The 144,179-nt window shown below is 42.7% G+C and overlaps 3 protein-coding genes across 5 annotated transcripts; 1 reads left to right on the plus strand and 2 right to left on the minus strand.

Annotated features, from left to right (window-relative positions):
- Nucleotides 1-638: 638 nt before the first annotated feature.
- Nucleotides 639-110,185, minus strand: MMD (monocyte to macrophage differentiation associated). Of its 3 annotated transcripts, XM_063456240.1 has the most exons (8): nt 39,644-39,684; nt 39,514-39,574; nt 16,746-16,827; nt 10,920-11,080; nt 10,125-10,199; nt 9,246-9,347; nt 8,040-8,109; nt 639-4,342 (listed from the first exon to the last, which is right to left on the minus strand). In XM_063456240.1, the coding sequence occupies exons 2-8, from the start codon at nt 39,534-39,536 to the stop codon at nt 4,139-4,141; spliced, it is 717 nt and encodes a 238-aa protein (XP_063312310.1). In that variant the 5' UTR covers nt 39,537-39,574; nt 39,644-39,684; the 3' UTR covers nt 639-4,138. The 3 variants fall into 3 exon arrangements, with proteins under 3 accessions (XP_063312310.1, XP_063312308.1, XP_063312309.1); XM_063456238.1 differs by lacking the exons at nt 39,514-39,574; nt 39,644-39,684 and adding an exon at nt 110,144-110,185; XM_063456239.1 differs by lacking the exon at nt 39,644-39,684 and having other exon boundaries at nt 39,514-39,629.
- Nucleotides 110,186-110,193: 8 nt separating this feature from the next.
- Nucleotides 110,194-110,530, minus strand: SMIM36 (small integral membrane protein 36). The gene has a single exon (XM_063456242.1). It carries the CDS (start codon nt 110,455-110,457, stop codon nt 110,194-110,196), a length of 264 nt encoding a protein of 87 aa, XP_063312312.1. The 5' UTR covers nt 110,458-110,530.
- Nucleotides 110,531-126,754: 16,224 nt separating this feature from the next.
- Nucleotides 126,755-128,005, plus strand: LOC134612295 (C3a anaphylatoxin chemotactic receptor-like). Its single transcript, XM_063456634.1, has one exon. It carries the CDS (start codon nt 126,755-126,757, stop codon nt 128,003-128,005), a length of 1,251 nt encoding a protein of 416 aa, XP_063312704.1.
- The last annotated feature ends 16,174 nt before the right edge of the window (nt 128,006-144,179 follow it).

A 144,179-nucleotide genomic window follows, 5' to 3' on the forward strand; every position in this document is an offset into this window, starting at 1 on the left:
TTCTACTGATTAGCTCCTGGATACCTCACACTGTATTATATAGTGTATTTTGTATTGCTTCAAAAGGTTTTGGTGAATCCCTTTTTTCCCAATCAAGAATAAGTACATATCAATATACACGCTGCTGTTAGGGTACACTGTATTGAACCAGTAATGTTTAAATAGATTTGTAACAATTTCCTTTTCATTCTGTGACAGACGTGTGATCCAAGTCCTGTCTTTTCCTGCAAAACAGAGATTTCCACCAAAATATGGCTCTTTAGAATGAATAGCTCAGGGCTGTATTGGGTCACACACTGCACAGCTTAGTTGACTTTTGACCCAGTCGGCACATTTTCAAAATTCAGACAGAAAAATTAAAATCTGAAGCTCTGCAGTTTTTTTTTTTTTTTTAGCTAAATTCAGGAGTCTGTTAAGAAGAAATATATTTAATAAGTATCTGAGCGGGGAAAGCCAGTCTTGGTATAAAATGAACTCACAAACTTTAGTAAGAACACGCCAAGTCTACTTTACACTATTTCAGAGACCCCTTACTCACAAGAACTCTCCAGTTTGTTGATTTCATTTGTAAATGTTGTTTACAAAATATGTTATTGTGATTCAGGTTTTAAAAAACACAAAACGAAGACACACGATACTTTATATTGAATTTTTATTTGTACACTCAAATGTATGTAGGACATAAAATGTTTACAGAAAAAGTAAAAAGTTTTAAACAATTTCAGTTAATACTTTGAGAAAGAGACACATACTTGAAGCGTGAGACACGAATACAGTGAGCGGCTACATGTTAAGTGGTTTAAAACAATATATTGTGAACTTGTACAAAAGTGGATCACAGAGAATGAGAAGTGTACAAAATATCAGCTAGAAATGCACGATTTACGTCCTTAAGAAATACCTTCACTTCATACAAAAAGATTTGTGAAAGGTCCCACCATGGCAGACCTCGTCACTGACAGTCACTGCATTAAACACGTCAAAGCAAAAACAGGTTTAAAAAAAAAAAAAGTGTCAATGCATTAATACAATAAGAACTTTAGTGTAGTTTGGGGATTAATACTTCAGTCTATATGAAAACCAATGGTTTAGTCACTAGGCAGGCATTTTCAGGAGACCCGATTACAGAGGTGTAAAATTTAGGCTGCAATAGACTATAGAAAAATATCAATCTCAGCCATTGGTAAAAAAACACTTCTTACTCTGTTGCCAGGACACATCACAGTTTAGAGAACAAACCCCTACGGTTTATGTCATATACATGATGAGTTTAGCAAATTACTGCTCACAACCCTATTCTACAATACCTTTTACTGTATTATGGTACCAAATTTGTCAGTATCTGTCTGAAAACACTGACCTCTGATCCCTTGGTGTGAGATTTTCAAAGCACCTTCCCGAGTCCCAGAAAGAAGCCTTTTATATCCATGTCCATTTGAGAAACTCTCTCGATGTTACTATAACTCATACTCAGTCTCTCTTGGGTCTGGCAGTATGAGAGCCATCCGAGTCCTAATGGGCCTCCACAAACTGGGGATAGTAATACAAATTAACGAGGATGTAAACTAAAAAACAAAAAAAAAATGGCACCTTTTCAAAACTGGGCATTATGCAGTTATATAACAAGAGGTAGAAATGGGATAGAAAGTAACGGTTTCTGTGGTATGTTCCTATTAAAAAGATGGCCAAAACAGAAGAATGCCTAAAATGGTCACATCTCTGCCTTGTGATATGTTAAAGTTTATTCTCAGCTGGGATGTAAACAGGGCGTTTAAGCCCTAAAACATGTGACAATCTGTATTCCTCTGAAGTATACGTCTCCAAGAATAATTCTCAGATTTATCAGGACAAAAATGAATCTCCCATTACCAGAAACGGATTTGGAACACGGAATTTCACTTTCTGTGTTCAGAGACTCTTCAACCGCTCAAAACTGATGACAAATAAATAAAATGCCCATTCTTTTCACATGAGGCTAGCAAAAGGAATGGATGAGAAAGTACACATTTTATTCACAGGAAATACAGATTTAAATAAAACTGATTTTAGGTCTGCTGGCCCCAATAAATATCCAAAGATGTTGGCAATAACCAAGCAATGATGGAAGAGTGCAAAACCATAGGGTGGATACCCACAGTGTCCATCCCAGTGCAGGAAATTAGTTAACCTAGATACAGACTGCAAAGCCCAGCTTACATATAGAAAACATTCACAGTTGTGATGTCCTACATACTGTTTTTTGGGAAGAGTGACTGTAAAAGAATTCAGTCCAGAGAATGAGCAGGTCAAGGTAAATGACGGCTGATCTAACAGGCCTTTTATCTGAAATCATAAAAGGTAACAGGTTTAACCAGAAGAATGATTCAAATCACCAAGGTGGATAAAGTTAGCTTTACCTGCAATAAACACCTTATTCTAGCAAGCTATTACTCCAGTATGGTTCAGCACTCAGCCAGCTGATTACCGGCCTGCAGACCGAAAAAGAGTAAAACTGCTGCTTGGCTTTGAATGAAATAACACAAAGAGGAAGGGCGGTGGGTATGATACAAAACGGACAGAGCATGTTTAAACTGAGGTATGTCACGTCCAATATCAGACTATCAGGGGCGTCTTCACAAAGTGGGATTAGGAACAGTCTCTGATCAAAAGCTGCAGACAAAAACACCAAGCACAGCCTGTAAAAATATCACAGTCCTGGGGTCAGGAGAACGGCGTACAAATAAATTACGTCTATGGGAAATGGGTTAGAAAAAAGGCATCATGTTTTGAAAACAAAACAAAAATAAAAGTCAAACCGTTATCTCAGTAAGACACTAGTGAAAGATATTTGGATCTGCAAACGCAGACCGAATTGCTTCACTTTCCGCCATAATGCTGCATTGTCCGGTTAATCCTTAACGCGTTCCAACTGCCCTCTTACAATTAAAGAGGTAACAGATACGTTAAATACATTAACAATACTTTTAGGTTTTGAAATCAGTTTTTATTCTATGGTCACATCAGTTCTATGATTTGTGCGTCCACAGTTCTGCAAGAACACCATGATGACAAAAATAAACCCTCAATTACACAATACCAGCACCACATTATTTACTTTATAAATACTTTTTACATAATTCACATGATCTAATCGCAGACAGTACTCCTCAACTAATACTGGTCACGTCAGCTGCAACGCCAGCCCTCAAAAAAAAGGTGAGGAATTTAAATCCATACAGGAGGTCTGGTCGAATACCCCAACAGACGTTTGTCGACCTCTGTCCCCGGCAAGGAGAAAGGAGACTACCTCAAGGTAGAGTTAAAAATCCTTACACAGACATATCTCCGGAATGCCAGTTCATGGGCATTTAATCTGTTTTTGGGGTGCGTTTTCTTTTTTTTTTTTTTTTTAAACAGAACTTTTTGGGCCTTGGCAGCCCCTCTATCGTTTTTCGATGCCTGAAATTAATTAAATCAAGCAATGTGAGCCACACTAATGGCACTGAAAATTCACAGCATTAATTAATCTCAGCACGGGTATTTTTTTTTCTCCCCATGAGTCATGGGAGGCAAATTTGTGTTATTACACTCGTACTTGAATGTGTAGCTTTGGAATGTATAGTTACGAAGGTTTGCATTTGTATGTGTATATATATATGCAAATTCATATATAAGTGCTTATATAAACTGAGGGAAGAAAACTCCCTTTTTTTCTTAACTGTTGACATGTCAAGTTTGAGAAAATACGATCGTTAAAATTCATAAAGAAATACATCTTTTCGTTTCAAAAGTATAGGATTTTAAGAAATTTTTTAGATACAAATCTCTTTGCTTTGTAAACATTAGATAAGCCAGCTGCTGCTTTTTCCAGAGTGTGCCGTGCCAAAAATCTGAAGACAAAAAAAAATAGGCTCTAGCAAACTCTAGAATAAATTCAGTGGCCACAGCAGCAATGGTGGAATGGGCATACCGTAATTTCAGCGGTTACAATGAGGAAAGAAAATAATATATATATTTTTTTAGAAGATACACAGTGTGTTCACAGTTGTTCGTAAAGAACAAGTTAAGTCAGTGCTTTGTGTGCATCTTAAAATCTCTCCCTCGTCTTACCACATATTTAAGAGTCAAGTAATACTGACAAAAGTTTGCTATAAGGTCGTCATAGGTGACGAATCATATCGGCAGACGGACTCTTGTACAGATACTTCCAAATGGCGTAATAATGCACAGCAGCTGCCAGGGCCACAAACAGGTGCCAAATGGCATGGGCGAAGGGGATAATGCCATCACTTTTGAAGAACACTACTCCTAAGCAGTAGATGAGTCCGCCCCAAGCAAGTTCGTGTAAACCGTCGGTGTTATTCTAGAACAGAGGGCATAGAGATTAAAACACACAGTCAAAGCGATACTTCATAAATTAATAAGAAATACATTCAAGATCTACTAGTCATTAAAAAATGTGAAAAACTACAAAGAAATTAAAATGCACAGCACAGGTTATAAAATGTTTTTCTAAAAGTATACTTAAAGCATAAAAAGATGTATTTAAATTTAAACAATGACTGCAAGACTATGATATTCTTTTGGTTACATGATAACTAAAAACGAACGGCTTATTACATTAGAGGACTCGTACACAAAAACACCATTAACCTGTTAACTGTGATCCTTGTTAGTCTATTATTTTTAGAGATTGTTAATTCAAGGTAAATCAGAGATAAATTTCTTAGGTGTTGGAGGAGGGCAGACTTTTAAACTTTTCCAATACATTTCGGAATAATATTCTGATCAATTAAATTTTTTAAAGATAGTGTATTAAGGTTTTATTGTTAGTAATACTGGGTCTAACAAGAAATAGAACAGACATCTGTCGTATGTTCAAGCTATTTCACAGCAAATATTAGGATAATTAAATACATATACTAACATTTTACTTGTAAACTGAAAGGATATTTATAGAGAGTTTAATAAAACCTATTATAAAATTTTAAAATCACTTTGTTATCCACAGTAAACCCTTTAATAACCCAGCAAAATAGGAATCAGAAACTCTCTCACACACACGACTGAAAGTTAATTAAACTGGCCAGTGAACTATAGGGACCCATCAAGGACCGGACATCTAAAACCAGGTTGATTGACGTGTCACAAACTTCATAGGTTAAAGCTAGAGATTATTTAAAGCAATTAATTTCCAGATGGCTCTATCAACTATGCAGATGGCAGAATTATAATCCACGTGACAGTTGCTGACTAAATCTGGTATTTCAGTGCCAGCGATGTAGCAATCTGATTAGAATTTATTGGAATAAACAAGTTTGAAAATCTTTGGCACCAAAAATACACAAAAAAAAAAAAAAAAAAAAGCCTGTCTAGAACAGATTTATACAGTCACGGAAAAAAACTACAACATCTTTGAATTCTGTGGCTATACATGTCGGGGCATAAGTACAATTATCTGTTTTAGGGATGCACCAAAATGAAAATTCTGGGCCAAAAACGGATTTAAAAAAAAAAATAAAAAAAATGTTTTTTTTCCTATAATTTTATCAATATTAGACTTTTTAATGAATTTAATTAATCTAATATGAAAAACTTCCCTTCTCTTTTAGTGCCCCCCCTCACCCCTTTAATGTTTTTCTCTCCCTCCTCCCCTGTCCCGTTCTTTTCTTCCCCCATAGTCTTCTTTGCCCCCCTCCCGTGTCCCATAGTCTTCTTTGCCCCCCTCCCCTGTGCCATAGTGCAGTATTCTTGACTTTTCATGTTATCATTACTATCTCTCATTGTGATATAATAATCTGAATTGTTAATGCAAGCATGTCTGTCTGTTAAATTATGCAATACAAAAAAAAAAAAAAAAGGAAAAAAAAAGGAAAAAAAAGAAATAAATTTGACCAGTTTTCAGACAAAACGGGATAGGCCCATTTTTTGGCCGAATATTCTGGCAGCCGAAATTTCGAGGCATCCCTAATCGGTTTCTTAGCAGGTCTTCAAATTGGGTAAATACAACCTCAGGTGAACAACAACACTTGACATATTACACGGTCACGATTTAACAGAAATAACTAACCCTTTATTTGCTTACCTTAATCCAGCGCCATTGCTCACTCGGCGCTTGTGAACTCTCCTCCTCCATCAACGTCAGCTTCCGAGTGGAGCCGAACGCGCGGCCAGAGGAGCATGCGCATTCAAACCAAACCATGGGAAAGCTGAATCAATGCTTTCCTACAGGGATCTTTTTTGACGCTGGACTCCTTGAGGACGTCCAGCATCAAATAAGTGCGATTTACTCATTGTAACTCACGGAAGCGCCTCTAGTGGCTGTCAGGGAGAAAACCACTAGAGGCTGGATTAACCCTGCAGTGTAAACATAGCAGATTCTCTGGTTAAAACTAGGGGGGACCTGGCACCCAGACCACTTCATTGAGCTGAAGTGGTCTGGGTGCCTATAGTGGTCTTTTAGGCAGCAATAACTTGAAATAATTTTCTATAGGACGGTTAGTCTCCATAGAGGAGGAATTTTGTCCCAATCTTTGTTGCATTGTCTTAGTTCATTGAGGTTTGCTGGAATTTGTTTATGTACAGCTTATGTACATAAGGTCCCGTCAAATTTCAAACGGGTTGAGGTCTAGACTGGGCCTTGATTTTCTTTTTCTGTCATTCTGCTGTCAAGTGTTCTTGTTCATCTAAGGTTGTATTTACCCAATTTTAAGACCTACTAAGGAACAGATAATGGTTATTATGTCCTGATACGCAACACCAAAGAGGGTGTACTTTCTTTTCCGCATGACTGTATAAAATTTGATATCAGCATCATCTAACAAAAATGGATGGCTGAATGCAAGACAAAAAAATAAAATAAAAATTATTATTAATTATCTGAACCAGACTAATATGGAGTTCAATCACTAGATTTACTCAGGATCTGATAAATATCAGGTGGTTGAAAACCAGCATCGACCCCATCAGGAAATAAAAAGGTTTGTTATTCGGCATTCAAGAATGACATCTAAAGTTACAGGAAGTGTGGTCTCATGGAAAGAAAAGGGGTATTTTTGTTGCTTTGGTTCAGCCAGTGAAGACATGGAATTCACTTTCAATTTAAGTTGTTTTGAAATACTTTAAGGAAGGAGAACATACTTTGCATATTAGAGATATTCAATGCAATTTAGGTAGCACTGATCAAAAGCCATTGGAGGGGAGAATACAATTATTATATACCGTATTTATCGGCGTATAACACACACTTTTTCTCCCTGAAAATCGGGGGCAAATGATGTGTGCATGTTATACGCCGATATACCGTATTTTTCGCTCCATAAGACGCACTTTTTCCCCCTCAAAAGTGAGGGGAAATGTCTGTGCGTCTTATGGAGCGAATGTGAAGGTTTACTTACCTGTCTTGAAGCGTGGGCCGGTGTTCAGCGCGCACCGCGGTACTGGAACTTCAATTTCAGGTTCCGGTTTCCGTCGGGACTGAAAGGAAGTGCGCACTCAGTGTGCACACTTCCTTTCAGTCCCGCCGGAAACCGGAACCTGAAATTGAAGTTCCTGTACCACGGTGCGCGCTGTGAAGCCGGCCCACGCTTCAAGACAGGTAAGTAATTATGGGACAAGGGGAGGGAAAGTGCACTATGGGACAAGGGGAGGGGAGGGCACTATGGGAGGGGGGGAGAACACTATGGGATGAGTGGGGGGACACTATGGGAGTGGGGGGGAACACTATGGCATGGGGGGGGGGAAGACTTTGGGAGGGGGGGAGAATACTATGGGAGGGGGGGGAAATTTCATGAAATTTCCTTCTTAAAATGAGGTGCGTGTTATATGCCGATAAATACGGTATATTTTAATTATCAGGAGTGAAACTGGAAAGATAAAGACTGGGTTTTTATTACATTTTTTCGTTTGTTTAATTTCTTGCCCTTTACAGATCATGGACTAGGAGTGATCAGAAAAGCTGAACTCTGTGGATAGTGTTCTATTTAATTAGTGATGTACAACTATGTGGGGTTATGAAAAGCACAGTGAGCGTGTTCTTACACGAATATACAATTCCTTACCATTGATGTCACTACTAAAGCAGGTGAAAATCCCATTGCTAAATAGAAGAGGAGCTCAACAATCTTATACCTAAAAGAATAAAATAATTTCTTAATGGCTCATGTTGAACAACCAAAGCTCCAAAAGAATTGTGTAGCCGTACAGGCACCTCGTCACAGCTCTGCGTTACATCATTTAAATACATCTTGTGTATACATGCAGTTGCAGCAACAACATGCAGAGAAAAACAGCAGCTTCAAGTTGCGCAAGTTACCAATCTAGTGCGATAAACCAGCAATCCCCAACGTGTAGCTCTTCAAACATTACAAAACAACACATCCCATGATCCCCAGAAACCTACTGGCTATGAAAGCGAGCTTCAGCCTTTATAATGCTTGGAGTGATGCTTTCAATAGTTTAAGTTTTGAAGTGCGTCCTTATGAATCATGACAAGTGAAATGTGACATCACAATGCTGATTATTGTTCTAAGCAGGGCCTGACAATCTCACCATAATACCTAACTTACTCTATGGTGGTTACAATACGGTAACATTAAGAGAGCTGCACGTTGCCGATTCCTGGTAAGTGATCAGAGCTGCTCATACAGATTTTTACTTAAACAGACAATTTAACTCCATGAACACCAAGGAAAACCACCAGACATGAAGATCCATTCCTTCTGGCACACATGGTTAAATTAATGTGTGTGACCTGAATATACATCAATGCACATGTTTATTAGTACTGGGGTTACAAAAGTCTTGGAATCGGTGATAAAATGAAAGGAAATCAATGAATGAATGAATCGTGAGTTGAGATTTTATCACAGAGTTTTATTAAACAGACACATGGATTGTGTCGCATTGCACACTGGAGAATCGGCAAGGCTAGATATCGAGGGGGAACAAGGGTCCAGAAAGGAGGGTAAATCGGAACATATCACCAAATATACAAGAAGGTCTCTATTAAAGCCCTGCTGGCACTATGCAATGCATGGGGGCAGCACTCCATCACGTGGGGATATGACAAGATGGAGCAATGGGCGTAACACATTCACTCGTTGAGATAGGGTGAGTGTAAGAGGACACCCCATCTTCCATGAATTTAGGAAAGGATCTGCACGTGGAGAGGTGTTACAGTGACATATCACATAACTAGGAATGTATAATATTAAAAGAAAAACACTTAATTTCATTGAAATAAACTGCACCAACATCATTCTTACCTTTCATGATATAAAAATACATAAACGGTTCCTCCTGCTGCCATTAACCAGATGAACCATCGCATATGAGATGCTAAAGGACCAAGTTCACGCAGGTTCAACCTAGAACAAGAGTTTTACAATTAAAAATGAACTAACTGAGCAGAGAAGGAAGGTTATCAGTTTGGGGCCCCCCCTCCATTCTTCGTATAGGGAATAGTAAATAGGGCAAACTTGGCAATTCATCTTCATGGCGCCTAGGCCACTGCCCAACACCTGGGCCCATATGTTAAATTGCCTTATGCTTAACCAGCTATCACTCAGCATGTTAAACCCGCTGATCTAGACAAAGTTTATATTAAATAAAATTATATATTTCTTTACAAAATTCAGCTCTGACCAACATATAATCCCTAAAGATACCATGAGTTGGGCACAGAAAGGATCTTATTCAAGTCTGAAATGTTGCCTAAAGCCTCAGCTGCATCTTTTCCGATTTGCTCATTGTAACGATTACAAAATGTCAGATAAAAAAATAAAATAAAAAAAATAAAAAATCCAATTTAGACTGACTTCATCCTAGCCACACCATCTAGTTTGGTGGCTAATCAGGAATTTCATTGCCCACTGTTGCATTATAAGGCATTGCGGATAGTTTCTAATTAAAAACATATATAACAGAGAGGAAACCTTGAGAAATTGAATAAAATTAGATATTTATAGGAGGAGTTTAACAGTCTATGTTTAATTAACCCCATGTTACCCGGCACAAAGTGAGAGAAGTGATACGTTCAAATTCCTGGTAACTATTTATTATAAATGAAAGTGAAAATAGAAAAACTATATACATTTAGAGAATTTACAAAGTGATAAATTTGTAAAGTGATACAGGTCACCTACCACGGTGCATAGGACGCTGCAATGAAAAAGTAGATCACCATTCTGTCACACATGTGGAAACAATGTTCGACTGTTCTAGAAAAAGAAAGAGAAAGAAAAGAAAAACTAAAAACAAAAGGAAAGAGGATCTGGAACAGACACCAAGCTAAATAAATAATGCCATGAGTCAGGGAGAGTGCAGCGTACGAACACACAGGTCGCTGGGAATATCCAGTGACAGATGAATAGGGAATACCTGACTTTGCTGGTGCAGCGATAGTGTAGGAAACTCTGCTAAAATCCTACCAATGACTGCAGAATTACGGGAAGAGATTTAACGCCTGAATGTAAAGTTACCTAAAAGGAGCACACCAGGCCCAACACGTTAGATGCACTGTGTAGGTTAGGTTACAGTTAGTTATACAAATAGCAAAAACTAATCGTTCGTTTGGTTCCATAACAGCACCCTCTCTGCTCTTCCTTCGGAGACACCGCACATGAGAGGTTTGTTTGCTGCAGTTAATCTGATTTCTATATTAGAAAGTAACGGAAATACCACTCCCAGAAACCCTGGACAGCAGGGATTTATGGAATAGGCTCAGCACTGGTATTTAGGAAGAGAGGGGCCCTCGTGTTAGAGCACGCTAGGAAGAGAGGGGCCCTCGTGTTAGAGCACGCTAGGAAGAGAGGGGCCCTCGTGTTCGAGCACGCTAGGAAGAGAGGGGCCCTCGTTTTAGAGCACGCTAGGAAGAGAGGGGCCCTCGTGTTAGAGCACACTAGGAAGAGAATACTCTGGAGTCACAGCTAAACACATACCTCAGGTGACTCTTCTTCCAGGTAACAATATGAAATACTGTGGACACGATAAAGAGGGTGCACAGGCCCACGCCATAAATGCAAGCCGTTATCTTCTCCCACCGGTCATTGGACATGCGGTGCAGCAGGGCACTTCCCACGATAGCTGGGACAATGAGGAACTAAAGGCAGAGAGAGAGACACACTATTACAAGCAATGAAGAGAGAACCAGGGCTACAGAAATAGATTAGATCATCAATGGGGGTCATGGTGACTGGATTAGAAGTAGACAGATGGGTTTATTAACTAAAGTGTTAATTTTTGGGGAAATCAAAGCAAAGCAAAAATTATAGGCTTAAATAGCAGAACTAAAAACATAGCGGATATAAAAATTTTCGTTGTAAAATTCACTTTGAAATATCGACAATTCACACTTTAATTCCAAATGATTATCCTTCAAAGACACAAAGATTTGCTCCACGTGTTCTGTTGATTATTAGAAATAAATATGCAACTAAACATCTCTCATTCTGTTATCCTTGAAATAATTAGTCTATTTTACTGGGAGGTTTTAAAGTGACACTCTGGGCACCATAACAACCTCATCGGTTCAAGGGGTTCAAACATTAACAAATGAACGGTTTAATCCTAAAGTCTTCAATCTGATATGTGTCAGCTCTTCTTCGATTTGAGTTAAAGGTGTCAATCAGAAAGCCTCTGACCTGGACACGGCTCATTATTGGAGCACATCAGCGGACGCTCTCAGCCTATCCGTAACAGTAGCTCCCCATTCACAAAAGCAGAGTGCAAAAGATATGTACCGTTTTCACTTTGTTTTGTGAATGGGGAGCTAGTGAGCTCTGTTGAATCCTGAATAGGAACAGCTGATGGGGGGTGAATGGAAAACTTTGGGTTCAAACCATGCGTTATTGGTTAAACTCCCATCAAGGTCATTCTGGTGAAGTTGTTATGGTGCCTGGAGTGTTTTTTCAAATAGGTCCATCAACCAAACTTAATGGGAGCAGCGTCCTGTAAACAATTTACCGGCATGCAACAAATGCTCCATTTCAATGTGATTTACAGACTTATGGTCTTTCAGAACCAAGATTAAACAACATACTCCAAAAAACAAAAAAAACCCAAAAAACAAAACAACAAAAAACACACACACACACCAGGACGACTGCATTTGTTAAATGCTTCTGTAGCAGTTGCGGATTTCCTTAAACATTTTTTTTTGCAGAGCTTCTTTGATAAAGTTCTGTTTTGTACGGTCATACAATCGGCATGCCATCATCTTATTGCACAGCAGTACACAATACATCAGGATTATTTTGCCTGCTGAACTTAAATATTTACTTCAGCCTCTGATGCAATTGTTTAAATATCCAGGAAATAATTCTCGATCATTTTTAATAAAATAAAGATTTCTTATACCAAGAAATTCAAGGTGTGGCCATCAGATTCATCACCTGGGGCTGCACAGGCCACACAAGGAGCAGACTATAAACACACACCAAAGATAAACACTTAGAAAGAAGACAATATGTTAATAGTAATGCAGGTGTGGGATGTAATGAAAAGAAGCCGTCACGTCTCCTGATGTTACAACGTTTAATAAAAACTACGAATAAAAATAAATACATTCGTATAGAACATCGCTATCCCGTTCAATCCTGGCACAGCCAGGGCACACATTACATTGAAGAAGAAATTACAGAAACATTGTATCTGCTTCTCATGTGCCTATGCTGGCTGCCTGGTGCAAAGGACAGAGCTTGTAACAACGATTGACAGGGAGCTAAGATGGCGGAGCCCAGTTGCAGGACTGGGATAACTACAGTTGTGCGGATTTTAACATTTTCAGACCTTAGATCAGAGGTGCCCAAAATTTAGATCCCCAGAGGTTTTAAAAACTGCAGCTTCTATGATGCTTTGCCATTCTAAAGGCACCTTTAAAAAGGCATGCAATGCATCTTGGGAGTTGTAGTTTTACAACATTGGAGGATCTACCTTTTGGGCAGCCCTGCCTTAGAGAAACACATTTATTAAACATAATATTAAAGGGACACTATAGTCACCGAACAACTACAGCTAATTGCCTTTGTTCTGGTAAGTACCGTATATACTCGAGTATAAAAGTCGAGTTTTTTAGCACATTTTTTGTGCTGAAAAACCCCAACTCGACTTATACTCGAGTCAATGTCTGTATTATGGCAACTTATATTATTATAATACAGACTGGGGGCTGTCAGAGAGCGCTTACCTCTCCTGCAGCTCCTGTCAGCTCCCTCCTCCTCTGCGCCGGTCCGCTTCCCTGTCGGCTCCCAGTGTAAGTCTCGCGAGAGCCATGCTATGACCCCGCGGCTCTCGCGAGACTTACACTGGGAGCCGACAGGGAAGCTGACCGGACCGGTGCGGAGGAGAAGGGAGCTGACAGGAGCGGTAAGCACTCTCTGCCAGCCCCCCTCCACTGAACTGCCATTGCCACTGGACCACCAGGGAGTGAGAGCCCCCCTCCCTGCCATGTATCAAGCAGGGAGGGGGGACGAAAAAAAAATATATAAATAATAAAATAATATAAAAAAAATAAAATTAAAAATACAAAAAATATTAATAAAACAAAAAAACAATTAATATTAAAATAATAATTAAAAAATAATAAAAATGCCCACCCCCCCACCAAGGCTCTGCATCACACAACACTGCGTTCATACACACACACACACACGGCACTCATATACACACACACACACACACACACACGGCACTCATATACACACACACACACACACACACACGGCACTCATATACACACACACACACACACACACGGCACTCATATACACACACACACACGGCACTCATATACACACACACACACGGCACTCATATACACACACACACACCCGGCACTCATATACACACACACGGCACTCATATACACACACACGGCACTCATATACACACACACACACACACTGCACTTATTATATACACACTGTAAATAAATATCCAATTAATATAATTTTTGTAGGATCTAATTTTATTTAGAAATTTACCAGTAGCTGCTGCATTTCCCACCCTAGTCTTATACTTGAGTCAATACGTTTTCCCAGTTTTTTGGGGTAAAATTAGGGGCTTCGGCTTATATTCGGGTTGGCTTATACTCGAGTATATACGGTAGAATCATTCCCTTCAGGCTTTTTGCTGTAAACACGGTCTTTTCAGAGAAAATGCAGTGTTTACATTACAGCCTAGGGATACCTCCACTGGCCACTCCACAGAATGCCGCTTCAGGTGATTCCTGGGGCAGTGCTGCACAGTATGACTGCCATTCAGTGTCTCCATCCTCTGCATGCAGACACTGAACTTTCCTCATAGAGGTTCATTGATTCAATTAATCTCTATGAGTAGATGCTGATCGGCCAGGGTTGTGCTGGCTCTGCCCCTTATCGGCCTCCTTGACAGTCTCAGCCAATCCTATGGGGAAGCACTGTGATTGGCTCAAAAACAACACTTCTGATGATGTCAGCAGACATTTTCACAGGCAAACAGGGGCAGAGGTAGCAGCTGCAGACTTGAATACAAGTAAGATTATACTATATTTAGGGGCTAGATGGGGCTAGATGGTGGCTTAAACACTATAGGTTCAGAAATATAGGTTTGTGTTCCTCACCCTATAGTGCTCCTTTAAGCATTTTAGAAGTAACCAACCATTCTCCTTTGAAGAGCAGAGTGTCCCATTCATACAAATAGGTTTTTCACATCCCTTTCTGGTTCTGTCATGATTACTGCCACTATTCAGTAAGACTGCAATGACCAACATTCCACATAGGTTTAGGATTATAGAATGCATTTCCAGCTCAGCTCCTATATTTATCTTTTTACTGCATTGAATATCCCCCAAATCCTCTATATCACAGGGCACCCACTGGCTCTGAATATTTTAGCTGTATGAAAACGTATGAGATGGGAAAAAAGGGCTTATTGTTGGCTGGAGTAAAAAGAAATGTAATCCCACTTCTTTTTCGAGAAGAAAACACAGTAAATACCCTAAACTCCCCGGCGGCAGATACTGTAGACATTTACTTTCATAGCTTTCAGAATACTTGGAACAGGGAGAGAGAAATAAATAAACAAATCAAACACATTCCCAGAAACCTATTAATCGCCTACTCTGTGTTCTCATGAAATCATCGCATTATTAGCCATCTACAGAGGATTCCACCTTTGTATATGCATGGCAGTAAGGGGAGGTTCTCCAAACCACAGAATGTTTCATAAAGCCAAAGCACTTGGCACGCAGGGCACCCCACAAACAAACTCAGTCGTCAGGCGCTGCCAGGGGCCCCTCTAAGAGTACGGATTAAAAAGCACAGACTGAGCTGGGTTTCTGAATGCATTGTTTATCCTCGCAAGGGCCATATAAGGGGTGCAAGAAACAGAACTAGGTACGAGACATACATCTTAACAGCTGACGCTAGCAAGCTGCTGTAATAAAAACACAAACATTTTTTTAGTAATAGCAACCTAGGACTAAGTAAGCTCAAGTTGGTGTAAAAACAAACTCCCAAAGTTCTGCCCAGTGAGGAACTAGTTAAATGGTAAATCCTATTCACACAAGCAGTTACAATGTAACTCTCCTACATTCAGCCTCTCAATCACAGTTCAATGCAGTATTTAGAAACATGGGGCTGTGAACACACACACACACACACACACACACACACACAGTATGGACCTATAATATTATGCAGATATTTTGCAGTACACCAACAGGTGCATTTTTTCTCCATTTGGTTCACACAACTAAGGATAAGGAGCGAATACAGAAAAAAGGGGAGATTTGATGCAGGGATCATGGGAAAATATATCCGATAAAGTGTAAATGCTAAATGGATTACAAATTTCCCCAAGATTCTATCCAAATGGTTTTATTCATTCACTGTGTGTGTAATTTGTAAACTCGGTGGATCTGGTTATAGAATTGCTGAATTCAAGACTTTCAGAGTTTAAAACCGTTAGAAACTAAATAAATGGATGAAAGATTCTGGGATAGAACAGGACGGATTGGTAAAGCCTTCTAACCTGAATCCTAGTCAGTAAAGAGAATTCACACCTGGATTCCTGAACCCAGACTGGTCTCTTTAACCCCCTTAAGGACCAAACTTCTGGAATAAAATGGAATCATGACGTGTCAGACATGTCATGTGTCCTTAAGGGGTTAAACTGAGTTAACAGTGAAGATAAAAGTGAAACGTTACAGTTTAATTACCTCTGCCACCAATCAGACGCATTTTACTTTCCATTAACAAAATGACAGAGACTTAGAGGAGTCACTGTGCTAAATCCACCTTTATAGACACATATAGAGAATTGCATTACGGGAAGCTTCTTGTAAAGAGGTCATGGAATTCTTACAGAATGCATGCTGCCACAGATCGTAAATATTCATACTATATCATAATGATTAGGGAGAGAGAAAAACACTACTTGTTAAAGTGAAGCAAGTCCTGCTGTCATCCACCCACTAGACCGCTTATTTTATCCACTGGAGAACAGAGTGTGGTTTAAATTTGGTGCCCTATGGCATTAGTGGGCATGCATGCGCTACTCTCCCGGTTCATATTAATGAGAGACTGGTAATATCTAGGGCACATGAGATGATATCCCTGGAAAAATGTCAAAAAAAGGAACAATTTCCCAATTTATTTATTTATTTGGTCAATTCATTATTTCCAATTCATCCATTAAGTCATTAAATTTTTACGCACCCTTCAACATTATGGCTGGTTTTGGCACAGTATACGTGGTACACATATTACAGAGATCCTTTTACTTACTGCATGTGTGTAGCAGTTAGCAGCGTGTTCGTAACAAGTCGGTATATAGCGGCTGTTTGCAGGGGCTCTGTGGTTCATGAACCTGCCAAAAAAAAAAAAAATTATTCATAGATAAAAAGATATAAAACCATACTGGTCATAAACCCTGAACAAATACAGAGGTTTAACCTAAAGAAAAATACTAATTTTCCTTCACAGCAAACCATCCACAAAAATCACAGGAAATTCTGTTCCCACTTTCTCAATGGCAGCAATAAACCGTAACGAGCCACTGTCAACGGCAGTGAGACTGTAGGAGCTGTAGCTCCATGGGAATACAAGTGGCAGACAGCAGTTAACCTTCCCAGCAGAGCCAGGTTCTGCAAGGCCAGATGGGGCTCACTCAAAGTATATTTAGATGGAGGGAGTGGAAATATCACTGGATTTCCCACAATTGACAAAGCACACTTATCTTGGCGGTCTCAGGATTCAAATGGCTGATGCTATCCATATGTTATTGTTTATGGCATGCATCATCCTCATTTGTTTACAAACACAAACAGCCCGTCAATCTAACAGGCAGACAGTGTTAAAATCCCATATTGCACTGCAGCTACTGAATTGCTACTAAACGATATTTAGCTCTCGCCCCCTATTTTTGATTGCTTTCTTTGCCTTGTTTCAACCTATTTCTCCTCTGGTTTTTTTTTGTGGTTTTTGTAAACAAATTAAATAACCAATTCTTATGTCCTGTGTAAAGCAAAAAGGAGTGCCTGCTGCCAGTCACATGTAAATGCACACCAATGGGCTTTATCTAAACCAGCCCTGCACGATGCAACTTTTAGCAGACTTTTTATTAAAGGGACAGTCACTAAAACAAAGCAGTAAACATCCACATTGCTCTCTCATATGTCCATATGGGTGCGATGACGGTAGAAACGGGGTGGGGTGTGTGTCTCAAGCCCCATTTCGAACGGCGTAAAGGGAATTCTTGTTGCTCTCCAGCTTTGGATTTTGATAACTGAGCAATTTATTCATCAATCTATGCCATATATAAATCACAAAGCAAGACACACCCATGAGAGAAGACTCTGTACAAATAACAGTCCCCAGTGTTAGAGGAGATTTGTATGGGCAGATTCCAGTGACAAGAGCCCACTACAAAGCACACTGTAGTGGTCATGGTGTCCAAATTACCCTGGCACTCTCTCCTCCCCATGTAAGTAGTTAAACCGTTAAGTATCGGAGGGTCCCAGAGGGAAGGCTCTCACTTCCAGCTGAGTGACACCCATAGAACCCCAGGTAAAAAGAAGCCAAACTTACCAAAAGGTTTGATTACTTACATTGAGGGTACTCCAGAACTCTCCTCACACCATAAACACTAGACTTGTGCAAAAATCTCTTCCAGCCGAGTCGTCCAAATCAAAATCCTTTTAATCCACACTTGAACTAATGGACCTGCCCACGATTTACCTCTGGAGTCATTATCATTGCATAAGATTCTGAAGGTAAATCCCGGATGGATCGATTGGTTTGGGTGTGGATTAAAACGATATTTATTTGGACAAATTGGCTGCAATATCATTTTGCACAAGTCCAATTATGGTGTAGTACTGGCTAGGTGCTAGGAGTGCTTCAAAGATGAAACGTCCTTTGTGCGATAGTCAGTAAAGTTCTCCAGTAATAATCTGTGCTAACACCAAAGAAGCTTTTCTCATTCACAAAGAGTGCGTTCTTTACACAGTACACATGCAAATCAAGCAGGCTTGGAGACTAATCCATGTCACACCAAAAGGGGCATTTAAATGAGGTTTTATTTATTTGTTACGCAAATTATCCGATGAATCTGAAGGCATTTTTGCCCTAAAATCAAAGCAGTCTCTGCTCCTTTCTGTATCTGCAATGTTGGAAATGATGTTTGCAGGTTATTCACTAGACTCTGAATTTTAACCCAAATAATATAAAAGCAGCCAAAACAGTGGATGTAGAAAACGTCTTCATGACAATATAGCACAGCCCCCAACATTTGAAAAGGACAAAGAGGGTCACTTATTTTAGGATTGTGTCTTGCGGTATGGCCAGGGGTAGGGCTGTTCTGAGTTTTAGGAGATTTACCAGTAGCAATTTATACAACTAAAATGTAATTTAGAAGAAGAACAATGTATCTTATTTACACAGACTGATTTCTAAAAAACATTTATTGTAGTTTAAAGACACATTACTGGGAGTATTATTGCTGTGGAGCTCTGTTATACACACACAGACACATTACTGGGAGTATTATTACTGTGGGGCTCTGTTATACACACTCAGACACATTACTGGGAGTATTATTACTGTGGGGCTCTGTTAAACACTAAGACACATTACTGGGAGTATTATTACTGTGGGGCTCTGTTAAACACTAAGACACATTACTGGGAGTATTATTGCTGTGGGGCTCTGTTATACACTCAGCCACATTACTGGGAGTATTATTACTGTGGAGCTCTGTTATACATTCAGACACATTACTGGGAGTATTATTGCTGTGGAGCTCTGTTATACACTCAGACCCATTACTGGGAGTATTATTGCTGTGGAGCTCTGTTATACAGACACATTACTGGGAGTATTATTGCTGTGGAGCTCTGTTATACACTCAGACACATTACTGGGAGTATTATTGCTGTGGAGCTCTGTTATACACTCAGGCACATTACTGGGAGTATTATTGCTGTGGGGCTCTGTTATACAATCAGACACATTACTGGGAGTATTATTGCTGTGGGGCTCTGTTATACACTCAGACACATTACTGGGAGTATTATTGCTGTGGAGCTCTGTTATACACTCAGACACATTACTGGGAGTATTATTGCTGTGGAGCTCTGTTATACACTCAGGCACATTACTGGGAGTATTATTGCTGTGGGGCTCTGTTATACAATCAGACACATTACTGGGAGTATTATTGCTGTGGGGCTCTGTTATACACTCAGACACATTACTGGGAGTATTATTGCTGTGGAGCTCTGTTATACAGACACATTACTGGGAGTATTATTGCTGTGGGGCTCTGTTATACAATCAGACACATTACTGGGAGTATTATTGCTGTGGGGCTCTGTTATACACTCAGACACATTACTGGGAGTATTATTGCTGTGGAGCTCTGTTATACAGACACATTACTGGGAGTATTATTGCTGTGGAGCTCTGTTATACACTCAGACACATTACTGGGAGTATTATTGCTGTGGAGCTCTGTTATACACTCACATTACTGGGAGTATTATTGCTGTGGAGCTCTGTTATACACTCAGGCACATTACTGGGAGTATTATTGCTGTGGGGCTCTGTTATACAATCAGACACATTACTGGGAGTATTATTGCTGTGGGGCTCTGTTATACACCCAGACACTCTTATACAACACTATAGTTCCCGCTTGGTATAGGCAGGTCAAACCCTGCCCTGGCTCCCTAGTAGACATTGATGAGGCAGCAGAGATGCCTCGGCATGTTACACAGTCAAAGGTGATATTTGCATTACACCTTTCCCTGTTTGATTTTTAAGCTTACCGAAGACAGCATGGAAATCAGAAAGGCCAGCAAGAAAGAAAAGTCTGGAACTAACCTGGGTTTCCCCCAGGTAAAACCTGCCCATGAACCCAAACTGGTCACAATATCAAAATACAGGCCATAGAAGTAGTAAGTAGCCTTGCACACAGCATGACCATGACAAACGAAATATGATCACAATTCATAGGACATCAAACAAAAGCAATAAAAAAAAAAAAATGAACAGTAAGGCCACTTATGTTAAGGTCTTAGTAGGAAAAATGTAGATTTCATTCAAATCATTGATTTTCTGTGTGTTGGAGAGAAATGCCAGTATTTGTACACACATCGGCACCCAGGTCCAATAACGGCCTGCCTGCAAGGATGAGATTTATTAACTATATTATCCTGGACTTCAGCAATGAGATCCTGCGGTTAATCAGTCACCTGCATCCATATTCCCTGCTCAGAGCTGGAACAACCACCTGCTACACCCAGCCTGGTGTACAGGATCTGTAGCACCGACAGCCCATGGACCAAGCACTGCATAGTCAGTGAATAGGAAGGACAATGGGATCATGAGCATTGTCCTCATCAACAGCTTGCCTGGTGACTGATGCTCTTGGCAGCCAGCCACCAACCTGTTACAGTTATCTTTAGGACACTGGCTTTTGGTGTAAGCTTGGTCTTGTGTTCCTAGCTATACAGTGATTAAATTCCCTGGTTTTATACTCTATAATTCTGTAGCATGAATGACTATTACTTTGTCATGGCATGATCTAACGTCCTGCCTCCTAGCCATACTCCGTTACACCTCTATAAGAAATGTATGCAAGTCTGTAAATGAATGTGTCTGACGGTGTAGGAGAGTGTGTTTCACTCGGTGTACATAGTAAAAAAAAAAAAAAAGACAAAATAATTGGAGGCACACCCGAAACACGCATTTTTGCATAATACAGATAAAGGAACAGAGCACAGATAAAAATACATTTTATAAGGCTACTTAAAATCGCCTATCTCAGCAAACAAACATGGGGATTCAGTTCCATCATATGGTCATATTGTGTTAAGCCCACCACTATGTCACAGTACCCCAATATCAGTGTGTCCTACACAAATTCCAACATGGGAGACATGTATTTTTATGTGTGAACTGTTCGTTTATCTGGATTATGACAGATAACTGTTGGTGTCAGACAGTTTATTATTTATTTATTTATTATTATTATGTGTCGCAAGGAGTGTGCATCTAAGTGAGGGGACTGGCAGTTTTTAAGTGGCTCTGAGGTTTGAGGGCAGTCTTGTCTGGGATGGTCAACTGTTCACTCTGAGCCAACGACCTATGTCCTGCACCACCAGGCTTAGCTTAGCTTTTGGCTCTAATTAAGCAGTAGTAATATAATAACTAGTATTAATATAGCACTTTTCTCCCAGTAGGACTTAAAGTGCTTTTTAACGCACGCTCTCGGAATTAACCAAATCAGTAATAGATGTGACCTTTCATTTTTGAACAGGCTTTATAGTCAGGGAATTTACCAACTGAGCTACCTCACTGGCTAGTATAGGCAGGGATGGCACCCAGCAGACAACAAATAAGAATTCAAACCATTCTCAAAACAAATAAGATGCCTTAGAATGGGGTGGAGGTGCCGTCGTGGGGGGTGTAGTGGCTATGGTGTTTGGCGTGTTTATTGAAATTGCCTGCTTAAAAGAAATGACACTCTGGAAATTTAATTACAACAGTAATGGTCATCTTTCTTTGATGACGTCTCCTGCTCGCTGGCAAGCTTTACCGAATGCTGGTCTAACAGTACTGAGAGGGCGTGTTGAACAGCTGTCACTTGGAAAACAGATGCAGAAGATACACTGGCTATTTGCCAAAAATACAAAATTCCCTATACATGTAGCTGCAGTAAGCTGAAATGGGGCCCCTTAACAGTGTCTAATTATGTGAAGTGAATTGAAAACAAAAAATTGCTACATTTTGGCGAGAACACTGTTTGTACTGGAAAAACTCTCCCAATCTGCTGGTTTTCAAAATTGGCAATATTTTTGCAATTCCATTTTTAGTTCACCATAATTCTCAGTTTAGTTAATAAACCAGAGGAAGAGAATTTTGGAGGTAATAGCCAGGTCTTACGGAGTTGGTCAAAAAATTCAGTAAATGTGATGTACAGCTTTTTGTTAAAGGAACACTATAGGGTTAGGAACACAAACATGTATTCATGACCCTATAATGTTAAAACCACCATTTAACCCCCTTGACCCCCCTAAATATAGTAAAATCTTATTTGTACTCAAGTCTGCAGCTGCTGCCTCTGTCCCTGATCTGCCTGCTTGGCTGACATCAAAAGTGATTCTCTGGGCCAGTTACAATGCTTTGAGATAGGATTGGCTATGACTGTCAAGGAGGCAGATCAGGGGCAGAGCCAGCACAAGTCAAACATAGCACTGGTCAATTAGATATCCTCATAGAATGCACCGAATCAATGAATCTCTATGAGTAAAGTTCAGTGTCTGTATGCAGAAGGTGGAGACACTGAATGTCAGTGCCTCGTCGTCGAAACCCCAATAATACCTTCTTACTACTTACCTGATTAATCTACTGTTGCCGACTTCGGACCGGATTTACCTTTTGCTTTAACGGATTACCCCTTATCTCTGCTGGAACTCTTGCTGCCGACTATGAACTGGAAAAGACCTCCCTCTCATTGGAAATTGCCTTTCTGAACTTCATTAAAAGGGTGAGTTGACTTTTTCTATTTGTTTGACTCTTGTAAATTGAATTCGTTACACACACTGTGCAGCACTGCCCCAGGAAGCACCTCTAGCAGTCATCTCAGGAGTGGCCACAGGAGATATCCCTAGGCTGTAATGTAAGCACTTTTCTATTAAAAAAAACAGTGTTTACTGCTAAAAAGCCTGAAGGGAATGATTCTACTCACCAGAACAAATATAATAAGCTGTAGTTCTTCTGGTGAACAGTGTCCCTTTAAGAAACACTGATTATTTTCTGTTAAAACAGCCACTCCAGGCACCATTACCACTATAGCAATCATCTAGTCTTTTCCAGCAGGAGAAGCTGACCACCGATGCAGAACCATAATCACTGGCATTCAGAGAGTCAGCGGGGTGCTTTCAGCCAATTAATACAGATCTGCAACAGTCCTTTACAAACAAAAAGCGCACACATACTTGGCTTCTCTTGCTAAAGAAGACTGAATGAGAAGCTGGCACGACCCAAGTAAGTTGTCACAAACCATGTTAAAAATTCTCTGACTTCTTACAAGGAGATGGAGCCCAAACACTCGTCACCATAACCACTACAGCGGACTGTAAGTGGTTATGGTGCTTGATTTGTTTCATTAAATAGGATTTTATTATGAAGAATTTGTTTATTCCAGTAATTATAAATAAAAATCCTGTTTTATTTTCATTTCTATACTGGAGAATTTCACGCTGCAATTGAAGATAAATACATCCACTCCTGACACTGACCTGGGCCACTCACCCTCAAAAGCACCCACATATCCACAGGCAGGGATCATACCGCCCAGACGTATACATCTGGAGCTGATCCTAAGCTCCAGAAAATTGTGAGTGTCTTTTCTTTTATTCACTAGTCTAAAGAAATATTACACTATATCTGATCTCTTGCTTATGTGTGTGAATATATATATATATATATATATATATACACACACACCCCCCCCCCCCCTTTCCAATATAGTTAGTTCAGGGTTTGAGTATTTTTATTTACCTGTTGTTATCTTACAAAATAATAGTGATATAAAAAAATATGTATTCTCCATAAACCAGTCTTTTCTGCCCCTCTCTCCCAAAAACTTAGGGTTTCCATTTTTGCAGTATCGGACAGGAATGACAAACAGTCCATTCATAAACAGGATTCAGCAAAGCTATCCAGGAAGAGGTGACATGAAAGGTTTAAAGAGGAAATGTTCTGATTCTGCGAGTTCCTGGTTTATCTCAGTAAATACTACAGTTATAAAATATTTCACCTACCCCCATCACATGGTTAGTGGGCAGCATGCGGTCAAGTTCCCAAGATGCCCAAAAGTGGCATGTAAGCCATGTGAAGTAAACCAGTCGCTATAAGGAGATTTACATTGTATATTTGCAGGAAATAATGTGGAAGAAGTGGCAGTAATACAACAAGGGAATGTTAATACGCATAGGACAACACTGCATTCCTTAACTGCATATAGCCCCCTTACCTCTCCTCACCCACCTGCTGCTATCCAGCTTACCTCTCCTCACCCACCTGCTGCTATCCAGCTTACCTCTCCTCACCCACCTGCTGCTATCCAGCTTACCTCTCCTCACCCACCTGCTGCTATCCAGCTTACCTCTCCTCACCCACCTGCTGCTATCCAGCTTACCTCTCCTCACCCACCTGCTGCTATCCAGCTTACCTCTCCTCACCCACCTGCTGCTATCCAGCTTACCTCTCCTCACCCACCTGCTGCTATCCAGCTTACCTCTCCTCACCCACCTGCTGCTATCCAGCTTACCTCTCCTCACCCACCTGCTGCTATCCAGCTTACCTCTCCTCACCCACCTGCTGCTATCCAGCTTACCTCTCCTCACCCACCTGCTGCTATCCAGCTTACCTCTCCTCACCCACCTGCTGCTATCCAGCTTACCTCTCCTCACCCACCTGCTGCTATCCAGCTTACCTCTCCTCACCCACCTGCTGCTATCCAGCTTACCTCTCCTCACCCACCTGCTGCTATCCAGCTTACCTCTCCTCACCCACCTGCTGCTATCCAGCTTACCTCTCCTCACCCACCTGCTGCTATCCAGCTTACCTCTCCTCACCCACCTGCTGCTATCCAACTTACCTCTCCTCACCCACCTGCTGCTATCCAGCTTACCTCTCCTCACCCACCTGCTGCTATCCAGCTTACCTCTCCCCACCCACCTGCTGCTATCCAGCTTACCTCTCCCCACCCACCTGCTGCTATCCAGCTTACCTCTCCTCACCCACCTGCTGCTATCCAGCTTACCTCTCCTCACCCACCTGCTGCTATCCAGCTTACCTCTCCTCACCCACCTGCTGCTATCCAGCTTACCTCTCCTCACCCACCTGCTGCTATCCAGCTTACCTCTCCTCACCCACCTGCTGCTATCCAGCTTACCTCTCCTCACCCACCTGCTGCTATCCAGCTTACCTCTCCTCACCCACCTGCTGCTATCCAGCTTACCTCTCCTCACCCACCTGCTGCTATCCAGCTTACCTCTCCTCACCCACCTGCTGCTATCCAACTTACCTCTCCTCACCCACCTGCTAAGGACAGTTATTACCAACTCAAATTCTATGGGCTATGTGGAAAATGTTAAATAAAAATAGGGAGGGGATCCTGCTTGTAATGATCAGACCAAATCAGATAAGAATAGATGGGGCAATCCGCTTTCATTTGGTTTAAATATTATATTATAATTTGGGGAAAAAACAAACAAACAACTGAAAAGGTAGAATAGTGTATATATATATATATATATATATATATATATATATATATATATATATATATATATATATAAATAAATAAATAAATAATCAGACCAGACTCTGGCACTCAACCAAGAAAAATTATATGATATAAAAAATAATATATTACCAGGGTGCCTCCAGGCCAGTAGATAAAAGGTAAGAAACAATTGAGATTTAATTATATATATCTACATTAGTACAAATTATCTCCCATCTTAGTGAAAGGGGTAAATATGAATTATTGAGTTGTTTATTTGTACGATTCTTACAGTGAGGTTGGTTATATTTTCACTGCTTCGGATAGTCCACTCTGTGGGTTCATACATGCATATGGTTTCACTTGCACGTTTGTGGAGTTCTTCACGTTTACTTGAGCTTTTATATTTTTTACTTCTTATTTTTTATTCTTTATATTTTTTTATCTTTTATTTATTATTTTTTACATTTTTTATTTATTGATTATTTTGTTTATTTTCATTCATTTTCTTTTTATGTACATTTTTTCCACACTCTCATTACAGTGTCTGTTAGATTCACTCATTCCTTTACACATATCAGATTCTACACTCTCACACACACACATCTCATGTATACCTTTTACACTCTTCTTAGTTTTACTCTTTTACTCTCTTATTGTTTATTTTTCATTGATTCAATTCTTCACACACATAGCTTGTTATTTATTGTGACATTGCATACACTCACATTCATTTTTACATATACATTCTGTTATGTATGCCTCAGGTATTATATCTGGCTTTTTTTCAACAATGTTGCTCTCTTATGCTGATCTCTCTCCCTCATTGGCTATTTACATGTTTGTAGTAGTTTGTTCCTCTTTGAAGGGTTAGCTGCACGGGGATATGGTGTGGTTACTAGGGTTACGCTGTACACTATACGCGATGACGTCGTCACCACGCGGGGGGACATGTTTTGACGCACGCACGCACGTATGAACGTCATGACGTATGCGTTCATATCACTATATACACACTCCGTCCGGCTATTTTTACTTCCGGAATCACTTCACACAGGTGGGGCAAGTACATTAATTATTATTATGTATATATTTGTACTTCATGTGCACTATCACTATCTTGATAAAGACCCTGAAGGGTCGAAACGTTGATGCTGAGTTGTGATTAAACGGTTAATACACATTTGAAAAATCCAAGCGAGTGCTCCTGTTTCATATTATATATATATACATATACATATACATACACACACAGATGGATTTTTTATATATATCCTGGTAAACTATTTTATAAATAAATATATGTCCAATTTGTAAATGGGCTAATGTTTTACATGGTCAGGCTTTGCGTTTTACACAACGTGCTGATGACACGGACCAAAGAGGATGCCAGTTGGTGCAATTTAAGAATAAGGCGTTACAAAAATGATTTCCAAATGTGGATTTTGCTGGCGAGCAGAGGCAGAACCCTGCGATGCTCAGCCGATCCAACTGGGGTAAAGGTTATTTGAGGTTGTTTAAGAGACTTCCAGGCGATGTCTGGCAACGCAGACTGAAATGCGTGGAAGGCCTTATCGGAACTACCAGCACGCTGTACTCTCCAATCTGAGAGGCTCAAAGCACATAAAATCTGTATGACATTAACCCTCTCAGTCACTGCAGAGGAGAAGGGAATACGCACTTAGTTTAGTGAATGGGTTAAAGCGGACCACGTAAAGCATGCATGTGATGAAAGCTGGTCAGGGAATTTGATTTCCTGCATAGAATGTTAGTCGTGTAGGGTTTCAAAGCAAGCAAGTCAGGATTTTATACACTTTCCATTTCTAAATCCTACACGATTGCTCAGACATTACATAGGGAAGTGGGGTGAGGAGATTACCCCCCCGCACGCTGTCTGCGATGACCTCACATGTCACTAAGTGCTCCAAAATATTGGCTTTAACTCCATTCCTTTTATAGAATGACATGGTGCTATATAAAGACCAATTAGCAGGAACATTCAACTGGTTTCCATGGTTACTGCTCCCCTGCTAGCACACAGACTCCAGGTATACAGTTTAGGGAGGACGGCTTCTTTGTGGCTCATTTGTGAGCAGAGCATAAGACAATTGAAACAAACAATGCCATCAACATGTGCTGAATGCAGAGTGAGGATTTTACTGGCTCCAGTTAGCATGCTCATAGCTAAAAATGTGGTAAACTCTCAAACAGGGGAGGGCTGGCAGCCTTAGACCTGGGGGGCAAAACCAGTCAAGTGGCCCATTGCACCACCAAATCAGTTCACCATCCATGCCCACCTTTTCCTGGTTTTATAACGGATATTGATGTTAAGCTAATCAGTAGCTCTTTGCCATACCCACTCCTTCACGGCTCTGACTTTCAATGTTGTCAGAGCACAGGATGAGAATCTCTGAGCCTGTGCTCTGACTTATTAACTGAGCGCCGGAACCACGAGGGAGAGGATATGATCTGACTGCACCTACTGCTGGTGCACACCAGTGGACCACCAGCGAATCGTTTCAATTGAATATGCTGGTGTCCCCAACTTGTGAGCTGTGTTGGCTACCGGGCGCCTCTGTTGTCATGGCACCCTGCGTGACCGCACAGCTTGCCCACCCCAACGGCTGGCCCTGCTGACACACACTGACGTTACTACTTAGGCATCCCTCAATATTAATACAGACATCAGAGTAAACACCAATAAACTGTGGAAACAGAGCTGATCCCTTCAAATTTATAAAGGTTTTTCTTAGAGGATTTATTGTAAAATTAAATCATGCCTCCTCCTCACTCTCTCCCATGCGCTGCTCTGTAGGCTGGGAGGAAGTGAAGAGTAATCACAGTCTCTAAGCACAACATCACCTGTGGCTGTATGGGGAACAGCTGTTTAATGTAATGCTTGCAGGACGGCCAGCTGCTGCAGAACCTCTTTGTTCCCGTCTATGCAAAGGGCTCCAGGCACTGCTTGCTGTGAGTGTGAGCCACTGTAAATTAGGGGCAGAGGGCACTTGTACTGCGGTAAAAACGGATCTGGGCAGGAGGAGAGTGCTGTGCAATCAGTGCACTCCCCTCCTGTGGGTCACCAGTAGACTGATGCACCTGCCCAGGATTTTTGCCGCCCTAGGCAAAAGAAAAATTTGCCGCCCCCCCATGTGACATCACAATGCTTCACCTATATGATCTGCCATATGAACTAATACCAATGCTGCACACAGTGTGTGTTTAAAAAGCCTGCAGGGACAGGCTATAGACACCAGAACCACTTCATTAAGCTGAAGTGGTTCTGGGGACTATAGTGTCCCTTTAATGTGAGGTAAATTATAGATTAGTGTCACTAATAATATCCTGGATTGCCTACTTACAATCAGATGAGGATGGTGATGGGCTGCAGTTTGGCTCCACTGGTCTGGTGTAGAACAGGATCTCTGGAGGCTGCTTGTAACAGTAGTCACAAAATTCAAAGTTCTAGTAGAATGGGAAGCAGCTCCATTTTTGGGGGGCCCCTTACACAGCTCAAGGTCTGGGCCCCAGGGCCTGACGATGAGTATGCCCATAAGGCCCACCTACATGTTCCACCCATGAGTTCGCTCACAGGGAGTGGAGTGTGTAGGGGATGTGTTATGTGTTATTGTAGAGGATCTAATGTGTGTGCTTATGGTAGGTAGTGTATAGGGATACCAGTTTGTGTAGGTAATGCAGTGTATTTGTTTGTAGCGGAAGCAGTGTGTGTTTGTGTATAAGGGATGTATTGTGTGAATCTGTGTTTGTATGCATAAGGGATGCAAGGTGTGTGTCTGTAAGTGTGTGCATTGAGTGTGTGTAAGAAATGCATTGTGTTTCTGTGTATATGTAAGAGAAGCAGTGTGTGTGTTTGCATGTGTGTGTAAGGGTTTGCATTGTGTGTTTCTGTGTATGTGTGCAAAGGATGCATTGTCTTTGTGTGTAATGGATGCATTGTGTTTCTCTGTGTGTAAGGGAAGCATGTTGTGTTTCTGTGTGTGTAGGGATGCATTGTGTGTTTCTGTGTACGTATAGGGATGCATTGTGTGTGTGTGCGTGTAGTGTGAAAGAGCTCCCTGTCCTGCCCCCTGTCCTATAGAGCTCTCCCCTGCCCCTTAGTGGTCTCTCCACCCCCACCCTCTCCCCTAGCAGTCACTTCTCACACTCATCCACCCTCCCTGTGTTCTTTTCACCCCCTCCCTCCCTGTGTTCTTCTCACTCCCCCCCTCCATGTGTTCTCCTCACTCCCCTCCCGTTCTCCTCACCTCCCCCCCATGTGATCTTACTCACTCCCCCCCACCCTCCCTGTGTTCTTCTCACTCCCCCACTCTCCCCCCTCCTCTCTGTGTTCTTCTTACCCCCTGTGTTCTTCTTAATCTCCCCACTCCCCCTGTTCTTCTTAATCTCCCCACTCCCCCTGTTCTTCTTAATCTCCCCACTCCCCCTGTTCTTCTTAATCTCCCCACTCCCCCTGTTCTTCTTAATCCCCCACCCCTGTTCTTCTTAATTCCCCCACCTCTCCCCCTTCTTCTTAATTCCCCCCCCCCTTCTTCTTAATCACCCACCCCTCCCCCTTCTTATTAATCCCCCACTCTCCCTCCTTCTTCTTAATTCCCCACCCCTCCCCCTTCTTAATCCCTCCCCCTTCTTCTTAATTCCCCCCCTCTTCTTATTAATCCCCCACCCTCCCTCCTTGTTCTTAATTCCCCACCCCTCCCCCTTCTTCTTAACCCCCCTCACCTCCCCTCCGGTGCGGTGGCCGGCCGGAGTCATAGGAAGGTGCACACTCAGTGTGCACCTTCCTGTCAGTTCGGCCGGTTACAGGAAACAGAAAATCCTGTTCCGCGCGGAACAGGAGTTTCTGTTTCCTGTAACCGGCCGGACTGACAGGAAGGTGCACACTGAGTGTGCACTTTCCTATGACTCCGGCCGGCCACCGCACCGGAGAGGAGCTCGGCCACGCTACAGGGGAGGGGAGAAGATGTGCTGCAGCCGCCTGAGCCTCTTAACAGAGCGCTCAAGCGGCTGCAGCATTTAAAGGGCCGGCCCTGCAGGCCGGTCTAAAAATGGTTTGGGGCGGCCTGGGGGGCAATTGCCTCCCTGCCCCCCAGCCCAGCTCTCAAATAATAATAATGCATGAGTCCTATGGTTTCCTACATCAGGACAGACAGATCTATGCTGCTAGCCAAACCTTAAAAGATACTTGCCACGGCAAGCCTTCTACGTCAACTCAATGTCTGGGGGGGGGGGGGTCGATTGGAAATTTTGAGACATATATATGACAGTCTTAATGCCTCGTACACCCACACAAATTATAAACTGCAACTTTAACGGCTACTGTAATTTATAAACCATTAATGCAAGTAAATATCACAATATATATTCACTTATCTCGGCTTAGGCAATGTGCTTCAGATTTCTATCATTTTTTTTTTTTATTTTTTTTTTACACTTAAAGGGAAGCTATAAGCACCCAGACCACTTCAGCTCATTGAAATGTCCTGGGTGCGGTGTCCCTGTTTAGTTTTAGAGAAACTGCAATGATTAGACAGCCACTAGAGGCACTTCCTGGTGGCTAACAGTCGTTAGATCACATTCTGCATGAGCACATCCAGCGTCCATCCCAGAAGAAAAGCGTTGAAGTAATGTTTTCCTATGGGATGGGTCTAAGGCGCTTGCAGCTCATCTGCATTTATTACCCCCCCCCCCCCCACACACGAGGGAGATCGGCGCTGGAATCGGGCAAGGGCACAAATGTTTTTTTTTTTTAGCCCTTTTCATGATGGGAGAGTTGGTATGATAATGCCAAAGTATGGCATTTTATTTTTATCATAACGGTTCAGACCAGAAGGACTACAGGCAAGCACCCAAAAGGCTTATTTACTGAAGTGAGAAAAGTGCAGCACTGCCCCAGGAAGCACCTCTAGCAGCCATCTGAGGAGTGACTAGTGGAGGTATCCCTAGGCTGTAATGTAAACACTGCCTTTTCTCACCAATGAAAAACAATGATGATGATATTCTTGGTGCCCTCAAAGCTACATTAATGCCCATGGACCGTCCATTAAAAAAAAAAAAAAAAACCCAAAAACCCCAAGAGTCTTATTAAAGGAACACAAATATGTATCCCCAACTCTACATTGCCGTAGACACCATTTGGTGACAAAAGCCAGTGCTGCCAGGGTAAGAAATAAAAAAATATTTACTTAGCTTTTTTTCCCCATGCCAGTCTCCCTGCTCATGCTCTGCATTGTTGATGATCTCAGCCAATCCAATGGTTTCCCATATGAAAATTAGGGAGCTGGTGCACATGCGAGGAAAAATCCAGCGCTGTGCCCATCAGATGGCCTCCTGAGGTCATTGGACTAAAATACATAGTTTTACAGAAGCACCTCTAGTTTCGGTCTCTTGGGGGGCCACTGGAGGCAGCTTCAGCCTGAAATGTAAACATTTGCCTTTCCAGAAGAACATCAGTGGGGGGAGGGGGTGGGGAGAAACATGCACACCTCTGAAGAAGAACAGTGAGTAACACATAGCCCTTTAAATACAATACGCAGCTCATCTCCTGCAAAGTGGCACATGGCATTTCAGCATTCACAGCCAATTTCTAGATAGTAACCGCTTTCAAGCTGGATCCTCCGCAACCTACTGTTCCTGAAACATCTTGTAATTGTCTCATCTATTGTTAAATTTCAACCTTTATGATATTGTAAAGCACTACAGAATATGTCGGCACTCCATAAATGATGATAAGAATAAGTGATGAAATTTTACAACATTGCAAAGCAATACCCGTTTCCAATGCTATGATACCTTTCCAGGATATCCCAAAGCTAGTTTATTGATCAGCTTTAGATACTGCCAATAAGAGGGACGCAATATGGGAGGACAAATAAAATCTCTAACCAAAAGAATATAAAAACACTGATTACACAAGGGAATCTCAGATATACTGTATCTCTCTCTCTCATATATATATATATATATATATATACACATTGCAACTAAAACAAATAATAAACCCCAAACAAACCACTTCTTCAGTGAATACTACTCTAGCAACCTACGTTTCTACCATTAACTTGTGTCACAGGGCCCTCAACCCATCCGTTGCATTGCTACTGGTTACAAATGCGTATCTGCTAGTCCACCCATTGTACAGCACTGCATAATATTTTGACGCTTTAAAAACAAGTAATAATAAGAGGACACCCAGATATCTGAGGATGCCCGTGGGGCCTTCCTGTTCACAGAGATCTGTGTTTGGTGCTCATAAAAAATAAGCAAGGGAATCAATATAAGCAAAACCATTACACAGAGAAACATGGTGCAGGCAAAGCCAGTTGTACTGTACCTGAAGATCGTGGGACGAGAGAATTAATTTAACAGTCCGCTCATGTTGTACAGTTATTTCCCCATACTGAACAGGGGGAGCTACACACAATAATAAAATGTGTATTTATGAGAAATTAGTGTCTTCATGGGGCTCCTAATAAACCACAAGACCAAAGGTGGAATTTCTGGTACCTCGCTACTGATTTCCTCTCCCACTTACTAACCATTTTTTTTCCTATTTATAGGAATTTTTTTGTTTTGTTATTTTCTTCCCTGTTTAAGCTTTTATAAATTTAGTAGACATTCCTTTATTTGCAGATGGCTTTCTTGATGAGTAACCCTCACCAGCAGACGTGGGATCAGGTCCCCTTATTGCACAATGAGAAGAAAAATCTAAATAACTTTTGAACTAGCTTCAGAAGTAAATTTAAATAAAGCGTAACTGATAAAGAGGGTGTTACTAGTCAAAACATTGCAAATTATAGAATGGGCGGATTGATTCATATAAAAGTTAACATATATCTACTGGACTAATTCTAAAAAGAGTAAAAAATCCAATATTCAATAAATGGGAGAATTAGTTAACATGGCGAGGGGAACCTTCAGCTTTTCCTATGGGATTATGGGAATGATTTTAAATATGTGCAAAGTTTCTTGTTTGCTTCTTTCATCAGAGCACCAATAACCAGAACACCAGCCAAATAAACAAGAATGCTAATCTGGATTAAAAAGGAAAAGATTTCCACGGTGTGCTTTATGATATAATCACCAATAACAATGAGTCCATTCTACTTTCTTCACATGAAAGGACCATAGTCCGTGGAAACCAGTCATAGTAAAATCCACTCTGCCAGTCTGTCCAAGGCGGAGAGGCACGGCACGGCACCCCTAAACATGGCTTACTACAGTGGATCTCGATGGGAACCACAGAAATAAGAGATGGAACAAGGGGACATGGCATTGGTTATAATAAAGCACTTGAATGTTTCATAAAGATAAAACCTTTATGATATACTCATACTGACTGCACTAGAGGTTTATTGACTTTCAATGCAATTAGAAAAGAACTATAAGCAATGTAGGGACCTCTTGATGTTATAGTAGAGTCCACGGTTGCCAAAACTTGACTAAAGGAGGAACTTTAAAAGAACAACCCAAGCTTTAAACTCAATTGTTCCCAGCAGGGGTTATGGTGCCAGGTGTGACCTTGCACGCACCAACATAAGTAGTCAAACTGTCTGCTAATGGTTTGACAACTTACCTGGGGTCTGCAACGCAACAGTCACCTCCTACATTGAGAACAAGAATCTCCTGCATGGAACACAGGACCGGTTGATTGGCATCTTCTATGGCACTCGTTCCCTAACAGTCCAGAATTTAGGGATTACCCAGTTGTGTGCATGGTGTTTTTAAGAAAAAACAAAACAAACAAAAAAACACTTTAGATAACAGGATAATCCCTAAATCCTGGACTGCTACAGGGTACATGAGGACCGGAGTGAGAACCCCTGTTCTAGGGCATTGTAAATGTTGGTCTATGGATAATCCCATGGTCTTGCAGGATCCCCCATGGACGTCAGTCCTGTGCTGTAGTTCACAAGAGTTATGAGGGCTCCTGGTGGATGACGCACAAGGAAATAATGGCAACCCCGAGGAAGAAATTCAGGCAAGTAAATATCCCACCCTCCAGCTACACCAGTCACACATAAAACGTGGTTGACACCTTTGGGGGTCTCTGCAAAATATGCAAAGGCCCCAAAGTTGACAGAGCCATTTGAACCACATGATTATATTACAGACAACGCAGGCGGTTCAGGTCTGCGATGGATAGAAAGTTGGGTATATCATATAAGGCGTACAGATGGTTACAGTGAGAGAATATAAAAATATACACACACCCCGTACAATGTGCATTGTCTGGGATTGATACAATGTTACAAGTATACATTATACAAGGTGCAGGATCAGACCAGTCCGTCTCTCAGTCACAGTGTGTCTCTCCCTCTCAGTCACAGTGTGTCTCTCTCCCTCTCTCTCCCTCTCAGTCACAGTGTGTCTCTCTCCCTCTCTCTCTCTCTCAGTCACAGTGTGTGTGTCTCTCTCTCTCTCAGTCACAGTGTGTGTGTCTCTCTGTCTCTCAGTCACAGTGTGTGTCTCTCTCTGTCTCTCAGTCACAGTGTGTGTCTCTCTCTGTCTCTCAGTCACAGTGTGTGTCTCTCTCTGTCTCTCAGTCACAGTGTGTGTCTCTCTCTGTCTCTCAGTCACAGTGTGTGTCTCTCTCTGTCTCTCAGTCACAGTGTGTGTCTCTCTCTGTCTCTCAGTCACAGTGTGTGTCTCTCTCTGTCTCTCAGTCACAGTGTGTGTCTCTCTCTGTCTCTCAGTCACAGTGTGTGTCTCTCTCTGTCTCTCAGTCACAGTGTGTGTCTCTCTCTGTCTCTCAGTCACAGTGTGTGTCTCTCTCTGTCTCTCAGTCACAGTGTGTGTCTCTCTCTGTCTCTCAGTCACAGTGTGTGTCTCTCTCTGTCTCTCAGTCACAGTGTGTGTCTCTCTCTGTCTCTCAGTCACAGTGTGTGTCTCTCTCTGTCTCTCAGTCACAGTGTGTGTCTCTCTCTGTCTCTCAGTCACAGTGTGTGTCTCTCTCTGTCTCTCAGTCACAGTGTGTGTCTCTCTCTGTCTCTCAGTCACAGTGTGTGTCTCTCTCTGTCTCTCAGTCACAGTGTGTGTCTCTCTCTGTCTCTCAGTCACAGTGTGTGTCTCTCTCTGTCTCTCAGTCACAGTGTGTGTCTCTCTCTGTCTCTCAGTCACAGTGTGTGTCTCTCTCTGTCTCTCAGTCACAGTGTGTGTCTCTCTCTGTCTCTCAGTCACAGTGTGTGTCTCTCTCTGTCTCTCAGTCACAGTGTGTGTCTCTCTCTGTCTCTCAGTCACAGTGTGTGTCTCTCTCTGTCTCTCAGTCACAGTGTGTGTCTCTCTCTGTCTCTCAGTCACAGTGTGTGTCTCTCTCTGTCTCTCAGTCACAGTGTGTGTCTCTCTCTGTCTCTCAGTCACAGTGTGTGTCTCTCTCTGTCTCTCAGTCACAGTGTGTGTCTCTCTCTGTCTCTCAGTCACAGTGTGTGTCTCTCTCTGTCTCTCAGTCACAGTGTGTGTCTCTCTCTGTCTCTCAGTCACAGTGTGTGTCTCTCTCTGTCTCTCAGTCACAGTGTGTGTCTCTCTCTGTCTCTCAGTCACAGTGTGTGTCTCTCTCTGTCTCTCAGTCACAGTGTGTGTCTCTCTCTGTCTCTCAGTCACAGTGTGTGTCTCTCTCTGTCTCTCAGTCACAGTGTGTGTCTCTCTCTGTCTCTCAGTCACAGTGTGTGTCTCTCTCTGTCTCTCAGTCACAGTGTGTGTCTCTCTCTCTCTCAGTCACAGTGTGTGTCTCTCTCTCTCTCAGTCACAGTGTGTGTCTCTCTCTCTCTCAGTCACAGTGTGTGTCTCTCTCTCTCTCAGTCACAGTGTGTGTCTCTCTCTCTCTCAGTCACAGTGTGTGTCTCTCTCTCTCTCAGTCACAGTGTGTGTCTCTCTCTCTCTCAGTCACAGTGTGTGTCTCTCTCTCTCTCAGTCACAGTGTGTGTCTCTCTCTCTCTCAGTCACAGTGTGTGTCTCTCTCTCTCTCAGTCACAGTGTGTGTCTCTCTCTCTCAGTCACAGTGTGTGTCTCTCTCTCTCTCTCAGTCACAGTGTGTGTCTCTCTCTCTCTCAGTCACAGTGTGTGTCTCTCTCTCTCTCAGTCACAGTGTGTGTCTCTCTGTCTCTCAGTCACAGTGTGTGTCTCTCTCTCTCTCAGTCACAGTGTGTGTCTCTCTCTCTCTCAGTCACAGTGTGTGTCTCTCTCTCTTGTCACAGTGTGTGTCTCTCTCTCTCTCAGTCACAGTGTGTGTCTCTCTCTCTCTCAGTCACAGTGTGTGTCTCTCTCTCTCAGTCACAGTGTGTGTCTCTCTCTCTCTCAGTCACAGTGTGTGTCTCTCTCTCTCTCAGTCACAGTGTGTGTCTCTCTCTCTCAGTCACAGTGTGTGTCTCTCTCTCTCAGTCACAGTGTGTGTCTCTCTCTCTCTCAGTCACAGTGTGTGTCTCTCTCTCTCTCAGTCACAGTGTGTGTCTCTCTCTCTCAGTCACAGTGTGTGTCTCTCTCTCTCAGTCACAGTGTGTGTCTCTCTCTCTCAGTCACAGTGTGTGTCTCTCTCTCTCAGTCACAGTGTGTGTCTCTCTCTCTCTCAGTCACAGTGTGTGTCTCTCTCTCTCAGTCACAGTGTGTGTCTCTCTCTCTCAGTCACAGTGTGTGTCTCTCTCTCTCAGTCACAGTGTGTGTCTCTCTCTCTCAGTCACAGTGTGTGTCTCTCTCTCTCAGTCACAGTGTGTGTCTCTCTCTCTCAGTCACAGTGTGTGTCTCTCTCTCTCAGTCACAGTGTGTGTCTCTCTCTCTCAGTCACAGTGTGTGTCTCTCTCTCTCAGTCACAGTGTGTGTCTCTCTCTCTCAGTCACAGTGTGTGTCTCTCTCTCTCAGTCACAGTGTGTGTCTCTCTCTCTCAGTCACAGTGTGTGTCTCTCTCTCTCAGTCACAGTGTGTGTCTCTCTCTCTCAGTCACAGTGTGTGTCTCTCTCTCTCAGTCACAGTGTGTGTCTCTCTCTTCAGTCACAGTGTGTCTCTCTCTCAGTCACAGTGTGTCTCTCTCTCAGTCACAGTGTGTCTCTCTCTCAGTCACAGTGTGTCTCTCTCTCAGTCACAGTGTGTCTCTCTCTCAGTCACAGTGTGTCTCTCTCTCAGTCACAGTGTGTCTCTCTCTCAGTCACAGTGTGTCTCTCTCTCAGTCACAGTGTGTCTCTCTCTCAGTCACAGTGTCTCTCTCTCAGTCACAGTGTGTGTCTCTCTCAGTCTCTCAGTCACAGTGTGTGTCTCTCTCAGTCTCTCAGTCACAGTGTGTCTCTCTCTCAGTCTCTCAGTCACAGTGTGTCTCTCTCTCAGTCTCTCAGTCACAGTGTGTCTCTCTCTCAGTCTCTCAGTCACAGTGTGTCTCTCTCTCAGTCTCTCAGTCACAGTGTGTCTCTCTCTCAGTCTCTCAGTCACAGTGTGTCTCTCTCTCAGTCACAGTGTGTCTCTCTCTCAGTCACAGTGTGTCTCTCTCTCAGTCACAGTGTGTCTCTCTCTCAGTCACAGTGTGTCTCTCTCTCAGTCACAGTGTGTCTCTCTCTCAGTCACAGTGTGTCTCTCTCTCAGTCACAGTGTGTCTCTCTCTCAGTCACAGTGTGTCTCTCTCTCAGTCACAGTGTGTCTCTCTCTCAGTCACAGTGTGTCTCTCTCTCAGTCACAGTGTGTCTCTCTCTCAGTCACAGTGTGTCTCTCTCTCAGTCACAGTGTGTCTCTCTCTCAGTCACAGTGTGTCTCTCTCTCAGTCACAGTGTGTCTCTCTCTCAGTCACAGTGTGTCTCTCTCTCAGTCACAGTGTGTCTCTCTCTCAGTCACAGTGTGTCTCTCTCTCAGTCACAGTGTGTCTCTCTCTCAGTCACAGTGTGTCTCTCTCTCAGTCACAGTGTGTCTCTCTCTCAGTCACAGTGTGTCTCTCTCTCAGTCACAGTGTGTCTCTCTCTCAGTCACAGTGTGTCTCTCTCTCAGTCACAGTGTGTCTCTCTCTCAGTCACAGTGTGTCTCTCTCTCAGTCACAGTGTGTCTCTCTCTCAGTCACAGTGTGTCTCTCTCTCAGTCACAGTGTGTCTCTCTCTCAGTCACAGTGTGTCTCTCTCTCAGTCACAGTGTGTCTCTCTCTCAGTCACAGTGTGTCTCTCTCTCAGTCACAGTGTCACAGTGTGTCTCTCTCTCAGTCACAGTGTGTCTCTCTCTCAGTCACAGTGTGTCTCTCTCTCAGTCACAGTGTGTCTCTCTCTCAGTCACAGTGTGTCTCTCTCTCAGTCACAGTGTGTCTCTCTCTCAGTCACAGTGTGTCTCTCTCTCAGTCACAGTGTGTCTCTCTCTCAGTCACAGTGTGTCTCTCTCTCAGTCACAGTGTGTCTCTCTCTCAGTCACAGTGTGTCTCTCTCTCAGTCACAGTGTGTCTCTCTCTCAGTCACAGTGTGTCTCTCTCTCAGTCACAGTGTGTCTCTCTCTCAGTCACAGTGTGTCTCTCTCTCAGTCACAGTGTGTCTCTCTCTCAGTCACAGTGTGTCTCTCTCTCAGTCACAGTGTGTCTCTCTCTCAGTCACAGTGTGTCTCTCTCTCAGTCACAGTGTGTCTCTCTCTCAGTCACAGTGTGTCTCTCTCTCAGTCACAGTGTGTCTCTCTCTCAGTCACAGTGTGTCTCTCTCTCAGTCACAGTGTGTCTCTCTCTCAGTCTCTCAGTCTCAGTGTGTCTCTCTCTCAGTCTCTCAGTCTCAGTGTGAGTCTCTCTATTACAATCACCGTTTGAAGTCCTTGGTCCCCATGGAGCCGGTTCAGGATCCAGGCTGAGTCTCTGTGTGAGGAGCCGGGCTGGGGATGGAGCCGGGGGCCGGGCTGTGTGTGAGGAGGGGAGCCGGGCTGGGTATTGGCTGAGCCGGGGATGGAGCCGGGCTGGGGCTCTGAGGAGCCGGGCTGGGGCTCTGAGGAGCCGGGCTGGGGCTCTGAGGAGCCGGGGATGGAGCCGGGCAGGGTATTGGCTGAGCCTGGAGCCGGGCTGTGAGAGGAGGGGAGCCGGGCTGGGGCTGTGAGGAGCCGGGAGCCGGGCTGGGTATTGGCTGAGCCGGGGATGGAGCCGGGCTGGGGCTGTGAGGAGCCGGGAGCCGGGCTGGGTATTGGCTGAGCCGGGCTGGGGCTGTGAGGAGCCGGGCTGGGTATTGGCTGAGCCGGGAGCCGGGCTGGGTATTGGCTGAGCCGGGAGCCGGGCTGGGTATTGGCTGAGCCGGGGATGGAGCCGGGCTGTGAGAGGAGGGGAGCCGGGCTGGGGCTGTGAGGAGCCGGGAGCCGGGGATGGATCTCAGACACCGAGCGGCCCACAGCTCATTTCTCCCTCACCGGCCAGCAGGCCCCGCCCATCCCTCAGCCCACCAGCAACGTCACCACTCTGCGGCCCGCCCCTTCCGTGATGCAACAGCTCTCTCCACCAATCAGAACGCTAAACACAGCCGGCTGCCTGACTGACAGCGTGCCTGGCCCCGCCCACCAGATACATGTTAACCCTTCACAGTCTGTGGGTGGGGGGTCTGCCATAACTGGGCAGGGTCAGCCCTCCCTCAGCCTACACTCAGCTCACACTCAGCCCTCACTAAGCCCTCACTATGCCCTCACTCAAGAATCACTCAGCTCACACTCAGCCCTCACTCAAGAATCACTCAGCCCTCACTCAGCTCACACTCAGCCCTCACTCAAGAATCACTCAGCTCAAACTCAGCCCTCACTCAGCTCAAACTCAGCCCTCACTCAGCCCTCACTCAGCCCTCACTCAAGAATCACTCAGCTCACACTCAGCTCACACTCAGCCCTCACTCAGCTCACACTCAGCCCTCACTCAAGAATCACTCAGCTCACACTCATCCCTCACTCAGCTCACACTCAGCCCTCACTCAAGAATCACTCAAGAATCACTCAGCCCTCACTCAGCCCTCACTCAGCTCACACTCAGCTCACACTCAGCCCTCACTCAGCCTACACTCAGCTCACACTCAGCTCACACTCAGCCACCAATGAAAACATTTATAATTAAATACATGTATGTTTTTATATAGGGTGTATCTACTGGAACTAGACAGTGATTTGTATTTATTCTGTGGATGTCCCTTTTATATTACCATAATAACTGTTTTTCCTAGTTAAGCTGCTGTGTATACTACAGTGGTGTACATTTTAAGTTTTGTATCTTTAAAGCTATTCCAATACATATGGAATAGAGAACTTTGATTGCTAATCCCATATTTAAGTAACATAAGTACTTAGATACCGCCAGATATTATTTAGAATCCAGTTTAAAGAATATGTGGGGCGGGGCCGGGACCTGAAGCTGAGCGGACGCCATAACTGCGGGCTTCCACCTTGACATTCACAATCTGCAAATATCCTGGAAAATACCCGACATCCGAACCTCAGCACACTGGAACTGTGATCAGGTCCACACACCGATCCGGCAGATGCCTTTCAAGTACACTCCGAAGTCTGGAGGCACAAAACGCAGGCCTAAGGCCTACCATGCACGAGCATCCACGGCCTCGAGCAGCTTCTCGGCGGCGCCTACACACAAGGTGATTCCGACCCAGAAAACGACTTCTATCCATACCTACAGGAGGCTCCCGAACTTATGGGGAAACGCACCCAGAAAACCCACACGGGCTCCTCCACGGCACAAGACATTGGCACCTTGTTACAGCGACAGGCACAGCCCAAGACTACCGCCAATGTCCAGACGCCGTCCCACTCACCGGCCCACTCCTCAACCCAAACAGACCTGGCACTCACAATGCCGGTAACAAACGCAACACCGGGAGACACTAATTTTGCCACCAAGCAAGATCTCCAAAACTGGATAAAGGACATACAAAAAACGCTGGCTGCGGATGTGGGGCACCTGAAAACTGACATGCACAATGTCACGGAGCGCGTCCAAACGACAGAACAAGACATATCGGATCTTTAAACCGACATGGAAAACATGAAAAACGCCATGCAACAACTACAAGCCTCGCAGCAAAAACGCTGCAACTGTCTACCCAGGAAGACCGGGCCAGGCGAAACCACGTAAAAATCTGGGGCATACCCGCAGATATCCAGGCCGACGAACTGCCGCACTACATTCGCAGACTCCTAGCCACCATCCTGCCGCCGGCAGTAAACCGGAAATTTGAGCTGGACGGCATATACAGACTCCCGGTGACCTCCAGGACACCTAATACACCCGCTAGGGATGTCATCCTACGATGCGCCTCCACACGCGATAAAACCCAACTCCTGGCTGCAACCAGAGGCAAAAACCCCCTTACGTTTGAAATGGCACAGTTGTTGTTCTATCAGGACTTAACCCGGGCCACGTTACAATGGCGCAGGACACTGTCACAACTCACAAGTCACCTACGTACCCTCGGGGTGCCATATCGATGGGGACCACAAAGATCCCTGCTAGTCCCCCACAACGATATCACCCACAAGATAACATCAGATGGAGAGGCACCCGCGCTTCTGGCGAAACTCGGACTACCAGACCTACCAGCCGACTTACCACAAGAATCCCAGCACGGAATGGGAGACCCAGCCACCAGCAAGCCGTTCACCCCACGAGAAAGGACGACACCGAGCCCACAACCCTGACAACAGCAGACGGCATGACCACAGAGGCCAATACTACTGGGCCGAAGTTGCTGCCATATAAAGACAGTGTACTTGCAAACCTCTCAGCACACTGCTTCTGCCATCGACATGGACCTTGGGACTAATTGTTTTGAATTATTTTCTGTTTACATGTGACGCCTGAAATCGCAGTTCTGACAGGTACAGGGAGGGAAATACAGCCACGCCACCATAGCCCAGGCCAGCAAACTGAGCTGACATATCAACATTTTGCCCCCCCCCCCCGCTCCCCAACGCCCCCTTGGTTAGGGGTAACACACCAACAAAGACCACCTCTCACCACAATGGGTCTCGCTACCCACTTCAAGTACAACACCCTGCGCTACACACAAAACTTGAGATAATCTTACACCCTACTTGCTCTCACACGCTATATGACCATAATTAGATATGTAGGGAATACACGAATCCAAACATAACCACCTGCAACCAACACACCCTAACTACTAATAATGTTGACCAAACATAGTGCAGCCCCTCGACTCCAAAGCTACCTATCATGTACTTTATTAGTTGACCTTCATCCACTGACGACTCATCAGCATAATAAGCAACGATAGATGGTCAGACTACCTAATCTATGTTTAATGGTATGAATATGCTGCACTGGAACCGAGACGTCCCACCTAAGCCTGTATAGCTTATGTTACAAGCCTTCAAAGCTACTCGATGTGTCTAACCTACTGCAGCTACCTGCTCTATTGAATTGAAAGTATTAGACATCTCTACCTAGCCTGCTTCCTTTTATAAAACTGTGCTGTTAATAACTGCCATGCAAATGTTAATTTTCTGTTGTTTCAATGGCTTGTATCAGCTGTCGTGGCGATACACACGTGTATGTAACCTTAAGCACTACAAAAATAAAGAATTAAAAAAAAAATAGAATTTTAAATGTAAAACAACAATATCAAAATAACTCTGCATCAATTGTAATAACCATACTACTGACTTTGATTCGCTCAACGAGGTGAATATTATAGAGGAAATAAACATTATTAAAGGAGCACTATAGTGCCAGGAAAACACACTAGTTTTCCTGGCGCTATTGGGTCATTAGGTCCCTCCCACCCTTAGGGGCCCCTCCCGCTGGGCTGAAGGGGTTAAAGCCACTTCAGCCACCTGCCTTTCTCCAGCGCCAGGCTCCCTCTGTGCCCGGGAACTCTCCACCCCCTGCCGACGTCAGATCTGAATGCACATGCGTGGCAAGAGCCGCACACGCATTCAAAAAGCCCATATGAAATCATTAGTCAATGCTTTCCTATGGACGTCCAGCGTCTTCTCACTGTGATTTTCACAGAGAGAAACGCGGAGGCGCCTCTAGCGGCTGTCAGGGAGACAGCCACTAGAGGCCGGATTAACCCTCAGTGTAAACATAGCAGTTTCTCTGAACCACTTCATTGAGCTGAAGTGGTCTGGGTGCCTATAGTGGTCCTTTAACCAATAAATTTACTTTATTCAAAACTCATTTTCTATTACACCATAAACCACCAAATAAAAATGTATAATTTATATGTTTATATTTGATCAATTAAGCTGTAAGCTTCTGTGCCGTCAGATTCTACTCCGTCACGTTTTTTTGTTTATATTTTATTTTTTTGTGTGAACGTTTTGTAGCTAAATATACTTACACAAACACATAATACACAGCCCACTACGGTTTTATAATTTCTATGAAATTCCAAACGTTATCTTGTTACATTTGGTTCTGAAATCGTTGTGACTGTGTTTAATACTTGCATTTTGATAGGAAATGCTACAATATTTAACTGTTTAGAAAATATTTAGCTATTTTCTATTATTTAACTCCTGAAGGACCAATGAAAGTCTACGGAGTCATAACAATCTAATGTCATAGCATAGAAACCCATTCAATTACTGACAGTTATAGACAGCTATGTATAGAGCAGACACTGTTAAATCATATTCCCTGCTGATATAAGGTCTTTGGGGAGCGGCTTCTAATGACAGCAATTATCACAATGTAAAGAATTTTCTCCTTAAGGGGTTAAAATAATTACTTATAACACATTGAAACAAGAATGGCTTTCAAAACAAAACAGAAAAAAAAACCTCTGCAAATCATTATGCACATAAAAAAACAAAAACAAAAAAAGATAATGAATTTATATCACAAATCTAGGGCATACAACGCACGTAATAATAGATATGTGTTAAAGAGACAATGTATATTTTGTAGATTAATGTATATATTTGTAGATATGATGCTAATTTCGCTTTAAAAATATATATTTTTTTCTTTATCTGTTTTATTGTATCAAATTGTTTCCAAGTGATTTGAAAATATAACTGTAGCTACTTTGCTCAAATAGAATTTCTTAGGAGGAGTAATACTCTATAAACTGATATGAATTACGCGATCTATCACGTGAGCTAAATGACTTGTTTCAGTCTATCTGTATTCAACACATTATCAAAGGGAAAAAAAGTCTGAATGCAGCAGTTTTAAACTGATAATTCTCTTTGGTAGCGATTGAGAATATTCTGAATCAGCAATTTTAACCTAGATTTTGCAATTCCTGGTCATATAACAATTTACAGCAGTTTATAGACTGTTGTTGCACCAGTGATATGGTATGTAAGGACAGCAGCTCGAGTAGGAGGTTTTAACAATTTCAGTGCACGGATTTAATATATATAAATATTAAAGGGGTAGATCTTGCTGTAGCATCCCATATTGTATGGACGGTGACCTCATCCGTGCTATTATTTCCTGTAACGAATGGGTAATAACGTAAAGATTGATTCCATGCAATCTGGGGGAACTGACCTCTGGCACATTGCGACATACATGTCACCCTTTTAATGACAGCAGCTGTACCCCAGGACTGTAGCTACCACAAATCTCATGCAGCATTGAGGTATTTATGTCCCATAACTTACAATAAAGCTATCCCCTTTACACCCACTCTACCGGAACACAGTACCCTAAACATTACGCCAGGCTGCCTGCCAATCATGTAAGGCAGTGTCACTGCTCCCTGCAGAGTCCTAATGCCCTGAACAAAGAGCCAGTGCTTCCACTGACGTTCTTACGCTATGGTTCTTGGGGACAGTCCCCTTGTCTCCCCAAAAGCAAACGATAAAGCATTTAAGTCGGGAAGGCGAAACAGGAACCGAAAAAAAATCAGGACTGTCCAGCCAAAATCAGGATATTTGGCAAACCTGCATTACACATTAACCCCTACATTACCCTAACACACAACACTATCACTAAACATTAACCCCCAAAACACACAATAAACACACTGTACACATGCTGTACACACACACATTGTCTCACAGACTACAACTATTCAGCCAAAATTTAAACAAAGAGAAAATGAGGAGGCCGGGAATGGGATAGACAGTAAACTATTGCTTACATATTGAATGCTTAGTCTATTACTTATGGCTTGTACTGATATATTTTAATCAGTCTATAAAGACAAGAATATAGCAAATAATAAAGTAAACTTTATCGGGATCGATCCCCATGGCAGACACAGTCTGTTTCAGTACATTCTATGAGTTGTCACTAAATACTAATAAGGGTATATTATCCAACTGGTGATCCCATCTCCTACCTCCTCATTTCCTTTTTTGTTTAATTTTTGGCTGATTATTAAAGAGGTACTATAGACAATAGAAAATAACACACAACTATAATTCAGTGCTTATGTAAGGAGATTAAACTACAATGGCAGCTCAAACACCAAGTACGGAGTCTCTCTGTCTGGTTAAAAGCTGGGTAAAACAGGAGGTAGGTGGAGCGCCCAATTAGTCCTTATTTGGGAGTATGTAATGACAAGAAGAAAAGGAAAAAAAACAGAAGAAACTAATAGTGTAGTATGTAAAACTATAGTTAGTATAAATATGATAAAAAATGTGCACTCACACTTTAATGGAACTTCAATACAGCTCCAACTTTTGCGCCTGGGCGGAATGACTCCCCACCTAAGGTTAAAGTGCAGTGCTGATTCTTCTAATTGTCGTGGCTGTAGGAGGTATCCTCACAGAAATAAAATAGATAAATATCGTAGTATAGTGTACTATATTTGGGTTATGGAGCAGTAATAGGTATACATATAAAATGTGCACTCACATGTAATGGAACACTAAGTATGGCTCCAAATTAGCAAATGAAGTGGTATGATCCCCACTCAAGGATATGAGTGTAGACAATCTTTATCTGTGGATATATATATGGAAAAAAACAAATAGAACCACAATAGTGTACACAGTATATATAGAGAGTAAAGCACAATAAAACGATTAAACAACCTGCTCACATGCTTAAGAGCAAAGTACGGTATGCTCAATCCAATATGCTTAGGTGGCATTATCCCCACCAAGGATGTAGCCCAAAGAACCAGCAGCAGAAGAAGCAGGTCCAATAAAAAAAGTACTTTAATGTTAAAAAAAACCCAATAAAAGCAAATAACAAGGTAAAAATAAATAAATAGATAAAACAATAGATTTAGAATGCTTAACCTATTTCACCTCGACATTGGCTTTCTCAAAAGTGTATTACAGGACATCGTAATGTTTACATAAGCAGCTATGGTCCCACATACGTGTGAATTTATACTTGAAACCTGTTTATATATTCATGTCTGCACAATGCCACTCTCTTTTCCTAATTTGCTTGTGCAATCAATGATTGGTGAATAAGCCCCAGCAGGTCTCTGAAGCTGAATATAATTAGTTTTTAATGTCAATTTATGAATCAACCACGAGACAAAAATAAGGTGTTAAGTTGTTACTGTATTTTTGTCCATCACAGCTTAAAGTCTTGGAGGAATAATTATGTAATGAACCCTGTGGGGAGTTTCCTTTTAGATTCATTGTTGCCTGACATTCAGTTTGTGTTACTGTGTATTTGTATAGTGCCCAAGGTGTACCACACACAATACGTAGGACAATCACACTCAGGATACTATCTTCTAAAGTAAATAGCCTCCTAATCAGTTATAGTTTCAGTTTATGTATTTTTGCACTTTAAATTTGAAATTAATTTTAAATATTTAATAATTTACACTTTTGTTGTTTAATCAATAAACAGCAATTCGTAGTAAATTTAAAATCAAATGATAGTGAATTGAAAACTGAATTGCAATATTGAAGTTAAAGGACCACTATTGTCACCCAGACCATTTCAGCTCAATTAAGTGGTCTGGGTGCCAGGTCCCCCAGGTTTTAACCCTGCAGCTGTAATAATAGCAGTTTTAGAGAAACTGCTAGGTTTACATTGCTGGGTTTATCCAGCCTCTAGTGGCTGTCTTCCTGACAGCCGCTAGAGGTGCTTCCGCAACGCTCAATGAGAAAATTGCATTGAGAACGCAGAACGTCCATAGAAAAGCAATGCTTTCCTATGGGCGGTTTGAATGCACACGCAGCTCCGGTCGCGCATGCGCATTTGGCTCCACTCTTTAGCTAATGTCGGAGGGGGAGTAGAGGTCACCAGCACCGAGGGAGCCCGGCGCTGGATTAAGGTAAGTGGTTTTAACCCCTTCAGCCCAACAGGAGGGGGCCCCTGAGAGTGGAGGGGGGGTGGGGGGGGGATTTGGGGTAATCTAAGGATTATACAGTGCCAGGAAAACGAGTTTGTTTTCCTGGCACTATAATGGTCCTTTAAGATTTTCTATAAATCAGCTTATTTGGCCTTTCATTTCGCGATGTCGTTTTCAGATCTCGACAATTCAGTTATTACATCCCTGTTTGTTTTGAACGAAACAAAATACATGAATAAAAAAGTGGTTTCGGAAACAGTCTATATTTCATGTCATGTTTGGATCCTGAAATAACAAAATTTATACTGTAAGGTAACAAATGCACTAAAATAGGGTTTAAAATGCGCCACTAAGCACTGGCAAGTGAAAACATAGCCCTGGCAAGTAGAATTTTGCCCTTATTAAGTACACTATGGCTTGAAGTGAAGTGGCAAGTAACTTCTAAGACCTGGCTAGCAGCATAGGACTTCACATTTTAAGGCCTCATGTTTTAGGAATTGTCTGCATTTTCAATAAAGAGTTCACAAGCTCACATAACTGCTGAGCACGCACTCGATATGTAAGACACGTAATATCGCTTTCTCAGTATTTATGATAATCAGCTTTATGATATGAAATCTACATATGATAAGCAAGTCATTGAGATATTTCTCACGAAAAATAGCTGAAAATAGATAATGGGAGCCTTTAAACGGGCACGCATGTATCAATCCAGTGCCTTGAACTATGAACAGCTACCGCAACGAGAAAGAACTAAGACCGTAATCAGGACTCATTATTAGGTAGGTTTTAGAGTGGCATTTGGTCATGGGATCCTACTGCTCACATCTTCTGCCAGTCCGGGGGTGTCATGATGCAAATTTTGGCTACGTGTCTGTTGTGTTTAGGCCGAGCTGAGCCCCATAAGTGGATGCGGAAGAGCTTCCAGCAGTAGGTTCAAGATTTGGAGTTGGTTGGACCCCTCTTTATGTCTGGAGAACTGTTGGAGGCAACATCTTATGCTAGTATAAGGGATCTCACGGGGTCCGACTCCTATCTGTAGGCTAAACATTCCCCTCTAAGTAGTCTAGTTGGAGTGTTTGTTAGCAGATCACAGTCAGATTGGAAGTGAATGAAATATAAGACGAGGTCATCTCAAGCCACCACTGCAGGACACTTAGAGGCTTTCACCATGCAGAAGTCTTAATGTGGAATCACACCGTATCTAGTTAGTGTATATGTGATGTGAAATTAAACAGGTATCCAGATGCATGTATATTTATCTGTTATCTGTTTTACAGCCGGCGAGGCTGCCCAGCTGTCATATGGCTCCCATCCCATGATGCTTTGCCACAGTTATCAAAATTTTATCCGCTGCGGGCAGAAACCATACAATGTAACCTTTAATCTTTTCTGTGGTTTAAGTTTTTGCTTAAAGGAACACTATAGCGTACAAACATGTATTCCTGACACTATAGTGTTTTACTAACTATGTTGGTTGACCAACTGCGTTCGCATGGGAAAGGTATTTTTACTCACCTTTTCCCACGCTGCGCAGGTTTAGCCACGGCTGGCCGAATCTCCATGGCTGAGATCATCAAGATTGATGATCTCAGCCAATCCACTGCTTTCCATAGGAATGCATTGGGAGGCTACTGTGCATGCGCAGCAAAACACAGTGCTGCGCCAATCAGCACCTCCTCATAGAGATGCATTGAACCAATTTGAAGAATTCTAAGACAAAGTGCTAAAGTGGTACAGTTGCCACGGAAACAAATGGAATCTTCCTACTATCTGTACCACTTTACCCCCTAAGTTTCACTTTGAATTGTATTTGTTACAATTATCTTTGACCCATATACATTGTTTTGGCACAATATTAATTTATTTGCATTACAGTACTGACATCACTAAATAAATCAATCAATCAAATTCAATAAATCAATCAATATAGGATTCTAAAAGAACTGTCGTGTTTAATTCCATTGACACAAGTTTTACGCTCAAGAGAAATATGTAGGAACAGAGCTGTCAGCTGTGAGTAAGGGGTTAACTCCTGATTCCCAGGAATCCGTCACAGTAACATACTGTATTCATCCAGAGGACAAAAGCCATTGTTCCCGCTCACTGAGCCAGATATTGAAATTGATGGTGTAGCGATCTAAGTGTCTTTTCCAGCCTTTCATACGTATATTCACTGATATCACAAGCCTAAAGGAGAAGTTTACACTGTTAGAAATCCGCACCAAAGCTACGGACGTAATATATATCAATAAAATATTTTTATTATCCCTTCCATGACATATGGCGTGCTATAGTCTCCATGATATTCCTTTTTCTTAATCCATTAGTATACGTATTAACCGTTTCCACTTCGTTTTATAGGACATTCTCTATCTGGCTGATATCCTCTCTAAGTGACGTAATATGCTTAGAAATTTCCATTGAAATTAAATTCTCCCCTTCCCCTTTTTATCTGAACCTGCTTTCTCTCCTGCAGATTGCGACCTCAGCGGTTATCTCTCTGAACATTTATATATAAAAACATCACTAATACTAGACTTTTTTAAACTTTAGATTTTCATTCGGCTTTAATTCAATAAAAGTCAGTGTCCCGACCAGCTCCATTGGTTTCTAAAATTATTCATTCAAACTTAGAATGTTGTCCCCCTTTCAAACATTGACGCTTTAGTTTACAAGATTGTTTTGCAGTTGTCAACAGTAGGTTTAACCCCCACAGTCTGGCTAAGCATTCGGGAGAGTTCTAGCTATGTCCCCAGTGTGAGGGCTACTAATCATTAATCAACGATTGGCCCCTTACAGCTGTAACTTCAAGGCATCAGCTACAGACACACACTGGCCATCAGTTCACTGATCGAAACACCAAAAACAAAGTTACAGAATGGCTAAAAGAAAAGAAAAATATCCTGAAAAGGAGGAAGTTGTGGTTTCCTTTCCTGCGGCCTATATATAGCGATGGTTTTGCACGTGAAGCGAAAGGTTTTGTTAATAGAGGAAGTATAATGCAGCATTTCTCGTTATATGGGTTATAAGGAAACACCACTCTTCCCATAAACAGCGTGCCGCTTCTGCGCTCTTTAATCTCAATGAAAGCAAAGTCGTAAACAAGTACATGGGGCACAGCTGCTATCCCGCCACACTACCCTAATAAAAGGGGCATGTGCAGCAAAGTTCTGTTCCTCAGCACCCTCTTCAGAAAGTCACCTGGGGGGGCACCACCCCTTCACACTACGTGGCCTGCTTCACACTATTTATTCAGAATAAAATTCAATAATATCCCACATGTGGTACTTCAGCCCCCAAAGCCCTCCCTAGCAAGTGGTTAATTCACCATACACCAAATTGTAGTGAATTAAAAGCCACATTAAAATGTATAGCCTGCTGCTGCGGGAAGGGAAATTCTCCCCCCCCCCCCACCCCCTCTTCTCCTCTCCCTTCCTTCTTCTCTTTTTCTTGACTAACCTATCTCTTCTCACTTTATTTCGATACTGTATTCTTAATTCTTATTTCGTTTCCTGCTTTATATCTCTTTCTTTTTTTTTTTCTTTCTCCTTTTTATTTATCCCTTGATTTTCAAGGGACAAGTATTTTTCTACGCCAGGCATAATCAAGCTGCCGGAGGTGCTGGGAAGCCCACGAGCAGGGGTAGCTATAAAACGTAGGGTTACAGATGGGGCCCCAACTGTAGCCAATAAGCCTGCATAAAAGGTGAAAGCTCCCTCGATGGGGCAACGATTGTGCAGGGACGCAGGAAGGACTCGTATGGCCTACTTGATAGGTATTGTTTAACCACTTGCAATATTTATGTTTGCTTCTGCGTAAGCCCGAACGTTTCTATGCAGTTGTTTCACCTGTTGAGTGAAAACACAAAGATTTTTAAAAAATCCTCGATGGGAGGCAAGGCCCAAAAGGTTTAAAAAAATGGCTTGTCATGTGAGCTCATGTTACATATTGTATTTCCAAGAATGTTATCCTTATTATTGGCTTCTGCGCGAGCCTGTAAGTTGTATTGTACTTGCTATACCTATCGTATGAAAAATAAAGAATAAAAAAAAAAAAAGTATAGCCAAGTTGTGACTGCAAAGGACGTGGATAATTTTTCCAAATCAGCTTTTTGGGGATTAAATATCACAATGTGGTTCTCAATTTGCTTTTTATTTCACCACTGGGGTCTTGTGGGATGTTGTTTAAAAAGTTTTTAGTGGTTATTGAAGGGAAGAGAATATTATGCCTGGATCTGAGAGGGAGGCATACTGTTGATCTCTCCACCTTTAATTGTGCACAAGTGCAATATATAGACAAACTCCTTTGCAAACCTGCATCGAATAGCAAGGTGAATCCTGAAAATCTGTCATTGGTTGGAAATACCTTCCTGGGATTTAAAAAAAAAAAAGCACATTTGTTCTCCACAATTTTAAAGTGTACTCATCAGCAGAATGTTGACATGCTTGTATCTGGACCATTCTGGAGGTTTCTAGAACACGCATTTTGCTTATAATGTATGTAGACCACCGAGGTGCTTCCTCATGTATTCACATTAATGTAAGTACAGCTGGCCCTGTGGTTGGATTCCACAAAGATTATTTTTAATGAGGTTCTCCACGGCCCAAACCCTCAGGACATCCCTTTCACTGTCTGCTGTTGGTTTCTCTCGGGTTGTTTGGCAAGATACAGAGGAAGTGGCTGTCAGCGGGAGGAAGCGTTGACTGAACCATGTTTCGGGTTCAAGCAATCAGAGAGAAACCGTTCCACTATTACCTGCTTTAGACAGCAGAGGGTGTGGGGCTTTGGCTCCAGTTATTCGTAGTCAGCCTTTAAGCGGAAGGAACATGGTAATTGTAGGCAGCTAACTACTTATACACCCCTGGGGTGCGGTGGACAGGGCTATCCTTACTAGTGGTACATCTGTCACCTTTGTAATTTTTTTTTCTTTTGTTCAATAAATATATTTTGTAAAACCTTATTTAATTTCTGCTCTTCTTTTTCAACAACTGTAATGACTTAGTAACAGCAAATCTTGCGATATAATGTATTCAGCCAGCGTTACTTTCAACGATCGATGAATGATCTTCTAAAGTAAGTTGTGCGTATAGAAAAATTAGGGTTGCTTATCAGTTTACAAATATATATTTTTATGTACAATTCAACATAGCATGAGGTTAGACTCGTGAAGTTAGATTCTTTTAACGCTCCTTCCCTAGCCATTGTTTTGTATTCCTGGTTACTATTGGCCACTATGTATCTAGTCCGTCCACGTCACGGTGTCTACACGTTGTGCCGCTGGATGTCATTTCTATTGCCATATCAACTGGTCATGTGACGTGAGACATTTTTACTAATTTTATTGACTATTATTTTTATGGAGACGTTAGTATTAGATTACATGTTCCAGCGCTTCTTTATGTCTGGAATAATTAACTGTTCCTCATGACACAGAACAAATTAGTACACAAACAGGTTCCATAATAGAGAGATCGAAGCCGTGTCTTTCATGTCAGTTAGCGAGACCCAGCAGTCTCTCAAATGTGCATAAAAGCTGTAATTACCATCTGTCTGTATGAGTTAATCTTTTATTTATCTCATAATAATTTTATGTGTTTGTGAGCTTCGAAGACGTCACTTGCTGACAGGTGGCTGTAGCTGGATTCCGTGTGTTGGCAGTTATTAGGCAAGGCTACCATCAGGAAAACTTGACAGAAGCATGACAGATTGGTGTCCCATTACAGAGGGTCCAACCTAACTGGCTTACTACCCGAGTCCGCGGCAGTTTGGAATTTTGTCAATCCATATATATGCGGCCCAGGAAATCTCCAGAAAGTACTCTATACACTCTGTACAGACTGTTTAAAGGCTAGTATGAGAGTGAAGTTGTGATGTTTTTTTTTCCCTGTAGGTATTCTATGTATACATTGTAATTACTCTGCGGCTACATTTAAAAGTGCTGCATGTGAGTTTATAATATATATATATCTTTACTTCATAAAAACTTGTTTTGTTGTATTTTGTTCATAGTATGAGGCGGTCAAACTCCAGGCCCCCTATAGAGTCGGTGTTTTTGGTCATTTATAGAACCAACTGCGCCGTTCTAGGGGGAGCCCTGATTTAGGTTCCCTGTCCAAAATTATTTTAAAAAATGATTTGCTCCGGGAACATTGGAGAAAAGTAATCAAATAAAACACGAAACCATAATTAAACAAGCTCATAGTATGCGCATCAGACGGCCTTACGATTTATACCGGCCTACCATAGATTGTAAGCTTGTTTGAGCAGGGCTTTCACCATCCCTTTCTCTAATTGCGAAGAGCTACAGAATACATCGGTGATACATAAACAATAAGTACATTATCTTTGTTGCATTAATTATCTTCCAGCATTCACGCTGCAGGGAAACGGAAATGTGTGCTCATACTGCCTGATGCTGATTGCCTGAAGGAAATATGAGTTAGCTGGTAAATATATTTCATTTTTATAAAAAGAAAAAAAAAAAAATCAGAAACCTGAAAAACAGGTTTTATAACAGTCGGCGCGCGTCTGTGGGAGTTTTCAATGTACTGACTGATGCTGGAACTCTGTAAATCTCTGAATCACTAAAATTTCCTAAATGCATTTGAGACACTGAAATATACGTAGAGAACGAGACTAGCGATGTCTCATCCAGAAATGCTGTAAACAATTCTTCTCAGATACCGAAACCCCCAGAGCTGGCTGAATATTTATTGCTGGATACGTAAATAGCAGATTCCATCGTTCTTCTGGAAAATAAGATCCACTCCGTGCAAGTTAATTGTCCAGCATCGACATATGCTGCTGGGTTGTACAGGGTTAATTATGCATTTTGTTTCATATTTTTTTTTTTTTTTTTTTTGTTATTTAAAATAAAAAAGCAAAACAGACTGCTTTATGTTTACTATCCCTTTAAGGATGCTTCCACTTCACTGAAAAATGTTTTGATTGAATAAGGTTCAACATGACAACAATAACATCCTGTACTAAAAGAACAAGTAACTCACATAACGTAACAAACTGATTTAAAAATCCCACGGATTACTCATTAATGAATTTTGGCTGAATGCTATATTCAATGCTACAGTTAATGTGGAAAAAGATTATTATACTAGAAATTAAATACTATCATGAGATACGATTCGGTATATCCAGTGACAAAATAAAGCCAATTAAAGGGACAGTAAACCATCTATTTAAAGAAATACTGGTCTCTCTATACATTTGTGATTAAAGGGACACTACAGGCACCCAAACCACTTCAGCTCAGTCCCCTTAACCCTGCAGTTATAAATATTGCAGTTATTGATTAACTGCAATAATTACCTTGCAGAGTTAACTCCACCTCTACTGACTGTCTACCAGACAGCCACTTGAGGGACTTCTGGGGGGTCAGGCAACCTTTCTCCTAATTGATGCTGGACGTCCTTATGCTATGCATTAGGACATCCGGCGTCATCTAAAGCCCCTTAGGAAAGCATTGAACAATGCTTCCCTATGGGGTAGTCCTAACGTGAGCGTGTCCCTTGTTGCGCATGCACATTAGATCCCCCGCCGGGTGACATCGGCAGAGGAACAGAAGCAGTGTCTGACCCAGCGCCGAGCGCCATCGTGCTGGTATCAGGTAAGGGACAGAAGGATTTTAATGCCTTCCAGCGCCACAGGGGAGGAAGGTTGCAGGGAGGGAGGAAGGGGGGGCAGGAGGGAGGGGGCATCGTAGATCACTATAGTGCTTGGAACACCAGTTTCCCTTTAAGAATGATTGGAAATGCACTTTCATTTTTAACCTCTCACTAGTTGCCTCTCACTCATCTCTCATGAACTAAGTGTGCATAATTAATTTGACCGTTAGGGAGAGGAAGTGGCGGGGAGCTGCGCTATTTTGAAATGATCTAATTACGAGGAAGGAGCCTGTAGTTCCCTCCTTGTAAATAGACGAATGCCAGATGAAAGAAATGCACTAACAAATTTTCATCCTTAGTCTCTTTGTTTTCCAGTCATTTCGTGCAATTTGCAATTAGTTCACCCGTGTTGTACAAATAAACAAATTATGTGAAATTCAGATAAATTCACATTTTTCCGAAAATGAGTTCCCCAGTCTAGAATTCACTAGGGACTGGCGGATTTAAGGACAAAATAGCCGTTTTTGAAAGAGGTAATGTGAAGAATTTTTGTCAGAAGATTTGCTTTTTCCTGAAGAATTCCTGGGGTTAATGACCAAATTAGTGTATAAATCCCTCGGCGACCTTTCGTTATGTAACGTTATTTGTTAAAACCCTCCTTGCTCCTAATGAATCTGCAGCTCAGTGTCGTCAGACTGCGCCACAAAACAGACAGAAATGAGGTGGGCTTAGACTCGTGAAGCAACATTCAAAAGTAACCGTAGCCAGCAATCAGATCGTCTGATAAAACAGAATATGCTGAAAGTAAATAAAACATGGTTATGGTTATTGTGAATTATTTCAGAAATTTACAAACAAAACAGAACACATTCCTAATCTTTTTTATCGTATAACCACTTAATGGCTTCCAAAAATGTCTAGTTTCTGACGCATCATTCTCCACTATGTGTCACTAATTCAGATAATATGAGATAATAATGCAAATGAATACAATGACTATTGTATATAGAGGAACATCATAAACTCAAAATAAAATCTTATTAAAATGATTTGTGTTGTGTAGTCCAGCAACGCTCAGAAAGATCACTCAAGATTACAGGTTAAAACTTACCAGGAAAGGTTAAAGGATCTTAACATGTATAGCTTGGAGGAAAGACGAGACAGGGGGGATATGATAGAAACATTTAAATACATAAAGGGAATCAACCCAATAAAGGAGGAGACTATATTTAAAAGAAGAAAAACTACCACAACAAGAGGACATAGTCTTAAATTAGAGGAGCAAGGGTTTAAAAATAATATCAGGAAGTATTACTTTACTGAGAGGGTAGTGGGTGCATGGAATAGCCTTCCAGCTGAAGTGGTAGAGGTTAACACAGTAAAGGAGTTTAAGGATGCGTGGTATAGGCATAAGGCTATATTAACTATAAGATAAGGCCGGAGACTAATGACAATATTTTGAAAATTGGGCAGACTAGATAGGCCGAATGGATCTTATCTGCCATCACATTCTATGTTTCTACCATCTAATAAACTCTACTAAGAATTTAATAATAATCACACTTTAGATGTCCCTTTTTTTTAGATTTTAATTTCACATGTCCTGAATGATATAGTAGTCTATATAAAGCCCAGCAAGTTTACTCCATAAATTTCGTATCCCCATAACAAGTGAAAAGAAGTCGTTCGGTCCTCATGTCATAACATTTGATGAATTCACGGTTTCTGGCTGAAACATAGGCTGAGAGGTTGAAAAATTTCAGTTCAGAATATCCTGGAAACCGTACCAAACAGTCCAGTTATTCTGGTACCAATTTTTCAGTTTTGCGTATTTTTTATTTAACATAACACAATTCACGCAATCTCACATTTACTGTCCTGAGTAGCACACCCTCACACTCGAAGAGTCCACATAGCACATAGGGGATCCATTAAGAGTACACATGCTGCCTATAGAACTTAGATAGTAGATACTCCGTGTGGCATGGTGTGGAACTGCATGTAAAATAATTGTGTTGCCCCAGACCCAAATTAACTTCAAATACAACATAGTTATTTACTATACAATGAATTGTTGGGAAATCAAAGCATATTCAAAGTAAACTTGAAAATGTAGCCCAGAACAGGCAAACTGCAACATTTTTTTTAACAATTTTGGCATAAAATTTTAGATTCACTTTGAATTTCTCACAATTCACACTATCACTTTTCCTTGTGAGAATGAACTTTCTTTCTTGCTGATTGGTAAATCTTATTAACATCTTTCTGGTAATAATTCATCCCTAAATTAATTCCTAAATTTTAGACATGTGCAATTCGTTTCGGTCCGAATAGGAATTCGGACGAATTTCTGACATTCGGGTACTTCCGAATGTCCGAAGTGCCAAAGTGCCGAAGTGCCGAATTGCCGATGTCCCTTAGTTCCGAAATTACCGAAGTGGCGAAGTGCCGAAGTGCCAAAGTTCCGAAGCACAGTATTGCCCAAGTACTAATATACTTACCCAGTGAAAGAAGAAGAATGTTACATTGTATACAATTTTAAATAAAAAGTATACAAACATAGCCAGGATTCAGCTGTAAGCATTTGCAACACTTACAACAACACTTACAACAATCAAGTAACATACATTCATATAAACTGTTACTTGGCCAGTCAGTTTAACCCCTTAAGGACACATGGCATGTGTGACATGTCATGATTACCTTTTATTCCAGAAGTTTGGTCCTTAAGGGGTTAATGACAGGAATTAATAATTAGATAACTCCCTAATTCCCACGGTATTAGGGAGCTATCTACTAAAAGGCTGAAAGACCTAAATTGGTCTTTCAGGCAAATTTACTAATACTAAGTAAAGATTACTTAGTATTAGTAAATTATGCCCCTACTCGCTATAGCGCGAGTAGGGGCATGTCTATTAAACAGTGAGCAGCCTGTGACCAATTTAGGTCTTTCATCCTTTTGGTAGATAACTCCCTGATACCGTAGGAATTAGGGAGTTATCTACCAAGCGGCTGCAAGAGAAGTCCCGAGGTGCCGAAGTCCCGAAATTCCAAAATGCCGAAATGCCGAAGTGGCTGCTCACTGTAACCCCCCCCAAAAAAGCCCCCCCCGGCCCCCACCCCTGAGCGGCAGGTGGGGTCCTAATGTAAAATAATGGGGGGGCCTATTGTCCTCCCCCCCGGGCCCCCACCCCTGAGCGGTGGTTGGGGGCCCTAAATCAGAATAAGGGGGGGACCTAATGTCCTCCGCCCTGGCCCCCACCCCTGAGCGGTGGGTGGGGACCCTAAATCAGAATAAGGGGGGGACCTATTGTCCTCCCCCGGCCCCCACCCCTGAGCGGTGGGTGGGGGCCCTAAATCAGAATAAGGGTGGGGGCCCTAATGTCCTCCTCCCTGGCCCCCACCCTTGAGCGGCGGGTGGAGGCCTTAGAAAATGTCCCCTCCCCCCCAGGTGACTAGGGGTCCCCAAACCCCTAGTCATCCCCTCCCCCCCAATAAAAATGATCCCCCTACCTACCCCCCTCACCCTAAAAATAATGAGGGGGGGGACCTTTAACTAAGAACCTGTAAAAAAAAACAAAAAACTTACCATTCGATGTTTTCTTTCTTCTAAAATCTTCTTTTTTCAGCCCCAAAAAAGGCCAAAAAAAAACCATAATAACCGACGCAATTATATATATATATATAAAAAAACAAAAAAACGAGCGCTAAAAAAAATCCATCTTCACCCATGGAGGGCTCCACGCAGACTGAGCTCTGCAGGGCAGGGGAAGGCTTATAAATCCCTGCCCCGCCCTGCAATTAGGCTCAGAGCACTCTGATTGGTGGGTTTAAGCCATCCAATCAGAGTGCTCTGACAGGTAAATGAAGAGACTGACAGGTAAGTCTCTACATTTACCTGTCACAGCACTCTGATTGGTTGGTTTGAAATCAACCATTCAGAGTGCTAAGTGTCATTTTACACTGCGTGGGAAAGTTCTTCGGAATTTTCCCACACTGTGTAATTTGACTCATAACTCTCTGATTGGGGGGGCACTTTTTTTTTTTTTTAAACAGTGAGCAGCCTGTTTACTAGACATGCCCCTACTCGCGGTATAGCGAGTAGGGGCAAAATTTACTAATAGTAAGTAATTTTTACTTAGTATTAGTAAATTTGGCTGAAAGACCAATTTAGGTCTTTCATCCTTTTGGTAGTTAACTCCCTGATACCGTAGGAATTAGGGAGTTATCTACCAAGCGGCTGCAAGAGAAGTCCTGAGGTGCCGAAGTCCTGAAATTCCAAAATGCCGAAATGCCGAAGTTCCGAAGTGTCGAAGTGTCGAAGTGCCGAAGTTGCCGAAGTTCCGAAGTGTCAAAGTTCCGAAGTGCCGAAGTTCCGAAGTGCTGAAGTGCCAAAGTTCCGAAGTTACCGAATTTCCGAAGTGTCGAAGTGCCAAAGTTCCGAAGTGCTGAAGTGCCGAAGTTCCGAAGTCTTGAAGTTCTGGATTGCCGAAGTCCCGAATTGTGAAAATCCCGAATTTCGGAATGCCGAACCGAACCAAATTTTTTTCCCATGCACATGCCTACTAAATTTAAGATCCCAATTCTGCCCACACTGCATTCATTACAAGTATTAGAGTAGATGGGGTATTTGAGATAATTTCTTGAGGCCCAGAGTGCTCTCAGTAGAGCATAAAAATAAAACACTCTATTTCTTGTTACAATCACAAAGTAAGTCCATATGTATTCCTGTAAGGAATGTAAAAGCTTTTATCAGGGACGAAGCCTACATGTGGAACAAGTCTGTGATATTGATATTGCATTACGTCAAATCATCATCAGTAAATAGAGAATTCTGTCGGGGATAAGTCAATCCAGGAAAGGCTCTGAATCATGGTTTTAGCAGGTCGCATGACCTTAGACAACTCCCTGCAGAGAAGGATATTTAATTTACAGTCCTGATCATGTACATACATCCAACTGTAGCAAGATACTGACAAAACAATTAGAACATTTTGATGGCCTTGTATTTACATTTTTTCTTGCAAAAAATGACACTTTAATAGGATGACGTTTCTAAACGCAGTAAAGACTGAAATTTGTGCAGCGTACCCAAAGGGAAGCCTTTTGTTGACACTATTTTTAATGGCGGAACCACTAAATAGAATTGTTTGATACCTTAACAATGTTCGCTGCTTCTACTTCTACTTGAAAGGCATTCAATGTATCAACTACCTTTTCTGTAACGTATTAGCCAGTCTTCCACCTTCTGACTCCATAAATAGCTCACTTTACAAAATTTTAAAAACATTGTCTCTTGTCCTCAGTACATAGTGTACTTAAGGCATATATAGCATGGCGCGGGCAAGTACAGGGTGAAAGACGCCAGTTGTGGTGTGAGAGCTGTTTGTTTGCACAGGGCACTATGACAACAGGAGAGCCCGGTGGCCAACACAGTTCGCAAGCAGAGGCACGCATATCGCATATTAAATAAAATGTTTGCCTGGTGGTCCAATGGTGTGCACACCAGCAGGAGGTGCAGATAATATTCTCTGCTTCGTGGTTCCGGAGCTCTGTTACTGAGTCAGTGCACAGACTCACGGATGTCCAGCCTGCGCTCTGACTCAACATTGTACTCCAGAACCACAAAGGTGAGGATATTATGATCGGAACTAACCCTCTATGCAATTAACCACCATACCACCAGGGAACATATAGGCCATCACTGGACCACCAGGGACAGAGGGGGCATTTGTGAACGGGCACCAGAATGAGGTGGCAATGCAAGGAAGCGGATGGTGACTCTGGGCAAGGTAGGTGATTGAGTCATACTCCCCCAATATCACTCAATCGCCTCAGTACAAAAAAGCTGCCAAGTATAGGTGATCTTATACCCGCATTACTCTGCTGATGTAATACCATCTATACCTTAATCTGAACCCTAATTCAAGTAAGTGTATGACTCTGTACCTGTCACGATTCCGGGAACCAAACACGCTAACACACACACAGAAAAGGTGCAGTACCGGACCTTAGAGTGGCCGGGCTAAGCACACAGAGAATAGTCAGGAGACAAGCCAAGTAAGGGGAACCAGAAGACAGAATAACGAGAAACAAGCCGAGGTCAAAGGGTAGGAGAAAGTCACAAAGTCAGATAAACAAGCCAGAGAGTACGTAACCAGAAACACAAGTTCAGTAGCAATACTAGCAAGCAAAGACCACAACAGGGCAGAGAGGAACAGGAAAGGTAAGTATTTAAATCATTAGGTTAATTCTGATTGGATAATTTCCAATCAGAATTAACAATCACACGTGGGAGATATCTAGACCTCCCACTGTGATTGAGGCACGGTGCCTTTAATGCCGGGTCAGGTGGCTGACCCCAGCGTTTATGAAAATGGGCGGTCTCCCATCGTGTAGCGTCATGCATGCTGCCGCTGGGGGACACATCCGTGGCTGGGAGGATGCCACCCGCCGAACGCACGCCAGGAAGGGGACCGCGGACGGCTGGAGGGTGAGTGCCGCGAGCGGACTGCAGCCTCCCCTCGCAGCCGCCCGCGGGATCCTGACAGTACCTGTGACTGTGTTTGAGATTGTGTGTTTATGTATGTGACTGAGTATGTAATATGTATATATGTATGGGACTGACTTTGCGTGTATTTTAAAATATGTGACTGTGTTAATGTGTGTATATCTGTGTGATTGTCTTGTGGGGTGTCTGTGTGCATGGTGATGTGTGTTTGTGCATATAGGATGCTGTATGTCTGTGATGATTGTGATGGTGTGTGTTAGTTCATGTTTGACAAGGTTATTCACTAAAACAACAATTGTCAGGAATTTAAAGGGCATTTCAATGTCAGCCATATTTTCAGTTCGTCTATTTTGGTTATTTTGTGACTATGTTGGTGTGTGTCAGGATCGGGACAGGGATCCAACACGCAGAGTACAAACAGTAGCCAGATACGTATACCGGACCTTAGAATGGCCGGACTAACGTAAGTAGTACCGTATAGAATGGTCAAAGACAAGCCGAGGTCGAGGGTAACAGAAGACAGGTAAGCGAGAGACAAGCCGAATCAAGGGTAACAGAGATAAGCAGAGTAAGATAAACAAGCCGGGTCAAAACCAAAAGGGATAATAGAATACACAAGCACTGAGTGACTAGAACAAGCTAGAACCACGACAGGGCAATGAGCTAATGAAGGAAGCTCTGTTAAATACCCTGTTCAGAGCAGTAACCACACCTCCGAGACATCCTGATTGGTCCTGCAGCAATTGACTGACAGGTCGATCCGGGGGAGTGTCCTGATGATGACTTCCTGCCTAGATGGTGTAAAAGGCAGTCACTCCCTCGCGGCCGGCCTTGCATGACCGGATAGACCGCGGGGAAGGGAGTCATCAGACCGTCCGAATGGTGGAACAGCTAAGTCTCTACCTCTTTTGGAGGTAGAGACCACAGGTACCCTGACAGTACCCCCCCTCTCAGATACGCCCACCGGGCGGAATGAACCGGGACGAGATGGGAAGCGAGAGTGATATGCCCTGCGGAGACGGGGAGCATGAACATCCTCCTGAGGTACCCAACTCCTCTCCTCAGGACCATATCCCTTCCAATCCACCAGATATTGTACTCTCCCCCGGGAGATTCGAGAATCAATAATAGAGTTGACCTCATACTCCTCCTGACCCTCCACCTGAACGGAGCGAGGAGGGGCTATTGTGGAGGAAAATCTGTTACATATGAGTGGTTTCAGCAATGAAACGTGAAACGAGTTCGGAATGCGTAAGGTATTAGGAAGAGCTAAACGATACGCAACCGGATTGATACGGGTCAGCACCCTGTAGGGTCCAATATACCGAGGAGCGAACTTCATGGAGGGCACTTTTAAACGGATGTTCCTCGTGCTCAGCCATACCCTATCACCTGGAACAAAGACCGGAGCCGCCCTTCTACGTTTATCAGCGTGTTTCTTGACCAACATAGAGTTGTGCATAAGGATTTGTCGAGTTTGATCCCACAACTTCCTCAAATTGGCAACATGAACATCAACCGACGGCACCCCCTGGGAAGGAGAATCCGAAGGAAGAATAGACGGATGAAAACCATAATTCATGAAGAAGGGGCTTGAATGAGTAGAATCGCAAACGAGATTGTTGTGTGCAAACTCCGCCCAAGGAATCAAACCGACCCAATCATCCTGGTGTTCAGAAACAAAGCATCGTAAATATTGTTCAATTTTCTGGTTGGTACGTTCAGCAGCTCCGTTAGACTGAGGATGATAGGCAGAAGAAAAGTTTAATTTAATACCAAGTTGAGAGCAGAAGGACCTCCAAAAGCGGGAAACAAATTGGGAGCCTCTGTCCGATACAATTTGAGAGGGTATCCCATGTAGGCGAAAAATCTCCTTGGCGAATATCTCTGCCAATTCGGGAGAAGACGGAAGTTTAGGCAGGGGAATGAAGTGTGCCATCCTAGTAAACCTGTCAACCACGGTGAGGATAACAGTCTGTCTTTTAGAGATAGGTAGATCGACAATAAAGTCCATGGCCAAACAGGACCATGGTTTCTCTGGAACCTCCAAGGGTTGCAGGAGTCCACATGGAAGCGTATGGGGTTGTTTGGTTTTAGTACAAACTTCACATGCAGCGATGAACTCCTCAACATCCCTCCGTAAAGTAGACCACCAGAAGTCCTTAGAGATCAAGGCGTAAGTTTTGCGAATACCAGGATGTCCCACCATCTTGCTATTATGTAAACACTGTAAAAGTTCCAGTTGAAAAGCAGGAGGAACGAAATGACGACCCGCAGGGGTCTGTTTAGGTGCGAGATGTTGCAACTTAATGATCTCGGCCAGTAATGGAGAATGAATCCTGAGATTCGTATTAGCAATGATATTGCACTTCGGAACTATAGAAGAAAGAACTGGTTCAGGTACAGTAGAAGGTTCATATTGGCGAGATAATGCATCGGCTTTAGAGTTTTTAGAACCAGGTCTGTAAGTCAGTACATAATTGAAGTGAGTCAAGAATAAGGACCAACGAGCTTGTCTAGAGGATAAGCGCTTAGCCTCCCCAATATATGACAAGTTTTTGTGGTCTGTCAAAATCGTAATAGGGTGTAGGGTCCCCTCCAACAAATGTCTCCACTCCTTTAAGGCTTTAATGACTGCTAACAGTTCCCTGTCTCCGATGTCATATCTGCTCTCAGCCCCAGAAAGTTTCCTGGAAAAAAAACCACACGGGTGTAATGGTTTATCTACCGCTAATCTTTGTGACAGAACCGCACCTACTCCTGTCTCAGAGGCATCGACCTCGAGTAGAAACTGCAAAGTCGTATCAGGATGGACTAATATTGGAGCAGAAGCAAAAAGTTCTTTGAGCCTCTTGAAAGCAGCGAGAGCTTCAGGAGACCACGTCTTAGTTTCTGCCCCCTGTTTGGTCATATTGGTAATGGGCGCAATAATAGACGAGTAACCCTTAATGAAGCGCCTATAATAATTGGAGAAACCAATAAACCTCTGAATAGCCTTAAGTCCCTTAGGTAATGGCCAATCTAAAATAGACTGGAGTTTGTCAGGGTCCATCTTAAAACCTTCCCCAGAAATCACGTAACCAAGAAAATCTATCTGAGACTGATCAAAGCTGCATTTTTCCAATTTACAGTATAGACCATGTTGCAGAAGTTTCTGTAATACCGCTCTGACCTGTCTATGGTGAGTCTCAATCTCCCTAGAGTGTATCAGTATGTCGTCTAGGTAGACAATGACACAATCATGTTGAAACTCCCTAAGTACCTCATTAATCAGATCCTGAAATACTGCAGGAGCATTGCAAAGTCCAAACGGCATAACTGTGTATTCATAGTGACCGCACCGAGTATTGAACGCCGTCATCCACTCGTGTCCCTGCTGGACTCTCACCAAATTATATGCCCCTCTGAGATCTAACTTGGTGAAGATTTTGGAGCCCTTAAGACGATCAAATAACTCGGTAATAAGTGGAATAGGATAGGCATTTCTGACAGTTATTTTATTCAAGCCTCGGTAATCGATACAAGGTCTCAGCGTGCCATCCTTTTTCTTAACGAAAAAGAACCCAGCCCCGGCCGGGTAAGAAGACCTCCTAATGAATCCCTTTTCTAAGTTCTCCCGAATATACTCCTCTAGAACCAAGTTTTCCTGAACAGACAAAGGATATACATGGCCCCTCGGAGGCATAGTCCCAGGTAGGAGCTTAATTTTACAATCAAATGGCCTGTGTGGCGGCAAAGAATCGGCATTCTTCTTGTCAAATACTGCCTTTAAGTCTAGGTAAAGGTCTGGTATCTGTCTTTCTGTGGACTGAATAGGAGTATCAGGTATGTTAACATTAGCTAATGGAGAAACCTTGCATAAACACCTATCCTGGCAAGCCTGGCCCCACAAGAGTATCTCCCCTAACTCCCAATCGATAATAGGGTTATGTTTCTTCAACCATGGGTACCCCAGAACTATGGGAACGGAAGGGGATGAAATGAGCAAAAGAGATAAATTCTCCACGTGTAGGATACCAACATTTAAACTAATGGGTATGGTTTCACGAAAGATAACAGGGTCTAGTAGTGGTCTACCATCTATGGCCTCAACGGCCAAGGGTGTCTCCCTTAGCTGGGATGGGAAATTGTTCTTAATAGCAAAGGCTTGGTCGATAAAATTCCCCACAGCACCGGAATCTATCAATGCCATAGCCCTTACTACTTCCTTCTCCCAAGTTAAGGAAACTGGTAGCAGAAGCCTGTGATCTTTATAATTAGGAGTAGAGGACAAAATAGAAACACCCAAGGCTTGTCCTCTAGAGAGACTTAGGTGCGAGCGTTTCCCGGACGGTTAGGACAGTTCGAGAGTAAATGACCCTTGGCTCCACAATACATACACAAACCCTCTCTTCTCCTGTACTGTCTTTCCTCCTCAGAGAGGCGGGTATAACCTATCTGCATAGGTTCAGGAAGCAAAGATACCGTGGAGTCAGGACTTGGAAAAGCGGGGGCTAACCTAAAAGAAGGTCTCCGGTTCCTCTCTCGAGTGTTCTGTCTCTCTCTTAAACGTTCATCTATACGAGAGATGAACGAAATTAAATCTTCTAAATTCTCAGGGAGTTCTCTGGTAGCAACCTCATCAAGGATTACTTCAGATAGGCCATTCAAAAATACATCCATATACGCCTTCTCATTCCACTTGACTTCTGACGCCAGAGACCTGAACTCTAGTGCATAATCCACCAGTGTTCGGTTCTCCTGTCTCAGGCGCAACAGTAATCTGGCTGCATTAACCTTCTACCTGGAGGATCAAATGTTCTTCTAAAAGCAGCTACAAATGCGTTATAGTTATACACTAATGGGTTATCGTTCTCCCATAGTGGGTTGGCCCATCTCAGAGCTTTCTCAATAAGTAGGGTGATAATAAACCTACCTTTGCCCTATCTGTAGGATAAGAGCGGGGTTGCAATTCAAAGTGGATACTAATTTGGTTTAAAAAACCACGACACTTCTCAGGAGCCCCACCATAGCGTACTGGGGGGGTAATGCGAGAAGAAGCACCCACTGTGGCTACCTCTAGACCTAAACTGACAGGAGAAACAGGGGTATTACGTATCTCCTCTGGTGGGTTATTGGCATGAGATAATAGAGCCTGTAGCGCAAGCGCCATCTGATCCATTCTGTGATCCATGGCTTCAAACCTAGGATCAGGAGAAGCCAGCTGACTGTTTGTACTTGCAGGATCCATTGGCCCTGTCGTAATGTCAGGATCGGGACAGGGATCCAACACGCAGAGTACAAACAGTAGCCAGATACGTATACCGGACCTTAGAATGGCCGGACTAATGTAAGTAGTACCGTATAGAATGGTCAAAGACAAGCCGAGGTCGAGGGTAACAGAAGACAGGTAAGCGAGAGACAAGCCGAATCAAGGGTAACAGAGATAAGCAGAGTAAGATAAACAAGCCGGGTCAAAACCAAAAGGGATAATAGAATACACAAGCACTGAGTGACTAGAACAAGCTAGAACCACGACAGGGCAATGAGCTAATGAAGGAAGCTCTGTTAAATACCCTGTTCAGAGCAGTAACCACACCTCCGAGACATCCTGATTGGTCCTGCAGCAATTGACTGACAGGTCGATCCGGGGGAGTGTCCTGATGATGACTTCCTGCCTAGATGGTTGTAACGGATCACCTGGCACCCCGACTTGGTACCTCCGTTAATGGATGCTCCTAGTGCTTCCTGAGGACTCCAAGCACTCTGGCAGACACCATAATCACCGAATCCGAGAAACCTTTTGAATTCTCCCAAGCATATGAATGCTGTAGACCATTGAATAGGAACCATACGAATAGGCTTGTACTCCTAGCAGTCAACTGGAACAGCATGCAATAAATCCTTCCCCCCAATAATGAGACGACACATCACTTTGAGGGTAAAACAGGAACTCTGGACTGGCTCATCCAGCCTGGCTTTTATTACACTAATCCACATACAGGCCACACCCAGGGGGAGGCATAAAATAACCAATCACATACATGGTTCAGCCCACACATCCCCTCCCCTCAGATAACATTAAACTCAATTATCCGGTACACTTTTTCAGCCAAGTTCTGGATGTACCCCAAAACCCGGGGGTACACCTTTAAATCCAGCATCGCTGGATAGCCCTTATTCAGGGGGACAACATATCCAAAATTCAAGTAATTCGGATGAATGGTTCGTGAGATATGGGGTTCCAAAGATTTGACCGACCGCATGGGTAAAGTATCCGAAAACAGTTCCATGCATTTTGGCCCTGCGGTCGGTCACAAACAAGGGAATGAAAACAGGCGAATTGCCTGTGTTATAGAGCCTGGAGAGGGTTTGAATGAATTCCCTTGTTTATGGGGTTCTTTCTACCGAACGGCGGGTCATTCGGTAGTTTCCATACGAATTTCTGGAAGTATGGAGGTCTCAGCGGTGTTTGCCTAGTCAAGTGTCCGATTTTAGTTCCAGACACTCGACGGCAAAACACCGCTGTTCGGTAGTTTAAGATGGCCGCCGCCACGTGTTTGTTTCCCGAATGGCGGCCACCCAGAGGACAAAGAATACATTATACTGATTGCCAATTACCCGTTTGCAACATTGTTGCAAACTGTAATTGGAGGCACACTTATTCCTGGGTGGTCTGGTTGTTCGGTAGTTTCACTCAATATAATAAATGGAGTGATTCTACCGAACAATCAGATGAATGCTGCATACATATCCCAGGTTAAACTTAATACACATATAATATTACAGGCAGTACACTAGAATATGTATCACAGTCTTAAAGGGACAGTAGTCCCAAAAGTCCCAATGTGTCCATAGATGCTGTTAAAAGGGCAAGTAGCAGCAATATACAGTACAATATGCCCAAATATAAATCTTTAAGTGTACCAATTTTCCAGGGGCCATAGTCAGCAGGTAAGAGGCAGGCAGCCAGGCCCCTCCAATGTCCAGTGGCGAGGTGGGTTCCGCCACATTTCTCCCCTTTCCCATTTAGACTATCCAGACTCCAGACCTCCAGTCGGTCTGGGGCTCTGATAGTCGGCTGGCTGTCCTTACAGGGGGTAGTTGTCCAGATGGCCCCCTGCCACTCGTGTCCAGTTGTAAGTCCAAGGCTTGGGGAAAAAGTAACCAGGGTGTCCTCTCCCCTGGTTGAACACAGCTGTTGTTGGGGAAAAACGACTGTCTCCCCTTCCGATATTTTGTCTGGCTGTTGTGGACTAGGACCGACTGTCCCTATCCCCAGTGGTGTAGGTGCAGAGACTACGGTCCCATCTGCACGGTTGTGGGGTTTACTGTCTCCCCTTGGTGTGCTAAGCTGCCGCTGGGGAGAGGGGATGACAAACTCCTCTCCCTGAACCGTAGACTGCCGCTGGGGAGCAAGGACGGCTCCTTCAGCTCCCTGTAACTTGGGCACAGAGACCACGGTCCCATCTGTGCTGTTGTGGGGCTTACTGTCTCCCCTTGGTGAGCTGTGCTGCCGCTGGGGAGAGGGAATAACAACCTCCTCTCCCTGAACCGTAGACTGCCGCTGGGGAGCAAGGACATCTCCTTCAGCTCCCTGTAGCTTGGGCACAGAGACCACGGTCCCATCTGTGCTGGTGTGGGGCTTACTGTCTCCCCTTGGTGTGTTAGGCTGCCGCTGGGGAGGGAGGACGCTGCTCTCCTCTCCCTGCACTTTACTGATCCGCCGCTGGGGAGAGGTGGTAGCAAGCTCCTCTCCCCTACATACTTCTATACTCTGTGGAGGGAGACCGACTGTCTCTACTCCCAATACAGTGTCCTGCTGCTGGGGAAAGGAGACTGGGCTCTCTCTTCCCTGCTGGACACTCTGCTGCCGGGGAATGGAGACTGGGCTCCCAATTCCCAACAAATCACACTGCCACTGGGGAGGGAGGACGGCCCCTTCAGCTCCCTGTAACTTGGGCACAGAGACCACGGTCCCATCTGTGCTGGTGTGGGGCTTACAGTCTCCCCCTGGTACATTAAGCTGCCGCTGGGGAGAGGTGGTAACCAGCTCCTCTCCCATTAGAACACTCTGCCCATTGATGATCCGCCGCTGGGGAGAGGTGGTAACAATCTCCTCTCCCATTAGAACACTCTGCCCATTGATGATCTGCCGCTGGGGAGAGGAGGTAACAATCTCCTCTCCCATGCCTACTTTCAGTCTTTGTGGAGGGAGACCGACTGTCTCTCCTCCCAATTCAGTGTCCTGCTGCTGGGGAACGGAGACTGGGCTCTCTATTCCCAAAAAATCACGCTGCTGCTGGGGGGTAGGACCAACTACCTCTGCCCCCTGTAACTCAGCCTGCCGCTGGGGAGGGAGGACGCTGTTCTCCTCTCCCTGCACTTCACACTGCCGCTGGGGATCTGGGCCGACTGCCCAGCATCCCTGTAGGGCCGGTAGAGAGACTGCAGTCCCATCTCCACCTGCCATCTGTGGGTCTTCCCAGGACCAACCCGTGAGGCCCCTCAACATTTGTGAGTAAGGGCCACCTGCTTCCCCACCTGGCAACTCTGGCTGCTGCTGGGGATCTGGGCCGGTTGCCCAGCATCCCGGTGGAGAGACCTTGGTCCCATCTCTACCTGCCTGTTGTGGTTCCTCACAGGACCAGTCTATGAGGACCCCCACTTCGGGTTCCTCCCGCCGCCTCAGGGAAAGACGGCTAACCTCCTCGGATGCAGCCTCTACTCGGCTGCTGTAACGCTCCTGCTGCTGAGCATACTTCCTCTCTTTCGCCAACCGGAATTCTCGGTCCAGCCTTGTGTTTCGCTCAGCCATGACCTGGTTCCAGATCACCCGGCGTGTCCCCATGGGTATATCATCCCCATACTCGGCCACTCGCTGCCTCACCTCGGCCAGCCAATCATCTCCAGAGCCAGAACCTTCCATACTTGTCTGCTCCCAGGGGCGCTGCACGACTGCTAGCGTTGCCCTCAATTTGTAAATCCAAACAGTGTCTCTGAGCTGCTTTACCTCACACTAGGACGCCATCCCACCGCTTGCCACCAATGTAACGGATCACCTGGCACCCCGACTTGGTACCTCCGTTAATGGATGCTCCTAGTGCTTCCTGAGGACTCCAAGCACTCTGGCAGACACCAAAATCACCGAATCCGAGAAACCTTTTGAATTCTCCCAAGCATATGAATGCTGTAGACCATTGAATAGGAACCATACGAATAGGCTTGTACTCCTAGCAGTCAACTGGAACAGCATGCAATAAATCCTTCCCCCCAATAATGAGACGACACATCACTTTGAGGGTAAAACAGGAACTCTGGACTGGCTCATCCAGCCTGGCTTTTATTACACTAATCCACATACAGGCCACACCCAGGGGGAGGCATAAAATAACCAATCACATACATTGTTCAGCCCACACATCCCCTCCCCTCAGATAACATTAAACTCAATTATCCGGTACACTTTTTCAGCCAAGTTCTGGATGTACCCCAAAACCCGGGGGTACACCTTTAAATCCAGCATCGCTGGATAGCCCTTATTCAGGGGGACAACATATCCAAAATTCAAGTAATTCGGATGAATGGTTCGTGAGATATGGGGTTCCAAAGATTTGACCGACCGCATGGGTAAAGTATCCGAAAACAGTTCCATGCATTTTGGCCCTGCGGTCGGTCACAAACAAGGGAATGAAAACAGGCGAATTGCCTGTGTTATAGAGCCTGGAGAGGGTTTGAATGAATTCCCTTGTTTATGGGGTTCTTTCTACCGAACGGCGGGTCATTCGGTAGTTTCCATACGAATTTCTGGAAGTATGGAGGTCTCAGCGGTGTTTGCCTAGTCAAGTGTCCGATTTTAGTTCCAGACACTCGACGGCAAAACACCGCTGTTCGGTAGTTTAAGATGGCCGCCGCCACGTGTTTGTTTCCCGAATGGCGGCCACCCAGAGGACAAAGAATACATTATACTGATTGCCAATTACCCGTTTGCAACATTGTTGCAAACTGTAATTGGAGGCACACTTATTCCTGGGTGGTCTGGTTGTTCGGTAGTTTCACTCAATATAATAAATGGAGTGATTCTACCGAACAATCAGATGAATGCTGCATACATATCCCAGGTTAAACTTAATACACATATAATATTACAGGCAGTACACTAGAATATGTATCACAGTCTTAAAGGGACAGTAGTCCCAAAAGTCCCAATGTGTCCATAGATGCTGTTAAAAGGGCCAGTAGCAGCAATATACAGTACAATATGCCCAAATATAAATCTTTAAGTGTACCAATTTTCCAGGGGCCATAGTCAGCAGGTAAGAGGCAGGCAGCCAGGCCCCTCCAATGTCCAGTGGCGAGGTGGGTTCCGCCACAATGGTGTAAAAGGCAGTCACTCCCTCGCGGCCGGCCTTGCATGACCAGATAGACCGCGGGGAAGGGAGTCATCAGACCGTCCGAATGGTGGAACAGCTAAGTCTCTACCTCTTTTGGAGGTAGAGACCACAGGTACCCTGACAGTGTGTGCCTATGTATGTGACACTGTGTGTCTGTATATGAATGTGCAAATTTCAGTGCGTGTATGAGATATGATCTGGGGATTTGTATGTATGTGACTGTGTATGTTGGTGTGTGCCTATGTATGTGACACTGTGTGTCTGTATATGAATGTGCGAATTTCAGTGCGTGTATGAGATATGATCTGGGGATTTGTATGTATGTGACTGTGTATGTTGGTGTGTGCCTATGTACGTGACACTGTGTGTCTGTATATGAATGTGCGAATTTCAGTGCGTGCATGAGATATGATCTGGGGACTTGTATGTATGTGACTGTGTATGTTGGTGTGTGCTAATGTATGTGACACTGTGTGTCTGTATATGAATGTGCGAATTTCAGTGCGTGTATGAGATATGATCTGGGGATTTGTATGTATGTGACTGTGTATGTTGGCGTGTGCCTATGTATGTGACACTGTGTGTCTGTATATGAATGTGCGAATTTCAGTGTGTGCATGAGATATAATCTGGGGACTTGTATGTATGTGACTGTGTATGTTGGTGTGTGCCTATGTATGTGACACTGTGTGTCTGTATATGAATGTGCGAATTTTAGTGCGTGTATGAGATATGATCTGGGGATTTGTATGTATGTGACTGTGTATGTTGGTGTGTGCCTATGCATGTGACATTGTGTGTCTGTATATGAATGTGCGAATTTCAGTGCGTGTATGAGATATGATCTGGGGATTTGTATGTATGTGCCTGTGTATGTTGGTGTGTGCCTATGTATGTGACATTGTGTGTCTGTATATGAATGTGCGAATTTCAGTGTGTGTATGAGATATGATCTGGGGATTTGTAAGTATGTGACTGTGTATGTTGGTATGTGCATAGGTATGTGACAGCATTTGTCTGTATATGTGACAGGCTGTATCTGTAAATGTATGTGAATGTGTGTATGTTTGTAGAGGGTGTATTGGGCATGTAGAGGGGGCTATGGGCAGGTAGATGGGGCTATGGGCATGTAGAGCGGCTATGGGCATGTAGATGGTGTTGTGGGCATGTAGAGGGTGCTATGGGCAGGTAGAGGGGCTATGGGCATGTAGATGGTGTTGTGGGCATGTAGAGGGTGTTATGGGCAGGTAGAGGGGCTATGGGCATGTAGATGAGGCTGTGGGCAGGTATAGGGGCTATGGGCAGGTAGAGGTTGCTATGGGCAGGTAGATAGGGTTATAGGCATGTGTAGAGGGTGCAATGGGCTTGTAGATGGGGCTGTTGGCATGTAGAGGTTGCTATGGGCAGGCAGACGGGTTATAGGCATGTCGATGGGGCTTTGTGCATGTAGATGGGGCTATGGGCATGTAGAGGGGACTATGGGCATGTAGAGGGGGCTATGGGCATGTAGAGGGGGCTGTGGGCATGAAGAGGGGGCTGTAGGCAGGTAGAGGGGGTTGTGGGCAGGTAGAGGGGGCTATGGGCAGGTAGAGGTGGATGTGGGCATGTAGAGGAGGCTATGGGCATGTAGATGGGGCTATGGGCATGTAGATGAGGCTGTGGGCAGGTAGAGGGGGCTGTGGGCAGGTAGAGGGGGCTGTGGGCAGGTAGAGGGGGCTATGGGCAGGTAGAGGGGGATGTGGGCATGTAGAGGAGGCTATGGGCATGTAGATGGGGCTATGGGCATGTAGAGGAGGCTATGGGCATGTAGATGAGGCTGTGGGCAGGTAGAGGGGGCTGTGGGCAGGTAGAGGGGGATGTGGGCAGGTAGAGGGGGCTGTGGGCATGTAGATGAGGCTGTGGGCAGGTAGAGGGGGCTGTGGGCAGGTAGAGGGGGCTATGGGCAAGAGACTAATTGTTTAGCATTCCAAGAGGTTCAATGTATAGAGCAAATAAAGTTTATCTAAACGTGTCCCCGAGGAAATAGCGTCTATAACCAACCATAAAGAAATGCAAGCTCTTGAGGCACTATGTCAGAGTTAAAGCATGAATGCAAAGAGCTGACAATCCATTGTATAGTGAGACCCTGGTCATGTTTTACAATATATCACAGCATCCCGCGTTGTTGAGGCTTTGTGTCATAGTGAAGAAGACAGATACGTTGTATCATAGTGATGTTGAGATATTGTAGTATAGTGTAGAATAGATTGTGTGTTGTTGATTTTTAATGTATAATATAATCTATAATACTTTATAATCTACTATATAATCTATAATACTATATAATCTGAGTATATATATTTTTTTCCATACTACATTCATTGTTTGAACAATATTTTTACTATTCTTCCTGCTGGTGTCTAATCTATGCCTTTGAACCCATAAACCTCACGTTATGAGACCGTGATAACTGAGCGAGCTTTGTCCTTCGGCACGCCACGCTCACCCTGCACTTTATCTACAACATTTAGACAACACTAGCTCCCAATAATCCAATCACATTGTTCTAATCACTGGAAACAAAGCGCCTCTCAGAGCTCAGGTGACATCAGGTGCCCGATTATAAATCATCGTCTGACTGGGCCACTGTGTTAGAAAGCCAAGGCCTTCACTGCAGCTTTCTGTGGAGTCAATCAGTTATAGAGACCTCCTGACAATGGACAAAGAGCGATACTTTTATTTTAGGGGTGTGACATGGGCAGGTCTATTCTAAGACTTTCTATTAACAATTTATACAACTACAATGTAATTTCTAACAAGAACAATGTATCTTATTTACACAAACTGATTTCTAAACATTAATTTAAGACACATTACTGGGAGTATTATTACTGTGGAGCTCTGTTATACAATCAGACACATTACTGGGAGTATTATTACTGTGGAGCTCTGTTATACACTCAGACACATTACTGGGAGTATTATTACTGTGGAGCTCTGTTATACACTCAGACACATTACTGGGAGTATTATTGCTTTGGAGCTCTGTTATACACTAAGACACATTACTGGGAGTATTATTGCCATGGAGCTCTGTTATACACTCAGACACATTACTGGGAGTATTATTGCTTTGGAGCTCTGTTATACACTCAGACACATTACTGGGAGTATTATTACTGTGGAGCTCTGTTATACACTCAGACACATTACTGGGAGTATTATTGCTTTGGAGCTCTGTTATACACTCAGACACATTACTGGGAGTATTATTGCTTTGGAGCTCTGTTATACACTCAGACACATTACTGGGAGTATTATTGCTGTGGAGCTCTGTTATACACTCAGACACATTACTGGGAGTATTATTGCTGTGGAGCTCTGTTATACGCCCAGACACATTACTGGGAGTATTAGTGCTGTGGAGCTCTGTTATACACTCAGACACATTACTGGGAGTATTATTGCTTTGGAGCTCTGTTATACACTAAGACACATTACTGGGAGTATTATTGCCATGGAGCTCTGTTATACACTCAGACACATTACTGGGAGTATTATTGCTGTGGAGCTCTGTTATACACTCAGACACATTACTGGGAGTATTATTGCTGTGGAGCTCTGTTATACACTCAGGCACATTACTGGGAGTATTAGTGCTGTGGGGCTCTGTTATACACTCAGACACATTACTGGGAGTATTATTACTGTGGAGCTCTGTTATACACTCAGACACATTACTGGGAGTATTACTGCTGTGGAACTCTGTAATACACTCAGACACATACTGGGAGTATTATTGCCATGGAGCTCTGTTATACACTCAGACACATTACTGGGAGTATTATTGCTGTGGAGCTCTGTTATACACTCAGACACATTACAGGGAGTATTATTGCTGTGGAGCTCTGTTATACACTCAGACACATTACTGGGAGTATTAGTGCTGTGGGGCTCTGTTATACACTCAGACACATTACTGGGAGTATTAATGCTGTGGGGCTCTGTTATACACTCAGACACATTACAGGGAGTATTATTGCTGTGGAGCTCTGTTATACACTCAGACACGTTACTGGGAGTATTATTGCTGTGGAGCTCTGCTATACACTCAGACACATTACTTTGAGAGTTATTGCTGTGGAGCTCTGTTATACACTCAGACACATTACTGCGAGTATTATTGCTGTGGAGCTCTGTTATACACTCAGACACATTACTGGGAGTATTGTTGCCGTGGAGCTCTGATTTACACTCAGGCACATTTCTGGGATTATCATTGCTGTGGAGCTCTGTTATACACCCAGACACATTTCTGGGAGTATCATTGCTGTGGAGCTCTGTTATACACACAGACACATTACTGGGAGTATTATTACTGTGGAGCTCTGTTATACACTCAGACACATTACTGGGATTCTTATTACTGTGGAGCTCTGTTATACACTCAGACATATTACTGGGAGTATTATTGCTGTGGAGCTCTGTTATACACTCAGACACATTACTGGGAGTATTATGGCTGTGGAGCTCTGTTATACACCCAGACATATTACTGCGAGTATTATTGCTGTGGAGCTCTGTTATACACTCAGACACATTACTGGGAGTATTATTGCTGTGGAGCTCTGTTATACACTCAGACACGTTACTGGGAGTATTATTGCTGTGGAGCTCTGTTATACACTAAGACACATTACTGCGAGTATTATTGCTTTGGAGCTCTGTTATACACTCAGACAAATTACTGCGAGTATTATTGCTTTGGAGCTCTGCGATACACTCAGACACATTACTGGGAGTATTATTGCTGTGGAGCTCTGTTATACACTCAGACACATTACTGGGAGTATCATGGCTGTGGAGCTCTGTTATACACCCAGACACATTTCTGGGAGTATCATTGCTGTGGAGCTCTGTTATACACACTGACACATTACTGGGAGTATTATTGCTGTGGGGCTCTGTTATACACTCAGACACATTACTGGGAGTATTATTACTGTGGAGCTCTGTTATACACTCAGACACATTACTAGGATTATTATTACTGTGGAGCTCTGTTAGACACTCAGACACATTACTGGGAGTATCATGGCTGTGGAGCTCTGTTATACACTCAGACACATTACTGGGAGTATTATTGCTGTGGAGCTCTGTTATACATTCAGACACATTACTGGGAGTATTATTGCCGTGGAGCTCTGTTATACACTCAGACACATTACTGGGAGTTTCATTGCTGTGGAGCTCTGTTATACACTCAGACACATTACTGGGAGTATTATTGCTGTGGAGCTCTGTTATACATTCAGACACATTACTGGGAGTATTATTGCTGTGGAGCTCTGTTATACACTCAGACACATTACTGGGAGTAATATTGCTGTGGAGCTCTGTTATACACTCAGACACATTACTGGGAGTATTATTGCTGTGGAGCTCTGCGATACACTCAGACACATTACTGGGAGTATTATTGCTGTGGAGCTCTGTTATACACTCAGACACATTACTGGGAGTATCATGGCTGTGGAGCTCTGTTATACACTCAGACACATTACTGGGAGTATTATTGCTGTGGAGCTCTGTTATACATTCAGACACATTACTGGGAGTATTATTGCTGTGGAGCTCTGTTATACACTCAGACACATTACTGGGAGTTTTATTGCTGTGGAGCTCTGTTATACACTCAGACACATTACTGGGAGTATTATTGCGGTGGAGCTCTATTATACACTCAGACACATTATTGGGAGTATTATTGCGGTGGAGCTCTGTTATACACTCAGACACATTACTGGGAGTATTATTGCTGTGGAGCTCTGTTATACACTCAGACACATTACTGGGAGCTTTATTGCTGTGGAGCTCTGTTATACACTCAGACACATTACTGGGAGTATTATTTCTGTGGAGCTCTGTTATACACTCAGACACATTACTGGGAGTATTATTGCTGTGGAGCTCTGCGATACACTCAGACACATTACTGGGAGTATTATTGCTGTGGAGCTCTGTTATACACCCAGACACATTACTGGGAGTATTATTGCTGTGGAGCTCTGTTATACACTCAGTCACATTACTGGGAGTATTATTGCAGTGGAGCTCTGTTATACACTCAGACACATTACTGGGAGTATTATTGCTGTGGAGCTCTGTTATACACTCAGACACATTACTGGGAGTATTATTACAGTGGAGCTCTGTTATACACTCAGTCACATTACTGGGAGTATTATTGCTGTGGAGCTCTGTTATACACTCAGACACATTACTGTGGGAGTATTATTGCGGTGGAGCTGTTATACACTCAGACACACCAACAATATGGAACTCCTAGTGAAGATGGACATTAAAGGGACACTATAGTCATCAAAACAACTTTAGCTTAATGAAGCAGTTTTAGTGTATAGATCATGCCCCTGCAGTCTCACTGGTCATTTCTCTGCTATTTAAGAGTTAACTCACTTTTGTTTCAGTTTATGCAGCCATAGCCACAACTCCCTGGCTGTGACCGACACAGCCTGCTTGAAAAAAAAATGGTTTCATTTTCAATCAGATGTAACTTACTTATTTAATTACTTATTTTTTTCTCACCTGCTCTGTAAATTGAACTTTAATCATATACACGAGGCTCCTGCATACTTTGCAATAAAGGAGGTTTAAACATTATATTACTCTTTACAGGAAGTATTTAGAAAGGCTGTGCAAGTCACATGCAGGGAGGTGTGCCTAGGACTGTATAAACAAAGTATTTTAACTCCTAAATTGAGCAATAATACTGCAGACGCATGGTCTATACACCAACCCGGATTCATTATCACACTCAGAAAGTTGTTTTGGTGACTATAGTGTCCCGTTAAGAGAAAAAAGAATGACAAAGGTATGTGAACCCAAAATGGGGACACTCGATAGGAGTGGTTATGTAAGGGTAAAGAACCATTCTATGCCATCATGGATCACATCTTTATTAAAGGCAACATTTACAGATATATTGTAGAAACAAATAATCAACTGTATGAGGATAAATGGACGTTTATTGAAGCAAATAAAGACTGAACAGGTATTCTAGTGAGACAACAGTTTGAAACCATATTGGCTGGACCCCTGTGAGAGAGACACACATACACACACACACACATACACACTCTCTCTCTCTCTCTCTCATAAACACCGGCAGACAGAAACATTTGTGCGTCTGTGACTGTGATCAGCCTACCTGGTGATCCTTATACAAAGTGACTTTTACATGGAATTCATTCCACACATGAGATGGTCACAGTAAGATGATAGAAGCAACGGCAAAGCAAAAAGACCGGTCTATCAACATTTCACTGGCCAACTACCCGACTTCCACAGGGGAAGTTAAATAGCTCAAATTTTTGGCTCAAAATAGAAAGAGATAACTTTGGAAAGAATCCGTGTGAAAGCTCTTATCACAAAGGCTGACACTACAACATTGTGATATTGTGTATATCTGTTGAGGGATATTAGTCTATGTCTTTATTAAAGGACCACTATAGGCACCCAGACCACTTCAGCTCAATGAAGGGGTCTGGGTGCAAGGTCCCCTTAGTTTTAACCCTGCAGCTGAAAACAGCTATGTTTACACTACGGGGTTAATCCAGCCTCTAGTGGCTGTCTCCCTGACAGCCACTAGAGGTGCTTCCAAGATTCCATGATTTAAATCACACTTATTTGACGCTGGACGTCCTCATGGAGTCCAACATCAAATAAGATCCCTATAGAAAAGCATTGAGTAATGCTTTCCTATGGGCGGGTTTGAATTAGTGCGTGCCTCTGGCCGACCATGCGCATTCAGCTCCACTCGGAAGCTGGGGAGGAGAGGTCACCAGTGGCGAGGGAGCCCGGCGCTGGATTAAGGTAAGCAGATAAATGGTTAATATTTGTATTCCTAACGCCATAGTGTTCCTTTAACGCTGCCAGATACAGGGATCCCGTATAATATGAACTCACTGGATCATGTTATAATACAGGAACAATGTCTGTGCTGCGAGTGGATTAAAGTTCACGTGGAACTTGCCAAAATTAGACAGAAAAAAAGCTTTTCCCTCTGTCCATACAGACTAGCCTGGCGGCAAAAATAATCCAGGCATCTCGGCCAAAAAGTGTATCCTGAATAACGCTGTCACCAAGCATGCAGATCCAAAATCCACAAAGTTAAAATAAATGGGTTTTTATATTTATTATCATTTTTCTTCTTTATTACCACAATTCATAGAAAATTAAATGTGTGTATTCATTTACATAGATTGCCAATAGGGAAATATTCACTAAATAGCATAATGTAGCAAACTGTAAAAGGAATTGCACCATTTAAACTAACATAGCTAAACTGGGGAGCTGAATTTGTCCAAATATCTTATTTTATTAAAGGGACACTGTAGGCACCAGACCACTTCCGTTAATTGAGTGGTCTGGGTGCAATATCCCTATTGCACTTAATGCTGAAATCCTGTAAAACAGGTGTGCGGTGTGTGAAGGGTGCGTTTTGTGAGGGGTGCAGTGTGTATGAGGGGTGCAGTGTGTTTGGGGAGTAAAGTGTGTTATGTGTGCAGTGTGTGAGACATGCATGGTGTGTGAGGCTTGCAGCATATGTGAGGGGTGTAGTGTGTGTGAGGGTTGCAGTTTGTGAGACGTGCAGGGTGTGTGTGGAGTGAAACGTGTAAAGGGTGCAGTGTGTTTGAGGGGTGCAGTGTGTGTGAGGGATGCAGTGTGTGAGGGGTGCATTGTGGGAGGGGTGCATTGTGGAAAGGGTGCATTGTGGAAGGGGTGCAGTGTGTATATGGGGTGCAGTGTGTATATGGGGTGCCGTGTGTATATGGGGTGCAGTGTGTACAAGAGGTGCAGTGTGTATGAGGAGTGCGGTGTGTATAAGGGGTGCAGTGTGTATATGGGGTGCAGTGTGTGAGGAGTGCGGTGTGTATATGGGGTGCAGTGTGTATATGGGGTGCAGTGTGCACGAGGGGTACAGTGTATATGAGGGTTGCAGTGTGTATAAGGGGTGTAGTGTGTGAAGAGTGCAGTGTGTATATGGGGTGCAGTGTGTGAGTGGTGCAGTGTGTATATGGGGTGCAGCGTGTGTGAAGAGTGCGGTGTGTATGAGGAGTGCAGTGTGTATGAGGAGTGCAGTGTGTATGAGGAGCGCAGTGTGTATATGGGGTGCAGTGTGTGAGGGGTGCAGTGTGTGAGGGGTGCAGTGTGTGAGGGGTGCAGTGTGTATATGGGGTGCAGTGTGTACGAGGGGTGCAGTGTGTATGAGGGGTGCGGTGTGTATGAGGGGTGTGGTGTGTATGAGGGGTGCGGTGTGTATGAGGGGTGCAGTGTGTGAGGGGTGCAGTGTGTATGAGGAGTGCGGTGTGTACGAGGGGTGCAGTGTGTGAGGGGTGCGGTGTGTATGAGGGGTACAGTTTGTATGAGGGATGCAGTGTGTATGAGGAGTGCAGTGTGTTTGAGGGGTGCAGTATGTAGGAGGGGTGCAGTGTGTGAGGGGTGCAGTGTATGAGGGGTGCGGTGTGTATGAAGGGTGCAGTGTGTATGAAGGGTGCAGTGTGTATATGGGGTGCAGTGTGTATGAGGGGTGCAGTGTGTATGAGGGGTGCAGTGTGTATAAGGGGTGTAGTGTGTGAAGAGTGCAGTGTGTATATGGGGTGCAGTGTGTATGAGGGGTGCAGTGTGTATAAGGGGTGTAGTGTGTTCAGAGTGCAGTGTGTATATGGGGTGCAGTGTGTATATGGGGTGCAGCGTGTGTGAAGAGTGCGGTGTGTATGAGGAGTGCAGTGTGTATATGGGGTGCAGTGTGTGATGGGTGCAGTGTGTGAGGGGTACAGTGTGTATATGGGGTGTAGTGTGCATATAGGGTGCAGTGTGTACGAGGGGTGTAGTGTGTATGAGGGGTGCGGTGTGTATATAGGGTGCAGTGTGTACGAGGGGTGCAGTGTGTGAGGGGTGCAGTGTGTGAGGGGTGCAGTGTGTATGGGGTGTGCAGTGTGTATGAGGGGTGCAGTGTGTATATGGGGTGCAGTGTGTATATGGGGTGCAGTGTGTATGAGGGGTGCGGTTTGTATGAGGGGTGTGGTGTGTATGAGGGGTGCAGTGTGTGAGGGGTGCAGTGTGTGAGGGGTGCAGTGTGTATGAGGAGTGCGGTGTGTATGAGGGGTACAGTTTGTATGAGGGGTACAGTTTGTATGAGGGATGCAATGTGTATGAGGAGTGCAGTGTGTTTGAGGGGTGCAGTATGTATGAGGGGTGCAGTGTGTGAGGGGTGCAGTGTGTGAGGGGTGCAGTGTGTATATGGGGTGCAGTGTGTACGAGGGGTGCAGTGTGTGAGGGGTGCAGTGTGTATGGGGTGTGCAGTGTGTATGAGGGGTGCAGTGTGTATATGGGGTGCAGTGTGTATATGGGGTGCAGTGTGTATGAGGGGTGAAGTGTGTATGAGGGGTGCAGTGTGTATATGGGGTGCAGTATGTATGAGGGGTGCAGTGTGTGAGGGGTGCAGTGTGTGAGGGGTGCAGTGTGTATATGGGGTGCAGTGTGTATGAGGAGTGCGGTGTGTATGAGGGGTACAGTTTGTATGAGGGGTACAGTTTGTATGAGGGATGCAGTGTGTATGAGGAGTGCAGTGTGTTTGAGGGGTGCAGTATGTATGAGGGGTGCAGTGTGTGAGGGGTGCAGTGTGTGAGGGGTGCAGTGTGTATATGGGGTGCAGTGTGTACGAGGGGTGCAGTGTGTGAGGGGTGCAGTGTGTATGGGGTGTGCAGTGTGTATGAGGGGTGCAGTGTGTATATGGGGTGCAGTGTGTATATGGGGTGCAGTGTGTATGAGAGGTGAAGTGTGTATGAGGGGTGCAGTGTGTATATGGGGTGCCGTTTGTGAGGGGTGCAGTGTGTGAGGGGTGCAGTGTGTATATGGGGTGCAGTGTGTATATGGGGTGCAGTGTGTACGAGGGGTGCAGTGTGTATGAGGGGTGCGGTGTGTATATGGGGTGCAGTGTGTACGAGGGGTGCAGTGTGTACGAGGGGTGCAGTGTGTATATGGGGTGCAGTGTGTATGAGGGGTGCAGTGTGTATGAGGGGTGCGGCGTGTATATGGGGTGCGGCGTGTATATGGGGTGCAGTGTGTACGAGGGGTGCAGTGTGTACGAGGGGTGCAGTGTGTACGAGGGGTGCAGTGTGTGAGGGGTGCAGTGTGTACGAGGGGTGCGGTGTGTATGAGGGGTGCAGTGTGTATGAGAGGGGTGCGGTGTGCATGAAGGGTGCAGTGTGCATGAAAGGTGCAGTGTGTGAGGGGTGCAGTGTGTATATGGGGTGCAGTGTGTATGAGGGGTGCGGTGTGTATGAGGGGTGCGGTGTGTATATGGGGTGCAGTGTGTGAGGGGTGCAGTGTGTATATGGGGTGCAGTGTGTATGAGGGGTGCAGTGTGTATGAGGGGTGCAGTGTGTATGAGGGGTGTGGCGTGTATATGGGGTGCAGTGTGTACGAGGGGTGCAGTGTGTGAGGGGTGCAGTGTGTGAGGGGTGCAGTGTGTATGAGGAGTGCGGTGTGTACGAGGGGTGCAGTGTGTATGAGGGGTGCAGTGTGTATGAGAGGGGTGCGGTGTGCATGAAGGGTGCAGTGTTCATGAAAGGTGCAGTGTGTGAGGGGTGCAGTGTGTGAGGGGTGCAGTGTGTATATGGGGTGCAGTGTGTATGAGGGGTGCAGTGTGTATATGGGGTGCAGTGTGTGAGGGGGCAGTGTGTATATGGGGTGCTGTGTGTATGAGGGGTGCAGTGTGTATGAGGGGTGCGGTGTGTATATGGGGTGCAGTGTGTATATGGGGTGCAGTGTGTGAGGGGTGCAGTGTGTATACGGGGTGCAGTGTGTATGAGGGGTGCGGTGTGTGTGAGGGGTGCAGTGTATATGAGGGGTGCGGTGTGTATGAGGGGTGCAGTGTGTATGAGGGGTGCGGTGTGTATGAAGGGTGCAGTGTGTATGAAGGATGCGGTGTGTATGAGGGGTGCGGTGTGTATGAGGGGTGCAGTGTGTATGAAGGGTGCAGTGTGTGTGAGGGGTGCGGTGTGTATGAGGGGTGCAGTGTATATGAGGGGTGCGGTGTGTATGAGGGGTGCAGTGTGTATGAGGGGTGCGGTGTGTATGAAGGGTGCGGTGTGTATGAAGGGTGCGGTGTGTATGAGGGGTGCAGTGTATGAGGGGTGCGGTGTGTATGAGGAGTGCGGTGTGTTTGAGGGGTGCAGTGTGTGAGGGGTGCGGTGTGTATGAGGGGTGCGGTGTGTGTATGAGGGGTGCAGTGAAATTTCAGGCATAATTGGAAAAAAACAAAACTATGTACATATTTTATTAATTGTGAGAATTTGGGGCAGGGCCTTGCAATGACGATGAGAGATTTAATTCAGAGTTAGATAAATTTCTGGCTGTTTTGGAATGGCTGAGGGTGCTAAGAGATAGAGTTCAAGTGTATGATTTGAACTATTTGCGAAGCTCACACTGCATTCTGGGAAATGTTTAACTGTTGCAGTGCCAAGAGCTCTCCAAAGGGGCCTGAACCTCCATCTTCCATCTAAATAATTCAATACCACTATGCCGCTATGACATTACATTGTAAATAGTGACAATAAAAAGCTAGATTTCTGTGGCATTTTTCCCAGACTTAGAATGTGATCCCGGGTAGCCTGTTAGATGATGGTCCAAACAGCATCTTTCTGTATTTTAATGTTGGGCCTTTTTCAATGTTTTCCGTTTGTACGGATTGTTTTCTAGCTGTCTGATTCTCAATTGAGATAATAACTTTGGCTCCAAGCCCCAGGGAATCCAATTGTCGTTATAATTTGCTCTGAAGTCACTCACAGACAATAACAAAAGTGTATACAAAGTCACAGGGGATGCTGGGTTTGAAGAGCTCTTAGCGTTGAAATTACTGCAGACTAATTAAAGCCTAGCAATGTGCAGCAGGCTCAGAAACCACAAGCAGAAACGTGATGAAAAGGAAACACAGAGCTGTAATTCAGTTTGGAACGTAGAACTGTGAATATGACAAGGTTTGGACTGTAGACCTGTGAAGGTGACAATGTTTGGAACGTAGCGCTGTGAATATGACAAGGTTTGGAATGTAGAGCTGTGAATGTGACAAGGTTTGGAACAAACAGTTGTGAATGTGACAAGGTTTGGAACGTACAGCTGTGAATGTGACAAGGTTTGGAATGTTGAGCTGTGAATGTGACAAGGTTTGGAACGTAGAACTGTGAATATGACAAGGTTTGGAATGTAGAGCTGTGAACGTGACAAGGTTTGGAACGTAGCGCTGTGAATGTGACAAAGTTTGGAACGTAGATCTCTGAATATGACAACGTTTGTAATGTAGAGCTGTGAATGTGACAAGGTTTGGAATGTAGAGCTTTGTGACGGACCCTCCGTCAATTGATGCTCCTAGTGCTTACCAAGGACCATCAGCACCGCACCAGACACCATAAGCACTGTAGACCCCACGAACCGCTGCAGCTTGGTTGGGGTCTCGCCGTCTCCTACACACCATGGACCTACGACAAGGCTCCAGTGGGTGAACTTTTCTTCCTTCAGAGAGTATAGCAGGCTCAGGTGTAGAGCAAGTGATTATCCGAGGGAGTATAAGAATTATAGCAATCCCTGGTAGTGATATAGCAGTTCCCTAAAACACGAGACGAGGCTGCGAGTTGAGGGTAAGAAGGTCTGACAGTTTATTGAACAGCATGAGTTTTTATACAGTTTTTACAGCAAAGGTGATGCCCTGGTGGACCTTGTTGGGCACCGAATACAAAACATACAAACCTATCAAAACAGTAATTAACAGTACGACACTCTGACATACAGTAAACAATCCCTCCCCTCTGCCTGTGATATAATTAAGGTAGTTAATGCATTAACTTAATTATCCACAGGCAGAAAAAAACACATGTTTTTATAATGCCCCATAAGTACCCCAAAACATAACATATCCTCATAAATTACACCTTACATCACCTGATAGCTCTGATCTGGGTGAACAACATATCCAAAAATCACCCAGGTCAGATCAGGGGTTCAGAAATGTTATCGAAGTCATATTTTTGCCCAGGCGAACCCAGGATTTTATGCCCAAAACAGTTCCATAGAAGTGCCGCTGGAGGACCGACCAGGAACCGCTAGGTTTTCATGCCGAAAATAGTTCCAATGCATTTTGCAGCTAAGTCCCCCTGAAGTCTATTCGCGGTATTAGCCCATGCGAACAAGATGGCCGCCACCACGTTTTTGAATGTCAAATGGCGGTCACTTAGACTGTTCGGGAGTTTGATGAACCAATGTTTAAAGTGCGAATAGGCACAAATACGGTCTCTCAGCCAAAATAAATTAAAGGAGCCGTAGTCACAGGGTAAAAGGCTGGCCATTAATCCTCTCCAAAAACAAGTGGCAAAGTTGCTTTTGCCACAAGCTGTGAACGTGACAAGGTTTGGAATGTAGAGCTGTGAATGTGACAAGGTCTGGAACGTAGCGCTGTGAATGTGACATGGTTTGGAACATAGAGTTGTGACTGTGACAAGGTTTGGAATGTAGAGCTGTGAACGTGACAAGGCTTGGAACGTAGCGCTGTGAATGTAACAAGGTCTGGAACGTAGCGCTGTGAATGTGACAGGGTTTGGAATGTAGAGTTGTGAATGTTACAAGGTTTGGGACGTAGCGCTGTGAATGTGACAAGGTTTGGAACATAGAGTTGTGAATGTGTCAAGGTTTGGAACGTAGCGCTGTGAATGTGACAGGGTTTGGGACGTAGCGCTGTGAATGTAACAAGGTCTGGAACGTAGCGCTGTAAATGTGACATGGTTTGGAACATAGAGCTGTGAACGTGACAAGGTTTGGAACGTAGCGCTGTGAATGTGACAATGTTTGGAACGTAGCGCTGTGAATGTGACAGGGTTTGGAACGTAGCGCTGTGAATGTGACAGGGTTTGGAACGTCGATCTGTGGACATGATGGACCTTAGTGTATCTCATCTGCTTCTGGTCACCAAGAAATGAGAGCTGTTGCGCTTGGCACTAATTGGCTACACACCGAGGTTTAAATGTAAATAGCATAATTTGAAAGGCTTTCTAGTAAGAATCTGAGGCACAATAATGGCAGATTTCCTTTTTAAAGGGACACTGTAGGCATGGTAAATGCTTCATCTAATTGAAGTAGTTGTTTTGTCTCGAGCCTCCTGGCTCTGTCCTTCCATTCAGTGTTAAACAGCTTTTAAAGGACCACTCCACAACCACAAAGCACTTCAGCTTGCTAAAGTGCTTTATTGGTGAGGAGTAGCCTATTAAAAAGGAACTTAATAGCAATCGCCATTTTTATTATTAAATAATGGAACACCCACCGGATGCCATTCAAACAGCCAGGCAGGACTTCTCCCTACTTCCGTTAGCTCCCCTGATGTAACGGAAGTGGCTAGCACATTCTACTACAGCGCGCCCCTGGCATACCTGCTCTCAGACCTCAGATCAGACCAGCGTCCTCTCTGAACACAGTGTGCGCGCATGAACTGACAATTAACTAATGGTTATTTCCCTGTGAAGTGGAAAAAAGGGGGGGGGCTTGCAAAGGCTGCAACTCTTAAGTAATGAAGCTGTTTGCAAGCTCTTTTAAGATATACACCCAATGAATACATGTATGCAAGTATTCATTGAAGGTATATCTACTAAATCGTGATTTTTTGTTTTTGTTTTTCCATGTGTCGGACTGTAGAGTGTTCCTTTAAGGTTTTAAAGCTAAACGAGAGTCCACAGGAAAAAACATATCTTGTTACCCATGAAAGATATATAGAATATAAAATAAATATCAGAGAGATAAAGAGCTGTGAAAGTGTATGGTCTAATATTATGTCTTTAAATAAGTGCAAATATTGGAAAAGGACTCCCTGACCCTAAGAAGCTCCTGTGTAATCCCAGGAAATTCGGGACTCCAGCGGGTGGGAGGATGTAATGTGTTTATATAGGGATGTTGTTGCATTGATGTCACTGGGGTTTAAATATAGACACGTGGGGGAGGAGTGGGCCCGCACACGCTGTTAATACCCTCTGTGAGAATACTCTGCCTGCATGCAGACTGTTTTACTTATTGACTCCATCAGCCGGCAAATAATAATCCGCAGATTATCTCGCAATCTCCTAGGTCTCTGGAAACAACCGAGAAGCTACAACGTGGGATTTTTACGAAACATCTGCAAAAATTTGTCACATTGCGTGGAGTCAACAGCGCAAGGAGAGCTGACCCTTGGTTGAACCCCTCCAATGGCTGCAAACCTGGAAGCAACGAGGGCTAAACGCCATCATCTGCTGTCAGCCATCTGCCACCTTGACACAACATTCCCTTTTAATGTATGTAGAATCCGTGTGTATACCCAGCGTTGGCAATAACTTGTGCCATCGCCATCAGTGTAACATTTTCCTACTGACACTGCGGGGGAGTTATTTACTTAACAGCCCTTAGGAGCAAATCCGTAGCGCAGAGTTTAGGCAAAAATAGACGATTTGCTATATAGTTACAATTTATACGTTATTTTTTACTACATTTCGATGTACAATTTACAATTCACTACAGTTAGCTGGTTTGGAAATGAATCCTGTGCAGAATGAAGATTTGGGGGCTTATTGAATAATCAATCTGGTGAATTAACAGCTAGTTTTAAAAAATATTTTAATTCCACTGATTTTCCATCTTGGGAATGTGAGTTAAATTTTTTTGTTGAATTGTCAGTTTCCCATGAATTCCATAAATGAAGGAATATTGCCGGTTTTAAATGGGCCCAGTTCTTCTTGAACCTCACTCCCTCTCCATACATCTACCATTATAATATATGTTCTCGGCAATATGCGCTGGCACCATATGAATCTATTCAAGAGCCTCTATAAGCACCAAAACAACTTTAGCTTAATGAAGCAGTTTTGGTGTATAGAACATGCCCCTGCAGTCTCACTGCTCAATTCTCAGCCATTTAGAAGTTATATCACTTTGTTTGTGCAGCCCAATACACAGCTCTCCTGCCTGTGACATACACAGCCTTCCTAAACACTTCCTGTAAAGTGAAGTCTTCTGCGATGTTAATAGCCTACTGGAGCCTGCAGGAGCCTCGTGTGTGAGTAAAGTTCAATTAACAGAGGAGTATTACTTCTAAAGTAAACACATTGTGCTGTTACATCATGTACAACACAGGGGAGGTGTGGCTAGGACTGCATACACAGAACCAAAAGAGTTTTGCAGTGAGGCTGTAGGGGCAAGATCTGTACACTAAAACTGCTTCATTAAGCTAAAGTTGTTTTGCTGCTTAGAGTTTCCCTTTAAGCTCACAGTGTGTTGTTACACCTCAACTAAATACCAACATTTTCACATCAAGGAGCGATCTGTTCTGCCTCTGTATAGTAATCCCCGTATAAGGCGTGTATGTCTTGGACTGTGTATTGTTCCCATGTATAAGTTGTGTGTGTTTTGTAGGTGTTATATAAACAGAAAGGTGTGTCCACACTTAGTATTACCGACATGCCAAGAGGAAGCCACGGATGGATATCACGTTTCTGTGTAACTCTCACTGAATGCCCCCCCGGTGCAGGACAATAATGAGGCTTTGTCTTGTGATACAATAACTGGGTGTTTAACCCTTTACTTGCTGAGTTCCTCTGTTTACCTTGAATCCTGATCACACCTGTGTTGGCTGGAGTAACACATTTATTCGTGTATTAATCTGTTCAGAGGAAACTGAATAAGAGAACTCACTCAAAAGCTCATAGCACCCGATTTGAGTTTCAGGTCAACATAGGCTCTCAGGCATCAGGGTAAACAAGATGGAGGGGTATTAAAGGGTCTCTGGATCTCTCCTCCATTATACACCTTACTAGTCAGAAAGGAGAGAGACAATGACACTGACTCTACTAGTGTAAAGAGAAGGATCATAATTAAGGGTCATTATTTCTGCTCCCCTGTCTCACCTACAGATTGGATGAGCTTTAAAGGTCTCTATTCTTTACAGGTCCTCACTATCTACCCCAAGATGGAGCAAAGTTGACAAATATATTCTGCCAGTCTCCGCTACAGGTCAATCCAAGATGGACCAGGGCAAGAAGAAAAAGAAGATATATTCCCTCAATCTCTACTAGAGGTCACCCCAGTTGGAGCAGGGTCGATATTTATGTTTCCCCATTGTCCACTAGAGGTTACCCCAAGATGGGGCAGAGTAAGAAGGGTAAAAATATATATTCCGCCAATCTCCACTAGAGATGCCACCCAGATGGATCAGGATAAGAAGATATATTCCCCCAATCTTCACTAGATGTCACCCCAATTGGAGCAGAGTCGACATATATATTCCCCCATTGTCCACTAGAGGTCACCTGCAGATGGAGCAGGGTAAGAAGATTATTGCCCTCCTTGAAATTCCACTAACTAGAAAATGACACCTAAATCGGTGGAGTAGGGTTAAAAGATCTTGGTCTCCATAGAACATGTCTATAGTACAAGGGAAAATCCTCTAGTTACCCCCTTTTCTCAGGTGAATAATAGACTTAAGCAAAAATTTGTATGAGCCGGTTTGTCCAAATCAAATTCCTTTTAATCTGCTTTAATAAGGAGTCTTATTAAATTAACTCTCTTTCGGGCTTTCAAATGTCAATTCGGTGTATAAAACACAGCACGCTGGCAACAGATGTATAGACCTCCCTCCCCACCCCCCCAGGAAGCATTTTTCTCCCCTCTCGACCTCCTAATAATATGGCTCACTTAAGAAAATTACTAAAACAATCCCACCACCGCTCCCTTCCCACTCGCCTCCCTTACATGCACCCTGAGCTAGCAAAATGGTCTAATCATAGACTTCTCTATGAGGTTAACACAGTGAGGGAGTGTAAGCATGCATGGGATAGGCGTAAGGCTATCGTATATCTAAGATAAGGCCAGGGACTAATGAAAGTATTTAGAAAATTGGGCAGACTAGATGGGCCGAATGGTTCTTTTCAGCCGTCACATTCTATGTTTCTATGCTTGTTACACATTTGTTACATTGTTACGTAGAATGTCGCTCCTTTAAAGGTTAATATTTTGAAGTTTATATCCAAGGTTCTCCGGTACGTGCTTTTTAACATGATGTGAGTAATTTGTTGGTGCTTCTGTACCTGCGGGAAAAATATTTGTTGTTTGAGCCTTTGAGTCCAAACCAAACTACGGACATTAAGGTAGTGTATCCACTTTTTATAACCTCCTTCACTTTATAATATATTCATGGAAAAAAACTAATTACACTGATGAATAATGAATGAATAAAATAAATTCTATGAAGGAACTATTAGCATGAAGCCGGATATGGCGGGACACAGGCTAAATATTTACAGAAAAAAACCATCACTGAAAAGTATCACTTTTCTTATAATTTTTCTTCAACCACTTTCAGGGCATGTCAATAAAAAATAAAATAAAAAAATATTTGAACTTAGAAAACTACCTTTAATAATGAACAATGAAACAACAACAACAACAACAACAAACGTTTATATGGTGGGGAATGAGAAATGTTCCTATATCCATTAAAATGGACTGGGTAATGAAGGTATGGCCATTACAACAGAGTTAAAGGGACACTATAGGCAGATCTGTTATTTTTACTGTGTTATATAGATACTGCATTAAAAATGCATGAAAAAACAATACATTAAAAATAAATTGTAACCTGCATTTGATGTTTCTGCTTTTTAGAGTTTTGTGAGCTTTGCTAGACCAGGAAGTGAGCCACTGCTAGACCAGGAATTGAGCCTCTGCTAGTCCAGGAAGTGAGCCTCTGCTAGACCAGGAATTGAGCCTCTGCTAGAGCAGGAATTGAGCCTCTGCTAGACCAGGAATTGAGTCTCTGCTAGACCAGGAAGTGAGCCTCTGCTAGACCAGGATGTGAGTATCTGCTAGACCAGGATGTGAGTATCTGCTAGACCAGGATGTGAGTATCTGCTAGACCAGGATGTGAGTCTCTGCTAGACCAGGAATTGAGCCTCTGCTAGACCAGGAAGTGAGTCTCTGCTAGACCAGGATGTGAGTCTCTGATTGACCAGGAAGTGAGTCTCTGCTAAAAATTATAACTATAGAATAAGCTCAACAATTCCATAGAGAGTTAAGAAAGCATGGTAACTGGTAAACTGGTAACCTGGTCGGAAGTGAGTCTACCAGTTACGATGCTTTCTTAACTCTCTATGGAATTGTTGAGCTTATTCTATAGTTACAATTTTTAGCTTTTAATATCTGAACTACAACGGTCAATCACTACATCGAAGGGGATTGGGAGAGGCAGATAAGGTAGGGTTATGAAGTAAAAATATTATTCAAATTAAAAGAAAATGATGTTTAAAACACCCTTGCTAAACTTCATTCAGAGTATAAATTACAAGCCTATTTGCATTCTCAAAAATATTTAATTGCTCTTTTAATCTATATGGAATCCTGTTTATTTTTCTATTATTAGTAAGAGACTAAAAACCAATGTTAGAAATACCAATTAAAGGTCACAAGACAAAAGCCATCACAAGGAAATAATAAAGAAAAATGTTTATGAACAAAGAACAAATATTACAACGTAGAATCAGCAGAACATAGTTCCCTATTACAGGAAAGGTCTGATACAGAAATTATTAAACAAACATTTATAAGTCTTGAGGGGCCTGGATAATACTTTCTTAAAGTACACAAATCTAAATCTAAATATACTAACAAGTATAATTGTGTAAGTCGGGAAAAGTATTAATAAGCATGAGAGGGCCCGAACGTATCTCACGAATGTCATACTGCACCTACTGTTGCCTTGGAGACACATTTAAAATCCCTCTATCCAGTCTGTGTACCTGATCTATTTTTGTGCTACCTGCAAACCCTGAGCATGTGGCTTTGAGCATTCCTATAATATTACGGCAATATAATATCTATTTTGGATACGTTTATTATATGATTTATTATTATTGGATAAGCTTGTAAAAATATTTTTTTCAACATTTTAAAATATCAAAAAAAATATATCATAAAAAAATAAATCTATATATAAATAAATATATATTTTTCATAATATTAAATTGTTTAAAAAAGTCTGCCCAAAAAAATCGAGGCCTATGTCTGAACAAGCAGAATCTCTACTGCAGTGTCCTGAGAATGCACAGTCCATCTAAATAAGGACATTCCCATAGTTGGGGGTCCGCAATCTCCCCAGATCTCTATGTCCGTGACCCCCGCGTGGCTCCTCTGTGTTCTGGTGATTTAGCCAGAGTGCCTGGGTTTATAATTTCTCTGATCTAAGCTGCGGTGGAGACTGGAGACTATAATGAAGTTTCTACCTGCGTTATTTCCATTAGTATTTAAGGTTTAGTTAGCATTTTTGTCGTTGTATTGTTGCTATTTTTGCCTGTTTATTTAGCATTGTTGGCTCTTTAAAAACTAAGTCTCTGTTGTCACTAAGTGCTAATCTGTTACAATTCATTCTCACTTTCATTTAAGGATCAAACGCGTCTGACACCCTGGGGCATGGCTTAAAGTTTGGCCAGAGTTTTTGTTTTAATATTTATTGTGGCTGTCATCGCCCATTCCTTTATCAACTTGAAATATGAAACGAAAACGAACCAGATTCCTGGAATGCAAATCCTCTCTTAAACTGACTGCAGCCCAAGGTCTATGTATATATGGCCTCTGGACTACTGTATATGGCCCTCTGCCAAGGGGACTCATCTCCCCCAACTGCACCCGGGTAATTTACCTGTAAGCGGGAGGCAGTTCTCTGCAACCTGCATCACAATGCACACTTAGAATTAAACAAGCAATGGCAGCAATTAATGCAACACAGTAACCATTTATTTTGCATTGTCGTCACACAGGGCCGCTGACTACACCTGACTCCCACTCTTGCTGTGTGTTCAGCGCCCGATTTGCAAACAGGCAGAGTAGACACCTGCCTACAGGTAACTAACTGTGCGAGGGTGGTCACCTGCCCTGACTATTGATAGACATTGTTTCTTTCTAGTTACATTAAAATAAACATCTTCATTTTGTTAGGTGTTAATTGCATTTTAAAATGTAAAATTTAGCACGAGACGTGGTGTGCAAAATGGGAATGATTTTTTTTTGGGGGGGGGTTATAAGAATTTAGGATGAGAGGGGGATTTATAATAAGGGAGTATAAGGATTTAGAATGGCTGTTTTATAATGGGAATGATTGGGGGTTATAAGAATTTAGGATGAGAGGGGGATTTATAATGGGAATGAGTGGGGGTATAAGAATTTATAATGACAATAATTGGGGGTATAAGAATTTTGAAGTGAGACTGGCAGATGGGAAAGATGGAATATTTAATGGAATGGGGAAGACTAGATGAAAGGGGATTGGGAAGGTTGTAAAAGAAAAGCGTAAAGTGATAATATGGGGAAGCTGCAAGGAATTTTAAGGGGTTCATATTTTGCTTCCAGCAAGATCTAATGAGCTCTGAGATAAAGCACTATTACTATATTACTATACTATTGGTTATTTGGCAGTGAACGGGGTAATTGTCCTTTTTTCCAGGGCTGAACCGGAGAACTCCCAGACATGGCAAACAAGGGGTTAATTAATTATTCTCTCCAATAGCAGTCAGTGTGATCTTCGCTGCCGTGATAACGGGTGGGAACAGAAATGTATTACCAAAACAAGGTTTACAGACTCTCATTGCAGACAGGGCAAAGTCCGTTATTATTCATTATAATATATATTTTTTTATATTAAACATTATTATTACTCTTACTATTATTATTTCTGTTTTTATTCACAGTTAGAATTAACAGTTCGAAGAGGGACCGGGCGTCGATCAAACCCCCGGGTAGCGTCCTAAGCGCAGTTTTCTATCACAGTGAGGCCTGCGGTCCACTTATCACTGAATATACAAGAGAAGGCGATACGAGCTGATTACACTGTGTATTAATGCCGCTCAGTAAACACTGTGACAAAACACCACATATCAGGGATAAAGTCCGCTGATTGTCATGCTGGCACATGTTCGATAGCAATAAACAGAGATACTACAGCCGGCGTAACTGGAAATCGGGAAAAGGAATTTGATATTTTACGCCAAAACATCTGAGTAAACAAAAAGATAGAGAATTTATTTTAAATTATGCTACTCGAATTTAACAACTAAACCAGTTAGTCGCAATACATCCCTTTGATAATATGCAGGTTCTAAAACACCTGGTATGGGAAGGACAAGATTAAAGGAACACTTTCACTTGCCTACATTTTTATATTGATGAACCTTTGGTCAGAATGTTATTTGACCCAAAGTGAACTAATCTGCAGCTGTTGCGTGTCAGAATTGATGGACAGAATGTTGCAGCTCGTAAGAGCTTAGAGTTTGAACAGTTGCAAAATAGTGAGTCAGATGGCTGACAATGTGACGAAAGATTCATAAAGATGGCTGCCTATAAGTGAGAGTAGGAAAGACAGGCAAGTGATGTAAACAGACATTTTAAAATGATTTTTAAAAAAATAGTGGAAGGATATCTTATAACGTTATATTAAGAAATAAAAGAATAAAAAAAAAAAGGATAAATCACTTTAAATGCTCATAAGAGAAAATGATAAGAAAACAAAATATTTTAATCATACTGTGATTTTGTCAGCCTGAAAAGCTGGCAATCAGACAGACAGACAGGCAGAATTCTACGTTACACACAGTGCCATCTTAACAACATTATGGGCCGCCAGGCAAAGCAGTGTACTGGGGCCCTGCCTACACATAAATCACAGGAATAAAAACGTAAATGTATAGATAAAATTAAGCTTATATTTATTAGTACCTCTAACAAATTCAATACACTCATACAACACACAGACTGCTGAATACAGACTGCTGAACACATTCACACACCGACTGCTGCATACACACACACACATGTCATGGATGCAGTGTGTATAGTGAGTGAAGATTGTACGTTTGCATAATGTTTGTAGTGTTTGTGTGTATTAGATGTAGTGTGTATTTGTGTAGTGGATGCAGTGTGTGTATAGTGAATGCAGAGTGTGTTTGTATAGTGACCGCAGAGTGTGTATAGTGAATGCAGCGTGTGTGTTTGTGTAGTAGATGTAGTGTGTGTGTATAGTGACTGTAGAGTGTGTGTAGTGGATGTAGTGTGTTTATAGTGACTGCAGAGTGTGTGTAGTGACTGCAGATTGTGTGTAGTGACTGTAGAGTGTGTGTAGTGACTGTAGAGTGTGTTTAGAGTGACTGCAGATTGTGTGTAGTGACTGTAGAGTGTGTGTAGTGACTGTAGAGTGTGTTTAGAGTGACTGCAGAGTGTGTGTAGTGACTGCAGAGTGTGTGTTTGTGTAGTGGATGTAGTGTGTGTAGAGTGACTGCAGATTGTGTAGTGTTTGTGTAGTGAATGTGGTGTGTGTAGTGACTGCAGAGTGTGTGTTTGTGCAGTGGATGCAGTGTGTGTAGTGACTGCAGAGTGTGTGTTTGTATAGTGGATGCAGTGTGTGTGTAGTAACTGCAGTGTGTGTAGTGAATGTAGTGTGTGTGGTGACTGCAGAGTGTGTGTTTGTGTTAGGATGTCTTGTGTGTAAATAGAGGCTGATTCTGTGGGAAAATGCACTTTTGGGCTATTTTTAAAAATATTTATTTGCGCACATATTATGTTATACCCCCCTCCCTGCTTCTTACCTGGTCAGGGAAGAGGAGACTGTATTCTGTGGTGGCATGGTGGCATGGTGGCGGGTGCTGTATACTGCAGGGGGGCTCAGCACACTCCGGTGTCTTCACTTTCCGGCTGCTACTCAGTCTCCAACTCGTGAGACCTGCCTATGTGCAGCGCGGAGCGTAGCCATGGTAACCGGGGTACGTGAGAGCTACCGGAGTGTGCTGCCCCCCCCCTGCCATATAGAGATAGTCAGGGGCCCGCAGTGCACATATACCTTGCAATAATCGCTAGATATATGTGCACATGGGGAATGTGGGGCCTGAAACTGCCAGAGCAGGCTGGGCCCCCTGGACGCCAGGCCCATGACAACCGTAATGGTTGTCAAGCCCTGATGGCGGCCCTGCTGCTAAGTACACACAAACAGACTGCTGAGTGCAGGTAGACTGCTGAGTACACACAGACAGACTGCTGAATACATACCCACAGTTCGCTGAATACATACACACAGGCCACTGAATACACACACAAACACACAGACTGCTAAACACATACAGACTGCTGAATACACACACTGCTGAATAAACATACAGACATAATGCTGAATAGGCACAGGTAGACTGCTGAGTACACACAGGCAGACGGCTGAGTACACACAGACAGACTGCTGAGTACACACAGGCAGACTGCTGAATACATACACACAGTCTGCTAAATACACACACAAACACACAGACTGCTAAATACATACAGACTGCTGAATACACATACTGCTGAGTAAACATACAGACATAATGTTGAATACACACAGACAGACTGCTTAGTGCACACAGACAGACTGCTGAATACATACACACAGTACGCTGAATACATACACACAGTCCGCTGAATACACACAGACAAACACACAGACTGCTAAATACATACAGACTGCTGAATACACACAGACAGACTGCTGAATACATACACACAGTATGATGAATACACAAACACACACACACACAGTCCGCTGAATACACACACACAGTCTGCTAAATACACACACAAACACACAGACTGCTAAATACATACAGACTGCTGAATACACACACTGCTGAGTAAACATACATACATAATGTTGAATACACACAGACAGACTGCTTAGTGCACACAGACAGACTGCTGAATACATACACACAGTACGCTGAATACATACACACAGTCCACTAAATACACACACACAAACACACACACAGTCCGCTGAATACACACAGACTGCTGAATACATACACACAGTACGATGAATACATACACACAGTCTGCTTAATACACAAACACACACACACAGTCCGCTGAATACACACACACAGACTGCTGAATACATACAGACTGCTGAATACACACAGATGCTGTGTGTGTGTTTGTGAGGTGTGCTGTGTCTGTGTGGGTTGTGATGTATTTGTGTGGTGTGAGGTGGTGTGTGTTTGTGTCGGACTGGTGCTGTGTGTGTGTCGGAGATGTGCTGTGTGTGTGAGTCTGAGACGTCCTGTGTGTGTTAGGAGTGCTGTGTGTGTGTGTGGGGGGGGACTGCTGTGTGTGTTAGGAGTGCTGTGTGTGTGTGGGGGGGGGACTGCTGTGTGTGTGAGGAGTGCTGTGTGTGTGTGTCTGAGAGGTGGTGTGTGTGTGTCTGAAAGGTGCTGTGTGTGTGAGGAGTGTTGTGTGTGTGTTTGAGAGGTGCCGTGTGTGGGGTACTGTCTCTCTGATCTCCTCACTGGCCTGGGAGGGACCACGGCCAGAAAACAGGGCTGGCTTTCCATGGGCCTGCAGAGGAAATCAAAGGATCTCCCCTGTTAGCTTGGTCACGCTGGGAAGGGCGGTGGGGCCCCCATGCCTGTGGGGCCCCCGGGCAACTGCCTAGCGTGTCCATGGGAAAAGACGGCCCTGGTTACACACTGTCTGTACCAGTTTTGTCCAGGTTGCTTTTGCAGACTTTGCAAAGCATATATCATCAATGTATCAATTTACATTACATCTCGTACTCATCCTTACTTAAAGGGACACTATCCTCTCCAGAACCAATACACTTTAATGTAGTTGTTCTGGTGTGTATAGTATAGTGTATAGTAAAGGCAGTGTTTACATTGCTGCCTTGTGACACCTCTAGTGGTAGTCACTCATACAGCCACTAGAGGTGTTCCTGAGTCAGTGTCGCACACTCTGTATGGAGATGCTGAACATTCCTCATAGAAATGGATTGATTCAATGCACCTCTATGAGGAGATGCCGATTGGCGCAGTGTGCTGTTTTGCCACGAATGCACAATAGCCTCCCGTTGCTTTCCTATGGGAGAGCATTGGATTGGCTGAGATCTGCAAATTTGACTATCTCAGCAATGGAGGCATGGGGGTCAAAACAGTGCCTTTCTAACTATATTTTTAGGAATGCACATTTATATTCCTGACACTTGATAGCATAGGGTTCCTTTAAAGCAGATATACTATCACGCTCTCAATCGGGTATTCCTTAGTAAAAACATTACATGCAAATAGCTCTCAATGGTTGTATCTCCTGAAAACATGACCTGAACAATGTATTATTCATAACACAACGTTGTCAGGTCTTTTTTTTTTCCGGTGCAAATTACCTGCTCTTTAACCTGTGCCCCATTGCTAGTTTACAATCACATGATGGCTGGTGGGGACAGAGCACTTTTAAGAGAAAAGGCCGTTTCTATTGTCTACTGGAGGAAGACGCATCTTAGCAAGAAAAACCCCAAACCACAAGTTTTTTCCAGTTAAATTCATTTTTTCCCACAATATTTCCCTTGTTTAATAAGCCTTGACATTACTTCGATGCAGTTTGGTGCGGTGATGTGTTACAGAAATCCAGCGGCATTTATTGAGCTCAATGTTCACAGGTTGACGAGATGAGAACTTTTTAAGACAAAGTGATCTTTTATTCCCCTATAAAACAAACCAACAAGGAGAGAAAGGCTTTTATTCTAACAGAAGACCAGCGTCGCCCTCGCTCTCCAAGCCTGGCTCACAGTACGTGCCAATTAAAATGTCAAATTAAGGGCCTTAAAACCTAATTTTAAACGGGTCAGTTTCAGCTGGGTCAGCTTGTGCGCAGCAAGCCTGAGATTCGCCTGAGATCTAGCAATTATATCGCTGGCAAAACCCCAAGGTATGTGCATACTCACAGCACAATATTAAGGTGAAATAAAGTCGGATTAATAAAGTCAGGCGTAGGTTTCTCTCAGTGCCAGAGGCCTTGTAATTATCATTTACTTCAAGGTTTCCATTTAATACCAGGCCCTGCAGCTTAATAAAATGCTTCATTAAGACTGTAGCACATTAAAACGATAAAAATATTGGACGATGCTGTCAGGAAAATAATTGTTTACGAAACAGCTAAATTTACTACGATATGATGGCAAACAGCAGGTTTATATATGATTTGTTGTATTTAATATGGGCAGACCTTTTTGTATCTCGTCACCCCAGGTTTTAGCAAACGTAAGGTCAAAGTGCCAAGGTCAGATTTAGTGCATTGTGCAGGAGGCAGCCAACTAAATACACCAGTGGCCAATGGCCAACAGCTTCCTATAGTTGCCCTATAACCTACGAGAATTATTCGCACAGAACAATTTGTAAACTAAAGTCATTAACAGTCTCGATGTGCCTTTAGGTCACAGAGCACAGACCTAGTAGAGTCAAGGTGGAAATTTTTGGATACAGGTCTATACGAATATGCTCCAAGTGGTCATGTGTGGAACTGCAATAAAAAAGTCAATGGCCCAAACAATTCAAATAGGATCAATCCAGCAGATATCTCACAGCTATCCCTTCCTACCTGCCGTTACTAGAAGTCTTCTTTCACCAGATTCATTCACCATCATGTTACAGCAAGAATCCAGTTATTGTCCTAATAACGACATTTAACGTGTTAATAGAATCTATGTGTTGTCACCTTTTAATCACAGTACACAACAAGAGCTGATATCGTCAGCCATCACCTGATACATGCTTTAAAGTGTACCTTCAACAGGTGGCAATTCCTTTTCAGGATTAGATTCCAGCAGCCTTATCTGACACGCCATTCGCAATCCCCAAACAATAGGGCTTATTAAAAATGTTTGCAAATTAAAAAACAGAAATGCAAATTACAGGCTACAATTGTCTAGCTGTGTCTAAAATATTGCAATTTGGAATTGGTTTCACACCAATTGTGTTTGTAAAATTCCAGCTGAGAATATCCGTTCTCTCTTTTTTTGTATACAGTGCTGTGTAGAGGGTTAAAGTGCCCACCCAGGGGGTTACGTGCAGTCACCTTGAAAAGCTGTGGGCAGACCGTCAAAATCTGTCCAAGTTTTTTTTTTTTTTTTTTTAAGAAAAAGGCTTAGGGGGAAGCGGAGGAATAAATACCAGCATTATTTCAGTCAAACACATATTGTTCTTAATAGTGTATGTTCTCGCTGTATCCATAGCAACGAACATCATCTATACACAAAGTCTCTTTGGAAAACCACCCAAGGCTAATCTACTGCAGCTCTGTGGAGGTGCTCTGAGTAATGGGAAGACACTTTACACTGTGTCTTAGATACAAAGTAGAAGGAATTGCGTCCAGCATCCTAATTTCAACATGAAATATCTCCAATAGGGTCGCTATAATTTCAATGAAATGCCCACAGACACAATGAGAGCCCTTACAGCCCTCAAGTAACTGAAATTCCCAAAACACCTCTGCAGCAGCTTTCCTAAAACCCATTTACGTACCGGGATACACTCAAGTGTCAATAGAAAACTGTAAACATTCGTATTCATCAATTGACTCAAGGAGGAAAAAACTTTTTTCAGATAACACGCGCTGGGAGGGATAACAGGGGTGAGGACAAATAAATGAAGCCACCTAACGCATTTCGTGGATAACAGCACTTCCTCATAGCTAATAACCAGAGTATGTGAACACTCCTAGGGACTAATCCAGATATATAATATCACTGTAAAATATATAAAATACAAGGCTAAAAATAGGATGACAGAGTCAACGCGTTTCGTCTTCTGTGAAGCCTTTATCAAGACTGCTAGTCTTATTGTCTAATTTAAGGTCGTCCTGTTAGTCTTGATAAAGTCTGCACAGAAGACGAAACGCGTTGACTCTGTTGTCCTATCTTTAGCCTTTACTGATAACGATACTGTTCATATTAGGCGGCCGCGGACTTTTTTTAAAGTTACTGGCAGCGGCTTACCACAAGATTTCAGCTTTGTGTGTTCCCCCGCTCTGGTCCTGGTACGTAGTGTTGTCTGCTGCGGACTTGTCATTACAACACTCGGACATAACGCTGCGATTCCAGGCCATGTCGGACACGTAGGGGGTTGAGCTCGCTGAGGATTGATGTGATCACTGACATTGCTGCACTTCTTGGAGGATTGTTTCAGCATCTCTTTGGACCGGTGGAAGGGCCCCCACAGTTCAGTATTTGTTTTGTTACTTCATTTTATCTGCAGGCATATTTTCTATTATTGAGTGTATTTATTATTTATTTTTATTGCTCTCTTTCATATCCCTTCTCACTGGTTTAGTACCTTATGAGATATCTTATTTGATGTAATATAGTGGATATCTGCAATATCCGTCTATTGTGATATATCACTGGAACACCTTTACTGTAATTATTGCTTCTCATGTATCTCTACTATTTATTCTAGACCTTGGTACACTCATCTGATACTTTTTAGCTGATGGTTGTTTTGTAATCTATCGGATTCAACTTGTCCGATGGCATTGTGATTCGAGAGATTCTATTTATTTATATTTCATTTTTTACTTATGATATAATCAAATTGTGCTCTGTTATTAATTGACCCGTACAGTAAATATTTATATACTTATTCATTTTCCTTTTTTCATACATGATGCCATGATTCAGTGATTTCACTGCTAGCAAGCCACTTGTATTTTATATATTTTGTGTGTATATATATATATATATATATTATTATGATGATATTTAAAGAGCGCCGTCAAATTCCGCAGCGCTTTACAATGGGTGGACGAACAGACATGTAGTTGTAACCAGACAAGTTGGACACACAGGAACAGAGGGGTTGAGGGCCCTGCTCAATGAGCTTACATGCTAGAGGGAGTGGGGTAAAATGACACAAAAAGGTAAGGGTAGTATATATATATATACATACACATACATATACATATACATACATATACATGCGGCGTGTGCTTGTGCTTTAGGGTGCACACCTTAATGCAATAGGCTGCGCACACCTATGTATATCTGGATTAGTCCCTAGGAGTGTTTACATACTCAGGTGATTTGATTTTTTTTCTACCTGTTAGACGCTCCCCTATGTGAAGCAGCCCACTCATATTTGTTATTTTTTTTCATTGTGTGTAATTTCAGTTGTTTACTTCCTCATAGCTAAGCCTTCAACAGAAAAATGAGTTGGCTAAACACTTTCATGTACTAACAATTAGGGATGTAATGAAAAGTTGGTGGGTCCTATATATGAACATTTCTGGAAGTGTGAGGACTGAATTGTACCTCCTATAAGTCCAATAATTACGAAGCTACCTGCTATACCCATCATTCTTGTCCAGAATGGATGCCTATAAATGAATGAGTTGCCGTCCAGCATTATGTAGAGGGTGGAAAGTCATTACCCTTGGGTGATGCATACATTAGATATTGTAGATCTTGTGGAGCATGATATCCACCTATTCATAGGAAATCATTCCTAAGAGGGCACACAACACCTCATAATTGAATGTAGGACAGCAGTTATTGTAGTGGGGCAGACAGGAAATATGGACCTCCAGAATAGGGCAAAGCTTTGAAGAGACCAGATAGTGTGGTACAACAAAATCCTCTCTGGTAATAGCATTTAATTTCCTCAGCAGTCTAGGGACAACCATTTAGCCTAAAACAATGTCCAATTCTTTTGTTTCCAGAAGATCAACAGCATTCAGTAGGTGGATCAAAATAGATTTTGTTTCGTAGAAGATTTACTAAAGGTATACAGAAGGATAGTTTGACCAAAGTGCTATCAGTAATGGAGGTGGATTGTTGAGTGAACACGGTGTGTAGAGATTGTGGAGTTAGATAAATCCTTCGCAAAACATTTTAAGTAGAATTCTGTACCTTGGATTTAAGGGTCAGTAGTATATTTGAACTGATATACCATGTAATACTGAGCACTAAGACAAATTTCGAAATCACCAAAAAGTCAGTGGAGGTTAGGCTATGTAACACATTTTACAATTATGTTTCATGGCGGTGTTTTTTTTTTTCCATTCTTTTATATAATGGTTTGTTTCAAGTATATCTTACATGTCTATACTTGTTGTTTCTGTTCTCAGAATGATCCGCCTTTCTGGTAAAGCATTGTATTTAGATAAAGGGTGGAAATTGTTTAGATTAATGTTCTATAAATGAAGGTATATATTCAGTTTCACAATTACGTCACCTCGTTGGGTTAAATATTTCCTTGACCGTGCAATCATGTTTTGGAAAAACAAAACTAACATTGCACAATAAACAGTATGTGTCTGGGACAGACCAGGTGGTAGGTCTGATTTCCCATTAGATGTTTAACCCAGTCAATCTTTGGATTATCTCCAGTTTCCATGGTTGGGACAGTGTAGACATAAAGTCTGATATCTCACTGGAGGGTCACCTAATCAATTACAGGAATGTCCCCAGTTACCATTTTGAGAACATTTCAGGTCTACAGTCTCATCCAATCAATTAATTAAATTTCCCCAGTTGCCATTTATAGCATAGTTCATGTCCACAGTCTTGCTAGAAGGTCACCCAGTCAACCTTTAAGTTGTCCTTCAAGACTGTTCAGATACTTATAGCTGTGCATTTCACAGTTCTGCAAATAGGAGCACGCAACATTGTCTCGAGAGGAGTTCTGAAAGTCATCACAGGCTGCAAAGTCACATAGTCCCAGAAGTAAGCAGGTGTTTCAGATTCCTGTTGATCAGAAACAGCAGAAAGGGAAATGGACAGACTGGTCTTTGCGTAAAAAGACATATTTGTGCAGGTTCTGGGACTCTCCGGTGGAGTTTGGATGGCGTTGCCAGGGCACTGTGAATAGCCAACACAGGAAATTTTGCAACGTTTCGTAAAATATTCTTGCAGCCCAGGGATCTTGTAGACATATCCAACTATACCCAGACTTGGATGTACATCACATCTGTGTACACATTCGCCCTGGAGTACAGTGTTGACACATAAATCACTGTGTCATTGCAGTGACAAAAGCCACAAGAATGCTGTGGATACGGATTTTTTTTAATGCACTATAACCACCACTGTTAACATTGCTGCTGTGGTCATCAGGATGGCGAGCGCATGAACTCTGCTCCCCTTTTTGATTGCACCGTTTTGTGTGACAGGGGAACAGTTTTGGCACCTGACAGTGGGCCACATAAACAGAAACACAGGAAGCTGGAGTGGTGTTAAGAATCCATACCTACAAAAAGCAACTTAATTTAGTGGGGAATTAACCAGAAAGTGAAGAAGATACACGGTCTGGCAGTAATTTGCAAATAATGGGATTATTCCTCTACACAGTAGTCCACATGAATGCTGGAAACATAACTTGCGTAGTGTACCAGTAATTATTTTACCAGCTCCGGTTATCAGGCCCTTTATATGGTCATTCTGACACCTCTGGCCCCATCACCTCAACACCTCTGATCTCATCACCTGAATACCTCTGGCCCCATCACCTCAATACCTCTGGCCCAATCACCTCAATACCTCTGGCCCCATCACCTCAATACCTCTGGCCCCATCACCTCAATACCTCTGGCCCCATCACCTCAATACCTCTGGCCCCATCACCTCAATACCTCTGGCCCAATCACCTCAATACCTCTGGCCCAATCACCTCAATACCTCTGGCCCCATCACCTCAATACCTCTGGCCCCATCACCTCAATACCTCTGGCCCCATCACGCAAGAAAGGGACACAACTGAGGACAGATTTTGGAATTGGAAAACCATATATTTTATTTTTCACTTTATTTTACTGAGACAAATGTTCTGTTTCACCATCCACCCCATAAATAAACAGTTTCATTCACAGATTCAGGTCTGGACCTTCTCATGAAGTCATCGTATTTGGGCAGAAGTGGTAGCCACCCCACCCCTAGCAGATTTGGATACCGCAGCCTGTGTTGAGGCTTGAAGAACAATGCAGGATGATCTAAATACAATATAGGTAGCTGGTAATTACGGAAAGTGAAGATCATACAGGAAACGCAGCTATAAATCTTCTTTGGAAACAGTGATGATGCAATCATAATCATAGTTATGTTCTCCGTCTGCATTAAAGGAACTCTATGTTTGGTGTCTGCCGATGTATAATTAACTACTAATTGAGATGATAGTTTGATCTAAACGAAAACACACATACATTGGTTTCCATTGTACAGGAAACATTAGGTTTTTAAGTCCTGTATAAACCTTGCCTTTAATTTAAAACAAGCTGAGATCTGCCCGCATCAGGCAAAGTTGTTTAGTAAAGAATGGTTTGTGTAATCTCTTTATCCTTAAATGGCTCCTATCTGCACTTACAGGGCTACCTGTCAAATTTCCCTGCAAAAAATATACTTTACTCACACTGTACAGATAGCGATGCCCCATGCAGGTCACAGCTCTTTAATAAAAATCAGACAGCCATGGAGGTTACCTTCCCAATTATGTTAGCTCCATGGAGCTATCGGAAGTGACAGGTGTGCTCATTTAGAGTGTTCGTGCCTTCTTCCCCAAGTCGTAGTGAGCCTGTAAATTGTGCGCATGTCTGTGCGGCTCAGTATTCTTCTGTGACTTTGGCTCCCTAGTTTGCAGCTCTCTCTCTCCCTGTGTTAGACCGCCTCTCTGCAGACAAGAGATCTGCAGCTTTTTTTTGTGTGTGTGTGTGTGTTTCGGAGGTAGACTGTCCCTTCAACCCTTGAATTGCTGGGCTAAACATGCCCAACAGTTTAAGCCCTATTGGCCAATCAATTTCATCTTGAGAGCAGAACTTAAAGGAGCAATATAGGGTCAGGAACACAAACATGTATTCCTGACCCTGTAGTGTTAAAACCACTATCTAGCCCCCTTGGCCCCCTTTGCCTCCCTAAAGATAGTAAAATATTACTTGTATTCAAGTCTGAAGCTGCTGCCTCTGCCTGTGAACTTCCTCTGACCTCTGACATCATCAGAAGTGGTAGCCTGATCCAATCACAGTGCTTCCCCATAGGATTGTCTGAGACTGACAAAGAGTCAGATCAGGAGCAGAGCCAGCACAATTCAAACACAGCCCTGGCCAATCAGCATCTGCTCATAGAGATGAATTGAATCAATGAATCTCTATGAGGAAAGTTCAGTGTCTGCATGCAGAGGGAGGAGATATTGAATATTTGGATGCATTTTAGGCAGCCATGACCCAGGAAGGATCTCTAACAGCCATCTAAGGAGTGGCCAATGAAGTTATCACTTGGCTGTAATGTAAACACTGCATTTTCTCTGAAAAGACAGTGTTTACAGCAAAAAGCCTGAAGGTAATGATTCTACTCACCAGAACAAATTCAATAAGCTGTAGTTGTTCTGGTGACTATAGTGTCCCTTTAAAAAAAAAAAAAAGTTTTGAAGTGCGTGGGGATTTCATGCAGCTTCAAATGCAAGCGTTTGTTTGTTTTTTATATTTAAATTTTATTATTTGTTTATGTTTTGTTTGTTTTTTTGCATAGATTGTTAAATGTATTATCTGTATTTTATATTCAAGATTAGGTTATTTCGAACTTAGAGTGCTCTTCGAAAGCGTTATGACGGTTTCTCTTTAATAGATAAAAGGCCCTTAAACAAAAAAATATATTATTTATCACAATGATGAAATTGATTTGTAAGGGAATGTGTAGGACAAAGTAAACATTATGTTGATGCCCTTTCACTAGGATATAACACGTCATGACAGGCACATTTTAAGAATGTTTTTTTTTCACATGACAGAACTCTGTTCTCTTCAAATAAACCTGTCTCTATATCCATTCACATGCTAAACTGTAATATCTGTAAAATATTACTCTGCCGCAAATTAAAATACATATAAGACATTTTATACATTTGTAGCTGACACAAACCCTGCACTCGATAGCTCTAACTAGAATAATTAATAAATAATTCCATAAATATGTATACTGTATACATACATATTGTATGGGTATTTGCAATAAATATATTCAGTGGAAATAGAAGCGGTTTATGATTATTGTCAAAATAAACTCTGAGTACCATAACCACTGCTGATATTTGTAACACATTAGCTACTGAACAGAGCTGCAGGATATTTTCATTCTCTATAAATAATAAAAATATAAACTGTACAGGTGGAACTGTTTTTCCATTTTTAGTCTGGATTATTTTCGCACCGCGAGATATCTGTGGGTTCTGTGATTTATCACCACTGTGACGGGTTCTTCGTATCGTATTTTACATTAAAGGGTTACTCCAATCACCATAACCACCATAAGCCCGCTGTAGTGGTTATGGTGCCAGGAATATATATTTTTTTTGGCTGAGAGGGTCAGCTAAACACTCTGAACCAATAAATGTAATTCTGTGCAATGACGTTGCCCCTAACTGACATTCGCAGGCCCAGAAGTCTAGTTCCGGGCTGACTGATGGCACCCCAATGACGCTGAGGTAGAGTTAGATCTTCAGCAGCTGAGGGGTTAAACTTTGTACATCTAGCGTTTTATAGCCTAACACTGCACATACACGCTCCAGACACCATGACCACTTTAAATCACTGCAGTGGTCATGGTGCTTGGAGTATCCTTTTAACTATACTCATAGCGATAAAATCCCATCAGCTCAGTATCTCATTTCATTAAGAATACAGGCGGCCATTTCTAACAGCTAGATGTTTTTAGCCTGATAAACAAAATATGACGCAATGCTTTGTGCAATCTGTGAGGCTGCTTTCCTCCTCACATCCAATTACTCCTTGTACCCGTCTCACTAACCACAACAGGAAATGCTAACATTACTGTCAAACGGCCATACAATGCCTGAGCCACATGCAATTGTACATTATTTATTCCATTCTATCCATAAATGGATGCATGATTGTTCATTAGTCTGGGAGAGATGCTTCATTCTCACCAACATTTTTAATTTCTTCTCTCCCCTTTACTGAATGTGAAAACTATTTTAAGCACTTAAAGGAAAGGAGGTTTCAGGTGGACCAGAAACCCCTGCTTTGTACATGGTAGGAGTCTAGGAGAGTTTTTTTTTACACGTAGGTGGGCTTTGTATGAAAAGTGCTGCAATGGGGTAGACTTGATGTGCTGTGAGTGGTAATGAATTAATTAACTGCTCAAAGAATGTGCGTTAATTGGTGAAGCGTTTTCCCTCCTGCAAAGTGTATCAGCATGAAGTAGCGACATGTTTCTAGAGAGCACGAGCTAAATTCATATGGTTACATTTTAAATCAGTGATGGGAGGCTTCTGACACTCTGACGGTGGCTAACTACCATTCACATGACGCACAGCCAACTTCCTGTGCATTATAGCAAACCCTGCTTACTGTCAACTAATACTTAAAGGAGTAATCTATGCACCATAACCACCACAGCTCATTACAGTGGTTATAGTGCACTGTGTTTCTTTGGATGACTCTATTAAATCAGGTTATTACTGAAAAGTGTATCTAAAAAGTACTGAGAGATTTCAAATCAAACGTCAAACCAAAGCCCCTTATTTCTAGAACTCATTTTGTAAACCTGTGTCTGTCAAGGTGAGTTTTACTGCTGTGGAGCTCTGTGATACACTCATACACACCGCGCATTACTTATATAAAAAATAGTTTAAGGTCTTTTTAAACCAGGATGAATCTAGCGATAGATAAATGTGAACTCAAGATGACAACACAAATCAAGAACACAGTGCCAATCGCATGCTGAATCAACACACGCAACAAGCTGGCAGAATGACAGTAATCGGGAAGATGAACGTAAGACAAGGATTTGTTTACCTGGAGAACGTAGGCCTCTGCCGGCTGAGCGTAGACATTCTGCCCAGAGCTCAGACCACAGTGATTTTTTTCTCCAGCAGGCTGGTGCTATTCTCATAGGCCTTGCTCCAGTTTGCACTTTGTTGCATTACCACCAGGCGGATGGGCGACCTGTTCTCGGGGATCGCTTCGGGAGCATATTCCTTGCTGGGATCTCTTCCCCGGCAGTCGTACAGCACACAGGAGACGAGGAAGACCAGGAGCAGGATGACATAACTGGCCACCAGTATTATCAAGTTCAGTGTTACGGGATCAATCTCCAAGTAAAATTCCATGGCGTCCCATATTCTGTTAGTCTGAGGCCGTGCTCCGGACAGTGCAGCTGAGCGGAACGTGACAGGCGGTGGGTGGTAGCTAGCACTCAGTACATTGTGATAGAGGCAGAGGCTTTGCTGATAAAAATACCACTAATCCTCGCCAGCCGTTCCTGAGATGAATGATTAAAACTGCTCCTTTAATAACTTAATCCTCTGCGTGGGACGCTACGCGGGAGTCATCTCTGTGATTGCAGGGAAAGCAAATTCGTATCTCGGCTTCAAGCTGATTATAAGCCAGAGCTACTTTTATATTATCACTGTTATTATTACTGCACTGGGACAATTAAATAAAAACTCAAAACAAGTTGCTTGCCACCTTTGAAGCCATTGAAGTGTCATATCTTTGAGAATAGCTTAATTCGCACGAGAAGGAATTGTAGTGAACTGGACGCCATGGGGTTAATTCACTAAACTTCCATTTTTTTGTGAATTTAAACTGTAACTGTTATTCACTCAAGTGAGAATTCAACGTGAATTCAAACCGAGTTTCAGCTTTAACCCCTTAAGGACCAAACTTCTGGAATAAAAGGAAATCATGACATGTCACACAAGGCCAACTTAGACAAACTGGAAGCATAGCCGACTTAGAGAATGTTCCCATGTCGGCTTCTTCTACCTTAAATTTGAAACTCACTTTGCATTCTTTTTGAACTCTCACGTTATTGAATAACTCTCTCTATCTCTATCGTTTTATGATGCTTTGCAACCTAAATTAAATCATGCTCATCCCTCACACGACAGTTCTTGCAGTCTTCCCCCACCTAGTGGTAATTTATGGTATTGCAGGACTCTACAACGTTCAGCAATTTTACCACTTCCTGACCCCAGAATGGCAGTCAAATCTCTCCTGGTATCAAGAAGCTATTATCCCAAATTTAAACATTATATCATTAAAAAATTATATTTTTCCATGATACAATAAAGAAACACAGTTAGATAATCATAAAATTATGATTAAGTGGTAGACTTAAAAAAAAAAAAAGGAACAATGAAAACAGTCTATTTGGAGGCCATTAGTGTGATGGAGCAGAATTGGCAAAGACCCCTGATGGTGACATAGATGCTGGGGACCCGGTGGTCGAGGGAGTAGTAAATAGTAAATGTGAAATTTGCTTACCTGAACTTGTCCCATCTTGATCTGGTGGGCTCTCCTCAGAGCATGCGCAAGAGTACAGCATTGAGGTCTATGGAGTATTCCGCAAGACCAATGGACCGTCCATAGACACGGCCAATTCCTTGCAGCCGTCACTGGTGATGGCTGTCGGGATTGACACTTAGACTTCGCCCTGAGTCTAACAAAGACAGGCGGAGGACAAATACAGAGACAATGTAGTCCCTTCATTGTTTATCTCTTAACTGGGTTGAAATTTTGGTGAAATCCCAACAAAGCCAAAGATTCTATCAATACTCAGTTTTCATGGAAGGGGGCGGGATGGTGCTGCATTAATGGAGATGTAGTCCACAACATCTGGAGTGAGTCCTGAAGGCTGCCTATCTCTGTTATAAGGGTAGTTTGGGAAGAGCCGTAGGGTGGTTAGCAGGGCCAGACTGGAAAAATTCTATACCAGTCCGATAAGGCATCGCACCAACACAGTATGTAGATACAGAGGCAGAAAATATAACTTCAAATTGGAAACTATTACTTCAATGTGAAAGAAAGTACTCATAGGACTTCAAAATAAACAAACAGTGGCTTTATTTAAAGCAGATGTTGGTATATAGTCAGTTGTTCAGTCCTATTACCTTGACATATTAAGGAAAATGTGCTAATGGGACTGAAATGGTGAATGTATGCTGTTACCCCGCGATAGAAAATGAGGTTACCTGGTTTATTTTTAAGTCTTATGAGTGTGCTCTTCACTTTGATTTTGCTATGGTGATAGAGAGCGTGCCTTGCAACCAAGTGAGCCACTAACGCCTGATTTTATATATTAATAACATGTCTTTGTGTATTATGCACATATACATTTATATTAATAAATGTGTAAATCTTACAGCAATGATACGTACATTACTAATACACAAATCAATTTAACTTCATGCTCAAGGTTGGTGGCATCTTGGTTATTGATGGTAGTGCACAAAATGGCCACTTGCACTGAAGTAGTAAGCGAGTGGAAAATGAGCTTTTCAAAGGATCTCTAGAATATGGCTAGAAGGATCAGAATAGGAGCAGCGCTAAGGTGCCACAAGAAATGCTTTGTCTATGGTACAGGCAGCACACCTAGAAGAGGGTTCCCTCTAGTCCCCTATAAATAATGAAAGACAAAACAAAAGAAAAAAGAAAAGGGTGCGCCTTAAAAATTAGTAATAAAAATAATATATACAGGTGGATAATAAGATATACTCTAAATAACTTAACACTAGTCCGATGTAGTGTAATCCACAGTGGTAAGGAAAATTCTTGTAGAACAGCAGATTGGATAAATCATCACGGATGTAGACTTATAATTCAATGGAACATATGGCAAAGAAACAGAAAGATGGAAATACGATGATACAGTAGGTAGATAAACTTGGATATCGAATTATAGTAATAAGGTACTACTCACAATTTCCAGAGCTAAAATCCAGCTCTGGTATAGAATGCGTGAAGTGGAATAATCCCCACTCAAGGATATATGGCGTGTAGCCAGTAGGAAGATGTGTATAGCAATGCAGTAATCCAACAGCGGTGTGGTTCCAGCCAAAAGTAAAAAGAATAAAATATAGTGCTCACTGTATCTTATTTTAATAAAAAGACAAAAGTATGAAATGTACTCAGAGTGTATTGAGCAGACTCACTGCTCGATCATACCATATGGGTGGTATAACCAACTTCTAAGGATTCTTTATGCTTCTATTAGGCGATAAGCATCAATGTAGTCAGGTTAAAAAGCAAACAATTAAATAAAAGAAAAGAAAGGAATATGGCAACCAAGGTATATAGAGCCCAAAATTCCCTTATTATAACAAGATAAAATACTTTTCTAGATGCGTTTTGCCTAAACAGGCTTCTTCGAGTAGAAATGTTGTACTACAGAAAGAGACACAATGATAAAGGATCACAGGGCAGTCAAAATCAAAGCCAAAGTCAAAAACCAGAAGAATCAGGAACTCGCTCTCGGACAACCACTAGGGAAACCACGACAGGGCACTGAGCAGGATGAGAACTGGGCCTAAATACCCCTTCTCTGGATCTGATAGGCTGTAACCGGCCTTTGACCCCAAAGCAGTTACCAGGTTCCCATTGGCATAATTGCTGCTCAGCACAAACCCTCATGTGGATTTGGTTGCTGCTCAGCACAACTTTCCCTGTCAGGACAGTAAATGTCATTAATCACATTTTTATATGCGGATGAATACGTGACAATGGTACAATAAGGTGGCACTGTCAAATAATAGAATGATAGAATGTGTTATTTCTCTATAATAATGAAATGATCCAAAATTATACCCAAGACTTTTGAGAGAGCCCCATTTAGGGTCCAGTACCTGCTAGATACCACCCAAACAACACTCCTGCTTTGTATGAATATATTTATAGAAGAAAGTTCCACTCGGCCACCTGGCCACAGACACAAAAAACACTTTTAGCAAAGTTTTACTGGTTCCACATATGACCACTGAATGAGTAAAATTGGTGAGAATTAGGGCACCCATTCCTTGTTGCCTAAGTTATGTATGTTTTTAACAATATTTAAAAACAATAAGAGTTAGTTGAGACTTGTTGTATGCAGTTATTTAACCCGTTAAGGACCAAACTTCTGGAATAAAAAGGAATCATGACATGTCACACATGTCATGTGTCAAGGGGTTAATCATGTAGCTCTCATCTCATATTTGGTCAGTTACAAAATTTTTAGGAATGAATCAACGCATGGTAAGGATAAATCTGAGGACAGGGGGCTACATGTTTTATGGAGAAGATGATAATATTATCAAGAAGAAGAAGACAGGATAAGATGGAATGAGGACAGAATGAGAAAGTCTACCAGACAGAAAATAAAAACAAAAACAATCTAGGTCAAAGAGAGAGAACGTAGAATTAGGAATGTTACTAAGATATGTTCTATTCATTTTAAAGAAGGTTCCTGGAGCTGTTACCTTATGACTGCTTTACATTTTAAAACCACAAATCTCCTGTAATAAAATTCTTTAAATTGGGGAATAGATACGAGATCATGGTGAGTTTAAATTAGATTCCATATCAGGCTAATATTTGTATTATATTTTCATGATATTGAAACATATTTTTTCTCTATTTTAAAACATATATAAAATTGCACCGAATTTTAACACCCACATGTGTCCAGGAGACTAGATATATTACCCAACTTAATGCACTGAGTTTATTGACCTCAGACTTTATAGCCGGTGCTGATCTTGCCTTGATTTACACCTGTGACTCTCAGTTATGCGTCGTACTCAGCATTATAACCGTTTACAGTGTTTATAGTTATAAATCTCACTATATTGCGCCAGATACACAAGTCAAATGCATGCATTCTGTTTAATGAACAGTAAGTCAGAAGGCAGCGCCCTCTGCTGTATGTTAGAAGTAACACTTTGTCCTTGTCGTTACACATTCAGAATATTGACAATATTATCATACAAATGGTGTAGTGGTTATGGTGCTTGGAGTGTGTATTTTAAAAAAAGAAGAGAATAACTTTGACAACTGAAAATCAAGAGCTGAAGGTAAACTAGACAAAGAGGGAGGGGACAGGTCAAGCGATACTTGGAGCTCACGTGAAAGTGAGCTGGTTAGTATTTATATCTGAGTGCATTCTAAACCTTATTCTGGCGATTGGTTACTTTACCTCGGGTTTTTTTTTTCCATTATCCTGATTTCTAATATAGGCTTCGATTTTAATATTTTTTCGGAAAATAAGGATTAACGTATACGTTTTTCACATAATTATTTTTCAAAATGCTAAAATATATATATAAAAAAAATCAAATCTAATAAAAATATATCCAAAAATATCATGACATATGAATATTTTTCAATATTTTAACCCCTTAAGGACACATGACGGATCTATTCTGTCATGATTCCTTTTTATTTCAGAAGTTGTGTCCTTAAGAGGATAAATCATTTTAAAAGTTTATCCAAAATATTGAAAAGATAATTCATAAATATTAAATTAAGGCTGTGATTATTATCGTTCTCCAAGAAAGTACGAAAGTCTCAATCAATGAAGCCTCTCAGATTGTACATAGTTATAGCTTTTTTGGTGATGAATTACTTTGTAACTTGGACACCATTAGTTGTCACAGAGAAAGTCTTGTTGGATGTCGCTTATCAACGTATGTTCGACTGGTAACAAAAATCAATAAGGTTTTTCCTCTCCTGTATAGCATATCCCACACACAAAAGCCTCAGAAAACCCCTCAATAAGTGTGTGTCGGTTGGCATACAGGTACGGGAAAAATTCATTGAATTAACTTGTGGTTTAACACAGGAATTTCACCGACCATTCCCATGCCCACAAATGGATCTCCAGCTAACCAAAACATATAACCATTGCCTCAAGCGTTTTTTTCATGGAAAAAGCTATAATGACGTCGTAAACTTAAAGTTCCAATTGCAGTAAATGATAGAGTTTTATTTCTACGTTGTTCCATAACTCTGAAGTTGGAAAGTTAAATGATGATGTCATGATCTGTAAAGTGATGCACAGATATAGATATAATGTGGTGCCTTTATCATTGGCATTTTCATAAATATCCATCTGTGTCAGGATCGGGACAGGGATCCAACACGCAGAGTACAAACAGTAGCCAGATATGTATACCGGACCTTAGAATGGCCGGACTAACGTAAGTAGTACCGTATAGAATGGTCAAAGACAAGCCGAGGTCGAGGGTAACAGAAGACAGGTAAGCGAGAGACAAGCCGAATCAAGGGTAACAGAGATAAGCAGAGTAAGGTAAACAAGCCGGGCCAAAACCAAAAGGGATAATAGAATACACAAGCACTGAGTGACTAGAACAAGCTAGAACCACGACAGGGCAATGAGCTAATGAAGGAAGCTCTGTTAAATACCCTGTTCAGAGCAGTAACCACACCTCCGAGACGTCCTGATTGGTCCTGCAGCAATTGACTGACAGGTCGATCCGGGGGAGTGTCCTGATGATGACTTCCTGCCTAGATGGTGTAAAAGGCAGTCACTCCCTCGCGGCCGGCCTTGCATGACCGGATAGACCGCGGGGAAGGGAGTCATCAGACCGTCTGAATGGTGGAACAGCTAAGTCTCTACCTCTTTTGGAGGTAGAGACCACAGGTACCCTGACAGTACCCCCCTCTCAGATACGCCCACCGGGCGGAATGAACCGGGACGAGATGGGAAGCGAGAGTGATACGCCCTGCGGAGACGGGGAGCATGAACATCCTCCTGAGGTACCCAACTCCTCTCCTCAGGACCATATCCCTTCCAATCAACCAGATATTGTACTCTCCCCCGGGAGATTCGAGAATCAATAATAGAGTTGACCTCATACTCCTCCTGACCCTCCACCTGAACGGAGCGAGGAGGGGCTATTGTGGAGGAAAATCTGTTACATATGAGTGGTTTCAGCAATGAAACGTGAAACGAGTTCGGAATGCGTAAGGTATTAGGAAGAGCTAAACGATACGCAACCGGATTGATACGGGTCAGCACCCTGTAGGGTCCAATATATCGAGGAGCGAACTTCATGGAGGGCACTTTTAAACGTATGTTCCTCGTGCTCAGCCATACCCTATCACCTGGAACAAAGACCGGAGCCGCCCTTCTACGTTTATCAGCGTGTTTCTTGACCAACATAGAGTTGTGCACAAGGATTTGTCGAGTTTGATCCCACAACTTCCTCAAATTGGCAACATGAACATCAACCGACGGCACCCCCTGGGAAGGAGAATCCGAAGGAAGAATAGACGGATGAAAACCATAATTCATGAAGAAGGGGCTTGAATGAGTAGAATCGCAAACAAGATTGTTGTGTGCAAACTCCGCCCAAGGAATCAAACCGACCCAATCATCCGGGTGTTCAGAAACAAAGCTTCGTAAATATTGTTCAATTTTCTGGTTGGTACGTTCAGCAGCTCCGTTAGACTGAGGATGATAGGCAGAAGAAAAGTTTAATTTAATACCAAGTTGAGAGCAGAAGGACCTCCAAAAGCGGGAAACAAATTGGGAGCCTCTGTCCGATACAATTTGAGAGGGTATCCCATGTAGGCGAAAAATCTCCTTGGCGAATATCTCTGCCAATTCGGGAGAAGACGGAAGTTTAGGCAGGGGAATGAAGTGTGCCATCCTAGTAAACCTGTCAACCACGGTGAGGATAACAGTCTGTCTTTTAGAGATAGGTAGATCGACAATAAAGTCCATGGCCAAACAGGACCATGGTTTCTCTGGAACCTCCAAGGGTTGCAGGAGTCCACATGGAAGCGTATGGGGTTGTTTGGTTTTAGTACAAACTTCACATGCAGCGATGAACTCCTCAACATCCCTCCGTAAATTAGACCACCAGAAGTCCTTAGAGATCAAGGCGTAAGTTTTGCGAATACCAGGATGTCCCGCCATCTTGCTATTATGTAAACACTTTAAAGTTCCAGTTGAAAAGCAGGAGGAACGAAATGACGACCCACAGGGGTCTGTTTAGGTGCGAGATGTTGCAACTTAATGATCTCGGCCAGTAATGGAGAATGAATCCTGAGATTCGTATTAGCAATGATATTGCACTTCGGAACTATAGAAGAAAGAACTGGTTCAGGTACAGTAGAAGGTTCATATTGGCGAGATAATGCATCGGCTTTAGAGTTTTTAGAACCAGGTCTGTAAGTCAGTACATAATTGAAGTGAGTCAGGAATAAGGACCAACGAGCTTGTCTAGAGGATAAGCGCTTAGCCTCCCCAATATATGACAAGTTTTTGTGGTCTGTCAAAATCGTAATAGGGTGTAGGGTCCCCTCCAACAAATGTCTCCACTCCTTTAAGGCTTTAATGACTGCTAACAGTTCCCTGTCTCCGATGTCATATCTGCTCTCAGCCCCAGAAAGTTTCCTGGAAAAAAAAACCCACGGGTGTAATGGTTTATCTACCGCTAATCTTTGTGACAGAACCGCACCTACTCCTGTCTCAGAGGCATCGACCTCGAGTAGAAACGGCAAAGTTGTATCAGGATGGACTAATATTGGAGCAGAAGCAAAAAGTTCTTTGAGCCTCTTGAAAGCAGCGAGAGCTTCAGGAGACCACGTCTTAGTTTCTGCCCCCTGTTTGGTCATATTGGTAATGGGCGCAATAATAGACGAGTAACCCTTAATGAAGCGCCTATAATAATTGGAGAAACCAATAAACCTCTGAATAGCCTTAAGTCCCTTAGGTAATGGCCAATCTAAAATAGACTGGAGTTTGTCAGGGTCCATCTTAAAACCTTCCCCAGAAATCACGTAACCAAGAAAATCTATCTGAGACTGATCAAAGCTGCATTTTTCCAATTTACAGTATAGACCATGTTGCAGAAGTTTCTGTAATACCGCTCTGACCTGTCTATGGTGAGTTTCAATCTCCCTAGAGTGTATCAGTATGTCGTCTAGGTAGACAATGACACAATCATGTTGAAACTCCCTAAGTACCTCATTAATCAGATCCTGAAATACTGCAGGAGCATTGCAAAGTCCAAACGGCATAACTGTGTATTCATAGTGACCATACCGAGTATTGAACGCCGTCATCCACTCGTGTCCCTGCTGGACTCTCACCAAATTATATGCCCCTCTGAGATCTAACTTGGTGAAGATTTTGGAGCCCTTAAGACGATCAAATAACTCGGTAATAAGTGGAATAGGATAGGCATTTCTGACAGTTATTTTATTCAAGCCTCGGTAATCGATACAAGGTCTCAGCGTGCCATCCTTTTTCTTAACGAAAAATAACCCAGCCCCGGCCGGGGAAGAAGACCTCCTAATGAATCCCTTTTCTAAGTTCTCCCGAATATACTCCTCTAGAACCAAGTTTTCCTGAACAGACAAAGGATATACATGGCCCCTCGGAGGCATAGTCCCAGGTAGGAGCTTAATTTTACAATCAAATGGCCTGTGTGGCGGCAAAGAATCGGCATTCTTCTTGTCAAATACTGCCTTTAAGTCTAGGTAAAGGTCTGGTATCTGTCTTTCTGTGGACTGAATAGGAGTCTCAGGTATGTTAACATTAGCTAATGGAGAAACCTTGCATAAACACCTATCCTGGCAACCCTGGCCCCACGAGAGTATCTCCCCTAACTCCCAATCGATAATAGGGTTATGTTTCTTCAACCATGGGTACCCCAGAACTATGGGAACGGAAGGGGATGAAATGAGCAAAAGAGATAAATTCTCCACGTGTAGGATACCAACATTTAAACTAATGGGTATGGTTTCACGAAAGATAACAGGGTCTAGTAGTGGTCTACCATCTATGGCCTCAACGGCCAAGGGTGTCTCCCTTAGCTGGGATGGGAAATTGTTCTTAATAGCAAAGGCTTGGTCGATAAAATTCTCAGCAGCACCGGAATCTATCAATGCCATAGCCCTTACTACTTCCTTCTCCCAAGTTAAGGAAACTGGTAGCAGAAGCCTGTGATCTTTATAATTAGGAGTAGAGGACAAAATAGAAACACCCAAGGCTTGTCCTCTAGAGAGACTTAGGTGCGAGCGTTTCCCGGACGGTTAGGACAGTTCGAGAGTAAATGACCCTTGGCTCCACAATACATACACAAACCCTCTCTTCTCCTGTACTGTCTTTCCTCCTCAGAGAGGCGGGTATAACCTATCTGCATAGGTTCAGGAAGCAAAGATACCGTGGAGTCAGGACTTGGAAAAGCGGGGGCTAACCTAAAAGAAGGTCTCCGGTTCCTCTCTCGAGTGTTCTGTCTCTCTCTTAAACGTTCATCTATACGAGAGATGAACGAAATTAAATCTTCTAAATTCTCAGGGAGTTCTCTGGTAGCAACCTCATCAAGGATTACTTCAGATAGGCCATTCAAAAATACATCCATATACGCCTGCTCATTCCACTTGACTTCTGACGCCAGAGACCTGAACTCTAGTGCATAATCCAGCAATGTTCGGTTCTCCTGTCTCAGGCGCAACAGTAATCTGGCTGCATTAACCTTTCTACCTGGAGGATCAAATGTTCTTCTAAAAGCAGCTACAAATGTGTTATAGTTATACACTAATGGGTTATCGTTCTCCCATAGTGGGTTGGCCCATCTCAGAGCTTTCTCAATAAGTAGGGTGATAATAAATCCTACCTTTGCCCTATCTGTAGGATAAGAGCGGGGTTGCAATTCAAAGTGGATACTAATTTGGTTTAAAAAACCACGACACTTCTCAGGAACCCCACCATAGCGTACTGGGGGGGTAATGCGAGAAGAAGCACCCACTGTGGCTACCTCTAGACCTAAACTGACAGGAGAAACAGGGGTATTACGTATCTCCTCTGGTGGGTTATTGGCATGAGATAATAGAGCCTGTAGCGCAAGCGCCATCTGATCCATTCTGTGATCCATGGCTTCAAACCTAGGATCAGGAGAAGCCAGCTGACTGTTTGTACTTGCAGGATCCATTGGCCCTGTCGTAATGTCAGGATCGGGACAGGGATCCAACACGCAGAGTACAAACAGTAGCCAGATACGTATACCGGACCTTAGAATGGCCGGACTAACGTAAGTAGTACCGTATAGAATGGTCAAAGACAAGCCGAGGTCGAGGGTAACAGAAGACAGGTAAGCGAGAGACAAGCCGAATCAAGGGTAACAGAGATAAGCAGAGTAAGGTAAACAAGCCGGGTCAAAACCAAAAGGGATAATAGAATATACAAGCACTGAGTGACTAGAACAAGCTAGAACCACGACAGGGCAATGAGCTAATGAAGGAAGCTCTGTTAAATACCCTGTTCAGAGCAGTAACCACACCTCCGAGACGTCCTGATTGGTCCTGCAGCAATTGACTGACAGGTCGATCCGGGGGAGTGTCCTGATGATGACTTCCTGCCTAGATGGTGTAAAAGGCAGTCACTCCCTCGCGGCCGGCCTTGCATGACCGGATAGACCGCGGGGAAGGGAGTCATCAGACCGTCTGAATGGTGGAACAGCTAAGTCTCTACCTCTTTTGGAGGTAGAGACCACAGGTACCCTGACAGTACCCCCCTCTCAGATACGCCCACCGGGCGGAATGAACCGGGACGAGATGGGAAGCGAGAGTGATACGCCCTGCGGAGACGGGGAGCATGAACATCCTCCTGAGGTACCCAACTCCTCTCCTCAGGACCATATCCCTTCCAATCAACCAGATATTGTACTCTCCCCCGGGAGATTCGAGAATCAATAATAGAGTTGACCTCATACTCCTCCTGACCCTCCACCTGAACGGAGCGAGGAGGGGCTATTGTGGAGGAAAATCTGTTACATATGAGTGGTTTCAGCAATGAAACGTGAAACGAGTTCGGAATGCGTAAGGTATTAGGAAGAGCTAAACGATACGCAACCGGATTGATACGGGTCAGCACCCTGTAGGGTCCAATATATCGAGGAGCGAACTTCATGGAGGGCACTTTTAAACGTATGTTCCTCGTGCTCAGCCATACCCTATCACCTGGAACAAAGACCGGAGCCGCCCTTCTACGTTTATCAGCGTGTTTCTTGACCAACATAGAGTTGTGCACAAGGATTTGTCGAGTTTGATCCCACAACTTCCTCAAATTGGCAACATGAACATCAACCGACGGCACCCCCTGGGAAGGAGAATCCGAAGGAAGAATAGACGGATGAAAACCATAATTCATGAAGAAGGGGCTTGAATGAGTAGAATCGCAAACAAGATTGTTGTGTGCAAACTCCGCCCAAGGAATCAAACCGACCCAATCATCCGGGTGTTCAGAAACAAAGCTTCGTAAATATTGTTCAATTTTCTGGTTGGTACGTTCAGCAGCTCCGTTAGACTGAGGATGATAGGCAGAAGAAAAGTTTAATTTAATACCAAGTTGAGAGCAGAAGGACCTCCAAAAGCGGGAAACAAATTGGGAGCCTCTGTCCGATACAATTTGAGAGGGTATCCCATGTAGGCGAAAAATCTCCTTGGCGAATATCTCTGCCAATTCGGGAGAAGACGGAAGTTTAGGCAGGGGAATGAAGTGTGCCATCCTAGTAAACCTGTCAACCACGGTGAGGATAACAGTCTGTCTTTTAGAGATAGGTAGATCGACAATAAAGTCCATGGCCAAACAGGACCATGGTTTCTCTGGAACCTCCAAGGGTTGCAGGAGTCCACATGGAAGCGTATGGGGTTGTTTGGTTTTAGTACAAACTTCACATGCAGCGATGAACTCCTCAACATCCCTCCGTAAATTAGACCACCAGAAGTCCTTAGAGATCAAGGCGTAAGTTTTGCGAATACCAGGATGTCCCGCCATCTTGCTATTATGTAAACACTTTAAAGTTCCAGTTGAAAAGCAGGAGGAACGAAATGACGACCCACAGGGGTCTGTTTAGGTGCGAGATGTTGCAACTTAATGATCTCGGCAACTTAATGATGTAGCGCAAGCGCCATCTGATCCATTCTGTGATCCATGGCTTCAAACCTAGGATCAGGAGAAGCCAGCTGACTGTTTGTACTTGCAGGATCCATTGGCCCTGTCGTAATGTCAGGATCGGGACAGGGATCCAACACGCAGAGTACAAACAGTAGCCAGATACGTATACCGGACCTTAGAATGGCCGGACTAACGTAAGTAGTACCGTATAGAATGGTCAAAGACAAGCCGAGGTCGAGGGTAACAGAAGACAGGTAAGCGAGAGACAAGCCGAATCAAGGGTAACAGAGATAAGCAGAGTAAGGTAAACAAGCCGGGTCAAAACCAAAAGGGATAATAGAATATACAAGCACTGAGTGACTAGAACAAGCTAGAACCACGACAGGGCAATGAGCTAATGAAGGAAGCTCTGTTAAATACCCTGTTCAGAGCAGTAACCACACCTCCGAGACGTCCTGATTGGTCCTGCAGCAATTGACTGACAGGTCGATCCGGGGGAGTGTCCTGATGATGACTTCCTGCCTAGATGGTGTAAAAGGCAGTCACTCCCTCGCGGCCGGCCTTGCATGACCGGATAGACCGCGGGGAAGGGAGTCATCAGACCGTCTGAATGGTGGAACAGCTAAGTCTCTACCTCTTTTGGAGGTAGAGACCACAGGTACCCTGACAATCTGTTACTTTATCTTTGAGTCTCATCCTTAATCACAATCTTACGATGGTTCCTCAAGACCCATATCTTTAGAAAGCCTTACAAATGACACAACAAATGCCAAGAATGTCCATGGGTTATTCACTAAAGTACAGCTTGCAAAATTTGGTCAAAAGGACCGAATTCTAACCTAATTTGCAATTATCATACTTTTGAAAGACAAATTTAATCAGAATTCTGTTATAAAAAGAGACATTTGAAAAAAATCTCTATCCAGGACTGGACTAGGAAAACAAAACAGTATGTGTTCTGTGTGTATGTGTGTGTGAGTGTGTGAGTGAGAGTGTGTGTGTGTGCGTGAGAGTGTGTATGTGTGTGAGATAGTATGTGAGTATGTGAGAGTGTGTGTGTGTGTGTGTTTGTGAGAAAGTATGTGTGTTAGATCGTGTGTCTGTATGGATAGCAGTCCAGGATTTTAATTAATCCTGGGTGCTATCCATTTTTTCAATATTTGTATTTTCATACCAGATTAAGTACCTGGTCAATACAAGTTTTATCCTAGAGTGCAGATTCCATCCATTTTCCTATATATCAAAGCATGTTACACATGAATATATCTCACACACAGCACCATGGTAGGCTGCATTACAGGTTATATTCAGCCGGAAACAGGGGTGGTCTTATAAGCATTATTCCAAAGAAGGAAGAAAAAAGAAAGAAAGAAAGGAGGAAAAAGAAAGAAAGAAAAAAAGACAAGAAAGAAGGAAAGAAAAAAGACAGAAAGGAAGGAAGAAATAAAAAACAGATAGAAAGAAAGAAAGAAACAGAAAGAAGGAAAAAAAGAAAAACAAAGAAAGACAGACATGTATGAATGTCTTTGAAAAGAAAGAGAAAGAAAGAAAGAAAGAAAGAAAGAAGGAACGAAGAAAGAAAACAAGAAAAAAGAAAAAAGGAAAGAAAGAAATAGAAATGTCTGAATGTCTTTGAAAAGAAAGAAACATAAAGAGAGAATGAAGAAAAAAGGAAAAAAGAAAGAAGGAAAGAAAGAAAGAAGGAAAGAAAGAAAGAAGGAGATACAGAAAGAAGGAAAGAAAGAAGGAAAGATACAGAAAGAAAGAAAGAAAGAAGGAAGGAAGAAAAAAGAAAGAAGGAAAGAAACAGAAAGAAAGAAAAGAGGAAAAAGAAAGAAAGAAAAAAAACACACGAAAGAAGGAAAGAAAAAAGACAGAAAGGAAGGAAGAAACAAAGAAACAGAAAGAAAGAAAGAAAAAAAAAAGAAAAAAATCAAGAAAGAAGGAAAGAAAAATGACAAAGGAAGGAAGAAATAAAGAAACAGAAAGAAAGAAAGGAATAGAAATGTGTGGGTAAGTCATGGGACATGAATAATTAAAGTAGATTGGGGTGACACTTTCATGCATTTATTGATTTTTTTTCAAGGAATGCTTTTCACAATAAATATACTAAGTACAGATCTGTGCAGGAACATCTTAATTGTTCCATTAACTCATTTAGTGGAAAACGTGTCTCCGAGGACATAATTAATGTGTGTAATTATGGTAAAAGCATATAAATAGACGGATCCTTCAAACTCGTTCTACTGACGACCACTGTACAGTTTGGGAATTGTCATTAGGAACCCGGCAAGCTATCCTACAGCCGCAGGTATGATATCCTGGATATTGAAACTCAACATGTTTAACCTGTTAATTGAGGGATTGGGGGCACCCATCACTATATCATACCGAGTAGGCCATGTTATCGGTCCCTAAAGGGTTAAGATTTTGGTATCAGTCTACTATCTCACCAATTGTAAAATGTGAAAATATTGAATCAGTCATCGGGATCTAAATTCAGGGAATTATTACCTAAAAGCTGTAATACAGGCCCAAAATAATTGGAAATGAATGATTAATAATAATAACAATTTAAAATAATTGGAAAAGGGAAATCCCCTCTTTGCGACAGTAGTACATTTTATATTTTTTTAAATAATTTGTGGAAACAGGCAACATTTACTTAGGAGGGTGTTTATATATTTTTAAATAATTGTGAGCAAAAATCTTATTTTTTTTGCATTTAGAAATCAGAAACATGTATATATATTTTTTAACAGCGTAAAAAGTGGGAATATACCACTTTCAACTCTAGAAATTAGGAACATTTATTATTTTAGAAAACAATTGTTGGAAAAATTAGGAATAATCCATTTCCTTTTTTCAGAACGTAGGAAAACTTAATTTTGTAAATAATTGGTGTAAAAAGTAGGAAAATTCAATTTCTATCATTTCAATCACCACGTAGCAATGTGCCTCAACCCCTACCTTAACGCTTATTTGTCACATTAACACATTCATTCCAGTTCTCTTTTATTCACCCCTTCTAAATCTGGCATGTTTACAGTCAGTGAGTATTTTGTATTTTGTAGAAATCAGATAGTGATGTAGTTTGTCTGGCAATCCCCATATTTACCAAAACCAAAATCTGTATTCTGAGCCTTGGTAACTCTATACGGCTCTCGTGTCATTACATAACCAGGAAAGTCCATTTTTTTTATATGATCAATGATCACTAAAGATCTGATTGTTATAAAGATATAGACTGATGTTGGTTTAGTTAATAACAAGGTTGCCAAGGAGCACTTACATTTAATGATCAGCTCTGCTGGGACCAAACTCCGAAAGTGCTAAGTATCCGTGGCTGACGGGTATAAAGCATCTTTTAAAGACTAATAACACCATGTGTGCTGACTGAAAAGCTATTAAACATAATGTAAATACACACCACTTAAAGGGACACTGTAGGCACATTAACCATTTTATCTTACTGCGTTGGTTATAGTGACTGCAGTCTCCTGGCACTGACCCTCCATTCAGTGTTAAATTGTTACTGAGCATTACAACACTAAATGAGGGTCCGTGGTCACCCACGGCCTTTGTGAGCTCTCCCGTCCCTAGCTTTATATTGACAAACTCTTCAAATATGAACACATCTTTCATATGTTGTTATTTTTACACTTAAAAGTTAAAACCTCTAGAAATCTTTCAATTCCTATGTCTTCCAGGGTTTCACCATGAGGACAGACAGTGTGACCATCCAATACACGGTCTTCGCGTTACAGATCGTCACTTGCGTCGTTGGACTATTGGGTAATACGGCTGTCATATGCGTCAGCAGCTGTATATTGAAGAAAACAAAATCTAAAATTTGGTTCCTGAATTTGGCCGTAGCAGATCTAATCTTTCTCTTGTTCCTACCACTAAATACGGTTACATTGTTTAACGGAAACTGGTCTTTTGGGCTCCATTTATGTAAATTATATAACTTCACTTATGTGTGCAATATGTATGCCAGTATTTTCATAATTGCAGCTCTAAATATCGACCGGGTCCTGTCGGTGGCCAAACCCATTTGGCATCACAAGTTTATCACCAAAAGCATTTATTACACTGTGTGTGCTCTCATTTGGACAGTGACAATACTAGCCAGTCTTCCTGTAATATTTGTTAGCGTTGAATATAATAACAAAGGGAAAACTGAATGTAGACTGTACGATGTCGGACATTTTGATTGTAAGGACAACAGTAGTGAAACATGGAGCACTTTTAATGAAAGTTATTTTTTTAACAAAAATTCTCAAATTCTCGAAAATAATGTCACTGAACCCGACCTGAGTCAAACAATGAGACAAAATGAAACTATGGACGATTTGAACAATGGATCAACCTACAACTCTCCAAACATATCTTATTTTAGTATCCCATTAATTCCACACAACATTCCACAATGTTTTGACAATGGCTATTTGATGGACAGTGAAACACTCGAGTCATGGAATAAGATGATACATTTGACGGAGAGCATTATTATCCCACTCCTTATAATTGGTTACATTGTCCCACTGAGCGTCATCCTATGTTCCAATGTAATTATCATTCTTAGTGTTAGAAAATCGCAAGCAGTGAAGACTTTGAGAATGTACAGAATTATCGTTACAGTGGTTGTGGTTTATTTTCTAACTTGCACTCCGCTAGTTGTAGGGGAAGTTATTATATTGATATCTGCTCATAAGATGAACTTTGAGCTAATGAAGAATGTGATTGACACTTTACCTCTCCTGTACAATATAGCCTACATGAACAGCTGTTTAAACCCCATTGTATATGTGTTGGTGGGCACCAAGGTACGAGTGACAATTACAGAATTCTTTAGCACTACAAGGCAGAGCATGTCAAGTTTTTCATTTAGTGATCCAAAACGTCATGTAAACAGTGAGAAACATACAAGCTCGTCGCATAAACACTCATCACACTCATCCCTCTGACATCCCTCTGAATTTTGTAAGTTAGCGATAGTTCCTTTTCACTCACCCAGTAAATGCTACTGAAGGGTGTTTTGTTTTGCCAAACGCTTTAGATTATAAGCTCAAGAGCCAACATGTTAAGCACTTTGTTTAAAAAAAAATCTGTAAATGCAAGATTTTAAGCTAATGGCAGATAATTTTTTTGTATATTGTATTGTCTGCATTTTCCCAATTGTACAGCATATCTTTATACTTTATCAATATTAAATAATAATAATAATAATAATAATAATAATTATAATAATTATTATTATTATAATTTGTGCATCAAAAGAAAGTACAAAAAGCCCGCCTATAATTGTAGCACGCCTGAGTGCTGGTGTGGATTTTTTCCCCCTCTTATAGACAATTGGACAGATCTCCCCCATAATTCTCAAGCACCAGGTATTCTACCCATAATACCATGCTCATGCATGCTCAATGCATTATGGAATATCAGTGCTTTACATAATATACCATGCTTTTTGCTTGAATGCTTCTCATATGCCTTGTTGTCTTATTCCATCCTTCCTCGCTGCATTATGTTTCCACCATCACCAATCCCATCAGAACCGGATTTAAAGGGAAGCTATAGTCACCAAACAACTTTAGCTTAATGAAGCAGTTTTGGTGTATAGATGATGCACCTGCAGTCTCACTGCTCAATTCTCTGCCATTTAGGAGTTAAATCACTTTGTTTATGCAGCCTTACTCACTGCTCTTTGCATGTGACTTGCACAGCCTTCCTAAACACTTCCTGTAAAGAATCATTCTATGTTTACACTTCCTTTACTGCACAGTGTGTTTAATTTAGAATGTATTATCTCCTGCTCTGTTAAAAGCTTGATAGAACCCGTAGGAGCCTTCTGTGTGTGATTAAAGTCCAAATTACAGAGCAAGAGATAAAAAAAAATAAAGTAAGTTCAGCCACAGCCAAGGGAGGTGTTGCTAGAGCTGCATAAACAGAAACAAAAGTGATTTACAAACCGTTTTCCTGGCACTGCAGGTCCCTTCTCCCTCCCACCTCCCATCCCCGGTTGCTGAAGGGGTCAAAACCCCTTCAGTGACTTTCCAGAGGCAGCGTTGATGTCCCTCGGCGCTGCTTCTTGGTCCGCCACGCTCCTCACCATCACCACGTCAGCCGGCCGGGGAGACTGCGGGGGAGACCTAATGCGGATGCGCGGCAATGCCGTGCACGCGCATTAGACCTCCCCTTAGGAAAGCATTGAAAATGATTTCAATGCTTTCCTATGGGGATTTTAGCGACGCGCTGGAGGTCCTCACATAGCATGAGGACATCCAGCGACGCTATAGCACAGAAAATCTGTGCTATAATCCCGGAAGTGCCCTCTAGTGGCAGTCTGGTAGACAGCCACTAGAGGAGGAGTTAACCCTGCAAGGTAATTATTGCAGTTTATAAAAACTGCAATAATTACAGTTGCAGGGTTAAGGGTAGTGGGAGTTGGCACCCAGACCACTCCAATGAGCAGAAGTGGTCTGGGTGCCTGGAGGGTCCCTTTAACTCCTAAATAGAAAATAATTGAGAAGTGAGACTTTACAGGCATGATCTATACAGTGAAACTGCTTCATTGAGCGTACATCACTATAGTTACCAAAACAGCTTTAGCTTAATGAAGCAGTTTTGGTGTATAGATCATGCCCCTGCAGTTTCACTGCTCAATTCTCTGCCATTTAGGAATTAAATCACTTTGATTAAACAGCCCTAGTAACACCTCCCTGCATGTGACTTACACAGCCTTCCTGAACATTTCCTGTAAAGCAGTGGTAGTCAACCTTTTTCTACCTACCGCCCACTAAAGCATATTTCTTGATGGAAAGATTTCCTTACTGCCCACCAGTGTGGAATATTTTTTAGAAAGGAGGGTGTTTTAAAAAAAAAAAAAAAAATACGTACATTTATCTTTTTATTACTACTTTATGCATGTTTATAATGTTTTTAACTTTATAAAGTTTAATGAGAAAACAATAAAGTAAATTGAAATTACCTTTACTAGTGATTAATGAGATCCTTGAGGTTGATGCTGCAAGATTACATTTTTGATATCCGGTTCGCTTTTCGTAAGGAACGAACGAAGGTCTCCTCTTTCGGTGATATTCAGACGACTTCTCTGTTTGCTCATAATATGATTTCTCATCTGTGCATCAGCTCCCCTCCTCAATTCCCCTCCCCACCTTTTTTTTCCTTTTTTTCTATTTTTTAACCTTCCTGGGGCAATGCCCAGTAGGAAGGCTGAGCTAGGTAGCCTTCCTTTTGAATTTTTTTTTATATATATATTTGTGTAAGGGGCAAATAGCCGTATATGGAGTAAGGATCCAGCATAAGCGAAGCATAGTATAAAGGGAGCAAGTCGGTTGTGGTGTGCTGAGACCGACGATACGGTAGGCCTGTAAATAAAGAGGGCCCACCAAGGAGTAAGAAAGTAGAGTAAATGGAAAGAAAAGAGAAAGTGTTGAAATGAGGAGTGGGTGGGAGGGTCATTCTGATGCTGACCTCAAGCGATATGGAGTCAGGTAAGGGGTGTCCCTTATATAGGGGAGTGAATTAATTTAAGCCCCTCCCACAAATACAGGCCAAACGGCCTTAATACTTGTGTAAGGGGCAAATAGCCGTATATGGAGTAAGGATCCAGCATAAGCGTAGGATAGTATAAAGGGAGCAAGTCGGTTGTGGTGTGCCGAGACCGACGATACGGTAGGCCTGTAAATAAAGAGGGCAAAAATGAATATTTAAAGATTTAATACAGTCAACAAATATATACAAATTAACCAGACATTTCCTTAAATGCATTACAGTATTTAATTCCTGGAAGGATTTTGAAGGTAGGAATCTAGGACCGAAAGTTGACACCATTTGTTGTGGGTAGGATAGTATGTTATCTCTACTGTTGGTGCGTGTTGACTCGTTTCGGAATGTGGTAGAGCCAATAGGTAATAATATATGTGTTTACGTACGTGGGATCGTTGAAGACAATGATCTGTCTGAGTGGTGGTGATGGTAGTGGATTCTGTGGCATGAGAAAGGCATAGTGTGTGCATGGCTGGTAATGGCCGACTTGGTAGTATAATTGAATGGTTGTAGATCTAATAGGTCCGATAAGGATGGAAAAGTTGGATGGCTATTGGTAATCTCTGAGAGGAACGTGGGGGAATGGATTCCTGAAAACCTCTGAGTATATATTCTTGTCTGGTATGATAGCATGAAGTTATGTCGTTTGGGCCATAGGTTATCCTGTGTTGTTGAATGCCTGTAAAATATATAATTAATGGTGTGTGAGATAGTTTAAGGTGGCAAAAAGAAGCAAAACCTAGGAGAAATATTATGACACAGGTTGAGCTATGTCGTGTTCCAATGAGATTCTTTAAGCCAGGTGAAAAGCTGTGTTATGCGTTCTACAAGTATGGGACGAAAGTGCTAGGTGGGATAGTGCATGCTATGCTGCATGAGTGTGTCTAATCCAAGTGTATGATGAACATGCCTGGAATATAAATGAGACAATTGTTGGCAAGGATGTATACCCCCGCCTGGTACATGAAAGTAAAAGAAATATGATAAGTGGCCAACCAAGTGAGTTCCCCAGAAATATCATGACCTTATGGGTGATGAGTGGCATTTGTTGATGATATGACATGTGCTTAGTTGTCTGAGTAACAACGAATTGATGACCCTGACCATGATTTACCCCATGCCACAGCAGATGCTACAATGGGGTAGATCCCCAAAGGGTAAAAAAGTTTCCAAACCTGGATGCTTTGGCCAACAGCCCCAAAGCAATCGTTCCCGGTGGATCGCTGCCAAACCCGTGGTAGACGCCGTGTCTGACCATCTGGTTGGAGAAGTGTCCGACAATCCTGGAAGGAACATGCTTTTACCATGCCAAGTGGTTCAGAAATTACCCCCCACCCATGTGCAGGTCTGCTGTTGCTGGGGTGTCTATGAAAAACCTCTGATCGTCATGTTGGAAGTGTGGAAAAAAGGGGAAAGTACTCTGGATGTGAAAGCGTGGTCTTGTGGTATGATTGGCATGGCAAAATTAAGGAACCTGGTAGGGATTGTAGTTCCTTGCGGTTGTAAGTACTAAGCAGGAGGTAGTGATTGATGTAGTTGAGAATGTTCCCTATTTGTCTTGTGGTAACTTGCGTGTATGGATGCCCAGTAATGTTATGATAGTGTCTGGGCCTTCTGTTTCTTATGGTGTACTGGGACACCCAAGTGGTCAACTAGAATAAGCTGCCGTGAGGCTTCTAGTGAAAAATATATTATTTTTGATCAGCATGAAGTCTTCTAGATAGTGTATGACTGTAATGTTATCATAACCAGCGCAGAGTATCTGCGAATATCGATAGTAGGCTAATCTGTAGCCCGAAACTTGAGCGAGGAAATGATTGCCTATTTTATGCCATGTAAGTGCCAGTGTGTAGGGTAGATGGTAGCCATTTACTGCATTGATGATATTGGTCTTACTTAACCAAGCTTCAACCCATGCTTGAGTGATGGCTGTAAAGGTAGATCAATGGTGTTGTATAATAAGGAAACTCCTCGGAGGGTATGAGGGAGTTGAGGCTTGGGGTAGTGGAGGTGTGTGGTGCCAATAAGTCTATGGTTAATCTTTGTTTAAGGAAAGATTTCCTTGTGACAATACCAATGTGTTTGTGTTTGGTGCCATGCTGTAAATGGTGGGGATTGCCCAAGGAAAAACCCCTCTGCAAATCTTGACTATGAGTGTGTTTACAGCCGATGGTTCTGTTGTGCTGACTGTAAGTGAGGGCATGCTATATTCTTTGAAGGTGTATTTATGATACCTGTATGGGAGCCCTTTAAAGCTCCAGAGCTTTAGTAAATCTACTACAAGTCTGGAAGGGTGATGAGTCAGTAGTGTTGAAAATGCATTGGTGTGTACGTTATTTGTAAGTTGTATTGGGACACATGATTTGTCATGTGCCCTGAACCATTTGAACATATATGCAACAGTCTATATGCAATGCAACTACTCATATCAATTGTCTCTGGTAGTTCAGAGGTGCTGATACCTGGAGCCTGAGAGTGCTCGTCCGTTTGTTTGGGACAAAATCCCTTCTGTATGGGTACCTGCACAAACAAACATGTCTACATATTCCAAATGCCAACCCAGGGATGGTCAGTTTCCGATTTACCTGGAATCCCTGGATCTGACCATCACAGATACATCATCATACATATATATGCCTTGTTTCCCCAATGTGCTGGGATCACACGTGCAGGGTTAACGTCTTGTGTGTCATAAGAATTGATTTACCAGGTAACCGAGTTTCGGTTGGTTCTGGTTGTACAGTAGCGTGAGGCCCAGCCTTGTGAGGGCTGTGGTGACCGACTCGAGATTGCCAGTCTGTCGTAAATTTTTTGGCTCATGAGTTTATGAATGAGGCTAGCATGGCCTGGGTGTCACCTGAGTTGGTGTTGCTGGGCCTTCCCATGCCTCCGTGTTGTCCGTTGATGTATGGAGGAGTTTGAATAACGCTGCTTTCCTTGCTGTGGCAGGGTAGGGGATTTGTCGCCTCCTTAGGTTGGTGATAATGTGTGAGATTGTCCAGGATCTGATTGCTGCTGGACTAGCAACATCTCCTCTGCTTGAAGGTGTATGAATTCTAGCCGGGTGCTAGGAAGAGGTGATTCTTCACCATCCTTTTGAGAAATACTTAAAAAAATTTAGATTGCAATTATTATTTGTACCCAGGGGTCTTGTACTGGCTTGCTAGCTAAGCCGTAAGGCGAAATGATTAGGCTTGGTGTTTTTGGTGACTGGTGAGGCCCTGCTAGTTGCCAAGTGGCTTGAGAGGCTCTATGCTTGGCGCGAGGGGATTTTGTGTGGCCACCGAACGTTGTGGCAGGATGTTGGCCTCTCGGTGACAGTAACCAGAAAATAGGAAGGGGAGTGACAGGTGAGGCCCTCTCTATGATACAATGCGAGGCGGCTAGCTCACGAGTGGCCTAAGGGGTGTATGCCTTCGAGTATGAGGCGGGGTGTTGGCCTCGTGGGACCCCTAACCGAAGCGTAATGCAGAAAAAAATGGGGTAATACCTATTGGGCCCTAGAACCCTAATTGCCAGTACGCTATTACTATTCCAGGGAAGGTAAGAGATGGATAACTACGTGAGCAGGTGTATGTACCTGCTAGTATGGTATTGAACCTGACAATCCGTATAGGTTTTTTAGTAGTAACTGTAACCTGAATGGATAAAACCGTATGGCATAGACCAAGCTTATCTTAATACGTACAGTATATGTGAAAAGTAAAGTGCCGTGATGTGTAAATATTAAACATCGTAGCCATACTGGTTAAATATGTATCAATCTTAACCCATTAAGTGCCGTATGTACAAGTGAAAAAGTGATCTGTCCCCACCTTGTATGTTGTATGTCTCCTTGCTAGGGGAAAGTCTGTTGTGTGAGCAGCGTGCTGTGAAAAATGTATGTGAACTAATATTACCCGTTACGTATATACAGATGCGTCTGCTACTGTGTAATAATATATGTATTTATACCAGATGTTGATATAGTACTTGCTATGTGGATTGTTGTATGTCTTATTGAATGGTAGGGGTCAGTGAACACGGTGTTGCAAAATGCAAGTGCACTGGAGATCTGCCGATTGCCCTATAGGTGGCAGTGTTGTTGGATACTGATTGGTATTTGAAATGTTGTTTGTCTGTTGACCTATAGGGGTCAGTGTTTTGGTGTTTGTAAAACCCCATGAAAATCTTCAATGTACTTGACAGACCTGTAGGTGGCAGTGTTGATAGAACCACTGTTGGTCTTGATGTGAAATTTAAATTATTGTGAATTAAACCTGAAGTTGAGCCCGTGCTGGAGTTTAATTTATGGTTTATGGTTATGTTTAAAACAATCTTATGTGTAATTTATATTGGCTGGTAAATTGTATATGACATGTGAAGACAGTTTTGCTGTTGACCAGTAGGGGTCAGAAATGCTGATTGTTGTAGCGGTACTTACCCTCTCCAGGGGCCGGCCGGGGTCCTCCCTTCTCGCCGCGCGCGGTCCTGCTCCTGCACGAGCCGCGCGCGGCTCAGCCAACGATGGGATCAGTCAGGCGGGCAGTGACCGCGAGAAGCGGTCACATGTCCCGCCCGACACTAAGAGCGCGCCGCGCGTCTCGGGCGCGCTCTTAAAGGGACAGTGGGAGACTAAATTAGAATCAGTCTCCCATTGGCCCCTGTCAGGCCACATTCCCCATTCACCCACGTTTTGGGGGCGTGGATATGACAGGAGCCAATCAAAGTGAACCTTAGGGTTTTTATACTCACCTGTTTCCCCTTGCTCCTTGCCCTATCGTGGTTTCTGTCCAGTTCCCTTTAGTGCTTGTATCGTTCAGTTGGTTTTTTGGTGCTTGACCTTGGCTTTGTTCCTGACTCCGCTCTCTCCTTATCCTTGCTTGCTTATCCGCTGTTTTGTTCTCTGTGTACCAGTCCTCGGCTTGTTCTACGTTTCGCTGTCTCTCAGTTCCCTTGACCTCGGCTTGTTCTGACTCTGTCTTTCTCTCGTCCTAGTCCGGCCATTCTAAGGTCCGGTAAGACGAACACTGTTTCTTGTCTCTTGACTGTGAACTATTCCTGCGTGTTGGGGTATATTACCGTGACAATTGTATGGTAAAAATACCCTTTAATCTAAATGCAAGGTTAACGTGAGATTTTGAGAGTGACCTGTAGGGGTCAGTGTGGTTTATGTGAAACATTGTTCGTGAGCTATACCCCAGCATTATAGTTGTATGACAGGGAAACGAACAGTGCCCGTTTGACAATATACAATATGTGATCATAATAGCTTAATAACATTCTTTGTAACAAACCAAGGTTCTGTTCGTGGGTTGTAAACGCACGAAACGTGTGTATAGTACAATAGTAAATGCATGAACTAGTTCCCGTTTGGTCGGAAATTGCACGAACCGTGAGCCTGGTATGTCAGGGAAACAAAACAAAGTGAGCAGTGAGATTCGAAACGCACGCACAGAATTGCCTAGTATGTTTAGGCAATTGAAACAGAATGTGTTCCCGTTCGGGAGTATGCTAATGCTCGAAATGAGCAAGTGACAGATATAAACAAGTGAGTTTAAACAAATGATATGCATGAACATGCAATGGTTTTAGAACAGACGTAGACAAAATGCAGCCGTAAAGTGAGGACCTGACCCGTGCATGGTGCCGTGGGATGATGCCTGGTGTAACGGGTAGATCGACTTACGGTTTGTGAGTCACTTGGACACCATCCACGGCGATGGATTGAAGAAAGAAGGTGGTAGGCCGGAAAAGCCTGTGGCTGAATTCCTGACACAGCTCAGCTTAGAAAATCATGGAGTAATCAGGTAAAATGGCGTCTGGTTGACCCAGAAGTGGAAATCATTCTGATGCTGACCTCAAGTGATATGGAGTCAGGTAAGGGGTGTCCCTTTATGCCTCTTTGTGTCCCTTTATATAGGGGAGTGAATTAATTTAAGCCCCTCCCACAAATACAGGCCAAACGGCCTTAATTCATATATATATATATATATATATATATATATATATGTATATATATATATATATATATATATATATATATATATATATATATAGTAAGGTGGATGGGGGGACTGCGAGGTGGGTAGGTGTCTTGTAAGCTGGGTAGGGGGGCTGTATGGTGGGTAGGGGTACTGTGAGTGGGTATGGCGGCTGTGAGGTGGGTAGGGGGCCGTATAGTGGGTAGGGGGACTGTGAGGTGGGTAGGGGAACTGTGAGGTGGGTAGGGGGACTGTGAGGTGGAGAGGGGTGCTGTATATAGGGTAGGGGTATGTATAGTGAGTAGGGGGGATGTATAGTGGGTAGGGGGGCTGTATAGTGAGTAGGGGGCTGTATAGTGGATAGGGGGGCTCTATAGTGGGTAGGTGGGCTGTATAGTGAGTAGGGGGGCCGTATAGTGGGTAGGGGGGCTGTATAGTGAGTAGGGGGGCTGTATAGTGGGTATGGGGGCTGTGAGGTGGTTAGGGGGGCTGTATAGTGGGTAGGGGGGCTGTATAGTGGGTAGGGAGGTGGTGAGGTGGGTAGGGGGCTGTATGGTGGGTAGGGGGGCTGTATGGTGAGAAGGGGGGCTGTATAGTGGGTAAGGGGGATGTATAGTGAGTAGGGGGCTGTATAGTGGGTAGGGGGGCTGTATAGTGGGTAGGTGGGTGTAACAGATCGACGGGCACCGCGACTGGGTACCTCCGTTGAAGGATGCTCCTAGCGCTTCCTGAGGACTCCAAGCACTGCAGCAGACACCACAACCACCGAACCGGAGAAGCATATGAATGCTGTCAAGCATTGCATGCTGTAAACAGCTGAACAGGAAAAGCATACCATCAGCTTACACTCCTGGCAATCAGCATACAATTCAATTCCCCCAATAACGAGACGACACTTCGTTTTGAGGTCAAGCAGAACGGACTGGCACATACAGCCTCTTTTATTCACAATCCACAAACATAGTACTGCCCACAGGGTTTTGAAATACAACCAATCAATCCGTACAATACACACAGACACTCCCACACAAAATCCTCCCCTCTGCCTGTGATATGATTACTGAACACAATGGTTACTATAGCTATCACAGGCAGAGAAATACAGTTTTTACTAAATATTAATAACTTCCAAAATATACATGCCATTATCATAAATAATCAGCATGCTTGACAAAAAAAACACATACTCAAAAATCAGGGCAATCGGTTCAGGGGTTAAAAAGTTAAGGGAAAGTCTTATTTGACCGACCGCAAGAACATTTTCAAGCCCAAAAGAGTTCCAGAGAATCAGGCTGTGCGGTCGGTCTATTTCCCATGTTAAAGTCTGTTCAAACACACGAACGACAACCATTCGAATTGTTGAACTGTTGAATGAACTGTCGAACTGTCGTGGGTAGGGGGGCTGTGAGGTGGGTATGGGGGCTGTATAGTGGATAGGAGGGCTGTGAGGTTAGTATGGGGGCTGTGAGGTGGGTAGGGGGGCTGTGATGTGGGTAGGAGGTCATTATAGTGGGTAGGGGGGCTGTGAGGTGGGTAGGGGGGCAGTATAGTGGGTAGAAGGCTGTGATGTGGGTAGGGGGCAGTATAGTGGGTAGGGGGGCAGTGAGGTGGGTATGAGGGCTGTATAGTGGGTAGGGGGGTTGTGATGTGGGTAGGGGGCTGTGATGTGGGTAGGGGGCTGTGAGGTGGGTAGGGGGGCAGTATAGTGGGTAGAATGCTGTGATGTGGGTATGGGGCAGTATAGTGGGTAGGGGGCTGTGAGGTGGGTATGAGGGCTGTATAGTGGGTAAGGGGGTTGTGAGGTGGGTATGGGGCTGTGATGTGGGTAGGGGGGCTGTGAAGTGGGTAGGGGGCTGTGATGTGGGTAGGGGGGCTGTGAGGTGGGTATGGGGCTGTATAGTGGGTAGGCAGGCTGTGATGTGGTTAGGGGGGCTGTATAGTGGGTAGGGGGGCTGTGATGTGGGTAGGGGGGCAGTATAGTGGGTAGGGGGACTGTAAAAAAGTAAATACCTTTCAGTGTCCTCTTGGTCCGGTAGGCAGCTTTCCAGCACCGTGCGTGGGGGCGGAGCTTGTGGGAGGGAGGCAGAGCTTCTGTTTGGGGGCGGGGCATGCAGCCAAAATGATTTTAGACTGTGCAGGGAGACTAACAGGCCTCCCTGCGGCCGCTGGCTGCCACACCAGCCCCTAGCTCCTCCCTCCTTCCTCCCCTCTGACTGACAGGCTGGCACAGTCCGAGGGGAGGATTTATTATAATAATCATTAGGGCTGTCAACCCGGCCCCAGCTTAATGCGGCCCACCGTGAAATTTCCCGGTATCCCGGTGGGCCAGTCCGGCCCTGCCTATGTTCCAATGTAATAATCATTCTTAGAGTTGGAAATCTCAAGCATTGAATTTGAAAATGAATAGAATTATAGTTACAGTGGTTGTGTTTTTTTTTCTGACTTGGACTCTGCTAGTTGGAGGGGATCTTATTTTATTGATATCTGCTCGTAAAATGAAGATATCTGCTTTGAGCTAATGAAGAATGTGATTGACACTTTACCTCTCCTGTACACTATCGGCTACATGAGCAGTTGTTTAAACCCCATTATTTACGTGTTGGCTGGCCCCAGGGTACGAGGAACAGTGACAGAATTCTTTAGCACTATACGGCAGACCATGTCACATTTTTCATCAAGTATTCCAAAACTTCATGTAAACACGAAGGTCAATAGCAAAGATAATTGACAGTTTGAATTTTGTGAGTTGGTGAGTTCATTTCCACTGACTCAATAAATGCTGTTGAGAAATGTACTAGGGTCTCATGCGTTTATTCCTCAAAAAGTTTAGATTGTATGCTCATAACCGAAATGCTAAGGACTTGGCGTAAAAATGCAGTAAAATGATTTCAAGCTGATGGCAGATTCCTTTTTGGCATTGTGTGCATTTTCCCAAATGTGCAGTGCTACAGAATAACTTGCTTATGTATAAATATTAAATAATAACGATAGTGATTATGATTGGACGAATTGAAAGTCTAAAAGAGCCCAGATATTTCTGCCGCACTCCTGGCTGGTGTGGACTTTTTTCATCTGATGGACTTTTGGATTAGATTTCCCTCATAATTCTCAAGCACCAGATATCCTTCCCAACATGCTCATGCAGGCTTAAGGCATTATGGAATACCAGTGATTTACCTAACATGTCATGCTGTTGGCTTAAATGCCTCTCAAATGTGACTTAATCCGTCCGTCCTTGCTGAATTGTGACTCCACCATCACCAATGTCTATCAGAACCAGAGCTTCTCCCCAAACTCCAGTTCTTTATTATTTCCCCCATGAATTGCAGGTCAAACAAAAATGTAAGGGAGTATGTACTTTCTCTAAAAAAAAATTTTTTTACAATTCCGGACCTGAATGCTTTCTTTCTCCCATCATTTAATTTCACTCATCTCTCCATCTGTACACTCCTCATTTTTAATCTAACCGCTCACTCTATGTCTGACGATTTGCCAACTTATATTGTGGGAGCCAGGAAATTTCCGGTGCCCTTGTATCGTTTCTTAGGTATAAACCTGGAACAATGAGCCAGCCACTACAATCCTTTGAAAATGCGTATCTCCAACAATGCCATCCAGCCACAGATGATTGGATGTTCGTTTACCAAGTTGAAGTTACTTACTATAGAAAAGAAAAGTCTGTTTTATTTGAACCAAAATCCATCAAATCAGGAAATGATAAAAACTAAAATAAGTTTTTTTTTGGGGTGGGGGTGGGGGGGAGGGTTTCCGTAGTGTAATTTTTTTGAAAAAAATAAAAATTCTAAAGCTGAGCAAAAGGGGCAAAACATAGTTTCCATAAATAAAAAATATCAATGCATTCAAAAGAACAAATATGTGTTTTTATTACATTTTCTCGGAGGACATTGCCAAATGAATCAATGAATCACATGAACCAATTTAATGTACCCTTTCACAAGGCATTTTGTTCGGGGGGCATTTCTAATAATATTTCCAAAGATACTTATTAACACTTGGTAGAAAGAAAATAGAAATGTTACCAGAAAACGTTTTCTTTATTCTGAAGTCAGAATAAAGAGAGTAATTATCAGGTTTTTTTTTTCATGTTTACGTAAATACAGGACAGTGGTCTCTTCGATTAGGTACAGAGAGAGTATAAGATGTATGGAAAACACATGAGCCCCTCTCCGCAATATAGCTGGGCATGAGCAGGAGACCAGTTTGTATATTTTTGGTCGGAACCACGAACTACATGCTGGACATGACAAGATCTCATTCTGTCCTTGGTTTACGACACTGTTATTATTATTGTTATTTTTGGCATTTATAATGCGCCAACATATTACCCAGCGCTTTACAATATTATAAAAGGGGGAAATCAATCAATCAATAAATGAGACATATGAAATGTGACAGGAACAGTAGGTTGATGAGGGCCCTGCTCAAACGAGCTTACAGTCTAGAGGACTGTTGTAGTTATATATTTCTGACATCGAGCAATGCATTGATAAAAAAAAAACACACCACTATAAACGTTTTGTAATGATTGACACAGCCGTATGTAGACTTTTATACAGAAATATATTTTGTGAACAGGACAGAGGGGCTGATCTACCATAAAGTGCAGACCATTTATCTAGAACAACCGTTTTAGGGAGGTATGTGGATGTGACGTAATAACTGTAATTAATTGATTCAATTGTTTTAATCTCCATTCAATTCAGATTTCAATTTAGTCTCCATTCAAACTGTTTCTATTTACCCAGACCTCGTCTGCTTCCCATCGATGGGTTTTACACAACATCATTACTTATTTTAATAGCAAATTTAGGGAATTAAGAAATAATAGAAGGCTTTCACCCACTTTAGGAAACATTAATTAAGAGATACCATTGGAGGTTCAGAGATTGGACATTACAACTTACATTTTACAAGAGAAATAAAAATAATAATAAAAAAATTCAGTGGGCGATTTTACACGTAGCTTCTTTGTGAATGTTAGATGCTCTATGTTTTACTGGAGACATATGTGAGATCCTTGAAAAATTCCGTCGTAAATTCTTCATAGAGTCAGAAAAGGCAATTCTCACTTGTCGAACCACAAACACGTACATGATAGGATTGATGAAGCAATTGGTGTTAGCTATGGTCATCAGTATGGGTAAAACATCTGAGAGTTTATTCATCGAGGCAACATCCTTGGTATATGCCGTTCTTAATGACAAAACCTCTACTACTATCTCCGGCGTCCGCGTTATGAAATAAACCATAACAACAGCCACTATGACCCTGTACAGTCGGGGTGACTTACCTCTGTGAGTCTTATTTACACGCAAGGCAATGAGTATGTTGGAGATCAGAATGATACATAGGGGTATAAAGTAGCCAATCACTGTAATTGGGATTGTGCTGCATTCTGTAATGTAGCGAATATAGTTCCATATCTCCAGTGTTTCATCATTCGCACAGCACGTACTGCCTTTACACTGCTCTCTGTACTTTGGGAATGGAGCAAATTGGGTGTGAGTTACGTTTAAACGTTCCATTTCATTGGTCAGCTTGATGGTCTGCTTAGCGTAGGAATATAAAGTAACATACTCTTTAGAGTTATTATTGTACTTCACTTTCATCATATTATACCACAGGCAAGTAGTTTCATTCCCATGTGTGGCTGTATCACTAAAAATGAATATGGGAAGACTGGTCACTACTGTAAACGCCCAAATCAAGGCACAGACCAAACAAACAATTCGTTCAGAGAAAAACTTGTGATGCCAAATGGGTTTGGCCACCGATATGACCCGGTCAATATTGAGAGCGGTGATAAAGAAAATGCTAGCGTACACGTTACACAAAGTGATCGAGTTTAACAATTTGCACGAATATAACCCAAATGGCCAGTTACCATAAAAATAAGTAAATGCATCAAATGATAAACAGGACGGAAAAACAAAATCGGCAACTGCAAGGTTGAGAAACCAAATCCTAGATTTATGTTTTTTCATCCTGAAACCAGTAACCCAAATTACAATGGCATTACCAACAAGCCCTAGAACACACGTAACGATGGATAACAGAAGTACGAAATATCGCCTGGCCAGTTGTAGATTTAGGCTGTAAGGTGCTCTCGGCTCATTTAATTCATCCCAAATATAGTAACAAAGATTTTCAGAGAGTAAGGTTGTCTCCGATGTCAACATCTAGAAATCAGAAACAGGGAACGTTTGTAAGAGACAATTTGCAGGAATTCGTGTGATACCGAGAAAAAAACAAAACAAAATATTGAGGCTATCTACTGTAAGGAAATTGCAATTTTAGACCAAGGTAGCCAAAATAGGGTAAAATTCTCCAACGTTTGGTCTGTGTTACCTTTTTAAGATTTGTTACTTCATAATTAAACCGTGACAGTTCCCAGTTTTGTAGCTAGCCCTAAATGTATCCTTGGTATGATTTAAACGTTTGAACTTAATAGTTACTTTATTTTGCCACTAATAAACTGGTTACTATAGAAGCATGTGTTACCCCACTGACCCCAGGTATAAAGAAGGATTTTGTGCAGAAAAGATTTGGTTACATATTGGGCAACTGTTAAAAAAAATGGATCCCTAAGGTATTATTAAAACTGAGAACTGGTTTTCATGTTTTGGTTTGAATATACCTTTGCGCTCTCCATGGACGCCATTAGAGTGTCACGCACTATGGCTACTGAAACCGACTTGCAGAGAATAGTTTCTGTCTCACATCACAGGGCAACCTAAAAAACAAAAACAAAAAAAAGCAAAAATGTTTTATGTTCATTGGCATGATTTTTGTTTTTTTTTCCCCTTGTGTTATTTGCAAACTTTAAAAGAGAAATTGGAGATAAGATGATTAAGTTGGATTTTCATTTAGACCAGACATGTGACAGGAGAGCAGAAAACTGTCTAAACGTCAATCTGCTGAATAAACATGTCAAGAAAAATAATGTGTTAATGACTAACTGGGTACTTGCTGCATTTTGACTGACAGTTACATGTGATTTACTTGTTGACATTTCAAGGGAACCCTGCAGTGTTCAAATTAAAAAATCCCCCACTATTTTTATATATATATCCCCAATGAAAACAGACAGGCATTTAATTATGCATTTTTTTAAATTGGGTGCATGTCTAAAAACAACTTGCAAAAGCTGTAGATCACTTGTCTGCAGTCTTTGCAAACTCTCCCCTTCTAACCCCGCCCAGACTTTCTTTGGCTGTCCAATCTCAGACTTCCCAATGCAGCTCAGTGAGAGGTCTTTGCAAGGCAGTTGCTCTCGACAATTGCTGCCTCTTGATTGTATCTCCACTGAGATAACCAAACCAGGAAGTAACCGGACCTGTTGTCTGATTGGCAGCCAGAGGGGTATAACAAAGTTTATTTATAAAAGTGTTAATTTCTATTGAAAGCTTCTCTTTTTTTTAAATGTAATTGGAGAGGTGGTTTAATCTGCCAGTAATTCTAAAGATCTAGTGCGTTTGAACAGCCCAATATTAGACGACTTATAGGTGTATGTAAATGTTTGTGTGCCCCATACCAAATAACATATTTTGTTTATTTGTGAAAAAGGTCAACAGAACCTCTGCAG

The sequence above is a fragment of the Pelobates fuscus genome, chromosome 5 (genome assembly GCF_036172605.1).
Source record: "Pelobates fuscus isolate aPelFus1 chromosome 5, aPelFus1.pri, whole genome shotgun sequence".
In the NCBI taxonomy this organism is placed as follows: domain Eukaryota; kingdom Metazoa; phylum Chordata; class Amphibia; order Anura; family Pelobatidae; genus Pelobates; species Pelobates fuscus.

Bases quoted from the DNA above. Each gene is read 5' to 3' on its own strand.
- SMIM36 (XM_063456242.1), bottom strand. From the start codon at position 110,457: ATGGAATTTTACTTGGAGATTGATCCCGTAACACTGAACTTGATAATA.
- LOC134612295 (XM_063456634.1), top strand. From the start codon at position 126,755: ATGAGGACAGACAGTGTGACCATCCAATACACGGTCTTCGCGTTACAG.
- MMD (XM_063456238.1), bottom strand. From the start codon at position 110,181: ATGTCTACGCTCAGCCGGCAGAGGCCTACGTTCTCCAG. The intron at 9,348-10,124 runs GTAGGTGACCTG...CTCTTGTTCTAG, and splicing joins GCAGCGTCCTATGCACCGTG to GTTGAACCTGCGTGAACTTG. The intron at 8,110-9,245 runs GTAAGAATGATG...TTATTCTTTTAG, and splicing joins GTATTTTTATATCATGAAAG to GTATAAGATTGTTGAGCTCC.